Source organism: Macrosteles quadrilineatus, unplaced genomic scaffold (assembly GCF_028750875.1).
Source record: "Macrosteles quadrilineatus isolate MER2022 unplaced genomic scaffold, UCM_ALF_1.0 Scaffold_2__2_contigs__length_208266976, whole genome shotgun sequence".
Classification (NCBI taxonomy): Eukaryota; Metazoa; Arthropoda; class Insecta; order Hemiptera; family Cicadellidae; genus Macrosteles; species Macrosteles quadrilineatus.
This window is the reverse complement of record NW_026542595.1, coordinates 82987025-83131203: the sequence shown is the minus strand read 5'-3', so window position 1 is coordinate 83131203 and position 144179 is coordinate 82987025. Positions and strand designations below refer to the sequence as shown.

Here is a 144179-nt window from a genome sequence, read left to right as displayed (position 1 = left end):
GGCTACCTCATACTCCCACAGCTCAAACATATCTAATACAATGTACCCTTTCTCTACAGCCTTCCTAATTTCATCCATTGTCCACGTTCCAACCAACGCTCTATCTTCACTTTCATGAAAACAATCCCCCTGGTACATCATTTCCCCACATGTTCTGCACAGAACAAACATCAATTTATTATGAACACGTGTTGGTAAAACTGGATGATATAAGTTGAAAGGAGGTAAGATCTTGCATTTTAATAGTCCATCTACATCCATACCTCTCTTTCTACATTCCTTATTACCAACATATATAGTTGGATGACCTATAGGATATTTACAGTATTTATTTACAAAAGGATATAGTGAGCATACATCGATGTATTGAATGGTTTCTCCTGGACCACATTTGTAGTAGGTTTTAGCGTTTCCTGTTCTACCTCCAAAGAATGCATCTCTAGGATTTAATGGAAGTGTACTTAAAATTGGTAATTTGTCCAGATGGTTGAGTTTTTGGTCCTTTTTTAGCTTATGGAAATCACATTCCCACATCTGTACTATGTCTCCGAGCTTTTCAATTTTAGCTTTAGTGCGCTCATAGCGAAGATGTAGGCTATCAGAGGGATCCTCTTTTAGTGGGGTATCACGATTATAGGGGAAGCATTTAGGGCACCCGTGCCAGTAACATCCGTGGAACTCGTATATGTTTTCACCATCGAAACCGTCTACTTTCATTCCCTTTATAACAACCTCTTTACTACGTCCAGCATGATTGATTGTCACCCCACGTCTTTCCTCCTCCCAGGTAAGCCACTGTAGAGCAACAGCTGACTGGGTAGAAGATCGGTAACCGTTTTTAGGGATAAGTCCAATTGTGTTTGGTTTCAGGAAGTTACGACGGAAAGCTAGATTGCAGGCGCTAGCAATTGTTACGGACTCAAGAAATGGATCTACATTACATTGTTCAAGTAGCAATGATCGAAATTTGATACATGCCTGAGCTAAAATGTCAACGTCTGACATGCAATATTCTAATAATTCTTTTTTTAAATTAAATTCATACTTTTTAGCAACCTGTTCACTATACCATTTGTCAAAGTCATTATGGGATTTCTCAAACATGGATTCGGGACAGTAGTACTTTTTATCAGGAATAGGGCCTACGTAATTTTGATTTGCTATTGTATTGAACAAGTGTGGAAAATAACCTTTCTTCTTTTCAGGTGGTAAGTCAAAAGCTTTCGGTAAGGCAGATAAGGACATGGGAAAGTAGCTAAGGGAGTCAATAAATCTAACGTTAGCAACCTCCATTAAAATAATTTTAGTTCCTCTAGGAATGATGTTTGGTGTGAATTTAGTTTCTTCGAGGATATACCTAAGTATAAATTGAAAGTCAAACCCTTGTCCGTTGTGTGCAATTACACAGACATTTTTGAATTGTTTGCGGGTCTCCATTACATAGTTCATGAACTGCTTAACAGGATTGCTATCAAATATTTTATAACGTTCTGAACAAGATTCACACTCACTCCCATTAATGCATTTGAAACAGAACTGTTGGGAAACACATAAATTCACTTTATGTAACTTAGTCTCAGAATCTGAGGGTAGGGACTCATCTTGACGGGTTTCCAGATCAAAGAAAATAAATAGGTAGTCACGATCTTTTGGTTTTTTCTTGTCTATCTGAATGTATCATTTATGATTAGGATCTTTAAATGTACCACAAGGGTGACAATATGCCTCTCCACACACATGAGCTGATTTACGTTTAGTTGGGAATATCATTTTTTCACACCCTCGGCAGAACTTAATTGTTTTACAAATTTGCCTTTGGTGAGCAATAAAACATCGTTCATTTTTGAAAAATCGGTTACAATAGCGGCAAGATATACCACCATTTTCCTCTATACAAGGAGGGGAGAATGTGTGACAAGACGAACAGATGTTTGAACATCTGTGGTGACCTTTGTGCTCATAAGGTATGTGACATGCGTCACAAAAGTAACCACAGGCAAAAGCAGCTGTTAAGTTTGTAATGACATTATAGTGGTTATTGTGGTACAATAAGTTGATTTTAAATTTTGCATCACTATTCCCACCAGAGAAATATACATCCCGACCCTTGCTATCATAATTATACACAGTTATTTTATATTTCTTTAAGTGTGCCTGGAACTTTTCAAGTTCAGGGATACCTGCTCCCTCCTCAGGTATTTCAACTCTTGCTTTAGCTATAAGTTTCTTACTATTATTATTTACTACTATTTACTATTTACTATTTACTATTATTATTATTATTTTTTTACTATTAAGTTAAAAACTTCAACATTAACAGTTAAATGATAGCTAAAAAGAAATACATATTATAATAGTAAAAAAAATAAGGCATTAAATCTATCCCCCATAAGAGCCCTTGTTAGACCCAACGTATCGCCCCTAACTACACCATCATTGTTTGATTTTATTATTTTAGTTTGTTATCAGCTGGTGTTGTCACCATAGTTCCATGTTTTACCACTAGAGTCGCTAGTTTGAGTTGTGTTGTAGTTTGATGTTTTGCCATCTATAAAGATAAATAAAAGGTTTAATATTAAAACTTCAGAGTTTCAATTTTTTCTCACTGATTCAATAGATGTGTTGGAATGGCCAAAGGCTTTTTCAGACTATATTATAGAAATAATTACAGAAGACACACCCCCATCATGTTCTATTGGGGTGTTATTAACATATGAAGACACATCAGGTAATATACCATTTATTCCTATCGCTACACTTACATCAGCATCATTCTCTGATTACTTTGACAGTATATTTGCTAAAATAGAATCAATGACAGGTGTTTTAAAAATTGAAGTGACAACTGTTTCCATACCAAGCAGGTATCGTTGATACATAAAACCCTAATTCATTTAACCTAAAGTAAGTATAATCCATCTATAAAGATAAAACACTCCTCTAACTTTTTCTACAGACAATAGCTACCAATTAAAATATTAAAATATATATCAAAGTAAAGTAAATTGGGATAATAAAATATATAATAATACATAAACAGATTATGGGTCCATTCCCATTCCCCCTGTGTGTATGTGTGTGTACATTGAGGCGTTTAGATCTCAAAGGACCTGTACTACTCTTTGTACCTTGTGGTACATTTAAAGATCCTAATCATAAATGATACATTCAGATAGACAAGAAAAAACCAAAAGATCGTGACTACCTATTTATTTTCTTTGATCTGGAAACCCGTCAAGATGAGTCCCTACCCTCAGATTCTGAGACTAAGTTACATAAAGTGAATTTATGTGTTTCCCAACAGTTCTGTTTCAAATGCATTAATGGGAGTGAGTGTGAATCTTGTTCAGAACGTTATAAAATATTTGATAGCAATCCTGTTAAGCAGTTCATGAACTATGTAATGGAGACCCGCAAACAATTCAAAAATGTCTGTGTAATTGCACACAACGGACAAGGGTTTGACTTTCAATTTATACTTAGGTATATCCTCGAAGAAACTAAATTCACACCAAACATCATTCCTAGAGGAACTAAAATTATTTTAATGGAGGTTGCTAACGTTAGATTTATTGACTCCCTTAGCTACTTTCCCATGTCCTTATCTGCCTTACCGAAAGCTTTTGACTTACCACCTGAAAAGAAGAAAGGTTATTTTCCACACTTGTTCAATACAATAGCAAATCAAAATTACGTAGGCCCTATTCCTGATAAAAAGTACTACTGTCCCGAATCCATGTTTGAGAAATCCCATAATGACTTTGACAAATGGTATAGTGAACAGGTTGCTAAAAAGTATGAATTTAATTTAAAAAAAGAATTATTAGAATATTGCATGTCAGACGTTGACATTTTAGCTCAGGCATGTATCAAATTTCGATCATTGCTACTTGAACAATGTAATGTAGATCCATTTCTTGAGTCCGTAACAATTGCTAGCGCCTGCAATCTAGCTTTCCGTCGTAACTTCCTGAAACCAAACACAATTGGACTTATCCCTAAAAACGGTTACCGATCTTCTACCCAGTCAGCTGTTGCTCTACAGTGGCTTACCTGGGAGGAGGAAAGACGTGGGGTGACAATCAATCATGCTGGACGTAGTAAAGAGGTTGTTATAAAGGGAATGAAAGTAGACGGTTTCGATGGTGAAAACATATACGAGTTCCACGGATGTTACTGGCACGGGTGCCCTAAATGCTTCCCCTATAATCGTGATACCCCACTAAAAGAGGATCCCTCTGATAGCCTACATCTTCGCTATGAGCGCACTAAAGCTAAAATTGAAAAGCTCGGAGACATAGTACAGATGTGGGAATGTGATTTCCATAAGCTAAAAAAGGACCAAAAACTCAACCATCTGGACAAATTACCAATTTTAAGTACACTTCCATTAAATCCTAGAGATGCATTCTTTGGAGGTAGAACAGGAAACGCTAAAACCTACTACAAATGTGGTCCAGGAGAAACCATTCAATACATCGATGTATGCTCACTATATCCTTTTGTAAATAAATACTGTAAATATCCTATAGGTCATCCAACTATATATGTTGGTAATAAGGAATGTAGAAAGAGAGGTATGGATGTAGATGGACTATTAAAATGCAAGATCTTACCTCCTTTCAACTTATATCATCCAGTTTTACCAACACGTGTTCATAATAAATTGATGTTTGTTCTGTGCAGAACATGTGGGGAAATGATGTACCAGGGGGATTGTTTTCATGAAAGTGAAGATAGAGCGTTGGTTGGAACGTGGACAATGGATGAAATTAGGAAGGCTGTAGAGAAAGGGTACATTGTATTAGATATGTTTGAGCTGTGGGAGTATGAGGTAGCCACATATGAGAAAGGAGGGCTATTCACTGAGTTTATTAATAAATTTCTAAAACTAAAACAAGAGGCATCTGGATACCCTGGGTGGTGTAAAACAGAGGAGGATAAGAAACAGTATATTGCAAAATTTCTTGAGCGTGAAGGTATAGAAATGACAAAGGAGCATATTGTTAAAAACGGGGGCTTAAGATCAGTAGCAAAATTAATGCTAAACAGTTTCTGGGGTAAATTTGGGCAAAGGGAGAATATGATAAAAACATCAATCATCCGAGATTCTAAAGAGTTCTTTCGGCTGTTAACCAATCCTGAGGGCAAGTTAAAATACTTTCAGGCTATTAACCAAGATGTTGTGCTAGTAAATTGGCAAAATATTGAAGAGGCTGGTGAGTCTTTAAGAACTGTAAATGTAGTTATGGCAGCCTTCACTACTGCTCACGCTAGACTAAAGTTGTATGAACACCTTGATGCCTTAGGAGATCAAGTACTATATTGGGATACAGATAGTATTATATATTACTGCCGCGAAGGGTTGTACAGAGTATCTACAGGAGATTACCTCGGCGAAATGACCGATGAATTGGCAGATTATGGACCCGGCTCTTATATCACTGAATTTGTCTCTGGGGGGCCTAAAACTTACGCATACCTTATCTGGTCAACCAATCAACAGAAATTGATCCCTGTGTGTAAAATCAAGGGGCTTACTCTCAATATTAAAACATCAACAATTTTGAATTTTGAGAAACTAAAAGAAATGGTTTTAAGTGAATCTTCTAAAATCATTGAAATTAATGAGCACAGAATTAGACAAACAAAATATAGAGATATTATAACAACAGAGGAGGTTAAACAGTTTAAGGTAACTGGTCCTAAGAGAAAGTATGAAGGAGAGCATGACACTCTACCTTATGGATACAAAAGACAGAAGCATTAACCCTTATATAGATGGGTGTCATAGTATGTTTTTAATCACTTTACCCATAACAGTCAACAAGAACAGACATATCACTGGTGATCTCCTCACTTGTAATGGCTGTATTTCTCAGATTTCTGTCTAAAAAAGACATAGTTGAAAATAAAAGGTTTAATATTAAAACTTCAGAGTTTCAATTTTTTCTCACTGATTCAATAGATGTGTTGGAATGGCCAAAGGCTTTTTCAGACTATATTATAGAAATAATTACAGAAGACACACCCCCATCATGTTCTATTGGGGTGTTATTAACATATGAAGACACATCAGGTAATATACCATTTATTCCTATCGCTACACTTACATCAGCATCATTCTCTGATTACTTTGACAGTATATTTGCTAAAATAGAATCAATGACAGGTGTTTTAAAAATTGAAGTGACAACTGTTTCCATACCAAGCAGGTATCGTTGATACATAAAACCCTAATTCATTTAACCTAAAGTAAGTATAATCCATCTATAAAGATAAAACACTCCTCTAACTTTTTCTACAGACAATAGCTACCAATTAAAATATTAAAATATATATCAAAGTAAAGTAAATTGGGATAATAAAATATATAATAATACATAAACAGATTATGGGTCCATTCCCATTCCCCCTGTGTGTATGTGTGTGTACATTGAGGCGTTTAGATCTCAAAGGACCTGTACTACTCTTTGTACCTGTGTGAATGTGTATGCTCAACATACTAGAGGTTGGCCTAAAAAACCATAAAACCATGTTGTGTTACCCTCCATGAGTATGTTTGCCATCAGGCAGTCAATTAAAAGACTGGGGGTTGGCCTAAAAAACCATAAAACCATATTGTGTTACCCTCTATGTCACCAACCTTAACCCCTTTCCTTCAGGACCTTGATCTGATAACAATATTCCTTTATTCCTAGTAAATCATAAACTAAAATAAACAATACACCCTGTAATAAACTTCACAAATTTTAAAATAAACACAACAAGAAAGAAATATACTAAAATAAAACAGGACACCTAATAAATATCATTTTAAAGATAAGCAGGTTAACATAAAAAATATGAATAGTAGTAGTAAATCTGTTATAGACTAACTACTACCATAATAGTGAGAATAGGCCTCCAGGGGAAACTCACTTAAAACAAAAACGCGCCAAGACCCATACGGCTTAGCCTAAAAGCTTACCGTGGTGTGGAAACTTGGGTCACCTAAGCTCTTTAGAGATTATACAATTGAAAAGGATTGCAGCTACAGTTTAATTGTGTGTCTAGATAGTGTAGACCTCTAAAGAATAAAAAACCACAAATGTTTTACTTGAATTAGGCATCCTTCTCCTCCTTCTCTTCCTCATTTTCCTCCTCTTCTCCTTTTCCTCCTTCTCTTCCTCCTTTTCCTCTTTTTCTCCTCCTCATCCCTCTTCCTTCTACTCCTCCTCTTCTTCATTTACCTCATCCTCTTTTTTATTCCACTCCTCCTCCTCCTCTAGGTAAAGTATATTTAAATACATGTACTACCCATCTTTGTTTTAGTTTTTCTCCTCTATTCTTTATATAGGTTTTCTATGTTGTCAGTAAAGTTATTAGTTTTTATTGCTCTAAAATACAAAATCACTGATAGGTGTATAATTTTTACTATAAAATAAAACAACCATGATTCTCATCTATACTCTTGACTCTCTATACTCTTGACTCTCTATACTCTTTATAGCAGTCACAACAAACATAGATGTCAACATTGCAATACATCAGAACAGTAGATTGTATCAACAGCATTACATAGTAATAATCATTAGCGCCATACAGAAATGTAGAAAAGTAGCTAGAGATAATACAAATTTAACATCAGTATGAAAAAAGGATACAATAGAAGGCTGTATTAGGAGCAATTAGCATTACATTAGGTTAAGTCAACATATATTCCAAACTCTCCTCAGTTAAGATAAAACAAGTATAAAAAATATAGTCATACTCAATACACAGACAACAAAGATATGTTTACAGTTACAACACAAAGACATAAACAGTAAATTTAAACATTTAACAAACCCTTAATATAATATGGTTAGGCCTAGCTAAAGAACACAATGATTATAACAGGTTTTAATGTAGGATACAACAAGATATACAGTAAACAGTTGCGGTAGTACATAAATGTGTTTGTTGATCCACAAAAAGTAGTTGTCAACAAAAGTTACACCAGAAACCACAATCAGTGGTGATAAGATCAACACATATCAGTCATTGCTATCAGATATACAACTCTATACAAGTGATTGTATATTGAAACAGTACAAATATTAAGTGTAATACAGTATAGTACAAGTGTAATACCATGCAATACAAGTATAATACAATGTAGTACAAGTGTAATACTGTACCAGTTTCAAATACCAGGGATACAGGTAAGTCATTAAAATCAATTACATTCATTACTATAAACTTGATGAAATTACCCAATTTGTTTCTTGTTATTCAACACCTCAATAAAAATAAGCACTAAATAAAAATTCATTAACACTAAGTTAACTCCAAAAAAGACTTGTTTTGGTCTACATACATTAGGTTGCAGTTAAGGTCCAAAGTTAAGATTATATCACAATTTGGTAGAAATATGTTACACAGGAAATACCGGTTATTAAACAGTTGAGTACTAGTAAGATTCAAACCCACAACCAGACATACACAGACAGGATACAATACTAAAAGTCAAAATATTTACCCCACCAGATCAGTGACTAGTAGGATTCAAACCCATAGCCTCTGAGTTGAGGTATTACATAAATATGTTTACAATGAACAAATAGCTATCAACAGTTGTTATACCAGAAAGATGACATCACTCACAGTTCACACATATCAGATATACTTGTAGTACAACTCTACAAAAGTATTGGTGTATTAGTAAGATGTATTAAAATACAATGCAAGTAATAGTAAAAAGTACAGTGCTCAAATTTCAATACATTAGTACAATCTGTTGTAGTGAATCCCCCATATCAAGTTAATAGTTACAGAGATACAGGTAAGCCAGTATATACATTCATTACTATAGAACAAGCTTTATCAGATGTTCTATAGATACTTTGTTATTCAATACATCAATAAAAATAACTCAAAGCAGATTTCATCATCACTAGCGCTCCAGTGTCACAAATATGAACTAATAGACTTGTTTCAGAGTGAGGTTATGTTACATTACAATCTTGGCAAGAAAGTGAGCTTAGATCAATTGGCGGTAACAGTTGGCGGGGAAAATAGACAACATACACAGTACATAAAATAAGGTTATATCATTTAGCAATACAGTTGACGATAAAGCAGATGACAGCTCCTACATACACAAATAAGGTTAATATATTAACAGAAACCATTGACAGAAAAACACACAGCCTACATATACAAGTAAGGTTATATTACAGATACAATCTTTACAGTAAAAGTCATAGCTAATTAATTTGACAGAAACATATTACACAGCCATAAAAAATGTTACTCTCACTGATAAGATGCAAACCCTCAACCCTAGACTCATACACAAACAGTTAACTAGAATACAACACCATACAAAATCATAGTGACCAGATATAAAATAATCAGTGTTTGGTAAGGATTAAACCCATAACCTCAGGATCTCACACTCAAACAGTTAACTCCCTATACCATAGTAAACCCTATAGTAACCAGCAATGAGACAATCACTGAATAATAAAAATCAAACCCACAACCTCTGGGGGCATACACAAACAATTAACTACAATACAACATTAAAAATCACCCCAATCAGATATGATACAAACAGTGGCTGGTGAGGATCAAACCCACAAACCTCTGGGATCAAGGACTCACACTACTTCCACTACAATACAACACTATACTAACACTCAAAATATCACCCTAACCAAAAATAAAACGTTTAGTGATTAGCTAGGATCAAACCCACAAACCTCTAAGATAAGGAACTCACACTACTCCCACTACAATACAATACCATACCAAAAACACCCCAACCAGAAATAAAACAATCATTGTCTGGTAAGGATCGGACCCGCAACCTCAGGAAACGATGTCTCACACATAAACTCTTAATACCATACTAAAACACAAGTTAATACCATAACCAGAAATGAGATAATTGATAACTGGTAGGATTCTAACCTACAAACCTCTGAGATCAAAGACTCACACAACTCCCACTACAATACAACACCATACCAAGAATCAATTCATCACCCCAACCAGAAATAAAACATTTGGTTATTGATAAAGATCAAACCCTCAAACCTCTGGGATCATAGGTTCACATTCTAAACAAGTTAACTACTCCTACTTCAATACTTACACTCAAAATATCACCCTGACCAGAAGAAAAGCAGTTGGTGATTGGTAAGGATCAAACCCGCAAACCTCTAAGATCAAAGATGGACTCACACTATAATACAACACCATACCAAAAATCAACATATCACCCTAACCAAAAATAAAACATTTGGTGATTGCTAAGGATCGAACCCTTGAACCTCTAAGATCAAAGAAGGATTCACACTACTCCCACAACAATACAACACTATAACAGAAATCAACATATCACCCTAACCAGTAAAAATACATTTGGTGATTGCTAAGGATCGAACCCATGAACCTCTAAGATCAAAGAAGGACTCACACTACTCCCACTACGATACAACACTATAACAGAAATCAACATATCACCCTAACCAGAAATAAAGCATTTGGTGATTGCTAAGGATCGAACCCATAAACCTCTAAGATCAAAGAAGGACTCACACTACTCCCACTACGATACAACACTATAACAGAAATCAACATATCACCCTAACCAGAAATAAAGCATTTGGTGATTGCTAAGGATCGAACCCATAAACCTCTAAGATCAAAGAAGGACTCACACTACTCCCACTACGATACAACACTATAACAGAAATCAACATATCACCCTGACCAAAAATAAAGCATTTGGTGATTGCTAAGGATCGAACCCGTGAACCTCTGATTCATACACATCTTCATACACAACCAACCACTAGAAAAAAAACATAAATTCAAACCACCCATCATCCCAAAAATACATAACATATATAAAATATAAATTTAACATCCAACATTTGGTGGCCTTTACAAAGGCCATTTTTTATACTCAACGGTAAAGTTCCGCTTAAGCCTTCTTTCAGCTGTTTTTAACATTGGATACATAAATTATCATTTGTTTCACAATTGTTATAGACTAAAGCATATAGATATGTATAAAATAAAATTAAAATATAATGTTTTTTTTTTACACACCCTATATATGTAATTAAGAAATCAAAGTTGTTATTTACCACTATAAACACCATACCTATAACTGACATCATAGCCCTATAGATAAGGCATTGGAACAACATCTAGGAGAGCGGGGTTCGATACCCGGTCAGGATTCACACTTTTTATCCACAAAATAGTTTAATAAAAATACCTACATATAAAAAGGTCACATGATCAACTGATAACTCCTATGTAAACATAAAACTACCCCTAACAACCCCTAACATTCAAACATATATATATATTCACTACCCCTGAGGATTAAACTACCACTCTAGGGGTGGTTTTGGCCTCGATCTGGGGGTAGCCTACTCCCAATATAAATATTATATAAATGTTATATAAATATTATATACATTAGTTAAAAGACATAAAGATAAAAAATTAGATTATAGCTTACACATATTAAACAATATACATGTAATACAATGTCAATATACAGTTATTAAATAAAAATATACTCAGAGATAAAAAAAGCAGTTTATTTACATTAGATATGACAGTAAATCTATTCCCCATAAGAGCCCATGTTACACCCAAGGTATCGCCCCTAACTACTACTACGGTTGTGTAACCATTCTAGCTAAGCACCGTGGATTAATATCACTACTTTTGGTCAAGGAAATAAGCCAAACAAAGCAAAATAAATATACCCCCGCCGCAGCAAACCTGACGCCTAAGCGAATTTCTATTTAGCTGAATTGATTTTCAATTGATTTATTTAAATAACATTAGGTTTAACGAGTACCTAGGTTTGCTGCTACAAGGAAACTAATAAAGTGTGTGTTTTAAGTAAAATAATTATTGCTTAGTATAAAATGAATATATTTGCCAAGTTTGATGAAAATATATCCATAAACAAGCAAACTACAACATTTTACAATATTCTCCATAAGAATAACATGGGAATTTTTAATTTACCATTTTTTTAGTTTTCTCCGTAACCAATAACCGTACAAAAACACTTTGATATACTGAATTGTTTGTTTTTTTAAGCTCTTTAAGAAGGTTTAGAGAAAAATTGGGAAATTTTGTGTTTTGAGGGTCAAAAGTGAGAAAACCCAATTTTTACCCCATAAAACCCCCCATAAAACCCTGTTCCCATGGTCCGATCATGCTGGATCGCGAACTCATTCAAGTTTATCCCGCCTTACACCTTCAAACCAAATTTCATCAAAATCGGATAAAAATTACTCAAGTTATCGTGTTCACGGACACATATATATATATATATATATATATATATATATATATATATATACATATATAAAAATTTGAACGAGTGGTGTTTTTGGCCTCTGTGGACATCAAAATGAAAAAGTAAATCGGTCCCGGGCCTAAGTCTTACCATGAGACCTACGGTAATAGCTACTTCCCTATAGGGAAATTCGCTAAAAGCTTTATAAATTATAATGAATAAAACTTTCCTCGATTTTCACACACGCTTTAAATCACGTACTTGGTATAACACGGCATTAAAAATTGCGCTATTATTTGTAGCTAACTGGTTATACCGCAGTTTGAAGATAAATGAAAAGATTACTTTAGAAAAAATATAGTATAGTATGGTGTTTTACATGTTGTAAAAATTATTAAATAATAGTTCGCAATAAAACAGGTTTCAATTTTGTAAAACTCATTTTATTTAAAACTGTGTTTCGAAGAGGATTGTCGCAAAAAAGGTGTTAAGCAGCGTGTTTATTGCCTGTGAAATATAACTCTCTGACAGTAACACCGACTATGTTTACTGTATCTTCACTCTGTTCATTTATCTATGGCACGGAAAACCAAGGAACTTGCGGATGAGACATACTGTATATCCACAGGTAACAAATGCACTTAACATTAACACTAGAAATGAGTGAGGGTGTTACTTGTCTGACTGCAAATGAACAAGTGGACGCTTTGGAAGTTTCTGTGCTGTGTGAAAAGACCAGAACGTCCGGGACGTCCAGTACGCCGGTGTGAAAAGGCCTAACACGTAACTCGGTCCCCCATACGTTTCTTTAAATCAAGGTTTTTGGTTTCTCTTTCATATCATTTCTGTATCGTTAGGTAATTTAACATAAAGCCAAACGCAATGAAATAATCTGACTCCAATCATAAAGACAATACATGGAAAAAGTAAATCATACAAAAGGCTGATGACTTAAGCACGACTTAAGACGTAAGTACTGTATAATCGAAACATTGAAAATTATAGGCTCAATATTTTTATAATGCAATAAACTAAATGCAAACTGTCATAGTTCAAACATATGAATAAAAAGTAAGACTAAGTGTGTCACTGGGTGTATCTCTATTAAAATTTATATTTTAATCTTCTCCTCATTTTCAATGTTTGCGGCAGAAAGACATGAGGCGCTTTGTTTAGGAGTGACAAAATTACACACTATTTCTTCTTCCTCACTTCAATTACTCAGGATTTATCGCCCAAGGGAATTTACTTTTCCAAACCAAAGACACTGTCTCGCTATCAAGGTATCAGTTTATCTATATTCTATGCACTTCATTAATTGTTTTATCGTTTTATGCGATTTTTACCTTGAAACCAGTATTTCCTTTATACATTTTATTTTTTTATAATTTACCATACCACTAATTAGGATACCTACTTTAAAAGATTGATGCAATTTTGTTTAGACGTAGATTGGAATTAAAAAGCTCTCCTTTAATTCTGGATGACAAAGTTGTTCCTACATTACATCATCGTTTTCTGATGTTTATGGAAAATTAGATTCGAAATTTCACAAAAAAATACCAAGTTTATTTTAATCACGTGACGTTACCATTATAACTAGAGATGTTGAGAGGGAAAACATTCCATCAACTTCAATTAAACTTATGCCCAAATAAAACGTTGTAAACCTTTCAGTTATTTTAATACCGTACAGTTTTTTCTGAAATAAAAACCACATTCTGACGTATGTTAGGAACGTATTTTAATACTTAAATATACCTATATAATATTAAACATCTAAAACAGTGCAAATAATGAGTTGAAACTGTTTCAGGCCGTAAACTTTTAAATGATAATCTTTATTGTATAAAAATAACAATACAATGGTCAATACCAAACGGAGAAAATATTAAAATGAAAAAGACAATTGTTAGCTTGCATGTGTTGCGAGGACATTATCAGTAAAATATTAAGCGGGAAGGCGTTTATCACACCCGTGCCCGTGCTTCTGTTCTGATCTGTCTACCATTGCGCAGCTTTACGTACATTGATAAAACCTCTGAAATAACGTTTAGACCATAGCAATCCCGGTGTTTTTCAATCCTTGGTCCCCTTTTCTTTAACCGCAGAATACAAACTAGTGAGGTAGATTTTTTGTAACATTAAGTACAGGGTAACAACTGAGGTGTTAAGTATTTTTTCAGCAGAACCTTAACACAGCAGAATTCACGTATATATTTAGGTTAACTATATGTCGGCTTTTCAAACCAATGTTGGCCCTAATTATCATACAAGCTGTGTGCGGTGTAATTATATTATAGAGGAAAAAGTCGAGGGTTTTGGTATAAAAGAGGTTTAATTTATGAGAGAAATAATGAGTACGTGTTGTTATGAGAAGTGATTCGCGATGAATGAATGCAACAATGAAAATTGACATATGTTAATGTGATGGGAATTACAGATGGACTGTTAAAAACAAAGACATATAAAATTAATACAAAAAACAAAGATACTTGACTGAACAAGCTGTAATATACAAGTTTTCAATTGTATTTGGTTCTATAAAAGGAGGGTGGGGTAAAATTAATTATTTTTATTCCCATCAAAGTTTTCTGGCATAGGAGAAACTTATTTTTTTCTAGATTAAAGGACCTGCAAGTAAGTTTAGGCCCCGAGCACATTTTATGTTTAACTATATTACAACACAAACCAAGGCTTTATAGGAATTTTTTGTAACATCAAAAAGGATGTTAATAGTAACACGATCTACCAAATTATTTTGTAACTAACTTTTTTATACGTGAAGAGATATACACTACGTGACCTAATAATGAAAAAGCAAAGCCCGTTTAGACCACAAATTTTAAGTTCTTTGTGGAAACTAACCTTGGTTTGAATAATATTATCTTTAGTTGAAAACACTGCTTTCTTCAACTCATGTCCATCCAAAAACCACTAACAGACTCACTCTACCAAAGAAGCGTTGTAGCTGAAACTACGAGAGACGCTTTTTAATTAAGTCTAACAGCGGGACAAAAAATTAATTCCTCTTTCGCTTTGAAGACCTCGGCTGGATTGAAATCTTTAACAGTCAAACAGTCTTTGTTCAAGTCAACCAATTGTGACATAAATGTTGGTGTGATTTACCAAATAAGAAATGTTAGTTGAAGAAATGTTAGAAATGTTAGTTTGTTTTTTGGAGAAACCAAAACCCTGTAGTTTACGGGATGGGCGAAAAGTCCCTACCCACTGGTGGAGTAAATAAATTAATCAAGTGTTAAGTACAGTAGTAAATACATAATTTTTCCAAATTTTTTATTTTACAATGTTTACATTATTAGGGACCCAAAACATCTGTGTGCATCCCACCATTGTTAACCCACAGTTTGATTCGGTGCCATGTCAGTTGATTCGTAATTTTCAACAAATCTTTTCTAATGTGATTTCTCATTGTCGACCGTGGAACGTCTAAACCTGTTGAACGTTTACGCTTAGATTTCATTGGCGATCACTTGATTGACTCCTCCTTAGTCTCGACACGACTAGGTGGCGCAGCAAGAACACTTCCCGTTGCAAAAGGTTTTGTTTTCTCACGCCAACAAAATGTTTCGATTAGGTGACGGCTTTCCAAAACGCACAACAAAGTAGTCCATCAGGGAATGCATAGTTGTTCCACTTCTTGGACGTCCATGATACGAACACAAGCCACCAGACGCTTCTCCATAGTATTTTTTTTGTCGTCCTAGGACGGTAGGCACGAGCCTGGGATTGATTTTCACACTACTTCAGGCTAGACCTAGGGGTTGCGGCATTATCACTTAGATAAAATCCATTGGTGACTTGGCGGGGATCGAACCCGGGACCTCAGGGACTGAAGTCCCGCGCCACTACCCTAGCCACTACGCTAGCTCGCTCCCCTCAATAGTGAACACCCTTGTATCCACCATCTTGTCGCTCTCCATACACCCCATACTATGGTAGGGCTGGTGAAACTTTGCAGCAGTGGGTAGGGACTTTTCTCTCACCCTGTATATGTAGGAAGATATTTTCAGCGAAGAAAATTAATACAGTTAGATAGTGTAAATGAACAGAGAACTTGTATGAAGGTTTGCAGTTTTGACGAGAATATTACAATTTTTAAAACTTATTTAGTTGTGTGAATAATGATTGGGCGTGCAATTTAATTAGTTGGTATTTTATTTGTTTATATTATTGTGTGCACTTTCATAACTTTTGTCAATATAAATTCTATGAAATGATTGTCAATATCTGTAGCGCTAAAATCTAATGAAAATTTTGAACTCATTAAGACCTAGACTTTGTTCTCATAGTTTTACATTTAGGACGCTAGGATCTAGCCTGGAATGGCTTTACACATTACTTCGGGCTAGGCCTAAAGAGCCACTGCATTATCAGTAGGATAAAATCCATTGGTGATTGGCTGGATTTTAATCCGAAACCTAGGGACCGATGCTTTGCCTCAAGACAAGCTTTCTCACCTAAAATCTAGACTATGCCCAAGACCTTTGCAGCATGATATATCTACTGTTGTTAAAAAATGTCAAAGGTTAGTAAGGATAATATTAATCTTCGTTTATTAAAGAAGCTTCGTAAAATAGTATTAAAAAGAAAGGGAAAGCAAATATAAATTAATACGATACACAAGTTGAGTTACAGACTTACTATCGCACAAAAGATAAATGCTTATTTGTATAATACATTACTGAAAATTCTGTTTCCTCTGACATTTAACGTTTCAATATTTACTAAGTTGTAATTCTTATATTTTTCTATAGCTCCAAACCCTGGTCTTGACTCTATCTAATATCGGCCCTTAAACATCTTTAATAAATAGAACGGCTTAGGCGTTATTGCAGTCTTTATAAATTAGACTGATTTTACCCATATAATTCGTAATGTAGTTCTTAAAAGGCAAACTTTCTGTAAGAAATGTCTTCCGGTATTGCTGTTGTAGCGAGCGGTGTCACTATATCGATCTTCTTTCGTGTTTTATGAACCACATAAATTGCCTGTCTTTCCTAAGTGGTTCATGTCGAACCAATATATATTGGCATTCGTGTTGATTGAAACTCAGTCTCGATATCAACAAGTTTTACAACACACATATTACGTGAAATATCAAATTTGAATAAGTTACTCCTTGTAATTTAAATTTAAGCACTCTTAGATTTTTATTTGCCATATTTCTCAACATTCGGAACTGATATTTTCAAAGGTTTATTGTAATATGTTTCCTTTAAATGATCCTAAAGACACAATATTTAGCCCTGTTAACTTCTATTTACTCGATCAGGCTTAGTTTATGAAATTAAAATCATATTCTTATTGACCGTGCCATTGCAATTAAGTAAAACCAATATAAAACTGTTTTTGTAACTGGAGGTATACATTTTCCTCCAACGTATGTATATAGGGTATACCTAAAGTAAGCTATATAATTTACTAACAGAGTACCCTTCCTTCGTACGGGGTTTGTGTATTAGTATAAAATGCTTATTGCAGTTATACTTGTGCTTTACGTATACAATGGGAGAGGACACGTTTGAAGAAAATTCTGTTTACTATATTTATCGGTATACTATAGTATAGCACATCTACCATAGCCATAATGTTCTACTACTGCACCTAAACAATAGAAAAAAGTTAAGTTCTAACAGCTTTTTCTTGCAGCTTCGTTAAAATTAGCTGTTGTCGTTAATGCAAAAAAAAATAATAGATCTGCACCCTGTTGGTAAACCTTATAACCTTTTAATGCTATTGAATATCATAGAACTTACTTGTGTAATTGAAACAGCTGGAAAAATCCTTAAATTCCTTTTAAATATGAATAATACTCATAAGGTTAAGATAGAAAGCTATAGAGCCACTGAGGCAAAGCCCAAAATGATTTTTTAAATAGGAATATCTCCATATGTTAATCGGAAATTATTAGCTATCGTCATATCAAATTTTAACCTAATCCGACCAGTAGTTAATGCGTGATTGAACTTCAAACAAACAAATATACGAATAAACACACAAACTTTTACATTTATAATATTGTTATGATGGGCCCTATACATCTTGTCCCTTATAAATATAACTGTGAAAATAGGGTAGCTGAGTTTAATGAAATGGTTGCCGGTGTCATCATGAAAGAAATGTCAGTTTATAACAATTTATTGTGTTAAATTACCCGTTAGTTTGTATGCTCAAAAAGGTAATTACTTATTCTTGTGAAATTTACTTACCTACTGATAGCCCGGGTATTGCACCAATTTCCATGGGTAAAATAGCCTTACTACAACAGTAACGATTAGATAACTAGACTGAATCACTGAGTTTATTTATCCTTGCAAGTATTCAATTTTAGAAATCAACAAACATATCAACTAAAAATGTCATGTACATCATTAGTTGAGAGAGAGAGAAAATTCTTTATTCATTACAAACTGTTTTGCAGCAATAAATACAAAAAAAATAAAAATATCACATGGGTCACAATGACCTGTGCGTGATAGAGTCCTTAACTGTCTGCTTAATCAAAATAAAAGTTCTTCACACTTCACTTAATACACATAAAAAAAAGAACTAACAATAACTTGGTAAAACAATACTATACAATTATAGTTATAATAACCTAAAAAACCATATGCAACGTGCACTCAATAACAAGGGGTGCTCATTGTTTGCAATACATCTGATGAAAGCATAACTTTTTTCTTTCAAACCAAATATTTTTTTTACTGAGGCGTGGATTCCGTCAAGTAAGAGTGCTGTAGAAAGTACAATAGATAGTCCAGTTATCAGTTGGTTAGGTCTAAACGAGATATTCTGGGCTGATAAGCGACTCTGTATTGTCAAGGCCTATCTCCATCAGCCAATTAGCGATAACCCTCTTATATACACTCAGTGACACTCGCAGGTCCCTAATTTCTGGAGGAATATTACGCAACAAGCAATTAGCAATGTAAAAGGAATTTGTTAAATTGATTGATTTGAGAACTCTTGGGACCCGTAATCCTATCATCACTGAGTTTCTGGTATGATAGTTATGAACTACTGGCGAGGCGATAAGGTTTAAATGAATGTATGAATAAGCTAATAAATCCTTAACATATAGCTGCCTTATTGATAAAAACTGGGATTCTTTGAACAGATGATCAGTAGAATAACGTCTCGGTTTTCTTAACGCAGCTCTAATTATTGATTTTTGAATTACAAACAAAGGTTGAATTACTGATGAATAAGTCCCTCCCCAAGCTATTAAACCATACTGCAGATGAGATTGAACGTAGGCGTAATAAATTCTTTTAATTTCTTCATGTCGTAAAATTTGACCTAATTGGTAAAAAACATAAATATTTTTTCTAAGTTTTGTTTTTAAAAAAATTATATGACTTTCCCATTTCAATTTAGAATCCATTATAATGCCCAGGTATTTATAATGCGACACAGTTTCAATAATTTGGCAGTTGCAATCGCTGCCTGCGGTGCCACATGAGTGCAAGTTGGTAAGGCCAATAATTCAATTTTTTAATCAATTAAAACTTAACGTTTGTATCACAAATAATGGATTAGTAATCCATCTCAAATGGTGAACTACCGTACTCAATTCATAATTTGTATGAAACATGTAATAAGCCATGTACGGCGAGTTTCAACTACAGGACGCTATTGTGATCGTGTACAACTTTGTCCACTAGAGCTACATGTTCAATTGAGTCGGTAACTAGCCTGTATTGTGACTAAAGCTCAGTTGTTCGTTCTACAATAGAACAGCAACGACACTTGTAGCATTGGAATAGTTCTAGTGGACGTGCTTTGTAAAACCTATAGAATATGGGGACCAAAAAGTTGCATATTTAACTATCGAAAACCAACAATTTTGCTTGTTAGCGTTAGCATTGATATAATTTATAGACATGTTTAGCGTATATGACAATTTTTCAGTATGCAGTATTTTTACCATTTCAAAGACGCGGTCATCTCCCACAGTCCACAATTCAAAATTATACTTTGACCTTGGAACAAAGCATTATAATGCTATGCAGCTATTTACATTTCTCTTATACATTTCAATGCTATGATTGGAATAAGTTACTTGCTTTGTCTAAAATTTTTAGTTCCACATATACATTTGTTTTCAAGGCTAAGTATTTTGTGTGAATGTTCTCCTCCGATAATAGAGTTATTTATGAGAAATTTTATAGAACTCCTGTTGATTAAAATATTAAATAATATAATATTTTTATGTCAATAGTCTCTTTTGCAAGCACAATGAATAGTTATTTTATCAAATAAAATCTTTAGAATAATCTTCTATAGTAAACAATATACAATGAATTGTTTTATTTATTAATGTTAATGTAAATTGTGTCGTTTTAGGTATGTATTAAAGATTATCAGTTGTATAGTTTACTAGGTAGTTTGAAAACGAATGTAAGGTAACGTAAGGTAATGTAATGGCTGTATAGTTTATCAGATAGTTTGAAAATAAATGTAAGGTAACGTAAGGTAATGTAATGGTTGTATAGTTTATCAGATAGTTTGAAAACGAATGTAAGGTAACGTAAGGTAATGTAATGGCTGTATAGTTTATCAGATAGTTTGAAAACGAATGTAAGGTAACGTAAGGTAATGTAATGGCTGTATAGTTTACCAGATAGTTTGAAAACGAATATAAGGTAACGTAAGGTAATGTAATGGTTGTATAGTTTATCAGATAGTTTGAAAACGAATGTAAGGTAACGTAAGGTAATGTAATGGCTGTATAGTTTATCAGATAGTTTGAAAACGAATGTAAGGTAACGTAAGGTAATGTAATGGCTGTATAGTTTACCAGATAGTTTGAAAACGAATATAAGGTAACGTAAGGTAATGTAATGGCTGTATAGTTTATCAGATAGTTTGAAAACAAATGTAAGGTAACGTAAGGTAATGTAATGGTTGTATAGTTTATCAGATAGTTTGAAAACGAATGTAAGGTAACGTAAGGTAATATAATGGTTGTATAGTTTATCAGATAGTTTGAAAACGAATGTAAGGTAACGTAAGGTAATGTAATGGCTGTATAGTTTATCAGATAGTTTGAAAACAAATGTAAGGTAACGTAAGGTAATGTAATGGCTGTATAGTTTATCAGATAGTTTGAAAACGAATGTAAGGTAACGTAAGGTAATGTAATGGCTGTATAGTTTATCAGATAGTTTGAAAACGAATGTAAGGTAACGTAAGGTAATGTAATGGCAGTATAGTTTATCAGATCGTTTAAAAACGAATGTAAGGTAACGTAAGGTAATTTAATGGTTGTATAGTTTACCAGATAGTTTGAACACGAATGTTAGGTAACGTAAGGTAATGCAATGGCTGTATAGTTTATCAGATAGTTTGAAAACGAATGTAAGGTAACGTAAGGTAATGTAATGGTTGTATAGTTTACCAGATAGTTTGAACACGAATGTAAGGTAACGTAAGGTAATGTAATGGCAGTATAGTTTATCAGATCGTTTGAAAACGAATGTAAGGTAACGTAAGGTAATGTAATGGCTGTATAGTTTATCAGATAGTTTGAAAACGAATGTAAGGTAACGTAAGGTAATAATTATCTTAAAACAAGTTAGCCTAATACATATGCCTCTCTCACCAAATGTCAAATAAATGGAGTCTTTTTACCACAGTTTGAGTTAGGGTATTCTGTAATGGTATTTCACAGATCTAAAGAGCTCCCCTCATACGACCAGTTTTCTGTCTAAGGTGTTGGGTCAAGGTCTAAAAGTATTTAGTCTTTCAAAACATTTTCTCACAATAATAAAAATATAAAAAAATTATTACAAATACTTCCTTTATAATCCTTGGCTCTCCTCGCTGAGGGAAGTAGGCATTTGACGCTTAATTGAGTAAAACGAGAATGTTTTTAGAAAGAAACTTATTATTTCACTTTGTAATTTCGCAATAAAATCTATTTAATCAGCTTCATCAGATAAACTGTCATAACAATAATGTAAATTTTATTTCAATTTGATAAATTGATAATAGTACATTATAATTAGTAAGGAGCCAGTCCAATAACCTGTCACTCTAGACAAGATCATCTTTAATGTATAAACAGTCATAGGGTATACAGGAAAGTGATACTAATACTATGTTTTTTTTAACATAATGCATAAAACATAATTGATGGTTCCAAAGGCATGTTTCTATTTTATCACGCAAGATGAATAATATGCAAAACATGCAATGCTAATCCGGCCAAGACTATAAGCACAACCTAGACACAAATCAAGTTAATTGGCACAAACACATTGCTAGTTATGCGGTTATGTCTTCCACGATAAATGCTGAGCAGTTATGAGCAATAAAACGCTTAACTTAATAATAAGTTAGTTACATTATATGCTAATGTGTTTAAAACATCTAAAAATTGATATTTATTAAGTGGTTTTATTTATTTTAATTTATTTATTACCAAAGGATTACTACAATTAGATGATTAACAAATTATAGCTACCTATGAAACGGTATTGTAATTGAATTTTTTAGAATTTTTATTTTCAAAAGATAACAATGCAACGTTAATCATAAAACAAAATACATTAGGCTTTTTTATAATATATAACAAATTATAATAAATATCTGGCAAAATTTTGTTTCTATTTTGTACAGAATATATCTTTTATAACATTTTTTTTGCACAATAACTACATGGAAATTAGAAGTCACAACTCTGATCTTGTATATTTAACTTGTAATATTTTCTAAAATAAAATTATAATACCAAGATGATGTCGAAACATACTTTTAGTTGGACGGATTTATATCAGGGCCTCAATTAGAGATAATTCTCTATAAAATAAGAAAAAAATAAATTATTATTAACATACATTTTTTCTAGGAAGCTAGACACGATCACGGAATTGTTTTTCACACTACTTCAGGGTAGACAAATAGGTTATACGGCATTATCACTTAGATAAAATCAATTGGTGATTTTGCGGGATTTGAACCCGGGACCCCAGAAACCGAAGTCCCGCGCTCTATCCCCTAGACCACCTCGCTCCCCTATTATTACCATACATTTATTTGATATAAATGGAATTGTCAAATAATTTGAAATCTTTTGTAATTGATATTATATAAAAGAGCTAACATCCGTTTATCCAGCTTGAGTTATGAAAGTTGAACATTTAATCACAAAGTTCCCTGCGGTTATGAAAGTTTCTAAAGTTCTCTCGATATTTTCGTGTTCTTTAATCAAACGATTCAGAAGTTGTCACTTAATTCGCACTTTCATCAATTCTATTACGTCGTACACTGTAATTTTACGCCAATGTTTCGAACCTTTTGATAGTGCTTTTTCAATTTTTTTTACAACTGAAAAACTTGGTCTTTGAGAATCCCTTATTTCAATCATTATTATCTTTTATTTATTATTCATTTTATTATAAATATTACTACTGTTTTTTTTATTTTAAACAAAATCAATAATAGTCCTTACAATTAACTATTCTTAAGATATAGCATTGCTATTTTTAAATCCATTTTCAGAAATAATAAACGGTATTCCAACATTAATTGTTTTCACTTTCCCAAAACCATGTATTTAATTCTCCTGAAATGTACTACAGTTCGTAAACAAGACATTTTCAGTTTAACAATTATGAGGAATCATTGTCAATTGTTCTCTCATTTAAAGTCTTATTATGTGTTTTGAAAGCATTTAGGTGAAATCGGTAATCTCCAACCAAACATTACATCACATTGTGTAAGGATGAGATATCTCGGAAATATTAGACTGAATGTTAATCTAAAAAATAGGGGTACTTTCCTGTTAAAGGAAACATTCATTATTATCGATGATTTTTTCTCTCGATATATCGATATTAACAAATTGAAACATATCAGCTGACTATCGTAGTTACTAAGATAAATAAATATTGTTCAGAATCGACAAACAAAAATTTAAAAAAATATTGAAATAAAACTGCTCTAAACTAACCTAACAAAACTAACCAAACTTGCTGTAACATTTAAAAACTCCATTTAATATTCTCCACTCGCCTTTTCTGTTATCAAACGGAATTTTTAAATGGTACAGCAAGTTTGGTTGGTTATGTTAGGTAAGTTTAGAACAGATTCATTTCTTTCCATATAATAGACTATATTTTAGCCTGAATATCAGCAGTAAATTTGTAATATATCGTAAAGGGAAAAAATCGATATATCGAAAAAAATCATCGATAATAATGAATGTTCCCTTTAACAGGAAAGTACCAAAATAGGTTTCGACATTGGTTTTCCCTATATATTTGTGGGAAAATTCATATCAAGCAAAATAATGTATCGTCTCAATGGGTGTCATAGTCTATACTTAAAAATGTCAAATCAACTAAAGATTCTCAACATCAAGAAACAGTCTAACTCTTAAAAATAATTGTGAATATAGAACAGTGCATCAAAGGAAATGAAGGTGCCTTATTCTCTTTGTAGGGACGATGTACAATGAGGTTATCGACAAAGTTGGAGAAGCTTAAAACCGACTTAACACCCAAATAGCCTTTCCAAGAACATGCTCGAGTTGTCTTTATTGAGCCTTGAATAATGCAACGATACGTATTTTACCTACAAATGATGACAGATAGTATAATTTATTTAAAAACACATTCAATTCCAAAACGACGGTTTTATTTTACTCACATTATATACTATGGTTTGAATCTTAAAGCTGCTATTTTTCATCCCCGCTAACTCATAAATTACTGCTGTACGTTAGAAAACAATAAGGTGTAAATATATCCATCAAATACATGTAAAGGTTTGTTTTATTCTTTTTTTACACTTGCTCATTTGTACATGGGAGTTGAATTCATAATGTTTATAATTGTTCCATAACCAACACCTATTAACTAGTTCTGAGAAACAATACCTACATTTACAGAACATAATGCGTGGTCTGATGGTAGATACATACGGTATAACAACCAAAAGATAATAGATACCATAGATTTTGCAAAAAATCTGAACTCGTCATTTTTATAAGTTTATGCTTATTATTCACAGTTCACCTAGGATCACCTAGGACGGATATTTTTACAGCTTTTAATTTCATTTATTGAAATTATGATGAGTAAATCCAATTACAGTTTTTGGTAGATCTTCAATGAAAACGACTTTTCTTAGCACTAACATGGTGTTAAAACTATATTCAAATCAAAAATTTACTTGAAAATGTTACTTGAAATATTTGATAAAACGTATAAAGATATATGAATAACCAAGCCATCTATACCAGTCTATTCATTCACCATAAGGATAAAAAAGGTTTATCAGAATACAATTGTATTATTAACCCTTTGTATGATTTTAAGCCAAACTCAATTATGAATCAACAATTCTTGATGTGAAAGGTCTGCTACATCTTAAGCGTCTTTATTACTAGTATAAACATAGTAGCTATACTTGTAATTTTAGATTTTTTCTAAATACCAAACGTGATATTTGTTTCTAATTTGTTTTTAGTCTAGGAATGATACCTTAAAAGATCGATAAAGAGTTCATGGGCATTCTGTTTAAATATATAAGTATATAAGTATGTAAACGTATAAGTACTTAGGGTGTGAAAAAATTAATAGTGACATAACAACAAAGAGGTTTTAAGGTTAAAACTACTTCACCTAGAAGTTAAAGTAAAGACAGTCAAGTATTTAGGAACTACATTTAATAGATAATCATCAACGTAACTCCCAGTTGCAGCAGTCTGTTCAACAGTAGCGATGTTTCTTGCTGTCAGATGTGTTTTGTGCTCAAGTCCTCGCTATACGCTGTCATCCCTTCATTTATGTACCGTAGATCCGCTTTTTGTAACTCTGTGTTTCCACTGCCTCTACAATAATATCTCTCACATTAATGCTTTCAAACCATCTGTGATATTAGACTTGTTAATTGTTCCAAGCTTATTTTACATACTCATTAAAAATGTTTACGGGGTACTAAGATTATACGCAATTTAGGGTCATTTTCAGAAGGTGGTCGTGGAAAACCCTCACTTTAGGTTAGGTGATTTATTTAGTTTTGTGATTATTTATTTTTGTTCAATAAAAAAGGTATGAGTAAAGCTACAACCCAACCTAAACTGTGGTTATTCCACACTTTAAAAGTGGTGGTCCTCTTCTGAAAAAGACCTGTAGATTAGAACTGGTACAAACTTTTATGCTTTAAAAATGCCTAACTAATAAAAGTATTTATGTGTGATTAATTGTCCCATTTTTATGTCTTATACCGTAGTTACAGTCTGGTGAACTTTGCTTGTTATGGGTCAGTATTAAGGATTTGAATATCAAAATCAAAAAAGACTGATAGACGTCATAAGAAGTGTGAAATAGTAAGTAAGCTTAATGTCATACCTTTCAAAGTTCGTAGTTTAAAATATTCAAAACTTACTATACCCTAAAACGTCGAATTAATATTTCTGATATTGAAAAATCTGCGTTAGATATCTTAGATTTAACTAAACAAATTATAAAAAAATAAACACCACTTACAAAAACTAAATTAATAGTGGAATGTAAGGCTTAGTTTCTAAAAATATAGATACAAAGATTATCTAGTTGCCAATGCAGTGTTTTAAGGCTAATTTACAATAAAATCAATGCGTAATAAACTCGTAATTTTATCAAATACGGTTGGATTTAAATATTTAATAAGCCCTCGACTTATTATGAACGTTAAACCCAGCATTCTCTTGTTCATTATTGGTTAAAACTTAATTAATTGCCATTAGATTATAACTTTTTCACCCTCCTCTTCAGCCTTATAATCAAAGCTCTGTCCACTTTCTCCTGTACGATTGCCCTTCCGCTCTTTTTTGGTCTAAAATCCTCATTCATACTTTGCATAAAATACTTACTTTTGTATTGTTTGTCATTTCAGATAAAAGTATTGACCTTTTTATGCCCGTTTCTCTATCCAAAGCTTTAAACTGCATTATAACATATGGTTGGAAAGCTTATAAAATGGCGCAGTTTTTAACATATTCCGACACTTTCTTGTATACAGGGTGTGAAAAATGCAATAGACCATTGTTTTTACAATTTTTATCAAATATCTTAATTTTTATCTTTGAATCTATTTACAATGGAGTTTTTACAACTGATCCTCCTTCATTTTCCATTATTCTTGTTCAAAATTTAATGTAGAACACGAAAATGACATTATCTACTCAAATCCATATACAGGTAATTGAGAAATCGCTGTATTAAGTTTAAAAGCATGGTTATTTTTGAAAAACATAAAATAATTTTTTGGGAAGCTAATTTTGAGACTTGGAACATTTGATATGCATCATCACGCTTCATTTACTTTGTACTTACGCCAAAAAAATTTTGTCACACTGAGTACAAATCACCCTGTATAATGAAGATGCAGTCGCATCTTTAACATCAGTTAATAATCCAATACATGATTGAAGATAATATGTGTTCTCATTATATTACCAAGCAAGATCTCTTTTCCAAACGAGCTCATGTTTGACGACCGAGGATGGCAAATGAGTGAAGGTAAAAGGAAACTCGTTTTTCGTGTGATGACCCATGTTTATCATCATATTGCACCATTGTTCAAGCAAACTACGTTGCAAAAAAAATGATTTTCAAGATAAACACCCAAATAATTACCAACTTGATTTCTATTTTATTTATTTTTTTTTACAAGCAGCTGTTAAATAACGCATTTAATCATTACATATATGTTTGTGTCAAATTTACAATAATTTATATGTTAAACTATTGATATATGACCAATATTCTAGTAAAAACCTAATCAAATAAGATAAAAACGAATTTATCTTAATTAAATGGACTCAATTCACACACTAGCTTCTGCATTATTGACCCCACGGGTCCTGGTCCTGGTCACACAGATAAGCCTCATCCATCACTCTCCCGTCATATATTGTGGTCGTTGCTCTCATCAGGTCTACTCGGAGTGTTTATACTCATTACTAACCTATCTGAAGTAAACACTACAAGGTCCCAAATGCGTTGTAAAGCTTTTCCAGTTGGCCCCCATATATAAAACCTTGAAGGTGGTTTGAAGGTAGAGAGTCGGTGGCTCAGTCGGTAGCGTCGCGGACTTCGGGCCCAAGGCAGCGATGTCGTGGGTTCGGATCCTGGTCACTGCTGATAACATTTTATCAGTAAAGTTCACCTTTGTACTGTACCGGCTCACTCCTTGCTTTGCTGAAAACGATCCACGCACGGGCGCTTAGTCTATGTGGACGGGCAAATGCAAGGTTAAAAGAGGCCGCCAACCTCTTAAAAAAAAAAAAGGAAGTCTAAAATTTCTTAGAATTTATATTCATTGGGCCCTAAGAAGTATATGAAGTTAACGTACATTCTATTTACATGTAGTTATTTCTAGGTGGTAATCATAGTTCAGTTCCTATATAGTTTTCAATGTGTAATACGTAAAACGGCTACACTGACAATAATTATTTTTCCCCTTCCAAATTCTAATCTCTAAATTTTCTCTCCATGTTCCTCAATAATGGTTTATTATATCAAGGAAGTTCAACAGTCTCAGCTACAAAGTTTTAAAAAAGTGTGTTGGATCTAAAGTCGTCGCGTGTCGGGTTTGTTCGTGTCTTTTGCAGACTGCGTAATATTTCATGAGTTGCACGAGTAAACGGAAGGGAAACATTAATCGGGATTTTGAGATTGTCTATGGATTAGGAAGTCTACACAAGACTGAGAAACAACTCATTTGTTCACGTTGCTCAATGGTTCTTGTAAGAATTGACATATTATAATACTTACGTTATTGACACCTATTAGTACAATACTAAATCAACAAGAAAATATGGGAAATTTGCTAAAAGGCTATACACAAACTCCTTAGACCCACAGTAATAAGGTCTTTTATATCAAGGCAATCCAAAAACGTTAGCAAAAATACATATAAAATTAAAATTTGTTGGAAAACGTTGGAATTTTTTAAAATTGTATTTTTAGCGACTTTCCCATATAGGGAATAAGCTATTACCGTAGTACTCATATGTTATTGTAAATTAGCCTTAAGACAATGCATTGACAACTAAATAATATCCATAAATAATAAGAGGGTATAGTAAATTTTGAAGATTTTAAACCGCACCCTTTGAAAGGTGTGACTTATTAAGTTTACTTAAAGAAGTTACATTATTTCACACTTCTTATGACGTCTAACAGTCTTTTTTTAAATTCAAATCCTGAATACTGACCCCTAACAAGCAAGTGCGGGTCTTTTTCGGAAGAGTTCTGCCGTTAGGTTATAGCTTTACTCTCACTTTTTTATTGAACAGAAATAAATAATCACAAAACTTAAAAAAATCACTTAACCTAAAGAGTGGTTCTCCACAGTTTAATAGTGGCGGACACCTTCTGAAAATGACCCTAAATTGTGTATAATCTTAGTACCCCGTAAATATTTTTAATGAGTATGTAAAATAAGCTTGGAACAATTAACAAGTCTAATATCACAGATGGTTTGAAAACATTAATGTGAGAGATATTATTGTAGAGGCAGTGGAAACACAGCGTTGCAAAAAGCGGATCTACGGTACATAAATGAAGGGCTGACAGCGGATAGCGAGGACTTGAGCACAAAACACATCTGACAGCAAGAAACATCGCTACTGTTGAACAGACTGCTGCAACTGGGAGTTACGTTGATGATTATCTATGTAGTTCCTAAATACTTGACTGTCTTTACTTTAACTTCTAGCGAAGTAGTTTTAACCTTAACACTTTTTTTATGTCACCATTCATTTGATCACACCCTAAGAACTTCTTCGTTTACATTACTTATATAATTATTAAATTATTGTAGTAAAAAAGTACAACTGAGCACCCTGAATATTATAATTTTAGTAAAAGTTTCATGTTCGGACATAAGTCCATAATCAAATAATTATATCTATTATATTATTAAAGTGATACAATCAAATTTTATGTAAACGTTTAAGGCCATTTACCAAATAAAAATATAGGCATATGTCACATCAAAATGAAGCTTAGAGTGTGTAGATTTGCCGAAAAGTATTGATATGGACAAATTTCCTAAGGGCTCTGCCCCACAGACTCATTTCCAAAGGGCTACGCCTGGCATGCTTCCAAAGAAATGATTTAATTTAGTTAATGAAACAGCTGGACAGTACAATGAACTGGTGTTTGTTTATTTTCTCGAAAAAATATGTTTGCGACGCTTTATGTAGATTGAGGAGGGTTATGTTTGGTTTTAAAGAAAGGTTGTATACGTTTTGTAAAGTATTACTCAAGAGTTTCATTTTGTAATTTATACAGTAAGCTACATGTAAAGAAGCTTGGCTAGAATTGAAGAATTATGATAAAACATGTCATTCATGAAGCATCAATATGAAGCAATTGATGCTATTGCTACACTAAGGTATGTTGTCATATTCTTTTGGATCTATTAACATCAAAAGTAGGGGTTTGAAAGTAATTAGGTTTAAACTTTTAAATCATAGAGTTGGTGTATTTTAAAATACACATCAGCACAACTTTTCTTCCCGTTGCAAAGCACGGGTAAAGCAGCTTGTATTTATATATATTTATACAGGATGTCCATGAACTCTTTCCGAATTTATTAAGGTATCATTCCTAGACTAAAGACAAACCAAAGACAAATATCACGTTTAATATTTTGAAAATATTTAAAATTACAAGTACAGCTACCATGTTTATATTAGTCAAATTAGCTCACTAAAAATAAAGATGTGCTAAGATGTAGCAGACTTGACATTATCAAGAATTGTTGATTAATAATAGAATTCAGCTTAAAATGATACAAAGGGTATTACAATTGTATTCTGATACACCTTTTTATCCTTATGGTGAATACATAAACTGGTATAGATGGTTTGGTTATTCATATATCTTTATACGTATTATCAAATATTTCAAGTGACATTTTCAAGTAAATTTTTGATTTGAATATAGTTTTAACACCATGTTAGTGCTAAGAAAAGTCGTTTACATTGAAGATCCATCAAAACTGTAATTGGATGTACTCTTTCAATAAATGAAATTAAAAGCTGTAAACATATCTGTTAATATTAATGTTAAATCCTAGGTGAACTGTGAATAATACGCATCAACTTATAAAAATGACGAGTTCAGATTTTTTGGCGAAATCTATGGTGTCTATTATCTTTTGGTAGTATATATATTATATTTGATATTGTTCACGTGTAGGGCTACTGTAATTAATAATAATAAATAATACATCATAGTACCCTTTTTAAAATTATTTTTAATGACTGATGCATTTCAACACTAAGGTCATGTTCAGAGTCTTCTTTCACATTGTTATTAAATTTAATATGTAAACAAAGAAAATAAATACAATCACATGTTTAAATTTTTACTAAATCTATCTTGAATTGGAAAATTATATAATTAAGAATATCGTTATGCCAATGGTTTTAATTATTAATTTTGTCTTAATTTTTTGGATCTTATCATAAATTGGGTTTAAATTTTGTGTTTGCATTATGTTAAGGATGTTGCTTTCATTTTTTCTTCTTGCTAGATATATATGTAATTCTTCTTTTACATTCATCCTTTCTCCTTTTTGTGTATATATATATATATATGAATTTTTCTGATTCTGACTCAAATTGAGAGATGTATTTCACCAGTTGTAATTATATTATCCTATATGTTTTGGTCTGGTAACCTTCAGTAAAATGCCAGATTTCATTTGTGCTATTGCTTATTATGATCGGACGTACCTAAAGCAAGCTGCTGAATCACGAATCAACAATAATTATAATTGTTTTAAGACTAATCTGCAATTATTGATACAGTTGCAGCAGTCTGTTCAACAGTAGCGATTTTTTTTGTTTCTTGCTGTCAGATGTGTTATGTGCTCAAGTCCTCGCTATACGCTGTCATCCCTTCATTTATGTACCGTAGATCCGCTTTTTGTAACGCTGTGTTTCCACTGCCTCTACAATAATATCTCTCATAGCTTGTTTAACATTGACGTCAACAACCAATCTTAAATATATAATTAATTGTTTTTACATATTTACTAGATACAGATTTACAGTCTAAGTTGAGTTCAAAGTTTGAAGTGAGTCTTGAGTAAAGTAAGTCTTTGAACAAAGTTTGAGTTAGTTTGAATTAATTAAACATTTTTACTACCCTTCCAAACTTCAAAAATTCCAAACTTTTATGAAAATATAAGTGTTATTAAAATTCCTTTCTCCATATCTTACAATAATACAAAAAATTAAAATAATAGGGTAATTAAGGTGATCAGTATTCATGGTTTTGATTTCTTTATATTTATAATATTAACAGACCTTATGAAAATTTATAAATAATATACAAAGTTTAAATAAAAGTGATGTCATTCTCAGTGATAAGTAAACTTAAGAAGTTACCATTCCCAAAAATGTCTATAACTTATTTTTAATAACGATAAAGCTGAATACAATTTGCACAATTGACTCAACTACAACTACAAATCTCAAAATAACAAATGATTTAACGATTTTAGTTCAATATTGCAGTTTGTGCTGTTCTTGGAAGAACAAATGCTAGAAACGTTGAGCATGACATACAGTTTTAACTATGAGAAAACATTTTTAGGGTATATTTATTTCTATCGACATGTTTTAAATCAAATCAAAATCAAAAGCCAATGCATATTAAATAACAATATTTGTACAGTATTCAATTACATTTGGATATCAATATTTAGAATAAGCCCACAGCGTTATGTTAAACTTATTCAATTTTATCAATATTAGTTAACACTTAATTACATTTAGATTATAACTTTTTCATCCTTCTTGTTTGCCTTATAATTAAAAGTCTACCCACCTTCTCCCGTAAGATCGCCCTTCTGCCCTTTGTAATTTTAATTGAACAAACTGACAAAGTTTGCCTTCGAAGAAAAACCTGTTTGAGTTTTTCCCTCTTCCCCTTTAAAAACTTCAAGTTTCAATAATTACTTGGAATTTTTTAAAGGATTTCTTTGTTTCAGGTGATTTGTAATTATTTTTACTGAATAAACAGTTGTGAAAATATGTAATGATAGGTAATTACCTATCATTGCATTTTTTCACAATTCTGTTAAATCGTTTTAATTAAAACGATATTTCGGAATTTAAAAAAATGTAAACATCAAGTATTTTTTTTTTTTTACTTTTTTCGATCACCAAGTATAAGTTTGTATGCAAATAGTGGAAGGGCTTATAAGGAGATAGATATCGACTAATATCATTTACTTGTAGATACTATGTAGTCTATTTCTATCTCTATATACCAAAATATTATTCGAATGGGACATAGTTAAATGAGATACCCACAGAGCTCACTAATAGTTAACATTATATTTTTTCTCTTAGTTGTTGAAACTAAGATGTTTTAGTAGTTGACCATTTATTTTAAATCACGTTTTAAATGTTTTTGCAAGAAGAAATACAATATCTGACAAAGCGTGTTACAGGAATGAGTGTACATGTGTATTTATCGAGAGAAGATCAAAGCCAAAGTAATACTGAGTCATCGCTTCTTTTCCATTTCTCATCTATATGTAACTGTAAGGTATGGTTGATTATATGAATTTCAAATAAGCTTTGAATATATTTGTTTATTGAATATCGAGCGTGCTTCTTAGTCATAGTGAGTAAAAATATACATCCATCTTATACTTTTAAATAAATATATAATTAGTTATGGACCTTCACTCGTATCTCAATCATCTTAATAGAGACTGTTACAATAAACGATTGAATCTGAAAACCTTCTTACCTATTCATAATTTAATTACAGAATATATCCTAATGAACCTTCTACTTTTTAATATTTCATGCTATACAGATTACGTTTTTCTGCATTTAGTTTGTATTCATGTGTGGCAATACAAGTTGTAAAGATTATATTTTTATTTAAATTAATTTCATAATAGGCCTATGTAATCAAACATTCATTCGTAAGTGATTTAAATCATACGTAAGCCTTTTCAATAATACGAAGCAATCACTATTCCCAAATCTCAGAATTAATGGTTGTTATTGCTTTCTAAGTTAATTACTTGATATAGAAAGATGGAACAAATTGTACGAGTTTAAACAGGTAATAACTGACAAATAATCGATGATTGCTGTTTCTGTCAACATCTGGACGATATTTTTCACATTTTCCCTCCTTGGTTGGATTGTTGATTAAAATTCACTTTTAATCTTGGTTAAAAAAATTACAATTTTTCGCATGGTGAAAAATTTTAGTTTTAAAGAATGGATAGGATGACTAATTGAATTTTAATAAACTTATAATGCTGTTGTTTATTATATAAATCTTTTAAATAACGTCGGTTAGCAGGTTCTAAATTGCTTATATTTTTATATTCTTGCACAACTGGCTATAGTCTCTCTTAAAATCGTACAATCGCAGTGGAAATAGTTATTTTCCTACAGTTACCTAACAATGTGCATGTTCTCTCACTGATTTGAGAAAGCAAAGTGGCCAATTCGCTCATCAGTGAGACAATGTTAACATTGTCTCACTCTAATTACTTTGTCTCACTCCAGATTTGCAACGTGAAGGCACGAAATAGTGAGCGCGTAACATGCAGGCAACGTCGTATGCGCGCGAAATACGTTGGCAGCACTGGCTGTAAATCAGCTGGTCAGCTGTTGTACTGTTGTATTTGTCACTTCACGTTAAATGTTATATTAAAAGTTCACTTCTTTGTAAAAATAGGTTATGTTTCTTCACCAATTTATTTGTTTTATGGTAACTGTAGGAAAAGTATAATGTGCAACTCGAGTTCAAAGTACAATTGCCTCACTCGAGAAACCATTCCTCACTCGCCTACGGCTCGTGAGTAAGGATTTCTCTCGAGTGAGTCAATTGCTCACTTTTCTCACTAGTTGCACAAATAACTATTGTACAACTAGTGAGCAAAGGGAGCAATTGACTCACTCGAGAGAAATACTTACTCACGAGCCATAGGCGAGTGAGGAATGGTTTCTCGAGTGAGGCAATTGCACTTTGCACTCGAGTTGCACATTATATTTTTCCTACAGTTACCATTAAACAAATAAATTGGTACAGAAACGTGACATATTTTTACACAGAAGTGAACTTTTAATATTACATTTCATGATACAACAGTACAACAGCTGACCAGCTGATTTACAGCCAGTTCTGCCAACGTATTTCGCGCGCATACGACCTTGTCTGCATGTTACGCGCTCACTATTTCGTGCCTTCACGTTGCAAATCTGGAATGAGTGAGACAAAATAATTAGAGTGAGACACTGATGAGCGAATTGGCCACTTTGCTTTCTCAAAACAGTGAGAGAACATGTACATTGTTAGGTAACTGTAGGAAAAATATGTTTCCTACCGTTATCTAACAAAGTGGGCGTTCTTGCCGTGATATTCTTGACCGTTTACTGTGATAATCAACTTAAATTTAGGAGAGCATTGTATTTATTCATGTGATAACTGGTCTCAAATCTTTCCCACGAGAACAGTTGTTTCAGTACCGCCCACTTCCTGCCGATCTAGTCTAGTTAAACCAATGTGCTGATAAAAATTGTTCGGTTAAAGAGATGTCATTTCCGCCGAGTGTAGTCCGGTTAAACAGATGTCCGGTTAAAAGGTGTCCGGATAAGAGGGAGTCTACTATAGGTAAATTAAATAATTACCAACATATAATACAATTTATTTTAGAAAGACTATACATTTTTTTATGAAACGGCAAGGCAGAGTTTACTCTTCTTTTCTTCGAAGGCAACCCAACGACAGTTAGATCACTGCACTTAGGCCTACCAATTCTTTTTAACTTTGGTGGCATGATGGGAATGTTTTGTAAAATGCTTTATTTATCTTTACTTGTATCAGTGTCAATGTGGGAGGTGTATTGTTTGTCTGCCAAGTTTTTGCCTGCTTCTATGTTATTACCAGTAACATTAAAATAATTGTGTTCAAGTAAAATCTGATTCGTATTTGGATTATTGGTTTCCCTAAGTCCTACCATTGACTATTGGATACAGAAGAAGACATCCCATCTATATGGATCAGCTGTCGCCAATTTTTTACTGTAAAAGAATGTACTTGTGTGAGCCAGTCACAGATTGCGCTAGTGTCTAAAACTGTATTTTGTCCTTATTTTTCGTAACTGACATATTTGCTGGGTCACAACAGTTGCTATAGCTCATAATAAGTCATTCCATCAGTTTGACTTGGTAAAATCCGTCATGTAATCGGCAGAAATCTGTAATTTAGATCAGCGCAATCTGTAGGTGGCTCACATCAACTAAGACAAACTTTATCAAAAACCTTTTCTTCTCCAACATCAGCAGTCTTTCACCAACATCAGCAGTTTCTTCTCCATCATCAGCAGTTTCTTCTCCAACATCAGCAGTTTCTTCTCCAACATCAGCAGTTTTTTCTCCATCATCAGCAGTTTTTTTCTCCATCATCAGCAGTTTTTCACCAACATCAGCAGTTTTCTTCTCCATCATCAGCAGTTTCTTCTCCAACATCAGCAGTTTTTTCTCCATCATCAGCAGTTTCCTCTCCAACATCAACTTGAGATTCAACGGGTCTAACCGTAACTTCTACTTGTTTTCCCCACATTTCAACTATATCTTCCAATACTGTACTTTTAATCTTTGTGGAAACACTCTCGATGATGATTCTGAAGCCAAGGAAGCAACTTGTTGAAATTTGGCCAGCACAAGTTTGAATTTTTCTTGTTGGCTTAAAACTCTTTCAATATGCACAATGCTTTGTGCAAATGAAGATTATGGCAAGGTAGGTGATAGCCGCAATTTGCTATTGTTAATATAATAATCTGTTGTCCATCTAGTAGAAAATAGATTATTTTAAAAAAGGCACAAGCCTTTTTTTCTTGCAAGAACAAAATATGATTGCACGGGAGTTAGTTTGTGACAAAAAATCCACAAGTGCAACGTTTAGGAGAAACCTTGAATATTCTGAATTGAATATTTCTGAATATACTGACCCACTTACAATCGTAACTTTTTCTTGACAGAAATCTTCATTATCTTGAAGTTTCACGAACTTTCTACTTTTAAATTTTTCCCGAATATAATAAAAGCATATGGAGTTAAAGAGCTCATGTACAGCTTTTCATCCTCATTAGTAATCTGCATGCTGACAGGAACTTTAAGTTGAACATTAGCCGTTCGGTTGTCACGTTCGGTTCTGAGACTTAGAAGAAGGCAGTCCAAATTTTTGAATAAATCTGGCAATCTTGAGTGCCTCTGCACTACTTGCATTATTCAGTTGTTATTGCTCTTCAAAAAGCTCTCAGTGCATGAAAGAGGCAGATCAGCATTTTTGCTTCAGGAAATAGTTCTTTGAACGCTTCTCTTTCCACAAAATATTTGTCTGTCATCGCTGTTTTGGTTTGATCCCATGATGGGTTGTGATCTTTAAGTATTTCTATAATTTTCCTTATGTTGTATTTGTCCTCAGCAGCTGCTAGGAAAAATGCCACTGTTTCAGTTTTGCCATTACCATCTTTGATGGCGAAAATGTATAGTGGTATTCTGAGGTTTGAAACTTTATAGATCGCATCTACAAATGATATTTCTGGATACTTTGCTAAAACAGATTTTTCATTTCGTTGTCTTGAAAAAAACGTCCCTGAAATAGATTTTCTTAATTTTTCACTAATTCAACTGTCGAATCTTCTTTGTCAATCAAATACTTTAACGTAGTTTCCAAATTGTCATCTTATTTTTCATTTTGAGCATTCAGATTGTGTATATCTTTTTATGTCAACTTTTTATGTGAGGTTTTTTGAAGCTCTGACTGTAGGAGTTTTAGCGAATTTCCCATATAGGGAATAAGCTATTACCGTAGTACTCATGGTAAGACCTGGACGCGGGACCGATTTTTTTTTCGTTTTGAGGTCCCTAGAGGCCAAAAACACCATCCGTTCAAATGCATATATATATATATATATATATATATATATATATATATATATATATATATGTGTCCGTCAGCACGATAACTCGAGCAAAAATGATCCGATTTTGATGAAATTTGGTAAAAACGTGTAAACGTACGTTTATTCGAACGAGTTCGCGATCCAGCATGATCGGACCATGGGAACGGGGGTTTACGGGGGGTTTTATGGGGTAAAAATAGGTTTTTCCCATTTTTGACCCAAAAAACATAAAATTTAGCAATTTCTTTCCAAACCATTTTGTAGAGCTTAAAAAAACAAATAATTTAGTATTTTGAAGCGTTATTATGCGCCTAATGGTTACGGAGAAAATTCCAAAAAAATTGTAAATTTAAAATTCCCATGTTATTCTTATGGAGAATAAGTAAACTGTTGTAGTTTGCTTGTTTGTGAACATATTTTGATCAAATTTGGAAAATGTTTTTATTTTTTACTAACTATTCACATTTTACAAAAAAAAAACAGTTTTACCCTCCTTGATGCAGCAAACCTAAGTACTTGTTAAACTAATTCTATTTAAATCAAGAATAAATGTTATATTTTTAAGTAGACATTTCAGTGTAAATCCAATCAGTCAAATGGAAATTCGCTTAGTCTGCAGGTTTGCTGCGGCGGGGGTATTTTATTTACTCTCAGTCTTAGCATATGCTTTGCTATTTCTTTCACAGAAGGCTCAAGCTGCCTCTGTCTTGGTAGACGAGAAAAGGTCCCCTGCAAATAATAAAATCCTGTTAGCATTGATGACATGAGATATACTGCATAGTAAATGAGAAGGGAAATAATCTTATTTAAATCGTTTCATATTTCAACCGTAGATGATAAGTTTAAATTAAGCTTAAAAATTAATTTAAATGAGTTAATAAGTTATGGTAGCAAAAGAGTGATTAGGTTAAGGCCTAAGAGTATTCAAAATACAGTTGACTCTCAATAATCCCTATGTTAAATGACGCAATAAATGAAACATTTGCAGTAAAATATCATGATTAGCTTTGTCAAGAGCCTTAGATAAATATGTATATAAATAACTTAAACTCAACGACCAGCATAGAGTTCAGCAGAAATAGTACGAGAAAGCTCTAGGAGATTTGTTACGGAAGACCGATTTGGCAGGAAACCGTGATGTTTAGAAGTAATTTTTATTTCACACTAAGCATTAGTTTTTGATACTTTCTTGTTTAAGGGAACATTCATTATTATCAATGATTTTTATTTTCTATATCGATATTTTATTCTTTCGATCTGATATATCGACTACTGTATAATGAATTAAAAACATAGGCTATCAGCAGTTACAAAATGAATTTTGAAACAAAGAAACTGTTATGAAATAACGCTACCTAACCAAACTTGCTGTAACGTTTTATATTCCTCACATGTTTTTTTCTGTTAAACAAAATTTTGAAATGTTACATCAAGTTTGGTTAGGATTGTTAGTTTAGAACAGTGTCATTTCATAGGCCTAATCAATAAATTTTATTTTTATTAAGTAACAACAGATCTCAATTTGTAATTTAGATGTGTTTTTGATGTTACAAAATATATAACGTAGGCCTATATAAATTTTTGTTCTTTAAATTTATATAGGTTAATCCGACAAAAAATTAGGCCTATAAAAATGACATTTGGTAAAATATAACTAATAGAGTTTGCACAGAATACCTTAGGGGTTATGTAGGATACCTTATTTAGATTAAAACACGTATTTTTGCATCCGATTTTACAAGAATAAAAGAAAGTTTTAGTAAAATTATTAAGTTTTATGATTTTTCATATTCCATTTAAGTGATCAAAATAATATATTACATCTTTAAATGAAGTGGCAATAAGGGATCTTTTTGATTTGTATATAGTACAAATCAAAAAGAAGGTCACAGTGTATCCGCGATGTTACTCGGATAGGGTGAGAGCGAAGACTGATTTTTTGATGACCCCCACCCGTACAAAACCGGTTCAGAGCAACTCTAACGGGTCGCAGTCAGATTAACACCACGACAGATTGGCACCACGACAGATTGGCACCATGGTGTTTTAGCACCCGGCGTCACATTGGAACCTCGTTGAAATGAAGCCCTGAAATATCACCCCGTCAGCTTGGCACCACGACAGATTGGCACCACCCCTTTCTACAGGTTCCAATCTGTCGTGTACTGTTACGACTGATTGGCACCTCTGCGGCCGCCGTCAGCTTGGCACTATGACAGATTGGCACCACCCCTTTCTCGAGGTTCCTATCTGTCGTGTACTGTTACGACTGATTGGCACCTTTGCGGCCGCCGTCAGCTTGTCACCACGACAGATTGGCACCACTCATTTCTTGAATTAATTTTAAAAATACTAGGTGTACAACGCAGTTTTCTGCTTGCAATATTGAGTGGAGCTTGCATATTAATCCAATCCTTTTCTAAAGTCAATGCTACATCAGTTCCTCGTGAGATTAACTACTTGCAGTATTCAAGTAGATACGGTAAATATACAGTAATTTATTTTTGTAACAAATACAACCGACTTCAAACGCTCTAAAAAGAATGAAATAATTTCAATAAAGTAAACTTTGGTATTGGTCAAGCTCACGTATTTTAAGTTGGCGCGGCTCTATGATGATTTTTGATACAACATTTAAAGAGGATGTCCACATAGCAGGATACTATCTACAGGGTGTCTCAGACCTCCCGGCCGGCTTGTACAGCTCCAATATGAAAGCAAATCGAAACCTAATTGCAACTGGAACCCCCTATTTTGACCCCGAGGAATTCAGCTAAATTATTTTCAACCCCAAAAAAGCACCCCAAAGGGCCGGTTTTGGGGGGTGGGGGTAGTTTTTGGGAAATTTTCAAATATAAAGGGGGCCGTGTTATACCTCATTTTAAAGGCCCATTAGTCCTGAGTATTTTAGTGGAAAAAGATTTAAATTATCTTCATCCCTATTTACAGGGTGTTCAAAAACGTACAAAAAATAGACCTTTGGACTACTTTTCACTGTAAAGAGGTGGAATTTCGTGGGGGGTTCAAATTTTGATAACACTTTAATTGCTAAATGAGCTTTTAACTCTGGTTTCAACCCTTTTGCTATCTTTTTTACTTATGTTACGCATTTTCAAACTTTTTGACGTTTAAAAAGCTGTTATCTCAAAAATTTCAAATGGCAACATGGGTTTCATTACAAACCACGCTGTAGCCCTTAAAATTAGCTACAAATTTTGTATTTAATGTTTTTTTTTTTTGTATCTTCATTGGTTAAAGAGATATAACGAAATTAGTGTATTTTAATGTTTTATTAAATGGTATTCAAAGTGTTTGATGTTGTAAATGTACACCTCTAGGTCTCAATTAAAACTAATTTTGTCTAAAAAAATAAAATAGTACTCAGATTGTTGATCTTGGAAGATTGATAAATGAAAGAACACAACTGCAAATATTCTTAGTTATTTTACAATTCCATGGCTCTAATAGTGCTTTGAAAAAAAGATAGCAAAAGGCCCCCCACGAAATTCCACCTCTTTACAGTGAAAAGTAATCCAAAGGTATATTTTTTGTACGTTTTTGAACACCCTGTAAATAGGGATGAAGATAATTTAAATCTTTTTCCACTAAAATACTCAGGACTAATGGACCTTTAAAATGAGGTATAACACGGCCCCCTTTATATTTGAAAATTTCCCAAAAACCACCCCCACCCCCCAAAAACTGCCCTTTGGGGTGCTTTTTTGGGATTGAAAATAATTTAGCTGAATTCCTTGGGGTCAAAATAGGGGGTTCCAGGTGCAATTAGGTTTCCATTTGCTTTCATATTGGAGCTATACAAACCGGCCGAGTGGTCTGAGACACCCTGTATAACTGAAGGTGTTAATCTGCATGTCTTTTTCATACTTATGCGTTGGGTGTTATTTTATTACTTTAACCAAAGATAGGAAGATAACATCATATCTTTTTTATAATTAAGATAATAAATTATAATCTGATAATGGTATTAACGAGTATCTTTAAAAAAACATTTTACTGTAACGCCTTTAAATGTTTCTAACTTGTAAAAGTAACGTTTTAATATTAAACTAGCTTCTTTTCCCTATCATAGGCTAATAGTAATAGTTATTTGTGCAACTAGTGAGCAAATTGCACTTTGCACTTATATTTTTCCTACACTTACCATAAAACAAATATATTGGTATAGAAACGTAACATATTTTTACACTGAAGTGAACTTTTAATACGACATTTAATGATACAACAGTACAACAGCTGACCAGCTGATTTACAGCCAGTGCTGCCAACGTGTGTACTTCTATATTATTTTTACATTTTAAGGACAACATTTTAAAACACGTAAACATTTGTAGGAGGAAAATAGATTTACGGTAGTTCGTTTTGATTGGTAGGTTTGGTAGGGACCTATAAATAATTTACTACCCTGATGTGGTGGTAAAGGTCGATTCACACATATCAGTTCAGTAACAGTTCCGTTACAGTCCAGTTACAGCTCAGTCTCAGTTGCATCCGCAATTTCTCAGTGAACTGTCCGTCAGTTGGTTACAGTCAGTCTTCCGTCTCTAATATTTACAGTAATTTACAAAAAAATTTAAATTGTAGACCTATATTCCATTAAATTTTTATCGTCCATCTTGTTGATTGTTACTCAAAATATCAACACAATTATTTAAATAACTAAAACACTATTTTCTAACTTAAAACACGTCCGTCAGGTGTCCGAATAATCCAAAAATATCGGTGAAAAGAAATCTGAAATTGACTGACGGACGCTGGCAGAGCGACGGACGGAACTGCAACGGATGAGTGTAGATAGCGCAATAGAAAATCCATTAAAGAATATTTTTGTTAACTGTGACGTGCCTGGAGTGACTGGACTGCAACGTGTCGTAACTGATGTGTGTGAATCGACCGTAAAGCGAGTATCTCTGATGTAACCTGTGGCCGGAAGTGCGGTGTTTTTTTTCCAAGACTGAATGTTTACCCTTGCTAGTTCAAAGTGGCCGCCTTCGACCACACACTCCCCATTCATCCCTCACGTCTCCGGGCTCCGCCTATGATCGCCTATTTGACAACCGGACAACAAATAAACCAGCAAACATTGCCGGCTTATGTTTATTAAGTTTCACAAATCCCTGAAGAGAAGAAAGAATCGGGGAGTTGTAGCCGCTAGACGTTTTTGAACGGATGATACTTTTATAGTCTGTATGATGGAACCTGTCTCATGACTACCTGGGGACTGACCAATGGTAAACGGTTTGGGCAGACCCGGACACAGGTTCCATTATAGATACCATAGAGAATATTTGTGACTCGTTTTAGCATTAACTGGATACTGATTGGGGCATCCTATTTATGTATTTAGGAGTCAGTCTTTTAATTCAAATTTTTAAATGAGCCTTTCAGAGAGTTTCTGTTAAAATTTAATGCTCTTGTTGAACTAATAATCATATTTTATGTGACATAAATGATACTTCGTACTAAACCAAACCAGCCCATACTGTGCACTAAAATAAAAAGTAAACTAATAGATACACTACTTAGTTTGCTAAATACAAAGACAATTTCAGTCTTCGTTCACATTTATAATGTGAAGAGTTTTACCAAGATTACATTATATATCTTTTCTAAACCCTGATAAAAAAAGTTTGGTGGGTTTCTTGTATCATTTGCATTAAAACACGAGGAAAAGAGTACAATAGCAAAAGTAGTAGATTGAAAATAATCAACCCAAACGATTCATTAAATCGTAACTAGAAATTTATTTTCGTAGCCATAGAAACTAACACAAACATATCAAAATAAATATTTTGCACTACGAACAAATAAAAATTGCTGTCAATGAATTGGAAAAGAAGTAAGAATAAGAGCGAAGAAGAAAGGAAAAGAGGTGTGGTTAAGATGGTCAACTAAAGAATCATTCCAAAGCATGCGGACTCACTCCCTCCAACAAAGCAATAGCCACCCTGCTCGGTAAGTTATAGAAATTGTCTGTTAGGATGTATGTCTGTGAAATTGTTGGGTTCAAATTGTCTGTGTAGTTTATCATTTGTTAACTCTTTGTCGTTCTTGCAGAACCAAGGAAGAAGAAAACCTTTTCTACATGTTTGTTTTATCTAGGTTGAAAAGTATCCGAAAAACTAATCCAAATTTCTTAATTGAATATTAGACTACAGTAAAATATGTAAGTTCAGATATAAAATTATTGTAACAATTTTTTAGGAGGCTTATTGGATACAACTGAAGAGGACTAGAACGAGTCTAAGGATGAAACGATGGGGAACTCTGTATCTACAGAACTCTGAACCTCGATGATGGCCTTGAGGTTCTCCAAACTCTTCTGGTACTTCACACTGGAGAGAAGCTACAACCAAAAGATGAGTGCATTATGTGTTTCTTTCATTTATAAACTACTTTAAAATCTCAACACGATTTCACGCCGTCAACAAAATGGATAACTGACATCTGAGCATACAAAGTACCTGCGTCGTAGAAAAATGTTCGTTTGTCAGTTATCCAGATAATTCCTTTTCTCAATTTTTTTTCGACTGGCAATTTGAGCAACTTCCAAAAAAATCTGCTGCTACAAATCAGGGAGTTGTAGACTTGTCAGTGGCCAGGTATCCAGCATCGGGACCGTCAAGATAGGGACCTTGATAGTTTCACTTAGGAACACTACAGTACACGTATACAATATATGCAACATGTCTTATGACGATTATAAGTGTACACAGTACTAATAATTATATGATTTTTTCCAGCCCATGGCGAGGAGATCAATCAATTCCATGAATAAAGTCGACCAACTCCCAGGAACTCTGTGAACGAAGACACTGGATCATCGTGAGAAAGCATGGTCTCAAGCAGCAAGCACGCACACATCAGATGAGTGTCTACAAGCTGCTCCTCTGGACTTGGCAGTATTGCTTGGATGCGATCTTCGTTCTTCACTACTAAGGCACTGCCATGAGGAACTAGGACTTTCACTGAAACTAACAACCTGCAAAGAAGTCCCTGAAATACGCTACAAGAGAAACAATATATGCCTACTCACCTACACACGGAGAGGCACAATCTTCATTGTACGAGTTCGCAAACATTGTATCCAATAAATCATTTAAATACAAACTTACTAATTTACTTAGTGAAAGGTGATAAGTAGTACAGTATCTTGAAAAATTAAAATAAGGAAATGGCTGTGGTTGGACGCTAGCTAGTCATGCCATTATAGTCTGTATGATGGAAATTGTCTCTTGGCCTTCTATCTGGGAACTAGCCAATGGTTTTATGTCCAAGCCAGTCCCAGGTAGACGGGAGCTCAAGAGACAGGTTCCATCATACAGACTGTAATAGGGGGGGGGGTCAAATATTGTGAAGAGCAAGTGTTTGGCAATGTTGTGCGAGTAGCCTGGAAGTGTTGTTAAACAACTTGTTGTGCTGACCTACAGAAGGCTCTTGATCACAGGGTCAGTTTTGTTTTGAGGCTAGTGTGGTGTACCGTAGGACAATTGTAAGGCTTTTAAAATAGGGGTTAGAGTCTCAACAAACAAATTTGGGTTTCTGTTACAAACTAAATGTGTATAACTTGTTCAGTCTACTCTTACTTTTTGTTATAAATCTTTGTTTAGTTTCTATGTTTTGTGGCTCATAATAAAATTGAGTTATGCAAGAGAGTGCTGAGTTTTGTTGAACGAGCCTGACAGAGAAAATTCCCTGCTAGGAAAAATCGGATGCCTGTACGATACCCTAAAATATCAAAATTACAATGATGGGTGAATTTTTATTTACTTTAATATTAAAATCAATTTTAGTTTTAGTTTTCTTTTAATTTGTAACGTTCTTTGATTATTTATAATCCATGGGAATTGATGAAGGAAATAGTTATTTGTGTAACTAGTGAGCAAAGGCAGTTTACACTCGCGTTACACATTACATTTTTCCTACAGTTACTATAAATTATACAAATAATTAGTCTTTCAAACACTGCTCAACATGTTTTTAGGTTATGTTCCAAACATTGAACGAAATGGGAAACGCTGGACTAGCCTACACGGATTAAAATCACGCTGTTTTTATGTGTTATGTTTTTGTATTGTTTATTTATTTATTTTATTTGTGTTGTTTGGTTGAAATACTGGTGTGCGCCAAAGTAAAAACTGTGCTATTCCAAAGTAAAAACTGTGTGCCAAAGTAAGGCTTTCTGTACTATGTATGTGCAAGCAATCCCACTTTGTCGGATGACTGTAGGAAAAATAATAATAACTTCTTTTTGCTATTCAGGAAGAGATACAATTCCATTAAAATATTCTAAGAATGTTGAATTGGTTCTAGATCCAGAAAATAACGTTGGTGGGTCTGTTTTCTTATGAGCTATATTGACTAAAGAACGATTGAACTACGTTAAACACATCATTTATCGAAAAGCGACGAAAATAGTAAATTAGTAGTATACAAGCTGCTATACCCGTGCTTTGCAACGGGAAGAAAATGTGACCTAGAGAGTTATTAAAGTAATTCTGATGTCTGTTTTAAAATACGGCAACTCTATGATTTAGTTTGAAAATATAAACTGATTTAAGTGTAAACCTGCTTACTTTCAAACCCCTACTTTCAAACCCCTACTTTTGATGTTAATAGATCCAAAAGAATATGACAACATACCTTTAGTGTAGCAATAGCACCAATTGCTTCATATTGATGCTTCACGAATGACATGTTTTACCCATCGATCTCTAGTAATAATAGAGATCGATGGTTTTACCATAATTCTTCAACTTTAGTCAAGCCTCTTTACATGCAGCTTACTATATAAATTACAAATGAAACTTTGAGCAATTCTTTGCAAAACGTATACACACTTTCTTTCAAACCAAACATAACCCTCCTAAATCTACATAAAGCATCACAAACATCTCTTTCTAGTAAATAAACAAACACCAGTTCATTGTACTGACCAGCTGTTTCATTAACTAAATTAAATTAAATCATGTAAAGTATGCCAGGAGTATCCCTTTGGAAAACAGCCTGTGGGGCAGAGCCCTTAGGACATTCGTCCATATCAATACTTTTCGGCAAATCTACACACTCTTAAGCTTCATTTTCATGTGCCATAAGCATATATTTTTATTTGGTAAATGGCCTTAACAGTTTACATAAAATTTGATCGTATCACTGTAATAATATAATAGATTTGAAAGAAATTATTATATCATCCAACGAAAGGAGAGTTCGTTGGATTTTAAATGGAAATTTATTTTCGTATCCATAGAAACTAACACAAATTTATATCAGAACTAAAATGTTTACAGTGAACAAAGAAAAAATGCAGATAAATTGAAAAATAAATACAAATATCGGTGCGAACGACAAAATCAAGTGTGGTTCAGTGGCAGGGAAAGTGTACTTCCCAAAATATTGGTAAAAATGCGTTAGCTAACGTACTTAAAAGAGTACCTTGGACTAGACAACCCTGAAAGCTACACCGTACTCGCCCTACGCAGAGCGTCTGCTTCAATATTGTTTCAGGGAAGAGGCAATTTGTTAACCCGAAAGAGATGTGTAGGCTGAAATAGTTGTCGGTTGCTGAGGGCCATGTCGAAGATTCAATTGCGAAAAGTTTGAAGTTGCCAAAAAGCTGTTTAAAAATGTCGATATGCCATCTCACACTGCAACATCAAAGACAATCGTGCTCAAAAGCAAGAGACAGAAGTGGAGGTAGAGGTGGATAAAGAAAACAACCCTGACCACTTCTTTACCATCGATAACATTTGTGAGTGTCAGGAACTGAATAATAATCAAAACCATAATGTGAATGAAAGCTTAAATTCTGAAGAGAAAGTGTTTGAATACACTAAGGGATTCGTGTTTTCCAACGATAATAACTGTACATTAAACTTTTATGACAAAGTATATTGTGAGGCTACAGTTAAATAGTAAAATAGTTTTTATATTGTTTGTAAAAATTTTGGATTTTTCGTGAAAAAAGTATAGATATATTTTATCAACTAATTGTGTATAGTGTGGTGAAAAATAGCATTTGTACCACGGGCCGAAAGGGGTTTGCAGCTCTCGATCGTCTAAGTTCGTCTTGAACTTAAAAACGTGCTCGAGCTGGCATAAATTCATTTTCGGCCCTAAGTACGAAATATGCTAAAACGCATTAGATTATTCTTCAACTTTACACTATTTAGATGAATAATTTATTGATTATTTTAGAAACAAACTTTTTCGTATATCATATTATTTTAAGTATTAGTACTACATTTATTAACTTCTTCCTGTATAAAACCGACAATAATACTGTTTTATGTTTATGAATCAAGTATACTAGGCAATTACTTAATTATTGTTGAAAGTAAACATAACACCATGGCATTTAAAATAAAAATAAAATGCAAAGTTGGGTGAACGCTGCGAGGCATTTATATGTAAACATATCGTCTGTCTGACTGACATCCTTCAGTGGTCTCTGACTCTGGCGATTGCAAACCATCAAATATTTACTCTGTGGCTCGTCCTCATCATCACGAGTGTTCAGTATTACTGCCAACGTATAATGTTTAACAAGTTATAGCTTTTTATAACCTAATGAATTGTTTGTTTCATGGGGGGTGGCGTCAACTATTTGTAAGAGGCTATTTTGATATAAGCGGCAAGATTAAAAAAGATTAAAAAATACAGTTTTAAAGTAGCTGGAATGTTAATCATACTAACAATGTGAATAAATATACAAGAAATTCACTCCATGATTTTATGGTTATGTTTTCTTTCATATTTAAAGCAGGACTTTTTCTGTTTGTAATGTAACACACATTGAGGAAGTTTAAAGAAATAAAACGTCCGAGGTTACATTGGTTAAAAGGTTTTTTTATATATGATTTTTCTTTAATTAATTTTAAAGGTTATCACTGATAATAAATTGTTTGCAAGAGTTATCTTTGAATTTTTGTATCATTAAAATATTAATGAATGGACTTAGACTTGTATCATTAGAGAATATCATATGTTGCAACAAATGACACTGCCATACTCCGATTAAATTACTATTTATAATTTATGTATTTACAAATAACCACAGTACTTACATACCAAATCATTTACGCATAACACTTCAAATCGAAGTTTTTACTATTTGTAACAATTTTAAGGACCCCCCTCTAGTTCTATTAAATTTTATTATGTGATTTATTGCGTCAGGATGGTCAAAAAGTATAACCCCTACGGGTAGACCTGATGAGAGCAACGACCACAAGATATGACAGGGGAGTAGTGGATGAGGCTTATCTGTGTGGTCAGGACCAGGACTTATAGTCTAGGGTCAATAATTCAGTAGGGATAGTGTGGTGTTGACTAGAGCAAAGACCACACAAGATATGACGGTCGAGCGATGGATGAGGCTTATCTGTGTGGCCAGGACCAGGACTTATAGTCTAGGGTCAATAATTCAGTAGGGACAGTGTGGTGTTGACCAGAGCAACGACCACAAGATATGACGGGAGAGTTGTGGATGAGGCTTATCTGTGTGGCCAGGACCGGGACTTATAGTCTAGGGTCAATAATTCAGTAGGGACAGTGTGGTGTTGACCAGAGCAAAGACCACAAGATATGACGGGTGAGTGATGGATGAGGCTTATCTGTGTGGCCAGGACCAGGACTTATAGTATAGGGTCAATAATTCAGTAGGGACAGTGTGGTGTTGACCAGAGCAACGACCACAAGATATGACGGGAGAGATGAAAGAGGCTTATCTGTGTGGCCAGGATTAGGACTTGTCGTCTAGGGTCAATAATAGAGGAGTGATTGAGTGGAGTTTACTTTAGATACATTAGTAATGAGTATAAACACTACGAGTAGTCCTGATGAGAGTAACGACCACAAGAAACTGGCTCAAATTCAAGAAGAAAAAAAAACGCTAAAACAATACAATTAAAAAAGCTCAAAGGATATTTTAATTGCTCTTTTCAGTGTTATAACAGAGTTAAATATACATGAACAATAAAAAGAAGATATGGCCTGATATTTTTTTGAACTTCCTAGTCTTTGACTGAACATAGTTACTCATTCCTGAAACATCATAATTTCTTAATAAATGTAAGTCTTAAACAATTTTTATGATGTGATAAAAAATTTTACGACGCACTATATGTTAATCGATATACATATGCTGTAAAAGGGCAATTTAACACCGATTGACTCCTCTGTTTACAATATGAACTCTTATGTTTATTTAATGAAGATGTAACTAGAAACTCCGAATTTGGGTTGGATGCTAAAAACCAAAATTGACACTCAGTAGTTAAATAAATGTAATACTGGGCTGTGTTGAGGAAATAATAATATTTTACTCTAAGCATAATAATATAGGTTGTTTTAGTAGCATAATAATTTATAATAAAAGTAATTCATAGTATATTTTTTTTTAATTTCTAATTAAAAACCGAGCTAAGTACTTTTGAGATTTCGATGGACCATTTATCTGTATCTATTAATTCATAAGGTACTAATTCACATTATATATATTAAAATACCTACATTGTACGGTCGCCATTTCATAAGAAAGTATTAAAGTAAGTATTCAATTCACGAAGAGAATAGCAAATCATTTAGATTGTCGGAGTGTAAACAAATATATGTTTATTTACGCACATTTTTACATCTGATGTTGTCTTGTCAACCTTCTTTTCTATTTGAGTGCCGCATGGGTTTTGTTCAATTGAAAGAACTATGTTACATTAATAACTTTTTTAACATAAATTGTTTAGCAAGGGTTGTAATTTTAGTTGTTTTAATGATAAACTATATTATATTACAGAAATCTATCATATATGGGACCAACTTATACATTTTTAAACCATAGATAAGCCTCGATCACTTACATTTTTTTCGGTTGTGAAAACGCATGAGTATTACAAGTGCAAGATCCACGTAGAAATATAAGTAAATGTTATTTAACATGTTTCACATTAACTCAAATAAACATGAGGCAGAAATCGAAGAGGAAAAGTAACACAATTTCTGTATTACAGGTTTTTTTCCAATTGTGTTGCGAATGTGCTCAATATGAGGGCAGCAATTTGTTAGTATAAAATTTCACAACGAATCATTTTACTGAGCATCCCAGCATGAAGCGATTCACACCAATATACTCTGGGAAGCATTGTCTGTCTAATGATGTGAGATGAAGTCTTGTGAGTGGTTGGACACAATTGCCAGGTTGTTCCATCAACAATGTGCGACTTGAATGTGAACCGGAGTTGTGGAGTTGTAAGGAATCAATGGTCCGTTTATAGTCTATCTCATTTATAGTCGAGGCATTTCACCTAACCACATCCATGGTATATTACGGTCTTAGCAAAAGCAACCTGGAATGACTTAAAGGCCGCCTTTTAAATACGGAAAGGCTTTAAAAAATATATACTTTAAATTAAGCTGAATATTTAATATTATATAAAAATGAATAATAATTATTTTGCCAATGAAAAGAAGGTTCCATTAGGGAAATTTGGCCCCGAATATGACTAACGAATTAGTGTAGAATGGGGTGGGATTCCTCCTGGAGCTTTGTTACTGACTCAGATACCCTTGCTGAAGTCAAGGGTGTTTTAAAATATCAATAAGCCAAAGACAGTAGGGGTTTTTTGAGGTTGGCGGACTCTTTTAAAATTGCCCGTCCACATAGACCACAGATCTGTGCGTGAAACGTATCAAAACCATCAAAACCTTTCTCAAGTTCAAACCAGTGAACTAAGCACTTTAACCACTCATCTACACTACCCAACTATATATCAGCATTCAGCTACGACGATTAAATAGCAAAATTGGTTAACCGGGTGAACACAACAATATTAAGAAAATATTTTCTAAGTTGTTAATGAATTTATTTTTATGGTAGAGTGAACACTGTATTGCACGTTTACAATGACACAAATATTACGTCGTTCACAGAAACATTCTCGCTTATGACCTCTTGTTTTGGAAGTATTTAGTATCGACATTGTTTTATTTTTTATTTTTATAACGCAATATAAACTGTTACTATGTGAGTGAATTTTACATTAAGCTCAATATCTACTACTAATTAAATTCTATTTTAAAATTCTTTGTATAACTAAATCTAGAGTTATACTGGACCGATTTTGTTAATTAATAGATCGTTGAAAAGCTTAATTCGAGTAGATTTGAATCATAAAACTTTGATTTTATTGAATATTTGTGGTGAAAAAGTAAAAACCTTTTTATGGTTTTTGTTTTCAAGATTCTATTTATAGTCAGCTTTTGGCTGCCTTTATTAAGTATTTTCAAGAAATACATAGTAGTTATTTGAAAAAAGTGTTATTCCTTAATCATAATTCAACTTCCACTGGTGGATTTCCTCACAATTTAAAAGTTATTTGCAAATAAGCTAAACAACTTCTAAATTTATACTTCTTAGAAATTCTGAATTAGAAACATTTTTTCCAACTTTGTACAGTTAAATATGCAGTTATACTGGACCGATTTTACCAACGGTCAAGAAAATTTGATTTTTTGAAGATTTATGGCAGTAATGGGTTTGCCGGTATGCATAATCTGATCATATGAAACATGTGTTAAAAATTTATCAGCAGATTGTTGTATTGTTATTTCATTGATTTACTTTGTTTACATGTTATTGTTCACAATTCGCATTTGTGTTTAAAGTGTGTTCCTTTAAAAGTAATTGTAAAAAGCTATCATCTAGAACAAAGATAGCGACTTTAAGAAAAGGATTTTCTGCCCTGCATCTCTATGCAGAGTGACATTCTAAAAGTATTTATTCAGAATTACTAAAGGAAATATTATTAAGAGAGTAACACTACACATTTAACATAAAATATTTCCTACGAGTATCTCCCTAATTGAGTATTAGTAAAATAATAAGTAAAACGTAGGCTACCATTATATAATAAGTACAAATTCAGCACACCCAAAATAAGCCATGAACAAAACCATTGACATATAACTACGATGGAATATAACTGGCGTTGACAAAGTTTATTATGCTGTAAGACAAATATTCGTTTATGTGTTATTGCCCTACAAACTGCATGGACTTTCTTTCTGAACAAAAGCCCAACACCAGTTCAAGAAAAACACCATATAAACCATACTGACAAAACTAAAAGGCTTCATCAAATAGTCTCATAATGAACTTTATTTGATCTATGCTACCGTAACAGTTCTGATACTTGCAATAGTCTAATCTAATTTAAAGATTTAAATGAAAAACAAGATATAAGTTTATAAAAATACATGCTGAGAAAGTAAGAAAATAATCAATACATAATAGAGATGACCAATTAAAAGGTCCAATTAAAAAGGGATAATAATCAGAAATAAATATTATCAGGGGTAAATATTTGATTCTGCTGTGTTTTGATGATGCAATTTTGTAAAAACATACAGTGACTCTAGTCAGTACAATAAAAGATAAATGCATTTAACAATAAATTACCGCAATGGCAAACATATATTTGAAATTATGATGTTAAAAAGATTTTAAATTTTACAGATTTATTAAGTACTAGTAGGGACAGAAGTCCCTAAAGCTCAAATATAAAACTATTTATTGTAATGTTTGAACAAACTAAGAATCAGCATATCTAGGTGTCAAGGATAGATATTCCATTACAACATATTCTTTGTATAAAACCTTCTCTTTGTTTGCTTTGGTTTCTGTTATTTTCAATAAATATTTTGACTTCTTGCAGAGTTTAAAATCGCTAAATGCAAGAAATGTAATTGCAATTGAATTATTAAATTGTTTAATTATATTACATGTTTAATTTTTCGTGGTTTCGAAACACTCGTGATGATGAGGACGAACCACAGAGTAAATATTTGATGGTTTGCAATCGCCAGAGTCAGAGACCACTGAAGGATGTCAGTCAGACAGACGATATGTTTACATATAAATGGCCTCACAGCACTCACCAAAATTTGTTGCATTTGTAAAAACACCCAAATGAAATGGATTTAATATTAGTTTGAACTTTAATTTATTTTAATAATTATCTCAACTGAGCTGATTATCTATGACTCTATAGCTGAGTTGATTTTTTTTTATATCTATGTCCATTAAAAACTTAAAATACTACTACTTACAAACGATACGAAAAATTAAAAAATCTAAATCCAAGATACACATAGCCTTCAAACATAACATTTAACTGCACAAATAATAATGTAAGTCAGTTGAACAAATCATCAACGCCAAATGACAAAATAATAGGTTAAAATTTAAAATTACAGCATTCGACCAGTTTATTTACTGGTGTTATAGTGAGTTTTATGTTACTATAAGTGTTATAGTGTAACACTCAATATCAGATAATTGATCAACTACAGTTGTGCCGGATACTCCCCAGTACCATTGTGGTTAACTGAAGTTATTGTTTGCAACTGCTAATCACGTGCTAATAAACTCTAGTTTTAATGAAGCTTGTTGGTGTGCAAGTCCAAGCAATCAATGCCTTAGTCATTAAAGTATTCAACCAATTAAGTTGGTTGGTAAATTCTAAAACAGCTTTTATTTTCATCGATAATTAATTACTATGAATATGTTAGAAGTAGTGTGAGGTAGTATAAAAATCGGCCCTATCTTTATAGCCAACTGTATTGTAATTTACTGTCAATTATGTAATTATGTAACCTAATTAATCTACTAGTTCGTTGCAAGTAAACATTTGATTACTTGGTTTGGGTATGAACCACACAAAAGCATATTCCTTTAAACTCGTTTATTATTGATAGAATTATAAACAAAAAAATTCTAACGGTAAAAAAATATTAATTCAAGTGAAAAGATTTTGGCTAAAATTAAGTACGTTATGGTTCTTTTAACTTCAAAAAAACCATTACAACAGCAAATGTTGTAAAATTACGGTTCAAAATCGATTACAATTTATTTTTTTATCTGCCCTTTAAAATATGATAGTTACACTCAAAGCTTGTTTACTTACTATAAGGGTTGTTGGAATGAATCTTATTATAAGCTAATGGAAGAAAAGATGTGTCAGTTTGCGGATACTGTCTGTTATATTTAAAAACCACAAACTAATACAATAATATCATTAATTAAAAAAATATTCTTTCCCAGTGGTGTTGTTTAAAGATGGTAGTAAAGAATATGTTTAAACAAGTAGTAAACATAGACTCTCCTCAATAGGCAATGACCGGGAAATACTTTCTCGGCTCCTTCAGACAACCTAACGCGAAGAATCTTTTGTAGCTGTATCTAGATATACCTACCATATCGTATAAGATAAGGGCGCTATTCATCGACCATCCACAGTGTCTAATATGGGGGTGATGGTGGATGACAGGTCAATCTACAAACATTCATATAGATTCAGCAATATTGTATGTGTAGTGTAGTAGGTACAAACAACCTCTAAAATGTGTAAGTGCTAATATAAAAGACGACGGACAATCTTTGTCCACCCTTGGCGTAGGACCTTATATAGATTGCCTTTTCAGTTACAGTGATGTGTGTGTGATGTTGTAGGATACGCGGTTATCGACTTTCCTGAACATGCCTCGAGTGATAGAGACCTGGTGGTGGATACTGGGTCCATATTTGACATTACATGTCGAGGAGATGTTAATACGAGGTAAATATTACAACGCCATACAAGTGGAAACAATATGAAAGCTATCCATACACTGAGGTATTTCCATGGCAGGACACCTAGCTGAAATCTGAGACCAACGTCATAGTCTTTACCTTATCCACTAATATCATAGCCGGTTCCTATCCGTATCCTAGAATTAGTCATTGTGTTCAAAAATGTTGTGAAAGAAAATCAACTCCCCGCCCAATTGTGAATGGAATTTGTGATTAGGTTCCTGAAGAAAGGGGCCAATTCCTGTTGAGTAATGTTGCCAGCTGACAGAGTTTTTATTTCACTTATGTGTAGCCACACTTGGGTAGCATGCTGCTATTTTTTTTTTAAGATGCGGCTGGGTAAGAGTCCACTGCCCCATTTGTTTAAAACCTACTTACGAAAAAAAAATCTTTACTATGCAATATAAAATATCCAAAAAAAACTTATCTAATTTCATGTTTTGAACCTAGCACGTAACGTTAGGTTTTAAATAAACATGAATGATGAATTTTGCTGTTATAAATTATCATAAAGAGTTTTTGGGGTATGATTGTTTCTTGGTTATTTAAAAAAAATAGTTTTTTTTTTTAAATTATTATTAACATTTTTCTTTCCCCCACATGAAACTAACAATACAATATAGCAATAAAGATAGATATTATTAAAAACCCGAATTTAAATTAAAGATAACATACAATTATTACGTTTGGACATGTTTGTAAATGAAATGTTAACAAAGTTGGGTGAGTGCTGCGAGGCCATTTATATGTAAACATATCATATGTCTGACTGACATCCTTCAGTTGTCTCTGACTCTGGCTATGCAAACCATCAAATATTTACTCTGTGGCTCGTCCTCATCATCACGAGTGTTTCAGCACCCATTTGAAATATTTAACATGATAGTAAAATATTTTGAAACTAAATGAGTTTTTACTAAATTTTCCATGTAGGAAATAAGCTGTAACCGATATTGTAAGACCTCGACCCGGGACCGATTTATTTATTTTGCTTTGATGTCCTCAAAAGCCAAAATCACAATCTGTTCAATGTACCTATGAATTTGAACGGGTTTATATTAAGAATTAGGTCAATTCAACACTTGAAAATATCCTGATTGACGAAAGTAGTTAGAATAAAACAAAAAAAGTGTACTTATGTTTATTTGTTTATTCGTCTATTTATCTATACAGGATGTCCCAGAAAAGGTGTCTCAAATTGATTACGGATTATTCTTCAAGGATGAAATAAAATTATTTTACACTAAATCGACCCCAAGGAATAACGTAAAATTATTTTTAACTTTTTCCGATACAGGGTGTGCCAAAAACTGAGGGTCACTAGTTCAAATCTCGGAATTCTCAAAAGTTAACAAATGTTATGTTATAAACCATTTTAAAGGTATTAATAGATTTATTTTTTGCGAACACAGAAATTAATTATCTTTTTCTGTTTCAAAATGGAGGTAGTTTTCTTTTATCAATAGTTTTTTAATACTCTTTGTTTCCTATACCAATGCACTTAGCCCTTCTCCGGTTGAATTTTCTTACTTGTTATGAAATTAGCTTTACTCTGATATGATACAAGTAAAGGTTTTTTTTAAACGACAAAAATTCAAAAAAATATTTTTTTTTTATTTTCAAATGCCCATTGTTGAAAATTTTCAAATAGAAACATATGTCAATAGGCACATCATTTTATAGGATTTTTTTTTATTCTGAACAACTTTGTAATTTACACTTACTTCGTACTGTATCTCTTTTTGTTTTTGTGTAAATAACAAAAAACCTAATTTTCCTATATCAAATGCATGTTATTTGGGTATAACACTAAAATGTTTTTTTTGAAATGGGGCCATTATGGTCAATAATAAGAAAATAAAAAAATGTAAATTCAAAATTACCATATTGTTCCCATGAAGAATAAGTAAACTGTTCTAATTTGCTTATTTATTGATATATTTTAGATGTTTTTTCTACCATTGTAATTTATTTTATACTAAGCTATTAATATTTTACTAAAAAAACAAACTTAATTAACCTCCGTGTAGAAGCAAAGCTAAGTACTAGTTAAAGTTAAATGAATTTAAATATGGAATACATATAACATGTAAAAGGAAATATTTCAATTAAAATCCAATCAGGCAAATTAAAATTCGCTTAGTCTTTAGGTTTGCTGCGGAGGGTGTATTTTTGTTTTTGTTGTTTATTTGATTTTTTTTTATGTGAGCGAAATTCACTTGTTAGAAGATGATTTCATTTTAACAGTGAGAGTAAAAACGTCATTCTATTATGGCTAAAAAGTATGTGGAAATTGGAAAGAAAACAAATTAAAGTATGTGAGGGAAACTTGACTCCAAGTTTTAGACACAACAATTTTCAATTTGTTATCCAATACACATTGAGTGTTGAAGTAGAAATGATGCTCTTTAAGTACAAAGGTATTTTGTTGCTGAAGTTGTAAAAGAATTACGATTTTCTACTGACAATTATGTTTCAGGTGGACTTATTAATAAAACAGAGGATTTGTCTATAGCTTTTTTAGAAATGTATTCACTACACAATATCACATAACTAAATACATGTTTGTAGTTTATTATCTTTCAAATTTCGCCTTACATTTTAAATTGTTACTACTTAAAATTATGTGTTTGATAAGCACCTATATAGGTTCTTATAAACAGTCTGATCCAGTTTCATAATTCAAAATGATATATTGAATATTAATGTTTCTATATTCTTAAACATATTCTGCTAAATTGAATATGTTTTCAAGTAAACTACAAACTCAATATTCAAGAAACAAATATACTTAAAGGTCATATGAAATTCACCTACTTAACCATACCGCTGAGATACATATACATGAGCAATGAAATAGAAGTAACGACTCTATATATCTATAAGCTATTACTTTGACTTCGCTCCACACAAATAATCACGTAAACTACACAAAATTCTCAAATACTGTCTGTTTGGCAAAATAAACTATTAATAACAAAATAGAAATTTAATAATTGCCATCCATACATTGTAGAAGGACAGTTTAAAATCTGATTGATCTTTTTGCTTCTCCAAGAACTATATGAACAAATAGTGCATGTAACCAACTATATGGACCAGCTGCAGCCATTTTTTTTTTATAAAACAGAATGTAGTGTTGTGAGCCAGTCACAGAATGCAATACGGTTAATGGGTCATAACTGTTGCTATAAGTCATCTTTTCAAAGATTGTGTATTCGGCAGAATTTAATAATTTAGCTCAGCGCAATCTGTATGGCTCACTTCAACTACGACGATTTTTATAAAAAGCTGCCTACAAATTTAACATGGGGATAGAATGTAACTTAATAACTCAGGGTTCAGTTTTGATGCTAAAAACCATAAATGCTCGAATCGCTTGCGTTATTCAAATATTTAATCTTTTCTGATATTGTGTTAACTGTAGACATGTAAATTCTTCTCAAAATCAGGGCTTCATTCTAACAGGTGTATAGTCCTTGGAATTGCGGGGAACTATGTGTATATACTAATTTTCATAACGAAAAACCTCACAGGGCTTATACAAATACATGTCTTATTCACACTTTCACTTTTGACCGCGACGGTTTCTCGTTGGCAGCGAAATACAAAATTCATTCTGAGATTAGCGCGGCAGTGTCAGCGGGTTAATATGGTCTTATCTTGCTTCTCTCCCTTCACAGTGTTGTGTGAGTTTTGTAAGGAAAAGTGTAATAAATGATTCTATTCGAAATACCTTGAAACAAATTATTACAACTATGGGACTGGTTATTACCCAAAATTTTACTTGTTTGCAAGAATAAACTTGGGATGGAATCTATGTAACATTAAGAGACAAACTGGCTCAGTTACTAAAACTATGTAGTAATGAGGTACAATACTAATACAATACTAATACTAATACAATACTAATACTAATACTGTTCTTTGATCAACATGGTAATATTATATTAGAAGAAACAAAACAGCTCAACATTATACAGGGTGGCTGAAAAGTAACTTGCACCCCCACTTAACTTTACAACCATTTGAGATATTTGAAATCGGTTTGCGGCAACCTTCTTAGATATGAGGGGCTACAATAACTATGGTCAATTTTGAAAATTTTGCCCTTAGGGGTAGCGAGGGTAGGGGGTAGCTCAACATTTTCAAATGACAAGTATAGTCGAGTTTAGTATCATTTTACAGGTCTTGACGAAACATAAACATTGACATAAAGAAAACTAAAATCGGCTCACTAATAACAAAATGGCGCCCTAAAACGTTTCAAATCCAAATAACCATGAGGGTGGCAAAGAAATTAACTTGCACCCTCTTTAACTTTTTAACTATTTGAGATATTTGAAATCGGTTTGCGGCAACTTGTTTGGATATAAAGGGCTACAATAATTATGGTCAGTTTTGAAAATTTTGCCCTTAGGGGTAGCGGGGGTAGGGGGGGTTGGGGGTAGCTCAAAATTTTCGAATAGCAAGTATAGTCGAGTTTGGTATCATTTTGTAAGTCTTGACAAAACATAACAGATAATGTTATTTTCCAGGAGTAAGAGGGAATAAAATTAATGCGAAAATATTACAAGGTTATCAAAGCTTCGACTTTCTACCAACTTACACTGGATTTCCAATTGCTTTACAGGATTCTTTGTTTAAAGGCTTCAAACTCCAAGATAAAGATAATACCATATGAAAACTAAATTTTGGAAGCATATTCATTTTTTGAAGGAAAGTAAATCCCGATTCATTTCAACAAGAGACTCTTCAGTTAATATATTATTTTGGCATGGTATTTTTTTTTACAAGGAATTCGGTCAAGTGAAATTCCTTCATTGGTCTCTGACTCTAGCGATTCCTAAGCATCAAATATTTACTCTGTGGCTCGTTCTCATCACACGAGTGTTTAAGCACCACCGCGTCCTCAGAAATATATGACATATATTTTTATTTACAGCTCAAACTGTTTTTTAAGTGGAGGGTTTCATACTAACTGTCTAGTGATTTTTACAAGCAAAGAATTCACTCTTTAAAATACATTATCAACGGATTAGGCGGTAAACATTAAATATTTAAAAATAGTACATGTATTGTATTGAAAAAGATGCATTGTTAATTAAAAATGCATACTTGTGCAAAAAAATGTTACAGTATCCAATTCTTGATAAAGGGGCTACAAAGATAGACTATAGAAAAAACTGATAAGAAAAAGAATCCTGAAATTAATGAAATAAGAATAAAATTGTAATTATATTGTGGAGTATTATAGAAGCTCATGTAAAAAACGAACTTTGGAATACTTTCAGAACAAAAGGTCATAAGCGAGAATGTTTCCGTGAACGACGTAATATTTGTGTCCTCGTGAAGGTACAAAACTGTGTTGCGCTCTACCATAAAAATAAATGTGTTATTGAACGGAACAAACCGTTTCTTAAGATTGTTATTCTTAACATTTTGCAATTCAATCTCCTTAGCCGAATAATGATAAATATATAGCAAGGTGACTGAGTAGTTTGGTTATAGTGTTCAGACTTCAGGTTCCTGTTTCGATCCTGAGAAAATTCAGTAGATTTATTTGGATTATATGATTCGCATACAAGATGTGGGATTGTTGTAGTTGTTTAATTAATGTACCAAGCTTAATTATTGGGATTTTCATATATGATTCTGATTAGAAATACGCTGGGGGGTCTTGCAGTAAAAACAAATCCACTTACAAAATTCGTCAGCAACTCTTTGGTCTAAAATTCGCCAAATTTTGTCCTCTTTTTAATTGGTTCAATTATTAATAATGATTTAGTATTAACAAATTTACCAAGTTTGGTCAAAATATATCCATAAACAAGCAAACTTCAAGAATTTACAATATTTGCCACGTGGAGATTTTAGATTATTTTTTTTATTTTCTCTATAACCAATAAGCGTACAAACAACTTGGAGATACTAAATTATTTTTGTTTCCAAGTTCTTCGACATTATTTACAGAAAAATTGGGTTATTTGATGTTCAGGTCGAAAATGAGAAAACCAAATTTTACCCCAAAAACATCGTTCCCATGGTCCGATGGTTTACGAAATCATTCAAGTTTAAACCCCCTCTGCACCTTCAAACCAAATTTCTTAAAAATCGGAAAAGATTACTTAAGTTATTGTGTTCACGGACACACACATATACAGGGTGATTTTTATTTTTGAACTTAAATAGATGGACATATTCTGTTTGTAGCATTGATTGTTAACAATGGTTCCGCAATTGTTTACATCAAAAACATTTTTAAACCCCCCTAAAAGGGTAGGGGGTAGGAGGTGAATTATTTTTCAAAAATATCAACCCCTATTAAGTGACTCTTCATTTTGAAGGGTTTGTCAAAAGAAATACAATGACGCAATGTTTATTTAGAATCCTTATATGTATATACGTGAACGCGATTTCTACGAAACACTATTCCTCCGTTAATTATGGACGGATTTTTACAAACGATGTGTCAAAATTTTGTATGTTTTGTATAGGCGCCCCCTTTCACCAATTCCTGTAATAAAAGTCCTCGGGCTTTGCCCCACAGACCATCAAACACCCAATGTATTTCTTATGAAGAAAATTTACCAACCCAGCTGTTTGATATTACTTCAGTAGTGGAATTTGTCAATAGTCAAGATATTTTGCGACATGTGTATTGTGTACATGTTGTTAGTTGAATAGAAACAAGCAACACGTGGTTTAATATCAAGCAAGTTAAATATCGAACTCAATAATATTTTCCGTGTTTGAATAAAATGCCACGGGCAGTAAAAGTAAGTTATGAAAACTGTAGAAGTAAGGTTTGAATGAAGATTTTTTAAGTCATAGTAAACATTTAACATCAATATTATTCATAACAATAACAAAAAAATAAATTGTAAATGTATCATAAAACTCATTAATTTATTTTTTAAAGATATAGATATATAATGTTGTGTAGTCTTTTCTTTTGCCACAGGAGATTAAAACTAAAACTGTTTAACAATGAAATAATTGTTTTCATGTAATATAAAAATGGATCTTGTAGACTTTCATCTATTAAAAATAGTTACTAAACAAATTTCAGTATTAGATATTGAAAATGTTAGGGTAAATTTCACATCGGAAATCGAGGAACGTCCCGATTGGTGTTAAGGTCTCTCCTATAGTGTCGTAGTTTGTTAACGGACAATTGATTTCTCAAAACTCGACAGCTGCGGTTCACATTCAACTAACGGAACAACCTGGCGATTGTATCCAATCGTGCTGATGGCCTTATCTCACTTCATTAGGTAGACAACGCTGAGCCACCGAATGTATTGCTATGATTGGCTTCAGTATATAGAAAGTGCTGAATTTGATAGAATTAAGTGTATGAAAGTAAATTAAAGGAATTTATAATAAACGACTCACTCAAACAAACACAGTAAAATAATTAATTATCAAATGTATAGCATTAAACGATTTGTGAATAGCCTGTAAAGTGACAAACCATAAATGTTACAGGGTAAAAAAGGGGAAAGACAATAGAAAAGGGAGAGGTGGTAATTTGGGGAACGTCACACGGTTTAACCTATTAATACAACCTAATACGGTTGACTATTAATACAACTTCAGTATCCAATATACAATGGTTTAAAGTAAAAGGCAACTTAACATTAGGGGAGAATTTAATCAAGTGTATAAATTGCTCCTCAAAAGGGTGACAGAAAATAAACACTATCTACAATGTTGCCAGTTTTCGCAGCTTTGGGAATATCGCTACAATTATTTTAGAATTACCATTGCCATAGCCAGTGTACTCCCAGCTAAGGCTCGCGGGAAGTAGGGAGTGACTTGTTATGTTATTACGTGTCCCTCGTGTAGGTCATGACTTAATATTATTGTTAACGTAAATACGAATTGAGAGGACGGTTTTTAGATTGAAACACATAGGATATTGTAATTAGAATTGAGTAAATATATCTAACATTAAATTCCATATCTGAGAATTAATCAAATTTATTGAGTAATACCTGTGGCGTCAACTTAGCCACATCTGTGATGCCTTTGGTCTATACTTTATTTATGTAACAGCTGTTGCTAGTTTTGTTAAACATTTAGTTTTGACTATGTTATGATTCAGTACACTTCTTTATTCGTTTGTAAATAAATCATTATTAAATATTCGTTCATATAGTGGTGAAATTAATTCATACAGTTACCACCAGCAGGACCATACAAATACTGTCTTACAGTCATAGACCGTTACACTAGATGGCCTGAGGTTCATCCTTTAAAGGGGATTACTGCAGAAGAAGTCGCCGAAGGTCTAGTCTCGTGCTGGTTTTCTCGTTTTGGCGCTCCTTCAAAAATAACTACTGATCAAGGCCGCCAATTCGAATCATCCCTCTTCAAGTCCCTTGGAAAAACTTTCGGCTCTGAAAGAATCAGGACTTGCAGTTACCATCCCTGTGCAAATGGATTGGTGGAGAGATTTCATCGTCATCTCAAAGCTTCACTGATGTGTCATCACGATTCATCCTGGCTGGAAGATCTTCTGATTGTCCTCCTAGATATAAGAAGTGCATACCGCGAGGATCTTCAAGCATCAACGGCAGAAATTGTTTTCGGACAACAGTTGAGACTTCCAGGAGAATTGTTTATCTCCCTGTTGACGGACCCAGGCATGAAGATCCTTCTGATTATGTTGTACGACTCCGTCAACACATGTCTTCAATCAGACCTGTCCAAGCTTCACGCCATGTCAAACCCAAAACTTTTGTATTTCAGGACCTTAGAAAGTGCACCGATGTTTTTCTAAGAGATGACTCTGTGAAACGTGCCCTACAGCCTCCGTACAACGGACCATATCCTGTAATTTCTCGTGATGAAAAATCCTTAGTAATTTCACAGAATGGCAAACAAGTGAGAGTGAGCTTAGACAGGGTGAAGCCTGCATATGTGTTACCTGACAAATGTAATCACCCAACAATCAAAGAGGCTTCTCAACCTTCAAACACATCCCTCAAGCCTCCAAACCCGGCATCATTGTTCAGAAACAATACAACTCGGTCCGGTCGAAATGTAAAGCTCAAGCTTCCTGGACTTCCAGTCTCTGTGGGGGGCTGATGTGGCGTCAACTTAGCCACATCTGTGATGCCTTTGGTCTATACTTTATTTAATATTTATTATGTAACAGCTGTTGCTAGTTTTGTTAAACATTTAGTTTTGACTATGTTATGATTCAGTACACTTCTTTATTCGTTTGTAAATAAATCATTATTAAATATTCGTTCATATAGTGGTGAAATTAATTCATACAGATTACACACCCTATATACCTTTAACTATTAATAATACGCCATCTTGAACTTAGCTGATTAAAACTATCATTATCTGAAAGGAAAGGAGTATTTTAATATCAAGACATAAAATTTAAAAAATCATAAAAATGGAGTTACGCATCATTGATTGATTGACAAGTCCTAAAATAATTGTGATTATTGTTGATTTGCGATTAGGCAGTGTGCTTCAGGTAAGGCCTTAATGATAATCTTTGGGTGGAAGAGCCAAACGAACTCGGAAAAGAAATCCAAATTTTAAATTCCATAAGAAATGTACAATGAGGAAGTTATTATTGTGCATAACTCTAAATAGACGTCAGATAAATGAATGCCGATGTTTAATGGCAAATCTGTTTGTACTTTCAATATCAGGCCAAAATTATGTAAATCGGTCGGGTAAAAGAGCAGGACCGACTCGGAAAATAAAAATATGTATAGATAATTTTAATTATTTAAATATATAGATGTTATAATTACTCGCATGAAAAATTGTTAAAGCAATTATTTAAATCATTAATCAAGAATTTTTTTGAATGTTTCTATTAGTATTAATTATTGAAAATGAAAATTTAAGAAAATATAGAGAAGAGATTGGCTTAGCTATTGTATAACTAGCTTTAAGGCTTCAATGTTTTTGTGGTGTTACATTCATAATAATACGTGACATGTACAATATTCTCTGCAAATATTTGTGTTATTTAATTTATTTTTAAAACTAATATAATATAATATAATGGTTTGCATGGTAATTTTATTATTTTTGTTAAAAAGAAAAACAAATTTGTAAATTAAGTTGATATAGTATTGGGAATATCTGAAAATATTTGCATACAACCTTTTATTTATTTCTTAAAAGGAATATTAAGTGGAATCTCTCTTTGTCTGTAGTTTTAAAGGGAAACTAATACCCTTTTCATACTCTGTGGCACACTACACGCCGCTGTATTATTTTTGTATTATTTTTTTTTTTGCATGATAATCGACCATTAATGTATTCACACTCAGAAATAGAGGTGCTATCCAAAAGGAAAAGGTTTGGTTGGACAGTCTATGGTAGAGAGAAGATACACCAACTTTTAAAAGTGTATTCCAAGGAGTACCTGTTTGGGCTATCCTTAAAACTGTGACGCTTGCGTCACAGCGGCGACGCATCAGACGGTAAAGATCAGCTGACTGCTGGAGAACGGGGGAGGGGGTAGGAAGCGCAGAGACAGAGTACAGTCGTGTTTCGTATTGAGAAGGGTGTAGGCGCCATGGTCAAGGCTGGACTCCACCGCCGACTTGATAAGTTTTCTTTAGCTTAAGTAATTTTAAAATATGTTCTAATTTTTTTCAGGAAGGGGGGATTAAGGGGTTAGGGAACTATTAATTATTTCAGCTTAATATGTAAATTATTCTTTAGACCACACTCGTACCCATAAGGTACGAGTGGAAGTTTTCAGTGTATTTTCCTTATTATATGGGGAGCAGACCACTTAAAATTTTATTTTTTTCACTTTTTCGTTTTTGCGGTTTATAAATAGACTGAAATGTCCTTTTTACAATGATATATAACATGCATATATTTTCTTACGGTAAACTCGCTTAAAAAAATAATATCTGACAGCTTGCGCTCATACTTTAGGCCTCAAAATCAGGAACTGAGCATGCCGCAACCGAGCCTGTGTCTCTTTTTTACACTAACGCTATTATTTATTTGTTATAGTACTGTTTCTGTTATACTGCTACACAGCCAACAGTATTATAAAGGCATTGAACTCACCTGACTGCTTACTTTAGACAGCTGTGTTATTGTTTATTGTTTTGCAGTCGTTTGTGTTTATCCTAACCAAACCATTGTTATTCAGTGTAGAAACCTCAATTTTATTGTAGTATAGTGTTGTGTGAACTTTTCTACGTGTTAATACTTGTGGAAAGTTTAGTTTATTGTTCCATACAGTGCCTAGATCGACAAAGATTTTTAAACGGAGGAAAGCCTTTGGATGGCACCTTGACAAAACACCGCCTGCACCTAGGCCTAGTGGCGAAAGAGAAAGTACTTCAAAGGTAAAACTTAGCAGCACTTTCAAAGAATATCAGCAGTTTGATAATGAATCATTTCAGTATGATATTGTAGATCTAGATGCTGTTCAAAAAATCATTTCTAGAATAGCCGTTTGTAAAGATTGTCATGGCCCATTTGGTTCTTTCTGTTGATAAACGGATCGGCTTAGCTTGTACACTCACATTATCATGCACTGAATGTCAAGTCAAAAGTAGTGAAAGAAATAGCCAGCTGGCTAAAGTCAAGCTTGGTGTTACTAATGAAGAGAGCAAAGTGTATGATGTCAACATCCGCTTTGTGTATGCTTTGCGTAGCATCGGAGTAGGCCAGGAAACCGGACAGACATTCGCAGGCGTAATGAATTTGCCCACACCTTCAAAATTCGCCAAGTACAACAAAATATTAGGATCCCTAACTGAAATGGTGTGTGTAGAATCAATGAAAGAAGCGGTTGAGACGGCAGTCAAACAAAATGACGGAGATCGAGACCTTGCATGTGCCTTCGATGGGAGCTGGCAGCGACGCGGTTTCTCATCACTCAACGGTGTTGTTACCGCCACCAGCATAACAACTGGGCAGGTAATTGATGTAGAAGTCATGTCCAAATTCTGCCAATGTAAGGGAAGATTAGACAAAGACCACGGGCCCAAATGTATTGCCAATTATTCCGACACAAGCGGTGGAATGGAAGTACAGGGAGTGACAAAGGTGTTTGAGCGGTCGGAACCGAACTATGGAATACGATACAAGTATTACTTGGGGGACGGGGACTGTAAAGGGTTTGAAACAATAAATCAACTGAAACCCTATGGGCCAGATTTTGAAATTGAGAAAATGGAGTGTGTGGGCCACGTCCAGAAGCGGATGGGCAAGCGTTTGAGGACATACAAACAACAAAATTCAAAAAAGATTCTTGCTGATGGGAAGACTCCAGGTGGTAAAGGTAGGTTGACTCTGCATGCAATTGACACAATACAGATATTCTATGGCCTGGCAATCAGGAGAAATGCAACAAAAGGAGTACAAGCAATGAAGAATGCAATATGGTAAGAATTTTATCACCTCGGCTCAACCGATGACAAACCCATGCATGCATTGTGTCCAACAGACGCTGATACATGGTGTAAATATCAGAAAGCAATGCAAGAAAAGGTTGAATACAAACATGAAGAGCATACCCACCTACCACCTGTTGTACTACAGGAATTGAAACCAATTTTTCAGGACCTCGCCAATCCTGTCCTTCTCACCAAATGTGCTCATGGTGGAACACAAAACATGGCGGAGTCCCTGAACAACGTAATTTGGAGCCGGATTCCTAAGAAAGTATTTGTCAGGCTGTCAACCTTAAAATTAGGTGTGCATGATGCTATTGTATCATATAACAAAGGTAATGTGGTCAAGTGCATCATGTTCAGACTTATGGGTTTGTCTGCCGGCAAAAACTGTGTAGCGGCAATGAAGATGTTGGACAAACGCTGGGTTCAACGAGCAGACAAGGCATTGGAAGAAGTCCAGAAGAAGTGTAGGCAGAGTGTCAGCTTGAAGAGAAAACTGTTGGAGGATGAGTTTGAAGCTGAGGAAGATCCTGACAACCCTGCTTACTCACCCGGCCACTACTACCCGTAAGTGTTTCTATTCGTTTCTATAGACACTGTTATTGTTGATTTACCTACCCTATAGTATCTTAGCAACCATGATATAAAATATTTGAAATTGTAACACATATTCAGAATATGTTTATACATTTATATAGATATACTAGCTGGCCCGGCGAACTTCGTATCGCCTAAGTTATAGGTTTCCCCTAAGACAGACCGATGGAAAGAAAGTACCGTTACGTTTAATTTTCAAGATGATCTCGTTCGCATCGCTCAATCACGTCCTGGTTGAAGTTCGTTCGCTACGCTCACTCACCTTTGGGTTGGAGCTCGTTCGCTACGCTCACTCACCTTTAGGTTGGAGCTCGTTCGCATGCTATTGAACATCATAGAACAGAACCAACTTGTTTAATTGAAACAGCTGGTAAGATTCATTAATTCCATTTCTCATAAGGTTAACATGGGAAACTCCAGAGCCACTGGGGCGGAGCCCTTTTAAGAATTTCGAAACGGGAAATAGTTTACGACCGATTCGCATACCTACAGAATTTACACACCAAATTTCATAACGATCGGTGAAGTCGTTCCGGAGGAGTTTGCAGACAAACACTGTGACACGAGAATTTTATATATTAGATACATATGATGTATATAAAAAAACAAGATCCTAGATAAATTTTTCTTGTAGGCCTATTATTTACAAATTTTCTTTTAAATTTTGCCGGATAGGAGGATCGGAAACAGCCTTTGAGGAGCTTTAAAAGAGGTGTATGAGCAAGGGAAAACTTAAAAAGATAATAACATAATAAATACAGTGCAATAGAGAAACTTCAGATAGTATAGCTTACTCAGCTGCTCACTACAACTCTGTAAGTATCGGTTATTCCACTTTTTCTTCGATTTCCGCAACTCATAATTTCATTGTAAATGTTCCTGTATCTCGGTAACCGTTTGTACGACAGAACTGAAATTTTTCACACATCATTAGGCTATCTCAATACAACTTTAGACCAAAGGATTTTTGAAAATATGACTCACAAAAAAAAATATATAATTTTTTTTTAATTAAATTTTTTTTTTTTACTTAAAATTTTAAAAAATATAAAAAATAAAAAACGAATGCATATAAAAGAAAATCCTTTGGTCTGAAGATGTCTCAGGGGTCAATGTCAATACCCAAAAAATTTGAAGCATGTATCTTTTATAGTTTTTGAGAAATGAGTACATAATTTAACATGGTGGATATAGGGAAAATAGAAAGTGGTCTGCTCCCCTTATAGATGCAATAGAAATATTAGATCATCAAAATTTATTTATTTATTTTTTTTACGGCAAACACCATTTTTTACAATTGTTTACATAGTAATACATGCGACAAGATGCTTACTAAAATAAAATGGCTGTGATATGGATGTGGTTTGGCTCAGTAATTAATTTAAGATCTTTATTATTCAACTCAGAATATCGCTTGCAACACTTGATTGATTATATTGAGCCTTAACGATCCAATGAGTCCAGTACCGTTACTATAAACTATAGTAACACGCTTCAAAACATTGCATCCTTCTTGAACACTAGTGGACAATTATAATACTACTTTGTGTGGTTCAGTGTGTTGATTAGTGCTGCCATCAAGTGGAAGACTTAACTACTTCATCTGGGAAGGTATATTCACTTTCCCTTTCTCTTTTCCAATCATAACATGGAACAAGCGGCATGTCCAGATTTCTTCCCTCGTTGTAAGTAATTTAAATGTTAAGTAAATTCAAATTAGCGTGTTCTCTTTTATGTTATTAATTGTCCCCAAATTTGACGTGTAAAAGTGGGTAGGATCTCTCCGGGGTTTTCTCCCAATAGTCCAAGAATTTTAGGATTAATAAAGCCATTCGACCTAACAAATTCGGACTAAGTGGAAACTTTGCACAGTCGTTTAGTAAGCCTAAATAAATAAAATTTCAAAAGTCCCCATAAATCCCTGCTGTGCTTCAGTCACCATCTTGGAAAATGGCTGCCAATTTTTCCTTTTTTGACAATATTTCACAAACTATTGGTATTAGAGAATTTTTGTTAATACAAAAGTTAAAGAACGTCTAAAAATACATCTTTTTTATATTACAAGGTTTGCTCTATCTCTAATGGTTATTGAGATAAATAATAAAAGTTAGTATTAAATAAAAAATTCCCATGTTATTCTTATGGAGGAAAATAAAATTGTTGCAGTTTGCTTATTTATGGATATATTTTTATCAAACTTGGCAAATTTATTTATTTTATACTAAGCTATTAATATTTAACATAAATATACACTTTAGTACCCTCCCTATAGCAGTAAACCTAGTACTCGTTAAATTTAAAGTTATTTAAATAGGTAATCTATCTTACATTTTTAGGATATACCGGGTGCGGCAAAAGTCAGTATACCGCTGCAGGCCGGTGAGCGTCATTGTTTATCTCTCGCGCTATTATTATCTCAGTGTTATTCCTTATCTAATCTGACGTCTAGTCGTGGTTGATTTTGTCTTTGTTTATTCTTTATCGATGAATGTTTGTTTTGTTAGTATGCCACTAAGTGACAGTGAAGTTAAGTTGGTGAGTGTAGTGCTTGTATTATTAACTTCTATTATTGGTGTTTTTAATCATGGATCGTAAACTAACTTTAGAGCATCAAGTTTTTCTTTTGAAAAATTGGTGGAAATTCGATCGTGATTATACGGATGTTAGATGTGTTCTTAGAGTTGGAAAACAGGCCCACTTTTGAACAGTTGCGTCGTCGTTCGATTATTTGCCAGCAAGACGGAGCACCTCCACACTATGGAATAAATGTTCGAGCATTTTTAAATGATAACTTCGATGAATGGATAGGACGTAGAGGAACTATTGAGTGGCCTGCTAGGTCCCCAGACCTAACTCCGTGCGATTTCAGTATGTGGGGTTTGTTAAAAGAACATGTGTTTTCGGAGAAACCTCAATGTTTAGAACATTTAAAAGAATTAATAACAAAACATTTTGATGTTTTATTCACACCACAACTATGCAACAAAATCTGTAAGTCAGTGTTGAAAATGTGCTACAAGTGTATAGACAATGATGGTGGTCACTTTGAGCAGCTTCTCTAACAGGTATATTAAAATTATACTTTTATAGTTATGTTTAATGCTAGCTACAGTTACACTGCTTTTTTGGTATACTGACTTTTGCCGCACCCTGTATTTTAGTAATGATCCAGTCCGGCAAATGGAAATTTATTTTTTAGACATATTAAAAATAGTTTTCCCTTATTAATAGTAAGTTTAAAGCTCACTCACTATATTTTCACTACTCTGTAACTACTAAAAACTTAAGTGGTACCTACGTTATTACTCCCGGTATAATTATTTTGTCGGTAAATATTAGGAAATTCAACCTTAAAATCCTGACTTAATGCGGCTGAGGCACAGCCGGTATTTTTGGGAACTTTTGCTATTTTCATAAACTAGTCTCACTGTGCTTAACTGTGCAAAATCCGGATTGGCAGCCATTTTCCAAGATGGCGGCTGAAGCACAGCAGGGATTTATGGGGACTTTTGAAATTTTATTTATTTAGGCTTACTAAACGACTGTGCAAAGTTTCCACTCAGTCCGAATTTGTTAGGTCGATTTTCCTAATATTCTTCCACTACAAATAGGCCAGTCAAATTGGACAATAAAATCGCAAAGTGTGATGTATTGCTGCATTTTTAATATGTTGTTGGAACCAGTTAGGGTAATTTAAAACCAAGTTTGCAGCTTCGAAATCCATGTGCTCCCTGCGTAATAAGTAAAATACTAAAAAAATTTATGTATTTTTTTAGTTTTGGTCTATAACTTATTAAAAGTGATTTTTTCTTAATACTACTTAAATTTAATAACTAAAGTGCAAAAAATTTCTAACAATTTAAGCATAGTTACATTTTTGAGCGTCAAATAGTTTTTGAACAATGATTTTTTAAATATTACAAAGTTTTTAAAGTAATTACCATAATTTACATTCTTCCTGGGTTGGACCCACAAAAATTGTGTAATACCCATATTATGGCAGAACTCTTAAAAACTGCTTTTGTAGTAAATTTTATTAGCTTTCGTTTCATCACAAAGCCAAGTCTGTACCTTCAAAACTTTTCTGAAAACTATACAAATAATAAAATATTTTTTTTTTGATTTTTTTTATTTCATAAGTTAAAATAATGTCCCCAACCATTAAGTGATGAAAACGAAATGAGGGAAAACATATTAAAGGTTAAGAGTTATAGGCTATTTAAAGATAAATTATGACAAAACATTCTTATAATTAGTGTTTTGGCTTATTGGACACTGAAGGCAAGGTATTAGAAATGTTTCCTGATTCAAACTCATCGGGTAAAGACATATTATCGTCAGGGTCATCTTCATCCTCTTCAATACTGTAAATGGTAGTGTGACATTTTGGCAATTCTTAGCAGATCAAAGAGTACATAAAGGTAAACACTTAAGCCCGGCTTACCGGCATGTGCAAGCACCCGTGCATCCCTTTTTGTACCTATATTAAATTAGTTTCAGCATAGATGAAGTAATATAAACAACTATACTACAAACTCCAGCTTCCTAGGAGGAATTTTTAGGGTAAGAAAGGGGAAACCTATTTTAATCCAATAAAACCCCGTTCCCTTTAGTACGATCATGCTGGTTCGCTAACTCGTTTGGACGTAAGAATAACATTTGCTTCTAATTTAATCAAAATTGGATGAGTTTTACTCTATTTTATGTGCTGATGGACATACACGCACATTTACATAAACTTAAACGGAAGTCGTTTTTGACCTCTGGGAATTTGAAGTTGAAAAAGTAAATCAGTTCCGGTTTTGTACAAATAATGATATTTTTCGACATCCAAATAAACAAAATTATAAGGTTTTAGCAAGTTTCCTATATAGGGAATGCGCTATTACCCTTAGTACTCATGATAAGACCTGGACCCAGGACCGATTTCAATACAGTACAAAATAAATAATATTCACCCTATAGATATAAATAGCAGATTAAATCTTTTGTCATTTTAACTTAACAAAGTCATTTTTCCATTTGTTTTAATCAAAATCCTGCAAGTGACGTCCTTGTCCTTTTAACCAGTGAACAAGGTTGACACAACAACAGGAGGTCGTCTGGCTCGTTTGGCTCTCGGAAAAGATGCTGCGGGAAAAAGTACATCAGCAATCAACATGAGTCTTATTGATGTAGAACCTGTACTATTGTAGTTAAAATACATCAAATAAATATTTGAAACAGCAAAAAAGAATGATATACCGTAGTAGTTTACGCAACGATTGTGTTCAAATCAAATCAAATCGTCTTTATTTCATACTGGCTGGCCCAACAGACGTCGTCCTGTCCTAATGTGGTTTTATGTCAAATGCTCATTCATTTTCAAGATGAGCACGTTCGCATGGCTCAATCACGTCTTGGTTGAAGTTCGTTCGCTACGTTCACTCACCTTTTGGTTGCAAATTAGCTGTTGTCATAAATTGAAAAATAATAATAGTGCTGCACCCTGTTGGTAAACCTATTAACTTTTTAATGCTATTGAACATCATAAAATTAAATTCTTAAGTTGAACCAGCTGTTAAGAATCTGTAATTCCATTTAAATATGAGTACTCATAAGGTTAACATGGGAAACTCCAGAGCCACTGGGGCGGAGCCCTTTTGACGGATCTGCACCAAACTTCACACAAACCATCCTTGAATATTGCTTAATAATACCTGAAAGTTTCATTACAATCTGTCGAGCTGTTTCGGAGTCCATAAAGGACAAACAAACAAACATACATACATACAAACAAACGTACATTGGATTTTATATATATAGATTGTAAACAAATCAGTACATGGAATGACGTCAAAAACTATTATCTAAAACTTAACATAAAAAAACAAGTCTAATAGAAATTAAACAATAATTTAACATAGGTATATTCTTCTTTTTTACTTACTGATAAGAAGTAGCTTTACCATAGGTGGTACGGTAAGGCATAGTGAGACCGATATATTTGATAATTTTCTGCGATGGGAATATTTACTGTAAGTTGTTTTTACACAAATTTATATTATATTTTAAAAAATTAGCTAAAGCATAGTAAAATTTATTTATCTAACTCTTAATACACATAACAATTAAACTCGTTAAATGAAAAACATCACACTATTCATAAATTATTATTTGTATAATTTTTAGAAAAGTGTTGAAGGTACAGACTTGGCTTTGTGATAAAACGAAAGCTAATAAAATTTACTAAAAAAGCAGTTTTTAAGAGTTCTGCCATAATATGGGTATTACACAATTTTTTTGGGTCCAAACCAGGAAAAATGTAAATTATGGTAATTACTTTAAAAAATTTGTAATATTTAAAAAATCATTGCTCAAAAATGAAACTATGCTTAAATTGTTAGAAATTTTATGTACTTTAATTATTACATTTGAGTAGTATTAAGAAAAATTCACTGTTCATAATTTATAGACCAAAAACTAAAAAAAAAAAACATTATTTTTTATTACGCAGGGAGCACATGGATTTCGAAGCTGCAAACTTGGTTTTAAATTACCCTAACTGGTTCCAACAACATATTAAAAATGCAGCAATACATCACGCTTTGCGATTTTAGCCTCTTTTTATGTACGATTTGACTGGCCTAAAAAGCTCAATCTCAGGCACATTGCAAACTCTTTGATCCAGTATTCTCAAGAATGCACTATAAGAGAGGTCCAGGAATTGAGGAGAGGCAGCACTCGGTCTGTTTCTTTCTGCATGATCTATTTGATAGCTGAGTTCAGCTCCAAGACAGTGAAGCACGCAGGGTTGTTCATAAGACTGCAAATGTTGCCAACATATAGCGTGGACATCAAACGAAGTGAAAGCGAATTTTTCAGTTTGGGCATCTGGTATTTTTCTGTCGCTTATAACAAGTCGTCAGCCTCATCAAAGGGTGATGTTGCGGTGATGTCATGCCCGTAAACATATCTCAGCTAGTTCTTGAAGTTTTGTAGGAAGATATCTTTAACTTTGACATCATCCGTTTCAGCAAGCTTGGAGTCCTTCAGTTGTGCTCTAAGTACCACACTATGGGCAAGTAGCATTTTCTTGACTACGTCGATTCTCTCTATGTCGTTAAGTCAGTGTTCGCGACGAAAAAGTAACAGTTGAACTCCTCTTTCAGATCGAATAAATAGACGATAAAGTCAGGGTCTGTATTGGTAGTGGTAGGCCTATCTTGGCTCTTGGTCACTAGCCTACTCTCCATCACAGCTGTGGTGAAATCAGGCACTTATTAGATAACTAGTTTTAATTACTTATTATAAAACACTATAATTATAATAATAATAATAGGCATAGGAAATCTGTGAGAAGGATAATCGGAGACGGTAATAAAGTACGTGACGTGAAATAGATCGAAAAACATTACACGAGGGTTTTACTAAACGTTTCTCTAATCCAAATGAAATATAACGATGTGGAAGACAGAATCGTCAACTACTTAGATTTGAATTATAGTAAAGAAATTACTGTAGAAGATGTTGTGAGAGCAATAAATGCAAAACAAATTGACAATTCTCCGGGACCTGACAATATATTAATGAGAATTGTAAAACTTAAGAAAGTAGCAAAGATCCTCTGTTCAATTTATAACTCAATTCAACTTACAAACCAGATACCGTCATCATTTTAAAGAGCACGGACAATTTTAACTAATAAAGGTGGAGACAAAAAGGAGGTTAATAACTGGAGACCATTCACAATATGTTCTTTTTTAAAGAGGACACTAGAGGACCCATGCTGCTCCGCAGCGTTAAAATAAATATAATATCCAATAAATAATCAAATTTATGATTTTTGGTTAAGTAACACAGTATCTTGAGCTTAACTTATTCAAACGATCAATAAATCAAATCAAAGCCTATAATTTACTGATTATTTTGAGTCTAAAACATATAAAAGACATAAACAAAACTGGAGCTACTGATTTTTAATCATAAAAAACCTTATGAAAAATTATTTTTATGTTGGTTGTTCACCTTAGTTATATGCCGATGCTTGATGGTAAATTGTGCGTACATACCTTCAATTTGAGACCTCAATCATGAAAATCGGTCGGGTGGAAGAGCCAAACGAACTCGGAAAAGGAAAAACAAATTTAACTCCCATAAGAAATACATGGGGAGCAAATTTCGTTTACGTATAAACCGAGAGAGACTATAGATAATTATATGCCGATGCTTGATGGCAAATCTGTGCGTGCATACCTTCAATTTGAGACCTTAATCATGAAAATCGGTCGGGTAGAAGAGCCAAACGAACTCGGACAAGAAAAACCAATTTTTTTAGTTATATAAGATTAGGAAAAAATATTACACAAAAGACTAAAAGAGTATATAGGGTGACAAAAAAGTCTGGAAACGGTTTAATATCTTTTTAACTAAATCCGTTAGAAAATTCAAACCTTTCACATCATTTTATATGTATGAAAACTACTTTTTGCAAGCATTACCAATTTTTTGACGTTCACCAGGGTTGATATGCACATCATTTTAAAGGTCTAGTCAAGTGGAGTTCATTGCCGGAAACCGCGTCAAAAAAGGTTCATCCGTTACAAAATGGCGGCTGTCCAAAGTTCTTGTTGAATATACCTGCATAGGCCTTAATATTGGTAAATACTCGTATTAAACATTAGCTTGAGAGCTGAAAATGTATTTTAAAGTCAACTTGATCATAGACTAATATTATTCAATCTTCAAAACAAATTTAAACGGGTTTCAGATTTCCCGGCTAATGTTGAATATGAGTATATTACCAATTCTAAGGCCTCTGCAGGTATTCCGCAAGAACTTTGAGCTGCCGCCATTTTGTAACGGATGAACCTTTTTTGACGTGGTTTCCGGCAATGAACTCCACTTGACCAGATCTTTAAAATGACGTGCATATCAACCTATGTTTACATTAAAGATTATGTACCTACTCCTCATGGGCCGTCCCCTGGTGAACGTCAAAAAATGGTAATGCTTGCAAAAAGTAGTTTTCATACATATAAAATGATGTGAAAAGTTTTAATTTTCTAACAAATTTAGTTAAAAAGATATCAAACCGTTTCCATACTTTTTTGTCACCCTGTATACAATTCAACCAGTTTCAAGGAAGTTGTTGTAATACCTCTGGTTCCCATCTAAATACAAGCATTCTAAATGAGGTATTGAGATAAGCAAAAATAAAGAAAACCGACTGCTGTATTATGTCTCTGAAAACGTACGACAATATTGGTCGTTCCCACTTATCTTCAGTCTTGCAGGAGTTACCTATTCCTAGGAAACTGATCGAAAAAATAATTAAAATCCAAATAGGCAATGTAACAAAAGTAGAAACTCATAGAGGAAAACAAAGGACATCATAATACAAAGGGACAACATAATGACAACAATGCTCCAAAATAGCGCTATTTTGAAGGCACTTTCCAAATTATTGTCATTTGAGTAGGTCTGTTTTTTTTCTGTAGATTTTTTCTTTTTGATTTGTAGAATGCAGGGATCTCCATTTTCACCCACTTTATACAATCTATGTATTGACCATATCCTCTCCGAAATATCACAACATCCCGTAAGTGAGGAGCTAGGGTATAAGCCAGGGCCTATGCAATGACATGCCTTCTCTAAGTTTTCTAGGATTCGCTGATGATACTAAAGTTTAATAAGTTTGAATTCACGCTGAAGGTAGGACTCCTCCGAATCTAGTGTCATTTAAGTAGAAGCATAAATTAAACATAAGAGTATGTTTAATCTATGGTAGAAGAATGATAAGTTGTGGTTGTAGGTTAGGTTACGACGTTAAGGCTAGTACTCACTAGGACACCCGGTCGCTTATCAACCGGCGACCTGGTTGACGAGCGACTAAGTTGATGATTGAACGTTTTATTGCTGGGTGGTACACATGATACCTAGCACTTTCAACCAAGCTGGAAATCAATCAAAATTTAGTGGGGATAGACAATTTGTTTTGTTCTGGTTCACGCTTAAGCCTATCAAAGTGTGAACCTAAATGACAACACCATGCCCCCGACGAAGAGGAAATAGCTGCCGAAGTTTTGATTATATTTAAAACTTATGAAGTAGAGAAGAAGAAAGAAATTGTTTAGGAGATTTTGGGTTAAAGGGTGGCTTTAACGTAGAAATAGATAAAGCCACATCGGCCCTCCTACGAGCTTTTCGACTTAAAAATCCTCAGGATTTTAAGAACTATTTACATATTTCAGATGACAGTTTCCGTCATACTAAGCAACCAGTGACACCCGTGACACCTCACATAGAAAAAAAGGACGTCAGATTGAGATTTTAGCATGGTTTTGTTTCGTCAGTTCATTTTTCGTTGTACTGCGCATGCGCTAGCCGTCTTTAGTTGATCAACTTGGTCGCTGAAGCGTACACACTCTAGTTTTTTGAGAAATCTGATTGCCCGGCGATAAAATGGTTGATCGGAAACCCCCAGGTTTTCGATACATGTCCGAAAACCAAAAAGTTGCCTGGCAACCTACAAATCGCCCTCAACCAAATTGACAGACACGTACACACACGGCGATATTTGTGCAATTTGGTCGCTCGTCAACCAGATCGCCGGTTGATAAGCGACCGGGTGTCCTAGTGAGTACTAGCCTTTACGGTTGTTTGTTCCGAAAGCGGAGTACAACTGTTACTTTGTCATCGGGAACCCTAACTTGGATAGCGTAGAGAGAATAGGCGTAGTCAAGAAAATACTACTTGCCCATAGTGTAGTACTTAGAGAACAATTGAAGGACTCAAAGCTTGCTGAAAAAGATGATGTCAAAGTTAAAGATATCTTCCCAGAAAACTTCAAGAACTAACTAAGATATGTTTACGGGTATGACATCACCGCAACATCACCCTTTGATGAGGCTGATGAATGACCTCCCAAGAATGACCTTCTTGGGAATACTGGAACAAAGAGTTTGCAATGTGCCTGAGATTGAGCTTTGGAGGGCAGCTATCACCTGGGCCATAAAAAATAGTGGGAGAAAGTAATAATGAAATGTAATGGCATTTTCATAACGAAAAATTCTTTCAAATAACATTCTGTTCATATTTTCAACCCACTAAATAAAAACGAGCTAAAGAAATTTGATTTGTTTCAATCATAAAAATACTGCAACCAAAAATGTATTCATTGTATTTTGCTAGAGAAAAGCTAATTAGATATTGCTTGAAACCATTCATGGCAAATAATTTTAAATTAAATATACCTAACCTTAGTAATATTTTGATTTTGCTTTTTAAGTTCAGTATTGTGTGGTATTATGTGTGGTAATTATACGCCATTCAAAAAAACTTTTTCATGAGCTAGTTTTATGAATTATTTTATTTGCAACAACAGTATTCTGTTTTATTTTTTCTGTTTCCAAATTCAAGAAAAACTAAAAACACATTTAAGCTACTATTATAGAAACCTTGCTGGGAAAAAATCATACAAATAAAAAATAATAACAGATTATTTTTATTACAAATTAAATAAAACCTTATGTAGCTGTTTAAATATGACATCACTTGTTGTGTTTTAATAAAGCATAGTTTCTATTAAATCATTGCAATCATTTTATTGAATATGTTGTAATTAACTTAACATAAACTTACTATCTGAAACAAGTAATATCCTATTTTTCGTCGGGAACCCTGACTTGGATAGCGTAGAGAGAATAGGCGTAGTAAAGAAAATGCTACTTGCCCATAGTGTGGTACTTAGAGCACAACTGAAGGACTCCAAGCTTGCTGAAACGGATGGTGTCAAAGTTAAAGATATCTTCCCAGAAAACTTCAAGAACTAACTAAGATATGTTTACGGGTATGACATCACCGCAACATCACCCTTTGATGAGGCTGATGACATGTTATATGCAGCAGAAAAATACCAGATAATCAAACCGAGAAATTCGCTTTCACTTCGTTTGATGTCCATGCTATATGTTGGCAACGTTTGCAGTCTTATGAACAACTCTGCGTGCTTCACTGTCTTGGAGCTGAACTCAGCTATCAAAGTGATCCTGCAGAAAGAAACAGAGTGCTGGCCTCTCCTCAATTCCTGGACCTCTTTTCTAGTGCATTCTTGAGAATACTGGAACAAAGAGTTTGCAATGTGCCTGAGATTGAGATTTGGAGGGCAGCCATCAACTCAGCAAAAACCAAGGAAACTTGGATAGCCAAGTTTTGAGTGATCAAATAAACAACCATAATGTTTTGACCGATGGCCAAAAAATAAACATGGCATGACATGAGTTGACTGGGAATCCAGTGACTTGAGGATTTGATATTCACACGTTGAATTTGAGGACAATAGCTAATATCATTAAAAAAACACTACTTTGAATTTACTTTACATTGTAATTACATACAATGAAGGAAGAACTCTGGAACCATGCTGCTTGCTTCAATTCATGATTGAAAAAGAGAAAGGTAAAGTGATTATACCCTCCCAGATAAAGGTAGTGAAGTCTTCCACTTGATGGCAGCACTAATCAACACACTGAAACACACAAAATAGTTTGATAATTTTCCACTACAGTTCAGGAAGGGTGCAATATTTTAAGGATAGCCAAACAGGTACTCCATGGAATACACTTTTAAAGGCTGGTGTATCTTCTCTCTACAATGATTAGACTGTCCATCCAAACCTTTTACTTTTGGATAGCACCCCTATATCTAAGTGTTAATACATTTCTCTTAGCTCTCTGTGTTTTCGTATCTCAACCTCCAATATCTTGAAATGGTCTGTATATTTTATATTCTCAAACCCAGAAATAGGTTTTCGGTTCTTTGGTCAATTAATCATAATTGAACCATTCATGGTAAATACTTTTAAATTAAAAATACCTAATTTCTTATTAATATTTTGTTTTTTTTCTTTTAAAGCTCAGTATTGTGTGGTATTATATGTGTGGTTTTATACATATTTAGTTATATTAGTTTTATACATCGATGGTGAGAGCTTCATAGTTACTCTTGACATTCTCTGTAAGCCTGTCATAAAAAGAAAATGCTCCTCCAGACAGAAACAGATGAAGAACTGTCTGCAATTCTTTGGCCTTGTGTATCTTCCATACCAACTCTAGTTTCTTTAGCCACTAAAATCCCTACTAGTCGAGTAAATCCGTACGAGAACCCTAAAAAAATTGCTTTAAATTGTTTTATTGGTTATTTTGACTTAGAATTATGTGTATTTTCCAGGAAAAAAAGTCTAATGAAATCGGAGTCTCGGAAGTCCAAAATTCAAGATGGCGTCCAAGATTTTGGTCAAATGTGTCCGTTAGCACAATAACTCAAGCAAAAATGATCCGAATTCGATGAAATTTGGTACAAACATGTAAACCTACATTTATTTGAACGAGTTTGCGAACCAGCATGATCGGACAATGGGAACAGGGGTTTATGGGGGGTTTTATGGGGTGAAAATTGGTTTTCCCCATTTTTGACCCTAAAAACGTAAAATTTTGCAATTTATTTCGAAACCATTTTAGGGCTCAGAAAAAAAAACTATTTAGTACATTGAAGCGTTGTCATGGGCCTAATACCTAGTTACGGAGAAAATTCCAAAAAAAATTAAATTTAAAATTCCTATGTCATTCTTACGGAGAATAAGAAAACTTGTTGTAGGCTAGTTAGCCTGTATATGAAAATATTTTTATCAAATTTGGAAAATGCATTTGTTTTATACTAAACTATTTAACATTTTACTAAAAACACTTTTTTACCCTCCCTGTCGCAGCAAACCGAAGTACTAGTTAAAGTATTGCTATTTAAATAGGGAATAAATGTGATATTTTAGTGTAAATTCAATCAGGCAAATTGAAATTCGCTTAGGGTGCAGGTTTGTTGCGGCGGGGGCATTTTAATTTATGACTAATTTTTGCTTTAAAAATCCAATAATAGGTCTGAAAATAAAGATCACAAGCTTGCTAAAATGCAACATACATATTTTATTTACTTAAATAAATATCTATACATTTTTAGCCCGAAAGGATTTTTTAGATAAGAATAGGCTTGTATTAATCGGGAATCTGAGCTATCATAAAGCCACATTTCAACCCAATCCTACCAGTAGTTAATGCGTGATTGAACTGAAAACAAACAAACTGTCACATTTATAACATTAATGCGTGATTGAACTGAAAACAAACAAACTGTCACATTTATAACATTAGTAATAGTATAATATAGTCGCACTTTCTTGTGGTTAGTAGTAAAGCATTATACAAATAATAATTCATAATTTTCGTCAAGTTGTACACTGTTATGATCACTTTACGAACTGTCACATTGTTCTCCAAGCTGGTAAAGTCCACAAGCTGTAGTACAAGGTAACCCATACTTTGTTGCAGGAGCATTGCAAATTCTTGCAGCCAGTAGAGTAGTTGCAGTGAACAAATCTTAAAAGAATCTCTGGAGCGGCACTTTGGGTCATCGAGTCGTTCTTATTGTTTATTTTTTCCCAGCAGAGCATCTCAACATTATTTTTTTGTATTAATCAAAAAAACTCTTCAAATGAATAATAGTTCTTTTCTTTTTTTGGCAGTTGATTCACTAGATTTATGAAATAATTTTGGTTTATTTTACTTTTAAATTTGGGAGGAAAATGATTCAAAAATTTTGATCCCATGAATGTTTCCTTTTTTTAGTTTTTTCATAGAAGCTGAGATTGATAAATTTATATAAATTTTATTTCTAGTTTCATATGAATGGACATTTTTTTCTAATTTCCCAATTGTGTTTTAAAATTCAGGGACAAATTCATAGATATATTTCTGACTTACTACCGCGAAATGGGGAGTTGCCTTCATAATAATTAATAATAATTTTAACCTTTACATACATTAGGCTCTCAAAATGGAAACTATAACAGGATTCGTAAGATTATAAAACAAATCTTCAATTTTAAACTAGAAAAGATGTGCAATGTTTGGCAGTATGATTCCAGCTCTGATTCGTCGTTCTCCGGGCTCAGGCCAAACCGTGTGCACGTTTCCAATTGTTATGTTGTGTTATTGATTTAATCATTATCTTACAATTGTATTTCATTGACACATCAAAACCATCTAATATACGACTCCAACGGAAGGAAAACCAAGATATAAAAAAAGAAACACTGTTAATTTTAAGTAACATAAAATTGATAATTTTAAAAACATATTTCGAGTATTTGTCTTTTTATATATGGTTTTTTATTGTAGTCTAGATTAGGGGACCATTGCCCCTACAGACCACTAGTTATAGTACATATTTATTGATCAGACAGTCAAAATGTGTAGTTTTGAAAATTGATCTTTTACTGTATCTAAACTTTTTGGGCGTTCCTCCATAGATTGCCAGACCATAAGACAAAATATTTTTATTTTAGAATGTCCAGGTTACATTAGTGACACTGGCCTAAAAACATACTGTATAACCCTGAAGAAAGTTTTTGTATTATGATTTGTGTATATTTAAGATTTGTGTCTAGGTTAAGCCCAAAAATTGAGTATGCTTAAGATCTCCTATTTTTTTTACGGGGTAGAAATGGGATTTTCCCATTTTTCACTGTAAAAAGTTGCAATTTATTTCCAAACCATTTTGAAGAGATCATAAAACCAAATAATTTAGTATACAGAAGCGTTGTTGTATGCCTAACGGTTACGGAGAAAATAAAAAAAGTGTACATTTAAAATGACCATGTTATTCTTATGGAGAATAAATAATGTCTTAAAGCTTGCTTGTCTATGGAAATATTTTAGGGAAATTTGGAAATTTTGGCCATATTGAAAAAAACCCCGATTTTCGAGACTCCGATTTTATTAGACTTTTAGTTTGGTATTATTTCACATACTTATTGGAAATGTAAACCATCAAAAAATCTTTTAAAGCAATTTTTTTTAAGATTAAGGGGTTTTATTTCATATCTTGACTAGACCAAATTTGATCTAAATAACTGTAAACATGAACAACAATACGATTGGAATCATATGAAGTAAAAAAAAAACATCTGATTAACAACAGTATTGCCAAAATAAACCTGTAAACATTATACATGTAATTATTTTTGTAATTAACTATTTGTGTTTTATTACTTAACTACAATTGAACGAGCGGAAGCGAATCCTGTGGAGTTTGAAAACAGCTGATTAACAACAGTATTACCAAAATATACCTGTTAACATTATACATATAATTTTTTTTATAAACTACTTGTGAACTATTACAAAATAAAAGAATTGAACGAGCGTAAAAAAAGTATTGAAACAAATTCTATTACTTGACTCAACACAGAATTCGCTTATGACAAATATGTGTGTGTTAGTATCTGTGGAGACGATACAGGCCACGATGAATTGTTATCCAAGCGTACCAACTAACAATTAAGATATGGTAATTTTCAGAATTCCCATAAGAATTACATAGTTTTTTTTATAACTATCCCACCACCACTTAAGATAATTTAATGATTAAGAATACTAAATTGTATAATATATTTTTTAAGGATTTACAACATAGGTATAGCACAGACTAGGGATAAAAAGTTTTGTTCCCTATAGTGACCAAAGTTGAAATAAGTTATTTACTACTAACAACTTAAGACAGATTTTTACCTATTTTCAACCCCATACAACACGTTTGCTGTATATTATTTATCTTAAATCATGAATAGTTTATAGATAATACATACAGTTTCGAAGGTTTGTACCAAATTCGGTCTAAATTGGAGGTTCAGAAGAAAATTTACAGGGAAAATAGTAAGGTTTATTATTTTTTTAAATTTTGGACGCCATATTAGAAAAACCCAATTTCCGAGACTCCGATTTTATTAGACTTTTAGTATGTTATTTAACATACTTTTTGGAAATGAAAACCATCAAAAAACCTTTTAGAGCAATTTTTTTTAGGTTAAGAGTGTTTTTTTCATATCTTGACTAGACTATACATCCATACTGTTTAATCAAGTCTGAGAACTTAACACTGGTACCTGATATAATGCAAAACAGCTTGTAATTAATTAAACATATTAATTTAAACAAAAAGAAAAGATTTTTTAATTCTTTTACAAAAGTCTACTTTAACCACAGAACAGTAGTACTCAACTTGTAAATTTATTGCTATGACAACTGAAATCAATAAACATGATTCAAAAGATAACCGAATTGAAATATTCAGAACTATCTTCCATGTTGCTCGAATTCGAGCAATTGCAAAGTATTACAGGAGTTATTTCAAAACGAATAACAGTCATATTTGCAATGAGTTAAAAAGAGTCAGCTCAAAGATTACCGGTGTGTAACTCAGATCATGTTTATCTTCGTTATTCCGGCCGGTTTTCTCCTTCTCAAAATGCCTCGCTGTACAGGCAACACAGGTCATTGATAGAGGGCCAATTGAGAACAAAAAGTCGCCACTGAAAGTAATGCAACGACTTAGGCCTATTGTATAATCAGCTGATTTCATGTAAGTACGTGTTTGAAAACTTCGCTAAATAATACGTTACTTTTTCAGAAAATAGGTTTTGCTAGCAGCATTCTTACCATACCAGGTACAATTAGGGAAATATTGCCTTTTTTACTACTGAATAATGTAGTGAAACAGTTAATTTGCAGTTAGATAATATGTGGCCCACAACGAGTTGGGTGAAAAGTTGTTAAGAGGTTTTCAAAATAAACCTGAAGCGCATTTTCATTTATCAATTTAACCTATTTTTGTTTCGTCCATTTAATGAAAATTGCTGGTATGTAATTCCATACCTTTGTTTCGATTTTGGTGGCAAAAGATTAGCACATAAATTTTGTGCTCTCATTTCCATCTCGTCAACTTCACTTTCACTAACTGACATTTTTAAATCAGTTTAATCCACCTTCCTTTAACTTCCACCAACTTAGGTTAAGAATACGCGAGTATCAACAGGAACAAGTCGGATCAACAATATAAATTGTCAACTGTTCAGCTGATTAGTTGACGTTTGAAGGATTACAATTTTACTTCTTTTCTCTCAATCCTTGAACCTCATTGGTCCGTTACCCGTGTTGTTATGAGAAAAACTATGCTGTTATGAAATGAAACTATGCTGTTATGAAAGTAAACATCTGTTAAGTGAAACTGTTCAATTCTAAGAACTGAACTGAAATGGCAACTTTATAAAACGGTCGTAGGTAAAATCTAATACCCCCGCCGCAGCAAACCTGCCGACTAAGCGAATTTCGATTTGTCTGAATTGATTTTCAGTTAAATATATTTTAATAACATTAGGTTTAACAAGTACCTAGGTTTGCTGCTACAAGGAAACTAATAAAGTGTGTTTTTGAGTAAAATATTGATAGCTTAGTAGAAAATAAATAAATTTGCCAAGTTTGATTAAAATATATTCATAAACAAGCAAACTACAACATTTGACAATATTCTCCATAAGAATAACATGGGAATTTTAAATTTACAATTTTCTCCGTTACTAATAATCGAACAAAAATACTTTTATATACTAAATTATTTGTTTTTTTAAGCTCTTTAAAAAGGTCTAAAGAGAAATTGGGAAATTTTGTGTTTTGAGGGTCAAAAGTGAGAAAAACCAATTTTTACCCCATAAAACCCCCCGTAAAGCCCCGTTCCCATGGTCCGGTCGTGCTGGTTCGCGAACTCATTCAAGTTTATCCCGCTTTACACCTTTAAACCAAATTTCATCAAAATCGGACAAAAATTACTCAAGTTATCGCGTTCACGGACGTATATATATATATATATATATATATATAAGTCTATATATATACATATATAAAAATTTGAACGAATAGTGTTTTTGGCCTCTGGGGACATCAAAATGAAAAAGTAAATCGGTCCCGGGTCTAGGTCTTACCGTGCCACCTACGGTAATAGCTACTTCCCTATAGGGAAATTCGCTAAAAATAAACAATCATAAGAAAATGATTATAGTTAAAATAACAATTCTCCCTCTTTAGTTTTCTCAATTTATTTTTAATATTTCAAAGACATTGGATCACCTGCAGAAAGTTTCTTGAAATAATCAAAACATAAACAACCATAAGAAAATAATTATCATTTGATCAGCTAGTACAACATTTGACTATCCAATAGTCAATGGTATAACATAACATAGGGTGTCTGACTCACTAACGATCAGTCTAACCCAGGTAGGTTAAAATTCAGTTCTTTGTTTAACAGCCATTAAAAGAAAGGTTATGGCTCGAGGCTTATCCATGGCTAAAATATTGGACAAATTTGTGATGATGAATTCATTCCAAATTAAATAAACTCGGAGGCACATCATCATTACATGTTAAAGCTATTTATTCTTTGTAAGATATGCTAGCTAGGATTTTGTTTTAATCAAACAGTTTCGTGCGACTCTGTGGTGGAAGAGAAGCAAGATAAGACCACATTAACCCGCTGACACTGCCGCGCTAATCTTAGTGTAAATTTTATATTTTACTGCCAACGAGAAACTTTTGTCATGGTTGGAACTAAAACTGTAAAAATATGTTTTACACAACTGTTAAAGATCTTTTACACACCAAGATGGGGTTTTTAAGTTAAATTTTGTAGGTAAGAATCAAACTCTTTTTACTCATATACCTAAAATTAAAACTAAAACTGTGATAATGAAATGTTAATAATACACCCTTAGAGAGCATTTTTATAGTTAAACCTCGTAGGTAAATAAGATTTCTTTATAAGGTAAATAAATTCTTTCTTCTCTTATATCTACAATTTAAAACACTAAATAAAAAATTAATGCTTAATCTTTTAATTTCCTAAATTATATTTTGGACCAACTGTTCTAAAATCTAATCATATCCTTTTTCGTTTTAGCTGATTTGAATTTACTTCAGAAGAACCGGATTACAAATTTGGTTATAATTTTTAGGCTTAGAGGTAATAATTGTGACAAAACAACATGTCTAATCATTGGTTATGCTGTAATCTAAATTTAGGTCTGGATAATCGTAAAAAGCAGAAATTTATATTTTATTATGAACACATTTAACCCACGTTCTTGTCATTTTCTTTTTAATCTCCAAGTTTTTTTTATATTTTAAACCTGTTTTAAAAGACGAAAACGTTTTCTATTAAAGTTTTCTAATTATTTATATATTTATATTGTTATGGTTTTGATTAATTGTCATGTGTACACAGCATCAACCGTTACACGTCAACCAAAGTTTTTGAGTATAATTATTTATACTTATATAATCATTACCTAACAATTCTTCTTATTGAGAAAGATTTATTACAACTGTTACAAACAGTGAACATGAAATTGATACAAACAAGTAATAATGTCGCAATAGGAGTGTTTATTTACATACAAAATATATTTATATAAATTTTTCTCATGCCAATATAATTTTTTAAGGCAAGGGTCACTCGAACTCAGTAGCCAATTGTCCAGCGACTATTCCTAACTACTCGGCCGTTGTAGATAAAATGTCACTGCATTACCTTGCAGAAATTCTATAAAAAGCATAAAAAATCATTTGCGCAAAACTCCTCCATTTCTCCCCATTTAATAGAAAATATGGTTTTAAGTCGGGAAAATATCTTTAAAGTAAGAACTAAAGTTCAGAAATAATTTTGTGTGATAGTAATATTGATAAGATTACGATTTGTTTTGACTTAAGTTAAACTTACTTTTATAGACATCCTCAGTGATGAAGTTGATACCTGTTTGAATTGTTTAGTTGAATAATTTTAGATTTTTATTCAACTTTGTTTTACTTGCAATGTAAACGCATTACGCGTATATTTATCGTATCAATTTATATTTTTTTACTCTTTTACTTCTTTATTATTTTATAATATTTTACTCCAGGATATTAATTTGGATTAAAATTATATTATATATTTATTATTTAATATTCACTTCCACGTTAACTAATCACAAAAATACTCAATCCCGTGTCTTTTCAACCTGATTACACTGATTAAACCATCAGTAACTTATTCTAAATAGGTTTTTTTCAACAGATTTTAAAACCACTGTTAAACCAGGTGATAAAAAGGATTATGTAGTTATCTGACAATTATTTTTATTTCATACATTTGCTAAAGTTCTATTTCCCTTCATTTTTTAATAATACGTACAACATGATTTTAATTATAATCAATATAATTGAGGATAAATGTTTACGGTAACTTTAAAAGATGCACTGTCGAAATACTGTCTGCGTACAAAGATTGTTCTGTAGATAGTAAAATATATCATTATAATTAGCTCTATCGTAAAAATGGCTACTGCTAGAAAAAATCACGAAATAAGTATTTATAAAGACATATTTTATTACAAAGGTCATCAATATTACTAAATACGATACAGCCACTTGTTTTAATACATACAGTGTTTAATTGGTAAGTTTTACAAGCTTGGATTATTGATCTTTTGATACTTCTCAGGATGACGGGCGAGAAGAGTAAAGCAGACATCGCTATCGTGGACGCTGAAGTCTGAAAAAAACAAGGCCATTAGAGTGGGAGTTGTAACAATTACTACTCACAGGAAAGCATTATGTCTATTCATTTTTTTTTTGTGGTGTCTTTAAAAAGATTTACAAAATTCCCATGGCTGTTAACTTAGCCCACATTTAACTCTATGTCTTCATAAAGATAATTCCTAACTTATGTTTTATTTATTTGTCTGATGAGGTAAGTCAGAGAGATCAGAGTATGTAAATCAGGTAAATCAGAGGTGTTCTATCTCTGCAAGAACACTTTAATTCTGATCGTCACTTCCTGGAAAGAGCCCGTGCGTACAACGACATGTTTGCTTTCAGCGCGCTCGAAGTGTCAGGCGGGAACCGTCATCCCAGTGGTCTTTCTTTTTTCAAGATTGAGGGAAGAAAGTACCAACAGGTCTACAATCTGGACGCCCCAGGACAAAAGTTCACCACTCGAAGTGACTAGTAGATCTACCCATGGCCCTGTTCTCGGTGATCGGCAGACATGCGTTGAAGTGCACAATGGTGGTGGTCTACTCAATGGTGGTAACATATACAACTGCAAACAGCTGAGAATACTTGATCAGCTGTTTTCCCCACTCTTACTTCGTAGGTCATAGGTGTGTTTCTTTCAAAGATAGTATGGGGTTCTGGAAAGTCGCAAAATGTTAGCGTTAGTGTCACCCATGAAGACGTATGTGTTGCAGTCATTTTTGTTCTCATAGTAATGTCTAAGAGCGTTAGTAAAGTTGTCTAAGTCACTGTCATGTGTCCGGTACACAGTCAGAACGTTAGATCTAGTTCCTTGATGGACAAAGTCCAAGGTCAGTCCGTGCACGTCGCCCAGCTCCAGATCCTTGCATTCACACACATCCACTCTCTCACTCACATACATCATGACCCCATCATTTTTATTTTTTCCCCGAGTCGTGCAATACAATTTATACCCCTCTATGTCCAACCCCGTCCCCCCATCCCTACCCAGCCATGTCTCCCCAAGCGCTATGAAATCAAACCTTACATCGATTGACTGTAACATTAATAGAAGTGTATCGACATTTTTATTGCAACTACGAATGTTCATGTAGAAAAAATTGTATGAGCAACTTTTAAAAACAGAGCTTATGTCCTTAAAACTATTAACTATTGTACAGTCTATCTGCCTATATTGATCAAGAAACAAATTGGAATCCTCCATGTTCCCTAAAAAATGTAAACAAAATGATTTTGAGCTATTTCAAGATTGAATCAAAACAAAAACCAGTCGCCGCTGAAAGGCCCCACCCGGTCCCTCGTCCACTAATGTAAGATATCGATTACAAATTTAAGTTATCTGTCAGCTTCATTACACACACTTATCTTTCCATGACATGCAAAAATTTAAATGTTAATTAACTACTTAGAAAATTAATTTTCTTGACCTTTCTGTATAAGGTCCATGTCTTATTTTGTTTCATCACATTTATTCTAAAGCAATATTTTATATTTAGGCCTAATATTAATAGTCAAACAAATGAAGTGGTAAATATGTTGATTAAATATGAATAGATAACGCAATAGATGAGATTTGTTTATTTTTTTTACTGTTTGTAGCATGTCATTAAATTAGACTCTTAAAATAAATAGATACAAATTCATTTTTCTTTTAAAATATAAACTAAATATACCTTTAAGTGTAAATGGCTTAGTAATATAATAAATTTGTGTTGCATGCCCTTGCAAAAATACATTGATCCATTCTCCATACCCAAACTGTTACATCGCAGGGTTACCGTGGTAATTAAAAAAAATCAATGTAACTTAGACACAAACAATTAAACACACATTCAAAATTTCAAGTTAGATAAATTCAAGTAAAAATGATCGGACTGATGCTATGTTATGTTTTTTATCTTGGATTCGGTGCCTGGGTCGCCCCATGCCACTGGACGACCTGGGCCACACTGTACATACTGCGGGGAATGATACATTCCCAACTCCCCTAACACCAGTATAAGCTCCCAGAGGATAAGGGGTGCTTGAGGATACCGGCATATGGATAGCGGCATATGGATACCAGCATACGGATACCAGCATATGGATAGCGGCAAATGGATACCAGCATACGGATACCAGCATATGGATAGCGGCAAAGGGATAGCGGCATATGGATAGCGGGATATGGATTCCAGCATATCGATAGTTGCATATGGATTCCAGCATACGCATACCAGCATATGGATACCAGCATACGCATACCAGCATATGGATACCAGCATACGCATACCAGCATATGGATACCAGCATACGCATACCAGCATATGGATACCAGCATACGCATACCAGCATACGGATACCAGCATACGCATACCAGCATATGGATACCAGCATACGCATACCAGCATATGGATACCCTAGGCCCGGCTTGCCCTCTTGGAGCTTATCAACAACATCAACAACAATTAATTGAGAGACAAAGGTGTCAAAATTACATAAAAAACCATTCATTTAACAATGGTGTAACAAGTGTAAACAATAGAAAACTAGCTGTGGAAAATAAAAAAGGAAAATGAAACTTGAACTTTATTTAGACAATTGAATTATTTAGATATCGACTAAATTAAAACATACATTGTCTTGCAGTTGAAATAGTGTGTTTTATTTTACAAATAATAAACAAACTAGTGTACCTGTTGCTCGAATTCGAGCAATTGCGAATCATTACATGCGTTATTTTAAAACGAATAACGGTCATAATTTCCGAGGACTTTATAAAAGTCGACTCAAAGATTATGGAAATACTCACGATGTACACAACAGTTAGATATAATCAAAATTGTTTGTAAATAGGATCTATCCTATCTTATCTTTTTTAAAAAGCTAATCTTGTTTTTTAGAGTTTTCTACAAATTGTTTCCCGCTCATAGCCGCATTAGGTTCTCTATAATAACGATTATGAATGAGCAAAAAAACATTATTTCTACATATGCAATACGCCAAAGAACATCATCTAAGTGCAACACGCCTACGTACAATCTCCAAGAAGTGATAAAAAAAGGCAGAAACCAACCCATACAATAAACATAAGTTAACTCCATAAGAAATATTCTAAGAGTTACTGTGATATTAGGATTTTCCACTGATTTGGATTGCACATTATAACATTACAACATCATATTGCAAAACATGACACGATGCAGAAGAAAATCGGTTTTAAAATCAGAAAAAACCTTTGCAAATACTTCATTTCTTTTGACAAATTCAATAAATTACAATTTAAATATTAACAGCTGTTTCATTAAAAAGTAGTGTAAAATTATACATATGGCCATAATGTAAACAAATCTGCTGAGGGGACTTTAAAGGCCTCTAGGGCAGAGCCCCAAGGGAATTTACCTCGTTTCTCTTTTGATGGCTCATCTACAGACCAAGACCTTTCTTTAGAGACCCCTACCAAGTTTCTACGCCCAGCCGTTCTCTGAAATTAGCTGTGACAAAACCCCGTTTTTCCCCCATATGAATAACATGGGATGGGAATTTAAAGGCCACTGGGGCAGAGCCCCAAGGGAATTTACCACGTTTCTCTTTTGATGGCTCATCTACAGACCAAGACCTTTCTTTAGACACCTCTACCGAGTTTCTACGCCTAGCCGTTCTCTCAAATTAGCTGTCACAAAGAAAAACAGTTTCAAATTAATATATAGATAATAAAGGTGATATATTTATACAGGGTTAGTAAAAAGTGTGTAGACCCCCTGTTATTTTTTAACGGCACATACTAGAAAAACTAAACTCAGCACACCTTTATGACATGTTATGAAGTACTTTTTGGGCATAACCGTCACTTGGTGCACATCCCCAATATGGGGGATTTTGAGGGAAACTAAAAAATTCAAATACAAAGACCCATCGAGTGACCCCTCATTTTAAAGGTCCTGGTTAAAGAAAACCAACAACGCAAACTAGAGGTCTTTATCTCAATCCAGTAAAAAATGGCAGCCAATTGAAATTCTCATAAGTTCCCAAACCCAAAATGGGGGATTTTTGGGAAAACTCAAAAATTTTAAATGATAAGCCCCATCGAGTGACCCCTCATTTTGAAGGTCATATTAAAAGAAAAGTAACAACGCAAACTATAGGTCTCTATCTTAACACAGTAAAATATGGCAGCCAATTGAATATAAAATTGCAAGTTATTTCCAATTTCTAAAGATTTCAATCAGCTTCCAATTTGTACTGGATTGAGATAGAAACCTCTCGTTTGCGTTGTTAGTTTTCGTTTACCAGGACCTTCAAAATGAAGGGTCACTCGATGGGGCTTATCATTTAAAACTTTTGAGTTTCCCCCAAACCCCCCATTTTGGGTTTGGAAAGTAAGTGGCTATTAGGCTTAAAAAGTACTTCATAACATGCCAAAAAGGTGTGTAGAGTTTAGTTTTCCTAGTGTGAGCCGCTACAAAATTTAAAGCAGGTCTCCAGACTTGGAAAGCTGTAAGTTAAATTGAACTTCTGAGAATTTCAATTGGCTGCCATTTTTTTCTGGATTGAGATAAAGACCTCTAGTTTGCGTTGTTGGTTTTCTTTTACCAGGACCTTCAAAATGAGGGGTCTCAATTCGATGGGTCTTTGTATTTGAATTTTTTGAGTTTCCCCCAAAATCCCCCATTTTGGGGATGTACACCAAGTGACGGTTATGCCCAAAAAGTACTTCATAACATGTCATAAAGGTGTGCAGAGTTTAGTTTTTCTAGTATGGGCCGTTAAAAAAATAACAGGGGGTCTCCATACTTTTTACTACTAACCCTGTATACAAAATCATTACCTAACTTAGGCCTAAGTTTATTAAAATTTCAAACACAACCAACTGGTAGGCCTATGTTATCATAATTAATCAGGTTAGCCTATTGAATAAAAAAAAATTGTCTTGTTTTAACTTATACCCTGAGTTATGTTTTATTATTATAAGGTAAGGTATAAGGTAATAAATAGGCCATAAGATATTCTATATGATGCAAAAAGTAACTTGAATGTTTCGGTAATCACCACAAAGTTTATTTAGGGTCCATCTTACTCCTTACAATTGACAACAGTTTAAATTCTTTTACCCGACTTTCATAATTACGTATAACATATTTAAATAAAATACGTCATAATAATACTATTATCAATAATAAAAGGTAGGTCAGTTAAATAAAACCCTTCAACATATATTTGTACAACACAGAACATTGTTTTATAAAGGTCCAATAACTTATTAGGCAAGGCCTGAATCAATTAGGCTAATTAATTAGTTTCTAGAAATATATCCATCAATTAGGCTAATTAATTAGTTTCTAGAAATATATCCATCAATTGATCTGACAAACACATTTTGAAATTAATAGTAAATTAGTTATAAAGATTGGGAACCTAAGTTAGTAAGTTTTTTTACTGGTTATTGTAACTCCGCAACATTCATTATACAATAACAAATAAACATAACTTTAATTAAACAAACAACATTAACTTCAAGTTCGCATTACGCACTACGGCGTGAGGGGTTCACCCCCTCCCAATCCACAAACCCCCCACTCCTTCGCCCAAAAGGTTACCGTTCCGATTCCGATTCCGCTGTTCCGGAAGCGGTGTTGGGCAGTTCTGAGTCCTGTTTGAATGGAGGGGAACGCATCAAGGGCTCCCGACTGCAAAGACTCCCGACTGCAAACCCTACCGAAAAGTGACGTCACGGCCGACTACCCCTCTCTCTATCTGAGTGGAGTAGGAGAGAGCCGCTGCGGCAACACCCCCCAGTCCAGCCGATAGCTTACCCTCAAACGTAATTCTCTGTAGCAACCCCCCTAGGTCCAGCCGACGGCTTAACCTCCACACGCAATTCCCTGCGGCAACGCCCCCGGTCCAGACAACGGCTTATCCTCCACACGTAATTACCACTAAATTAGGTCAAATTTTGTAAAATAAGCTCTTTCCTATGTACTAATGGGAGAGATACTTGCTCAATGAAACTAGTTTTATGGTAATTTTTAAAGTGATCGAGCAAAAGTCTACCGCCAAGTTGCCAAACTTACATACATTACATTATTTTTCTTGGCGGAAAAAGTAATGATTTATTATCGTTTTTGGATTGCTGACTTGGCGGGGAAAGTGTTATTACTTAGTGGTTTTTTTTTATTTTATTTATTTTTGTAGAAAATCAACAGTTAACATAAAAATCCTCTTTTCTCTGATACATAGACCACGGCATAACTACATCTCATTTAATTTCAATAATATTGTTTTTGTAGAACTAAATTCTACATTTTTTGTCTTATCTGCTTTAAACCGATTAAAAACTTTTTGACACACGTTACAAAATTACTATTTAACAAACCCCCTGGGCTTAAACTCAGTTTCAAATTTCATCAATGGTCATCTTGAACAACATAAAATGCGTTGGATTTACATAAGTGTTCTGATAATTAAACCCACATATCTAAAGACTAGTGTAAATTGAGCCTTTATTAGAGAAGTAAAAATGTAATCAAACATATTAGGTTTGTTAGAAATAGCATAAGACAAAACAAATATTGAAAAACTCATTTATCCTAAATTTACATATCACCTACTTGAATTGCTTGTTTAACATACGTAGAGTGATTTTCCCGATTGTTTTGTTTGTTTTAGTGTATCAAAACATAAAACAAACCTTAGTACTAGACTCTATTGTCTATGGTACTAGTACTAAGTTTCAAGTTCATAGGTTTCATATGTTTTGATAAGTAGTATTAAACTGTTAAAATGACGAGCTGCTGTACCAGTGTACTATCGGTACACTGCATTTTTCTCACTTTTTTCCATTGTAATTTTAAAAATGTAACGAACATTATATTTAAATGAAAGTACTATACTAAATACAAAAAATCTATTGTTTTGGAGGTGTTATTTGGTGACTTATCAAAGAAAATGCTACGAGCGCCGAGGGGAGATAAGGATCGACCAGGGTGGCTGATAGGCCAACTTACTGTATACACACTGTAGGCTGTATATAAAATCTAAAGCTCTTACATGAAATATAAAAAATATGTTGCGTTACAAGCAGTTCAGTTAGGTTTGGATCATATAGCCAATTATATATTCGTAACTATTTCATAAAGTATATCTTAAGAATCACACTATTCTTTTCACGTCATCTTCCTATTGCCAAGCACGGGTATAACGGCAAGTCAAATACAGTTACAGTATTTTCAAACTACTTAAGTGCTACTTAAATATCCTTTTCGTTAGTCTAAGGATCGTTTAACTTCTCGCTTGAATTAAAGTGTTATATTTACAAATTAATTAAATCAATGTTGGCCTACAATATAAAACAACAACTACGGTACTCAATCTAAAGTACAAGATATAAATGTATAGATTGTGTTTTCCTCACCTGTTTATTTCCTCTTGGAATATCTGGGACAGCTGTCTGTTTTCTCTCGCCGCCCTGGAGATAACATTCTTCCGCAGCTCCGTTGCACCAGCGTACTTCTCCTGCTTACACTTAATCCCGGCGGTATGACATTTTTTAACGCCAATCACTTCGCCCGAATCAGGTTCACATTCGTAAGGCCTGTCGAATTGGATTAAACTTAACGCGGCGCAGTTTTTGTCTTGGCACACCATCGCGACTTGTAATGGGCTTTTCAATTTCCGCTTCAACTTAAAAACGTAACCATCCTCGGTTACCCACCGCACGCCTTTATACTTCCCGATCACTCTCTTTACCAACATGTCAACAACAACTAAACTTTAAAGTGACTTTAAGGCAATGTTGGTATCTGTTTATACTGAGATACTATCTGATTCGTCCTTAAGTAGGAGGAGGGGCGAAAAGAAGTGGGCGTCTCTAAAATTCCAAGATATGTCAGTTCCCCGAATAGGGGTTTGACCCGATAGTACCGGGGGGGGGGGGGGTTGAATAATCGGAAAACCCATAATCTACATTAATATGAAAGTTACCAATTAATTTGAGTATTATTAATCAAAGATTGCAGAATAATATACTGTTTTATATTTCATATTTAAATAGTCTTGTATGGTCATGCGAGGAATCATGAAAATATATCCCGTAATGCTTATGGTTTTTTTTTTCAAGGAGTTTTTATCTTGAGGTCGAGATGATTAAAACCCCCCCAAAAATACAACTAAATTAGTTATGAAAAAACTTTTAGTAACGAATCACAATGTAAACGATGCCGCTTCCTCTAGTGAAACACTGACAAAAACTGACATACACTACTTATTTCGCGTTGCTAAATACATACATAAAGACGTTTCACTGGAGATACAGAACAAATATTTTCTCTTATCAGCCAATTATTATTTTTCCATAAGACATACGTTGTAATACTTTGGAGGAAATGACTCATGTAATTTTCGGTGCTCTATTTTCCTATGGGAATGCAGCATATATTGGCATATTGGCATCATTGATAGACAAATAGGACAGAAATTAAGATGAGTTTCGTTCCCGATTTATTTGTTTTTTATTTAGATAAGTATTAAAAATTCCTCATGCCCAGGCTACCTAGTACTGTAAAATAACAAAATTTCATAATAAAATTTTATAACAAAATTTTTCATAACTTTTCATAACAAAATTTTACTGTAATAATTTGTTGGACATATATAATCTTGAATAATTAATTGATCTGTTTTTCTAACGATTATAGAATCCCAATATCTTACCCTAAATGACACAGTATTTGAAATAATAAACCCAACAATTAGTAAAAAAACTAATTAATTATTCAGAGATTTTTATTGGTTGTAATAAGCTTTGTGACTTTGAATATCACCATAGGCTATAGTCAATAATATCACAGTTTTCTGTCGAAGCTTCCGCCGGGTTACATTAAAAAATCAGAGCAAAATTTAAGTACATTGTCTTTTATTGTTCTAATTAGTACAATAAAATAATTATATTCAATAGCCAACATTCCGTTAAATCAGTTTATTGGTTTACACGTGGTATTCATACTTACTCACAAATATAAACACTTTCCCAATAATGTCTAAATTGGCTTTAAACTATATTAGTGGGAATGACCAATATAAAAAACGCAGGAGACAAGGCTAATAATTTTAACAATTTTATTTTAATCTTCAGAGGAAAAAATATAGGTCTACGGCATGCTTAACAAATCGGATTTAAAACAATTATATCGTTAATTTAGTGGGAATCAACAACATCAAAATCGCGGACGGAAACTCACATTTCCCCACTTTACCCGGAGAGAGGGATGGACGGCCGTGGCGTCATACTTCTGTAGGGGTTTTCGAGTGGAGGACAAGCCAGCGGCTGGACTGAGGGGGTGTTGCCGCAACGACTCTCTCCCACTCCACTCAGATAGAGAGAGGGGTAGTCGGCCGTGACGTCACCTTTCGGTAGGGTTTGCAGTCGGGAGTCTTTGCAGTCGGGAGCCCTTGCTATCGCACCGAATGGAGTCTTGTTCAAACGAGTCCATTATTTTGTTGTAAAACCACGCTTTTCCATGGAACTGGACTAGCTTATCAGCCGACAACATCTTGAGTATAGCTTAAAAGACGGCTAATATTCTGTGGTTTTTCACAACAGGGAATTACACACACAGTTAAATCAGCAGAAGATATTCAAGCGAGTACAGCTAAAAAATGTTATTATGTGTAGTCAAATCGAGTAACAAAAATAATAGCGAGAACCATATGTGGTACTGAAACTCCGACCTTTCGAACTGCCTTACCGAACACAGAGTGGGGAGGGTATATTAAAAATACGATTCTGTATGCATTTCCTGGTGTATGTGGATGCATACACTCTAACACTACCGGAAATGTGATGCTCCTTAATTAAGCTATAATTAAAAAATAAATTTAACTCTCTAGATTAAATATAACAGGAGTTATTTACTAAAATATGTGAAACCGTTCCAGTGGGCGGGACTTAGACTGGGGCGTGACGGGATTCATTTGATTTAGAATGATGCGAACATGTAATCGAATTTATATAATTAATATAAGTACCAAAGCCATTAAATTACAATGCTATTCTCCATAAGAATGACATGACAATCGCAAAAGTGGTAAACACCTTCAAATTTTGAAATTAATCTTAAGTTTTGGGGGTCAAAGAGTAAAGTAACGAAATAACATAAAATTATTAAAATTTAAAGTAAACCAGAGTAAATACAAAGCAGTAATAGTATTTGCAAAAATAATTTACTTAGGTTGGAAAAAGTAGTGAAAACCACAAGAAATTTGAAAAAAATACCAATTTTTGTACCGTAAGTAAGGCGATCTTTAGGGTTAAAGAGGTGTGATTTTCGGAAAACGGTTAACACGGTTTTGTAGAAAATTTAATTCCTAACTTACGATTTTCTTTCAAATCTGTTCGTGCTCTTACCGTTTTTTATTTATAGCCCTTTCAGACAGACTTGTTTAGTCGTTTTTAGGTGTCCGCAATTTTGGATTTTTGCTGGGGTTGAAATTTGAAAATGGGGCTTTTGCAAATGTCACCGTTAATTTAATACTTACATAATATTACTAACTTACTTAATTAATTAATACTTACTTACTTAATTAATACACTACAATACTAAAAAATTTCACGTATCTTGCACGTTTCTAAGCGGTTCAAATGAGCACTCCAAAGTCGGCCACTTTCAATGTTATTCCCCATAAGAATAACATGAGGGGCGTAAAATCTTTCAAATTTTGACACTAAAGCTAAGAGTCAAGGAGTAAAGTTATGAAAAAATTGTAAATAAATCAAATTTAAAGTAAACCAGATTAAATACAAAACATTGATAATATTTGCAAAAATAATTAACTTAGGTTGGAAAAAGTAGCGAAAACCGTTAAAAATTTGAAAGAAATTTACCAAATTTTGAAAGTAGGGCGTTTTTTGAAGCTAAAGGAGTGCGATTTTCGAGAAAAAAAAACGCCCAACAGTTTTTTGTAGAAAATTTAATTCCTGACCATGAAAATTCTTTCATATCTTTTCTAGCTCTTACCGTTTTTTATCTATAGGCGTTTGAAAAAACGTGTTTTGTCGTTTTTAGATGTCCGCCATTTTGGATTTTTGGGCGGGTTAAAATTTGAAAATGGGGCTTTTGCAAAATTCACCGCTAATTTTAGATCCCATACTACGATACTACCAAACTTTCAAGTCTCTAGCACGTTACTAAACGGTTCAAATGAGCACACCATAGTCGACCACTTTCAATGCTATTCCCCTTAAGAATAACATGGGGGAGAAATTCGAGATTTCGGGGGGGTTAAAATTTTAAAATGTCACTTTTCATAATTTTCCTGGGGTTTGGGCCCAAGACCTACGTGCGTGCCAAATTTCAACTCCCTATCACCTCTAGAAGTGCTCAAACATTTGTATCCCCCAGTGAGTTAATTAATGTCCAATTGAAACTTTCTCCTTAGTTATAACAAAATGGATTATAGTTACCAATTTAGAGTCTCTGTCATCACCTTTGTACTACATGCAATAAAAAATAATAGGGTCTGGTTTATTTTGGAACCAAGCAATTTAAAACTTAGACCACACTTTGGAATGAAATTGACTTAGGCAAAATGTCCTATACAGTGATGTTAACATTGTAAAGACCTGGCAGGATCTGGGGAGAGGCAATAGTTAAAGCTCTGGAAGTCACATGTACATTGTTGAATGGTACAGCTGGTGAATTCACATAAATAACACTTGCCACAGAAGTTTTGATTTTCTTTGGATTAATCTCGAAAAATAATACTATATTTAAGATTTTATTATATTGCAATTTTCTTACAAGGATATATTATTTGTTATAAGTGTGTCTGTGGGGTGTTGGGATAGTATATAACATAGAACAAAATTGGTTGAAATAATACATATTATCAAGGAGAAACATTTTAAATAACTGATGTCACATTATTAGGGGCATCAACAAACATTATAGGAGAAAACACACAAAATAATAGAGGAATTAATATTAATGATGAACGAATGACATGTGTGGGTACTTGTGTAGGTTTTCTGAGAAAAAAATCCTCTATGAATGATAATTACTTTATTGGCTAGCGTTTTCCTAGTACATTGTCAACTAATACTTGTACTAACAGCCAAGTACTTAACTCACACTGTTTGGATCAATGTCAAAAAATTAATTAAACTTGACTTATTATGCATGGATCATTATTTGGTTTATCAAAACTCAAATCACTGTTAATTGTTAACCATATATATTGTATTTAATTGTTAAAGCTTATTTATAAACCAATATACTATATTGTTCAATCGAGTACAGCTAACTTTAGGATAGGGGCATCAGTAAATTAACGTTTTAGCTTGAGTTTCCAATTTAATCTGACATGGAGATACAGCATATTAAGCTACCATATATAGGATAGTTTTAAAATATCACCCGTATTCTCCTGAACTCCCTAACGATACAACCTGATGTATTATGTTCATATAAAATGTTGAAAAATACAATTTATCGCACGCAAATCATTGCACTCATCAATGGCCACATATTATATAACATTTTATAATCTCACTAAACCCCCTCATTTCCCCCAAATTAGCCCTTTATAGATTCTCAAAGCTGGAACCCTATATACAAGAAACATGACCACTTGAGGATCGTGAAAATATAGATTCAAGTGAATGGCCACTTTTTATCTATTAGATTACCGTGACAGTTAACTTGCCATTTACATTTTGGTTATAGTGTACCCACATAGTTTCTGATGATATTTGTATTTCTCAAGATAATGGATCAATTAACTCATCCATTACAAAACATTGTTTAAAAAACATTGAATGAAAATTACCCACACTCGTTAATTACCAAAACGGTCATTCATTAGTAATGCGATGTATTGACTGCGTACATAATCAAATTTTGTGACACATTTCAGTTTAGTAGATATAGTAGTTTCGTAACCCCCCAGAATAAAACGCACAAACACAGATATAAAACAAACTGCCCTTAGAATATTTAAAGTAAAATCTCACTTATTTGTCATACAATAATCCAGCAGACTCAACAACTTGTCATCGGTTTTATGCACTTCACTAATAATGATACTAATGTGGTAATTGAAGAAGCGGGAGTCTACGTGCAATATGCAGCCTGGTGCAGTAACAGATCACAATTAATTTAACCTTGAAATGTGGTATGATACCTTACAGCAATAGCTATTTAGCAGTATTATTGCTGTTCTCGTCATAACGGTTATTTTATACAGATGCACGAATACTAGAAAACCCCTTTATAGTAATCGTGTACAGATCTCAGTGGTTCGATATTTTCCATCATCTGCGATTTAAATATGACATTTGTATTTTATCCTATAAATTTTTAAATAAATTGGATTCAGATTGTGTACGAGAGTGTACTCATTTTGCTCTTATAAAATCCTTTACAGACAATATAAAACCATAGATAAAACACAATCCCTTACTGTTGGTTAGCTTATGATAAAACTGTCCATACATCGACTACCCCTACTATAAAATTCAAAGTATTGTTACACATGCCTAATGTTATAATGGCTTAACTACATGGCACCTTGCAATACTATAGTACAGAAAGCACTGGATCGTATGATCAAAGCGTCTGTAATTGCTTAACTACATGGCACCTTGCAATACTATAGTACAGAAAGCACTGGATCGTATGATCAAAGCGTCTGTAATTGCTTAACTACATGGCACCTTGCAATACTATAGTACAGAAAGCACTGGATCGTATGATCAAAGCGTCTGTAATTGCTTAACTACATGGCACCTTGCAATACTATAGTACAGAAAGCACTGGATCGTATGATCAAAGCGTCTGTAATTGCTTAACTACATGGCACCTTGCAATACTATAGTACAGAAAGCACTGGATCGTATGATCAAAGCGTCTGTAATTGCTTAACTACATGGCACCTTGCAATACTATAGTACAGAAAGCACTGGATCGTATGATCAAAGCGTCTGTAATTGTATCCTAATGTTGTAATGGCTTAACTACATGGCACCTTGCAATACTATAGTACAGAAAGCACTGGATCGTATGATCAAAGCGTCTGTAATTGTATCCTAATGTTGTAATGGCTTAACTACATGGCACCTTGCAATACTATAGTACAGAAAGCACTGGATCGTATGATCAAAGCGTCTGTAATTGTATCCTAATGAAGTGACTAAAGCGTCGACGTGATTGCATTTTAGCACAATTAGGACGTCCTGAATCCTGGTACAAGAAACGTCGAATTGACGGTTGTAAAAATTCAATTAAACAGTTTAATTTTGGTTTAAAGTGTTGAGATTCTACTAGTGTAAATTGTAAGGTAGGAAATTATTTTCTATCAATTAAAAGGAATAATAATAATGTAAAGTGTGAATGAGACAGCTACAGAGTGATCCAAGAAGTTTTTTTTTTATTTTAAAGTCCTCGTGGATTTATAATAAAAAAATTAAAACATAACTTTATAGATTTAACTATGAATGAAAGTGTTGGATCTATATGAATCTGAATTTTACAGTGTGAATAATAAACTTGCATATGAGTAACGGTTTATGGAAATGGTATACGTAAGTTCTTTTTTAATTAAAAGAAATAGTTACACCTTGTCAAAATCGATTAGATGTCAACTTTATCATCCAAAAGTCAACACTTGAACTCTTGTTAAAACGCCAAGGAAACTGAAATATAAAACATTGATTCTCCAAACTTGTACAAAATACAAATACTAAAGTAGAAATTTGAATTTCAAAATGTGTTGCACTATGGGTATATCATTCACTTGTTCTTTTTAAATAGAAAAACTGTCTACAGCTTATCATAATCAATCATATGTCTACTTCATTGTCCAAGTTGATGTTTGAACACTCGTTGCAAAGGTGCCATGAGAAGTAATAAATGAAACCAAGAGGAAGTTTCTTATTGATCTTGAGAGAATCTAGATTCTCTAAAAGTTATTGACCTATACCTAAGGGAGTATGTATTATCTATGCCTATACTCACTTGTTCCGTGCTCTTTGTTATAGACCTTAGCCTGACCACCGTTCTGAAAGGCCATAGTGAAGACATCCATGTCCCAGTCTACTGCACAAACCCAGTGTTCGACCACCATCGGGGTACCTAAATCAGACAAAAGTTAAAGACTATACAGGGTTAGTAAAAAGTGTGGAGACCCGCTGTTATTTTTTTAACGGCCCATACTAGAAAAACTAAACTGGCAAATCTTTATGGTATGTTATGAAGTACTTTTTGGGCATAACCGCCACTTGGTGTACATCCCCAAAATGGGGGATTTTGGGAGAATCTCAAATATTTTATATACAAAGACCCATTGAGTGACCCCTCATTTTAAAGGTCCTGGTAAAAGAAAACCAACAACGCAAACTAGAGGTCTCTATCCCAATCCAGTACAAAATGACAGCCAATTGAAATTCTCAGAAGTTAAATTTAACTTACAGCTTTCCAAGTCTAGAGACCCCCTGTAAATTTTGTAACGGCTCACACTAGGAAAACTAAACTCTACACACCTTTTTGGCATGTTATGAAGTACGTTTTAAGCATAATAGCCACTCGGTTCCTAAACCCGAAATGGGAGATTTTGGGGGGAACTCAAAAGTTTTAAACGATAAGCCACATCGAGTGACCCCTCAATTTGAAGGTCCTGGTAAAAGAAAACTAACAACGCAAACTAGAGGTTTCTATCTCAATCCAGTAAAAAATGGAAGCTGATTGAAATCTTTAGAAATCAGAAATAACTTGCAATTTTATATTCAATTGGCTGCCATATTTTACTGTGTTAAGATAGAGACCTATATTTTGCGTTGTTAGTTTTCTTTTAATACTGTATGACCTTTAAAATGAGGGGTCACTCAATGGAGCTTAACCTTAAAAAGTTTTGAGTTTCCCCCAAAATCCCCCATTTTGGGTTTGGGAACCAAGTAGCAATTAGGCTCAAAAAGTACTTCATAACGTTCCATAAAGGTGTGTAGAGTTTAGTTTTCCTAGTGAGAGCCCTTAAAAAATTTACAGGGTGTCTCCAGACTTGGGAAGCTGTAAGTTCAATTTAACTTCTGAGAATTTCAATTGGCTGCCATTTTTTACTGGATTGAGATAGAGATCTCTAAGTTGCGTTGTTGGTTTTCTTTTACCAGGACCTTCAAAATGAGGTCACTCAATGGGTTTTTGTTTTTAAAATTTTTGAGTTTCCCCCAAAATCCCCCATTTTGGGGATGTACACCAAGTGGCGGTTATGCCCAAAAAGTACTTCACAACATACCATAAAGGTGTGCCGAGTTTAGTTTTCTAGTATAGGTTGTTAAAAAATAACAGGGGGTCTCCACACTTTTTACTAACCCTGTATACTACTAGAGAGTTTTTTAGACTAATAGAACCAATTCAATTGTAGTAAATGGTAGTTTTACTTTACGAACCTATAAAAAGTGTTGATTGTTATAGTTAATTTAGGAAATAATATGAATTAATTGTTGACCCCTTAAACATGTAAGTAGTCTCCGTAATGGATTATGAAGTTTATGGACGTTGTAAAACTACTGGTTAGCTAAAGGTCAGTTTTACTTTTTTTTATTAATTCAAGAATTAACACAAGTGATTCAGTTTAAAGTTATATCATTAAAGAATGCAATGGAAAGACCAAGAAAGGAATTTATCTCGAAAGTTCTAATCATCGATTCCTTGAAACAAACAATAAGTAGAAGATAACGAGCTAGTTAAGGTAAAAGTATTGATATTTAAGATGAACAACTTATTACAAACTTTTTCTGCTTACCTTTAGTATTATCAATTTTTTCCGAATACTCGCTGCTCTGCTGCTTTGCGGGTTTAACTACAACAATATGCAAAATCTAAATACAATTCAATAGTTTAATTTTATTTTAGTATAAAGTGGTACAGAATATTTTGATCTTAATGAGCCAACTCCAGAGTCTATTATTTAATTTTTTGATGGAGGCGAAAATAAAAATAAATAAAATAGACACCAAGCCTTTACCTAACAAATTAATTTACCTTTTTAACCGACTTCCCCACTACCAACAAAAGAAGGAGGTTCTCAATTTGTTTGTGGCGATGTTTTTTTTTTCTATGTATGTTCACCAATTTCTATGCGATTCTTTTACCGATCAGTGTGGTTCCACCACCAAAATAACCAGGAGAGTTTCTATTTGGTACCTTATATATTATGTTTAAGTATAATATTTGTTTCGGTGAAAAATTCTGAAAACCTTAAATATTCAACATTTATTTTGTTTACATTTGTGCAGATTGTTTACATTTGTGCAGAGAAGGCAATAAATAATAATAACATTCCTACAGCTGTTAGTTGAAACCATTTAAATGAAGCTACAGACAATTCTTCATGAAAAAGTTGCTTCATATTGATCAATAAACTATTTCTTGCCATGGAGCCTAAATGAATTACATTGAGAAAAATGCATTTTGTTTTGGTCACTATAAAAAATGTATTTTAACGTTTGACCTGATTTGTGTTTAATATAGTAATTCTGTTTTTAGTATTGAATATTCTGACTTACAAAAACATATATGTTTCAGTGAATAGCTGTATGATATTGACAAATAAAGGTGTACTGTGAAAACCAAAGCATTCGTAAAACAGGTCTAAATATAAATTAAATGCAATTATTCCTTACACGACCTAAGAAGTGTGACAGTGCATAATCATCAATTGTCTTAAAAGTGTTAAATATTTTAATTACTAAACATGCATTTGCAGATGTGGAATGTTTATTGATATTCTCTACCCAGTTACTATATCATATCAATACTATTATGCCTGCTTCGGAAAGTCCTAGAGGAAGATGATTTGCAATTTCGACTAGGCAAATTGATTGTTTGATATATCCTGATCAAACAAAACCACCTACATGGCTTGCACCACTTTAAGCTGAACCAATCTTTCATATACATATTTCATTTGCAGATGTGGAATGTTTATTAATATTCTCTACCCAGTTACTATAACATATCCATACTATTATGCCTGCTTCGGAAAGTCCTAGAGGAAGATGATTTGCAATTTCGACTAGGCTATATCTTGAGCAAACAAAACCCCCTACATGACTTACACCACTTTTAGCTGAACCAATCTTTCATATAATATTTTCCAAAGGTACTATACGTGTTAACGACCAATTTTCCACTTTTGAGAGATTTTTTAGTGCTGGTGGCTGAGGAATAACTTTCATATTGTTCCAAAAGGCTTGAGACGTTAATGTATTTCTTTTTATAATGTAGAAGTACACCGATTGCAGGAAACGATGATGTCTGACATTTCAATGTATCTAGAAAAGACAATTAGTTTTTCATTAGGCCTAATGTAATGGACAACTCTTTCTTTCTTAAGGAATATCTAAAAATGTTTATTTTCATACCCATTGTAACCTGAACAGGTGACTCAAGCAGTTTTAAAATAATGATTGTTCTGTGGAACTTTTGATTGTTTCAAACAGTTTTGCTTATCAAAAAACCTCAAAGTAATTAATATATAAAAAATTATACAGTAACTAAAAATCATGAAATAATTTATTTTTGTAAAAAATACAACCGACTTCAAAACGCTCTAAAAAGAATGAAATAATTTTAATAAAGTAAACTTTTGTATTAGGCAAGCTCACGTATTTCAAGTCGGCGCGGCTCAAACTGCAAATATGATTGAAATTAAATATTGTGTGTGTATTTTGCAAATCAATAAATTGTAGCTGGATAACATAAATATATAAAAAACATACTGAACTGTTTTGTTTATATATTAAAGGAAATATTTTCTTGTATTTTATGTTTACTTCAGAATAAATGCATTATGAAAATAACACACACAAATGTTCTATATGAATAGGAAAATAATTTAGTTTGATATTATGATAGGGAAAAGAAGCTAGTTTAGTATTAAAACGTTACTTTTCCAAGTTAGAAACATTTAAATGTGTTATAATCTTTTTAAAGATACTCGTTAATACCACTATAATGCCGATCTCTGATTACGGTAATAAAATAACACTTAACGCATAACTATGAAAAAGACATGCAGATTAACACCTTTAGTTATAGATAGTCACCTGCAATATGGACACCCTCTTTCAATTTTGTATCAAAAATCATCATAGAGCCGCGCCGACTTAAAATATGTGAGCTTGCCTAGTACAAAAGTTTACTTTATTAAAATTATTTCATTCTTTTTATAGCGTTTTGAAGTCGGTTGTATTTTTTACAAAAATAAATTATTTACAGAAATATAATTGAAAGGCTGATCCGTCCTGCGAAAAGCGTACACTGCACAATGCATAAAATATTATACTACCGTTAAAGTCTGTGTTCAATATTTGAGAATGTTTTCCTTATAACAATAAAATACCGTTGACCAAAGAAAAAGCGTGAATATTCACAAATGTACTTTTTTAATAATCATACCTAGCTAATTATTTGTTTTGAATTCACCAAAGAAAATCCAGCAGAATTATTGAAACTTTGTAAAGAAGGTGGTTCAAGAATTAATTAGTTTTGAATAACAAAATTGATTGTTATTTTGTCTTTTGATGTGTTTTCTCTAAGACCACTGGGGATTTTAGCCGGGTGGAAAATTGGCTGAACAATTGGGAAGACCGAGTTATGTATATTGTGGTGATGTGATATATTTTATTGCAAATTAAGTGAAATATATAATTGCCTGACTGTTGTGCTAGAGCCTGGAGGACCATAGCATGTTGGAATTAAGAGCGTGCTATCTTATGCTACTTTCATAAAATAATAATTTAATTGGAAACGTTGTTGGGGGAACCAGAGGGCGGAAATCTTTACCCAGACCAGAAGCAGGCCAAGCCAGCTTTGATTACTTTTAATTTAACTAGACCATTAAACTATAGCTAACCTTCCAAAATAAATTGCTAAATAGAGTGAAATTTGAGCAAAATAATACGGTGTGTTACACATTTTGGAATTTGTATTCGTTTGCCGGTTCAATGTACCTTTGTCAATCCCAGCCTGAATGAAGGCCCTGCCTCTCCTAGTGACATTTCTAGAGGCATGGTACAAGTACGAGAAGATCCGGTGCACTCTTCTACCAGCGGCATGTAGCAGACCTCCCGGCTGTACGTCCTCATTAGTTTTGGTGTTCTTGGGAGGTCCTGGTGAACACACAAGTATGACTACAATTATGTTTGGAACGTTTTAAAATGCTAAAACATCAATACAAATGTGTTCACTCTAAATCATTGTTCAGGTTGCGTTACTAATATAGTTGCCTCCTTTGTAAGTTTTTAAGATGAATACAGGCCAAATATAGGGCAATACACTACTCTTTCATTCATCCTAAAATCGTAATGCACAACCTATCTTTCAATGGCTGTTTCACCAATCAAATACAGTGATGTTTGTACAATAAGTAATATAAGGTGTAACAGATCATATTATGATTATTAGACGCATAATTTAGTGGTGTAATAAGTAATTAATTGATTTCAAAGGAGTAATTAAAATGAAAATATAGTTGATGTGCATATTTTTGGCTGTATATATTGGTTTGGAACTAAATAGTGTTGTCTACGAAAAAAAGATTTATTCCACTAAGGAACATTAACACAACAATCATATCATTAGTTAAAGAAGTTATGTAGATTTTCAGGAAATGTGAAATGAATATTATTATTAAGAATTTTGTTTGTAATTACATTGTGCTAACAGTAACAATGTTCTTATTTAGACTAACCACATAATAATATAAAAATTATTTAGGTATTTAGTATGAATTTGATGAATTATTATTAATGATTCTACCCCTATTCATAATGCCATGGACCTTTCACTACTGACTGAAATCATAATAATAAAGGACAGTTGTGTCTGGTATTGAATAGCTAACAATCTACAGAAATTTTTTAACATTGGCAAGTAGATGATGCTTTCCAACAGCAACTTCAAGTAAAAATCTTACATTTTCTACCAGAAGATATAAGGAAATTGCCGTTCTTAATTATTGCCAACGGGTCCATAACGCGTCAACTCTCCAAAATCTAACTCTAGTCTTTTATTTTTAACTTCTAACTTATTAATAGTTAGTTGGCTCTAGCCCTCTAGCCCTCTAGCCCAGTCGACTGGTGTAGGCCTACCCCAGGAGAAGCCGTGGCCCGGAGTGCGGTGAGCGATCACGACACTCTCCCCACTGTCCTCGACGTCTTCAGTCCCGTGGGACTCCGCCCCCTCGGCCATCACACTGCTGTTGTAGCTGCTCACACCTCGTACTGGGGACAAACACAGGTTAAGCCTAACAAGTAACGTTATGTGCATCAAAACTCATCCACAATTATGTAATCGAATAAATACAATTCATTCAGATGGTTTCATTTAACTAGAGTTAAAAAGTTAAATGAAACATTTAGCCTTCAGTTGTAAAGCACACATAAATTACCTGCCATCTTGCCATGCGTTATAAGTACCATAGATGATGGCAATAAATATAGTAACAAATACGACTTGAATCTGCATATCCCATTCTTATCCAAATGCTGAAATCGTATCACATTTGCTGAATATGATTAAAAAATATTATTCCAAAACTGATTTAAAATGTTGGCGTCGGCTACTAGACTTACTAGACTAAAAAAAGCAACCTAAAATCTAAGTTATGGCTTCAGCATTCCTTTTCCACCAAAATAAGCCTTTCTTCAAAAGAAGGATCACAAAAATCCAAAACAAAACCCTCTTCAAGTTTAAATGTATAGTATTCAAAAGTACAAACGATTATTCAATCTTGATTTAAATCCCACACTCAAAATTTCATCATTTCGATAAGTTTTTACTTCAGCCAAAATATCTGTGTATTGTTACTGAAATGGATTATACTGATCACGAGATATTTCCAAAGTCTTTTGAAATATGATCGATAAAATTTATACTCATAGGTTATTTCAATATGATAACTTCACCTTCAAAGATACTCAAAACCAAGGTAGTTGCGGAACACTGCATAAAACATTAAAAATTTTATTTTCCATTAGGGTAAATTTAACCTTAAAATTACACCTTATAAATGGAAGAGAGGTAACTCATTGCATAAGATGACCATATTAAATGTAAAACAAAATGTAACAAATGTAATGTTCATTTGGGGCAGAAAGCTAGCCTTGTGAGGATAAATTATCATTCTAATTTTACACGTTAGGTAGCTTATTATATTGTAACATCAATATAAGCTTATACTAGTTAACCGCCCGTGCTCCGCCACGGGAATTTTGTCAGCAATAAAAGAAATAATAATTAACAAATACTGTTTATCTTTGTATTCCATTTTGGGGTTGTTTAATTTTTTACATGAAATAGAACTGATAGTTTGCCTGTATAAACTATTTTATGCTAATCAAACCGATATATTATTTTAACCAAATGAATGTTTTATATTAATTCGAGTTTCATTTGAAAAATAAATAGTATACAAACTGGGCAATGCTGATAACCTAATAAGCAGCTATTTATGCTATTTAGATAATTTGCTCAAGTATCTTCCTAAATTCGTCGTTTTTTTTTTCATTACATTTGTTGTATGGAATAAAGATAGTCACTTAGCCTACATGTAAATCACGCATCAGCAGTTGGTCGCATTTCACGAATCTTTGACCCATACTGTGAGTAAAAGCTGTGTTGACGTCGTATATATAAAGTTGGGCATACTTTGTTCAATGTTAGAGGGTATTAACGGAAAAGTAGTCGTGGATTTTAAAACTATGTAGACTACCGCTACCAGAAAGATGTTGATTCATGTGAGACTTAGAACTGACCATTTTGAATGCAGATTTGTATTATATTTTACTCAAATAGTTTTTTGTCTCTTTTGACCCTTAATATTTTTTTATAATCGCTGTTGATAAGATTTTCCATAAACTCACAATGTTGATATGGAGTTAATTTTACCTTCCCCTTGTGACAACATAAGGAAAAATATTTGTGTCCCAGTTAGTCTGTTCCGACTCAAAATTCATAGATTTGCAGTACTGACAAATCCAATCCAACGACAACAATTTAAAAAAAAAAAAAAACGGATTTCCCTATGATTGTTCTGGTGGCTATAGAGAATAAATTATATTAATCAAAACAATAAGTTTCCGTCCCCTACTATGGGTATTATTTCACATTCCATACTCAAACTTAAACTTAATTACCACTTTCATTCAGATCACTTTGCAGGAAAACTAAAACATTTTTGTGTCCCAGTTAGTCTGTTCTGACTCGAAATTCATAGATTTGAAGTAGGGACAAATCCAATCTAACGACCCCAATTCAAGAGTTGGTATTTTTTGTAGGGACTTGCAGAGCACTTAACACCAACACTGCTCTTTACCTTTTTAGTTCGACGGTTCTCTACATTTTCTTTCGTTCGGTATGTCTCTTTACGCCCGGTTAATGATTACCTTTTCTTTTTCTTTTTGTACTTTTCACACCCTGAGGTTAGTGATAAAAGTTTTATAACGCTATAATGACCCGAGTCAACATTGCCATTAAACATCAAGTCACATACTTCTTCGCCAGAACCAAATGGTAAGTCACAGTTTCTCAAGCAACTTTCCTGTGTACTTGAAAAAAAAATTCACTGATATATTGTAGTTCCACGTATCCCAGCGTACTCGCCATCTCGAGAAGGTAAAGTTTGGTACCACTGAACGTCTAACACTGATCTTGAGTAAGATTCGTCACCTACTATAAAATGTTTGTATGTTTCCCACTCATTAGCAATTATATGTACAACTTGCAAGCGGATTTCCCCATGATTATTCTGGTGGCCGTAGAGAATAAATTATATTGATCAAAACAATAAGTTTCCGTCCCCTACTATGGGTATTATTTCACATTCTATACTCAAACTTAAACTCAATTACCACTTTCCTTCAGATCACTTTGCAGGAAAACTAAAACATTTCAAAAATAAGTTAACAATACACTTTACTTTATCAAAATCGTGTGTTTATAAACAGAAACTCCAAGTTTAATAATTGCATACTGAAAGTGAGGTTATAAAAATAATAACAAATGTCTGACAAACATTAAACAGCTGACGAATAACTGTGTATTATATTCTTCAATAAGAATTGTATTGACTCGACCTTTAAAGGGCTGTAGGTCGTAGCCCTTAGAAAAAACGTAAATTCTAAGGAAGTTCGGCAAATCTACACACTATCCCCTTTAATTTGAGACATAAATCTTGTAGATCGGTCCAGTAATTACTGAGAAAACAGTGTTACAACTGTGTATTAAATATATATATTTTCCTGCTCAATCCAGTAAAAACAACGAAATTAATGCATAAGGATTTACTTAATTACACATCGTGTATTTATTTGGCATACGATTCTGATTTGATTTCATTACTTTAAGCTCAAATAGCCCAAGTATCTTTACGAACGAAAAACTTGTCGGATGAAGAGTTTGATGACGACCCGCTGAATGGAGCTTGATTCCAAGACTCCTGTCTACTTTCAAAAGAACGACGACGCGCCAAGGGTGGAATCCCAATGAAAGCTGCTAATGGGGAGTTCTTGTTAACTCTGAATTCTTCAATTAACTCTTGCCCTTTAACTTCCGACAACTTCAACAACTTATAAATTTCTTCAGACATGATCCTGTGATTACAACATTTCTTAATTAGATTATCTGGCATAAAACGTCTTCCTTTTGAGGGGTAAAATACAAAGATGTTTACACAGTAACATATTCAACGAGATCTATGTTTGTATTTATAAAAAAAACTTAAAACGATAAAATGTCTAAATAAAATTTAAATAGTTCGGAATACAACAGTCTCATAAATGTTACTTCGATGGGTTTTTACTATGACGATACTACGACTTCCTCTAGAATGAATTGATGTCCTTCAAAGCCTGTGATGAAGTTCCCCTCGGGAATGAAACTGCAGTAGCCTATATAGGCTAACAACATGAAGTTAAATCAAGTGCCTATAAACTTAAAAATAATATAAATGCTGAATAGCAATCCTAAAAAGGTTCTCGTATTAGCTGAAATGTATTTTTAAGTTTTAAATAGCAAACAATTTTTGCAGAATGTATTTTGAAATTGCAGCTTTTACGTTACTAATTGTTAGACTTAATATTTAAATTGGCTATAATCACTTATCATATGAAGTTGAGCTTGAAATATGACATAACGGTCACAATTTTTAAAGAACAATTATAAGCATAACATACTCAATAAAAGGTAGGTTTTAAATGTAAGGTTGAACATGTGCAGTATTTAATTTACTCGTACTTATACCACGATTAATTTTTTTTCTGCATCATTGCATATGGCTTCTGCTATTTGTTACTTAATTCTTATTTAGACAACATAGTATTTTTGCTGACCTAAGCTACTTAAAGAGTTAATATTATTTAAATACTTACGCCAATTTAAAATCGCGTTCTTCTTGACGACCAACAGCGATTCAGGGGTGACTGCTGCCGCAGTTAAGTTCTTTATGTTGTTTATTGAATCAATAGTTTTATTGCCAACTGGAACAACATATTATGTTAATCAGCTTTAGGAACGGACATATTATCTTTAACAAATTATCTTTAAAAAATAACGTGATTTAGACATTCAGTTCCCATGTTAATGTTTTAACCTCTAAACAAGTCTTAAAATAATAAAAGGAACTCGGTTTAGTTGACCCCTACGGTGTAGGCCTACTGATTCTTTCTCATGCATGAAATGTTTTACCTTGCCAAACTTGAAGGGCACTAATGAGAAGCTATTTCATCGTTTATATTATCACTATATACAATATTATATACAACTAAGAGAGAATTAAGAACTCTTTGAAATATAATGAAACGAAAAAGAAATGTCTAATTACTACAGCAATGGCCTTGTTGGCCGGAATAAAACTCAATAACGTACTCTACTTTGTTCGCATTGAATCATAAACTGGATTTAGGGATTTTATGATTTAATAATACATTATTTACCTATTCTTATGAAAATCTTGACATATAAATATTTTTGTTAATTTAGTGTTTACTACCTAGTTTTTAATGTAAACAAAGCCATGCTTCAGCTATTATCTATTTGGGCTCCAAACATAGATTTTTGTGTACATCACATAATTTTCTTTGCGACTATTATAGCCTTCTTAAGCCATTGAATATTTTGACCGTTAAAAAAAAGGATTGATATACACAAGTACTTAAGTAAATTTGATTTGACTTTAAAATTAACCTCCTCTTCGTCAGTAGCAGTAAAGGCATTGGCGGCTGATAAAAAGCTTGCTCTGATACAAAATTAACGAACTGTAAAACGTCCTTTAATTTTTGTCTCAGAAATCCCTTCCATTATCTCTTCATTTAATGCACCAGTCCTTGAATTTATAATTTTGCTTCTTTGTAAGTAGCTACATGTTCTTTGATAGTTTTTGTTACTTTAATCGATTAGTAAAACGAATCACATTAATAAATCCCACGTAGCTCTTGCGGAAGTTGTTGGGTCAAGTGATATTTTATAACAAATCAGATTGAAATGAGCGTATTTTTTAACGGTAATTTTGTTTTAGGCTACCTACAAATACAGGGGCTAGGTACATATTTCTTTTTAAAGGATTAGCTAAATTGGTAGTCTGAGACGTAATGTGGTTTGTCATATATTGTACGCTAAAATGGGTTCTTCCCCAATAGTTTCACCTTATAAACATCTTATAATCACGATCCAAAGTAACAAAGGATAACAAAATTAATTTCTTGCTTTTTACGTTAGTAATTTGAGAACGACTTATTGATAGAAGATAGAACGGTGGTACGCTCATGCATGAAGCAGAACAGGTAGGTAATAGCTTTGACTATTAATACAACAATCCAACTGTCAATGAGCGCGTTCTGGGAACATGCACCGGTGCACTGGTGTTGCCCCGGTTCAAAAAATGTGTCGTTCTGGGAGACCGGTGAGTTAACCTAGCAGACAGCTATTTCCTCTTTTTCCTCCACCGGTGCAAGATTTATGCACCGGAGAAATTGTACGGTGCATAATACACCGGCGGCCTCTGATTGGTCTGTTTCTTGGACAACAGCATGCAGCTACGGCAAGATGGCGGGTCCATCGAATAATGTTCATCAGTTTTATAGGTTATGTTGCGTAATGAGTGAATAATTTATTCTATGAGGGGGTTAAATTACGTATTAAGTGAATAATTTTCAAATAATTTATTCTGTGAGGACAAGTTTGTTTGGTTTAAATATTATAAAGTAAATAATAGGTGAATGTGTAAATTATAATCAGATGTGTACCGTAAACCGGTGAATAACCGTTCTGGGAGACCAAGACTCTTGCCCCGGGGCGGTACCGGTGAATAAGTCACCGGTTAATCTGCACCGGTGCACCGGTACATGTTCCCTGAACGCGCCCAATGGTAATATGTTATGGAATGACAGCGCCGTGTGCTGAGCGCGCCATGGAAAATGGCGGATATCATGTGATACAGCAAGGCCGCACTAGATATACGATACAGTCTACAATCCTCATCAAACGGCCGTCAGTCTATACGTTTGACCTACTCCGCACTTCAGTTACCTAGCAGGACGGGCTTTGGGATTACTTATAATTTATCAATTTATATTTATATGTGCCTTTTGACCCAGCGCAAAAATCTTATTTCCAGATTTAAGTTGGACGCTTGATGTTCATGTAAGGTTGCCAACAAGACGAGTCACTTTTTTAACATTCTTCTGCATTTTCAGTTCTATGGCAAACCTAACTGATCCTTGCTTAGCCTAATAACCCAGAAAACTATTATAAGTTGTTGCAATTAGACGTATGAGTTTTATGTCCTTCCTGGAGAGCGGAACCCCTAGAGAGCGGCGATCTCATCCCACTGCGCTGTCATCCCACGCTGATAACCCACGAAACCTCCAAACCTGACCAAGTTTACTCAACGTAATTTTAGAAACAAAACCGTTCTACTACTTGCATTATTGAAATTGCGAGGTTAAGTATATAGTTAGGTCAAATAGTGTATTTGTAGATCTGGATGTAGAATAATGATGTAGAAATATCCAACGACCGTCTAGAGACCAGCCTACTGCTCTATCCACTAGAGATTACTCAAAAATAAGACATTTGAGCCATTCATTTTTATTGCCCTGCATAACTTCAGATCATAATAGTTAAACATTATAACACTAAAACGTTTGAGTCTGAATCGTTTAAAATATACGTTTACGAATGGAAGAATACAGTGCAAGCAAAGTGTGCAATATTTTAAAGAAGTTTTGGTGAAACATATTCACTCGTCATTATGCTCTTTGTTTACACCAATTGTGAATTAGTAATTACGTACTCCAGCTGATAGCATCCTCAGACGTTCTGATGAGCTTAGCCAAGGCCTCATGGTGAGGGTTTAGTGACGGTGGTGGATTTGTGGTTACCTCTCTCCTGCTAAATAGATGTCCTGCAACATATCACATCCGATACTTTACATTTGATATATCACATCCAGCATATCACATCCGATACTTAACATCTGACATACCACATCCAGCATATCACATCCGATACTTAACATCTGACATACCACATCCAGCATATCACATCCGATACTTAACATCTGACATACCACATCCAGCATATCACATCCGATACTTAACATCTGACATACCACATCCAGCATGTCACATCCAGCATATCACATCCGATACTTAACATCTGACATACCACATCCAACATATCACATCCGATACCTTACATTTGACATATCACATTCAGCATGTCACATCCAGCATATCACACTTCACAGCCTTTGACCTACATGAGTTCGTTGAGAAAGTTACGTAATAACTCATGTGAATTCATAATAACCAATTGAATCTAAAAAAAAATATTGTGTTAATGTTGCCCAGGATCTAATATAATGAGCCCAGGAGTGTGATGCTTAAGTACGTAAGTTGCTGTATGTGTGTATGATCTAAAAAAATTCTCACGTTACATTTTATCTTATTTAAAGAGGATATCAAACTCCATGCTGCAGCCTAGTTGGCATTTCTCATTTTCATATCACAATTTACTGTTAATTCAATTGAGTTGCTGACACAAAATGACTGAGTGCTTTTTCTACAAACAAGAGCAATGAAGGGACAATTTGACGTGTTTCTCCAGCTCAGATCCCCTCAGAATCGGTGTTTGGTTTGGTCACGTTCACGGTCTACTACTCCGGTGGGTCACTTTGTTCATTAAATTACAAGTGTTCAATGTTATATTGTTCTGTTACTGGAGTCATGGCAAAGTAAGGACGACTTGAATAGTTTGTCTATAAATACATGTGTTAAAATATTGTTAAAATAACAAACATTGTTTACGCAACTATAGTTCAGAGTATAAAAGTGTGTAGTTATTTTAGTGGTAGGATTCAGTCCATTACTTAGTCCATTAGCCTATTTAGAATGTTTCTAAATCCATCGTTTTTTTTTTAGAATATACAAACCAATGTGTGTTTGTCTTGTGATGTTCCTTGGAATTAAAATGTTAAAGTTGACAAACCTTGATGTGTGTTTTAACATGTTTTGTTTATGATTCACGGGAAACTGTTCTAAACATGTTATGCATGTGTTCTTTTAGGTTTAATAAATTATTTTTATTAGTTTAGTTTAGTTAGTTTATTGGTTAGTATAGTTAGTACACTGCGGTGCCGGAAGAATATTATTATTGTCAAAATAAATTCATGGATTTTATGAATTTGTATATTCCTTTAGAATTTCACAAGTTTTTTTTCTGTTGTACTTTGACGATTTTGTACATTTTATTTATCTCAAAACATAAATACTATTTTTTGCATGGTATGGCTTTAGATTTGTTAAGACATTGATTATTCTTCTCTGTTTGTTAGAAAGCTAAACTACCATATCAACTACTTGCATGGATGCATCCATGACTTATAATTCTAATGAATCTGATGAAGACAGTTATTTTCATACTGTTAGTATAGTGGTCGTTTATGTTTACTGTTTGTTTATTGCGATTTAACTTATTTTAAGACTGTTAAAACAACAATTTACAACTATCATAAACAACAGAGTCTCCCCAACGACTACATCCATTAGTACAGTACAAACTGTAAAATGTAACCCTTAAAGCACTCCCAAACCCTTAAGATCCCTCAATGTAACCCTTGAGATTACTTAAAGCAAATACTAACAACAAACAACAACAAGTAGACAAGTAGTGACAAGTAGACTTCTTATTTCATTGTAAAATCTGAGGCTTTTTTATGTCTAGTTCATGTTGGTGACAATGGGCGCATTTTCTTTCTATTATTTTAAGGTTAATTTTATGATTTGTGTTTTACTGTTTGGTCATAAGCAGGAGACGAGTTATTGTTTATGATTAGATCGTTAGCATTGGTTAAACAAAGTTTAAAATAACTGAAATAAAAACAAACAAATTGTAAACAAACACACGATCCTCGTGGCACCGAAAGGGACTAGCAATAAAATTGGCTTCATCTGATCTATAAGGATGACAGATTAACTAAGGGACTATGTTTAATATAAACTTTTATCAAACATCAGTGAATTCTAAATGTTACCAACACGAAGCATATTTATTTATTTATTTATTTTTAAGAGGTTGGCGGCATCTTTTAACCTTGCAATGCCCGTCCACATAGACTAACCGCCCGTGCGTGGAACGTTTACAGCAAAGCAAGGAGTGAGCCAGTACAGTACAAAGGTGAACTGTGCTGATCAATTTTAGTGGCAGTGACCAGGATCCGAACCCACGACATCACTGCCTTGGACCCGAAGTTCGCGACGCTACCGACTGAGCCACTGACTCACTTAAAACTAACTTGTTATATTTATAGCATGCAATAAATTTAACAAAAGGATGAGAGCTTTACTTTACAAAGCTTACTTTGAATATTTATTCAAATTATGGACACCTCTTTGTTAATTTTGTTGATGTTTATGTTATATATAGATGATAATATTTTTTCCTACAGTTAACTAACAATGTACATGTTCTCTCACTGATTTGAGAAAGCAAAGTGGCCAATTCGCTCATCAGTGAGACAATGTTAACATTGTCTCACTCTAATTACTTTGTCTCACTCCAGATTTGCAACGTGAAGGCACGAAATAGTGAGCGCGTAACATGCAGGCAACGTCGTATGCGCGCGAAATACGTTGGCATCACTGGCTGTAAATCAGCTGGTCAGCTGTTGCACTGTTGTATTTGTCACTTCACATTAAATGTTATATTAAAAGTTCACTTCTGTGTAAAAATATGTTATATTTCTTCACAAATTTATTTGTTTTATGGTAACTGTAGGAAAAGTATAATGTGCAACTCGAGTTCAAAGTATAATTGCCTCACTCGAGAAACCGTTCCTCACTCGCCTACGGCTCGTGAGTAAGGATTTCTCTCGAGTGAGTCAATTGCTCACTTTTCTCACTAGTTGCACAAATAACTATATATATAGCATTTAAAACTTGTTTTACTTTGTTTGCATTCTTAATGTTTATATCGTGTATCTTTCATATATCGTTCTGTTATGTTAGAATTCTTAATGTTTATATCATGTATCTTTCCTATCAGCAAGTGGTGCTTACAGTTTAAAATAAACAAATAACTAACATATGACGTTACCAGTTATCCCAGTCAGTACGAGCACACCGAAGACACAAGCCAGAAGCACCTTCATGTTGCACGCATGTCGTCGCCTCGCTGTCAAGGGTTTGTAGGGGGCACAAGTGTCCCCTTTCAACATACTACTGCATGGTTCCATCTGATTATGAGATCGATATCAACAAGACTCATTCTCGTCGACGTCTTATCACTTTTGACAACCTCAGCGTTCAGTCCACGCATCGATTCAGCTCAGTTTTATTAATTGGACAAACTAATACTGATGACTCGCTCATCCGCACATTTACTGTTGGACGTGCACAGCAAGTTTATTTAATAGCTTCGCTCGATTCATTGGATTGGCTGACACGACTTAAAATGAATTTTCTTCATGAATTGCAAGGAACCTAATTCTGAATTTGATATATCTTCGAATAAGCTATAGATAACAACTATTTTATCAAAACATTTTCCTAGAAATTATAGTTTTTAAACATAAAATGTGTATGTTCTTTCAACTTAGGCCTATTGTTAGCATAGGTTTGTGACTGTAATCATGTTATTGCTATTTAATTGTTCATATTTGCTAAAACCATTATTATATCTTTTTAAGTTTGCTAATTTTCCACAATACATTGTTTTTAACGTTGAGGCTTTTAAGTGCGCAGCATTTCTGCTAGTTCTACCGTTAAATCTCTTTTTCCAAATATTAATTTGTTGTCTTTGTTCAATGTTTGAACAGCTACGTTTGTTATGGGATGGTTTTTAGCAATCTGTTATTATTTTGTATTAGTAAATGATGTGATGGATTAGTTTTTTTTACACTCTTTGTGTTGTTATGTTAAGCGCTTTATCTTATCAGTGACTTGTACATTTAGTAACTGATATTCAATCTACAATAAATTATAATTTCATACTTGTATTTTTTTAATTGGTTTTTCATTTTTTGCTTGAAAGGACATTTTATTAAAATGTAATCATATAACTTGACATTTTTTGCATAATTTACTTAGAAATCGTACAACATGTGTTGAAACTATCTGAAATATATTTTAAATAAAATAATATTTTAAGTTAACCATTCTTTTTCGATAAATAAACAATAGCCTAAAAGTATGATAGAAGAACTATTTGTGAAATCTAATGTAATGTTGGGTGGCTATAAATGTCGTAGAAGGTAAGAAAAGTTCTCAAAACATTCTGAGCACGAACTCCAACTGCAGTTAATGTCCTCGTAGCCGGCCAGCAGATATCCTACGACCCCTACGCCTTGCTTCGTATAAATTCTTGAGAGTTTAAATGCATTCACGTAAAATAATAGGGTGTTGATTATGGTGTTTTATTTGTTTATTTGGATGATAGACCTTTGTTCATCCAGTCAACTAATTCTGACGACAATTCACTTTTTATCGCTTACGGTGGTTGCAATATTTACTGGCTTCATTGCATTTAATTACCAGCTGTGTCTAAGGAATATGTCGGTTAGCCACTAACTAGACTACAAGATCGCACCACTCATCCTTCACTCATATTTAGGTTAAAATTTGCACATAGTGGTATATACATACGTCCGTGAACGCGGTAACTTGAGTCATTTTTGTCTCATTTTGATTAAATTTGGTTTAAAGATGTAAGGCGGGGTAAACTTGAATGAGTTCACGAACCGATATAATCGGACCATGGGAAGGGGGTTTTACGGGGGTTTTATGGGGTAAAAAATGATTGTTGACCCTCAAAACAAAAAAATTCCCAATTTCTCTCTAGATCTTTTTTAAGAGCTTAAAAAACAAATAATTACTATATCAAAGTGTTTTTGTACGGTTTTTGGTAACGGAGAAAATTCAAGAAATTGTAAATTTAAAATTCCCATGTTATTCTTATGAAGAATAGTGTAAAACGTTGTAGTTTGCTTGTTTATAAATATATTTTGATAAAACTTGGCAAATTTTTTTTATATTTTATTCTAAGCTATTATATTTTACTAAAAATGCACTTATTAGTTTCCTTGTAGCAGCAGCAAACCTAGGTACTCGTTAAACCTAATGTTATTTAAATAGATTTAATTGGAAATCAATTCAGACAATTGGAAATTTGCTTAGTCGGCAGGTTTGCTGCAGCGGGGGTGTTTTTGTATCATAGAAAATTCATTTTTTATGTAGAAAAAATCTTTTTTTTTGTCCAACGAATGATGTTTATCTAATGATGTTTGGATAACTATAACGATTAAAATGTCTTTTACTTAACAATGCAGCACTGCGACTTGTAAAGAAAAACATTTGGTCATGTTCAGATATAAGAAAGGTTTGAAAATTTCGGTTATTCACTAATGCCTACTAGATTCCCTTCAGTTGCCAAACAATCATTATAGTAAATGTGAACTGTATGAAATTCAAAGCTAATCTAACATCATTAGTTTAAAATTTCACAAAAATAGCAGTATGAGCCAATCTGGCACATACTTTCTCCTATTAGCTTGTCAACAACTCTTATAATGGGTAATTGGTTGGTGTAACTATGATATTTCATTTGGGGAATCACACAAGTTGCAATTAATTTTGGACCGTAATTTTTACAGCAATGGGGGTTGTACTGTTAAGTTTAGAGTTGAAAGTATTACTGCATACTAAATTTTTATAAAAGTGCGGGCGCTTCATGAGATCATTTTATATTAAGAAAAGCGTTTAATAGTTAGAGATGGTGTAGCAAAAAACAACTAACTATGACAATAAAAAAACTTGTACGTATTCAATTAGATTCACAAAAAAGTGTTTTTTCCCTGAAGAGTGGATCAATGACGAATTAAATCACTTCAGAAGTCGTTGGTATTTAATGCATCAAGTCTACAGCGGACGTTGTGATAGGATTGGTTGTCCAAATGAAATAATTGCCGTAATTTGTTTATGCAATCTTCCCAGATACATTTATTATATTAACTATCAGAGTTATTTAAGTGGTTAAGTATATTTGTAAATTTATCATAGTTTTATTTATACAGAACAATATCCATAATTTCCTGATCAAAGTTATTCATAAACTCCCTCTAATGTGTTTTGTATAGACCGAATATGCATGTTTTTACCGGCTTTCATTTTATCATTAAATTAAGATTAAACACATAATTATACATTTTATTCAAACATAAACGTAATATTTAATTGTGATTGGCACAATAATTTTTCAAAGACTGCTTGTGCTTTTATCATATAAATACGGCTTTCACTTGGGTCTGGACTTCAGGAAATCACTTGGAGTAAAGAATAGGAAATAACCTCTAGACGAATAGTTGGTAGTCAACTATATAAATAGATTCAATAAAGAATAACAACACAAAACTTTCCGTAGTCCGTAGTCCGAAGTGATACTATCAACCCACTATGGTTTGATAACTATGGTTTGAGGTATGGGTGCAATAAAGTCCAGCCGTGTAGAAATATGGGAAAAATTGCACAAATCTGAGAAGCCACATTAGATACGTGATCGGAGCATCAATACCGTCTCTAGTGATACCCCCCCCCCCTTCCTAACAACTAGGAGGGGAACTGACATTACTTCCCCTCGGTCGGCTTCAATTACTTTACACTAGTCACACGTTTTCTGTTTATTTAACTTTAACATAAGAACGAAGTGTTATTTCAGGAAATTTATTTAGTGAATCTATTTGTTCATGTTAAAAGTTTTTCAATAGCTATTCAAATGTTTTGAATGGTTATTAGTTGAATAGCTAGTTTGAATAGTCAACACACTATGTCAACATTGGACTTGATCTGAAGTCGGTCATTTCAAAAGAGCAAAAGAGACGGGTAGTGCTACCAGAGATAGTGACAGAATAAATGAGATAGCAGTGCTAAGAAAGATAGTAATGAGCCGAGAGACACAGTGGTGCTACCAGACAGTGATGCTACCAGACAGTGGTACTACGAGACAGTGGTACTACCAGACAGTGGTACTACCAGACAGTGGTATTACCAGACAGTGATGCTACCAGACAGTGGTGCTACCAGACAGTGGTACTACCAGACAGTGGTATTACCAGACAGTGGTACTACCAGACAGTGATGCTACCAGACAGTGGTACTACCAGACAGTGGTACTACCAGACAGTGGTATTACCAGACAGTGGTATTACCAGACAGTGGTATTACCAGACAGTGATGCTACCAAACAGTTGTGCTACCAGACAGTGGTACTACAGTACCAGACAGTGGTGCTACCAGACAGTGGTGCTACCAGACAGAGGTACTACCAGACAGTGGTACTACCAGACAGTGGTACTACCAGAAAGTGGTGCTACCAGACAGTGGTGCTACCAGACAGTGGTGCTATCAGACAGTGGTACTACCATACAGTGGTGCTACCAGACAGTGGTACTACCAGACAGTAGTACTACCAGACAGTAGTACTACCAGAAAGTTGTGCTACCAGACAGTGGTGCTACCAGACAGTGGTACTACCAGACAGTGGTATTACCAGACAGTGCCAGAGAGTCATTGCTGGTGATTGAGTAATGCAGCAGAAGTGTCCAGTTTAGACTGATAAGGCTGTGATATGATATGCAAGCTACTGATGGTATTGATTACATCAAGTAAGTTATAGTTAGTAGTTTCTAGTTATGTTCAACACTCCAAGTTGATGCAGTAATATTTAGCCAACGATAAAACTTTTACAGTGGTATTCTTATGTCACCATCATTAACATACATTTTTTTTTTTATTAAACCTTCACTATACAATTTATAGTGAAACAATTCTCCATTAGGTAAATACATTTTTTGATTAGGTTACGTTTGGAAATGTTATGTGTAAAACATTAATGTGACATTAAATTTCTTGGATATACAAAGTTCACATTTATTTTAGACTGACACTAAACCGTCATAATATTCAAATCCAACATTTTCTTGAAGTTTTATCTGGCTTTTAGGATGCTTGTAATAAGAATACCTCTCTATGATAATTATACAGAGTGTCCCGTAAGTAAACAGCCAAAGTTTGGAAAATGGTTCAAGATTCAGAAAATCAGAAGACAATTTTTTTTCCAAATAACGCTTTGTTAACCAGATATCTGCCTTTTTTAATAATCATTCTTATTTTTTATTTTTTCCAACCGATGTTTACAAAATTTGGTATTTATTTTAATGTAGAAGAAACCTATAATGGAAAAATTAAGTTTATTCAATTTGAAATTTAAACTGCAGTCCTTTTGATTCGTGTAACTTAAATTAAAGTACGAACAAAATGGGAAATTTTATGAAAAAAATGTCATGAATATGTTACCTTACCTTACCTCCTCGGCCACTTAAACCTAAGAAGGTTTTTGGCCTCGCCAACAAGTTGCCTCCACTGCTGCCGGTCTGCCGCCATGAATATGTTATGTCGTAAAAATGTTATGGAATACTAGCAACCTGTGTTACTTCGTGACTTCAAAATCCGTGATATATATTTGAATTTGTTTACAGTTTTCTATTGCTTTGAGCTAAGTTTAAAATCATCTATTTTTACGAGATAATCATTAACTTTAGAAAACACAACATCTAACTTAAGTAATTTTCTTCTTTACATTTTAAACAAATAACATTACTGTATAATATTTTACTTGAATTTTCTAAAACATACTATTAACACACAAAATCCTATCAAAAGACAAAATCTAAAGTAATTAATTTTCTTATTTACATTTTATACAAAATAGCATTACAATATTTTACTTGAATTCACTAAAACATCACCAACTGTAACGATAGTCCAATTTTCTTATGGATGTAAACAAAATATTGTATCATGGACATTTGTTTTATGTAAAAAAAATTAAACTTGAAAAAGTTCAGATGATTGACAAGAGAATTCAGCACAAACTCAGACATTTTAAAAGGAAGAAGTGCTTTTGTGGGATATCATCCAAATCCAAAAAAAGGCACATCTAGAGGATACGAGCTTTAAATTGATAGGTACCCAATATGCCAATAAAAATAAATTTTTAGGGGTCAATTTGCTGCACACAAAAATCCAATAAATTCTTTTAATAATATAGATGACTGTTTTAGTTTCGAACGAGACGCAGCCTAACGCCTCATATTCTTTAGCTTAGGCATATTCAACCACATTTTACTGGCGTAGTGAAACTACCCCGACATTTTGGGTGCTTTTGAAACATGAAACTGTCCCGCTCATTAAAGAGGATTAGGGAAGGGTCGCCTCGCAAGACTATAAATGCTGAAATTGCCCCCCGAACACCCGGCCAGGTAGTCGCTACGGGACTGGGGAAAAGGGAATTATTTTGTCCCCGTCAGTGACAGCAGTCTTCTAAAACTGCCGTCGACTGTTTTTTCTGAGAAGTCACAATTGTTTCTGTACCGATACCTAACCTAACCTTAAATAAGCTAGTAATTCCCGATATTGGTGGTAGTTATAAGAAGACTGCAGTCACTGACAGAACGCAGGGACAACAATAATTCTTTTTTTCCCCATACCCGTAGAGGCTACCTGGCCGGGCGCTCGGGGCAATTTCAGCATTTCTTGTATGGCGAGGCGACCAGGGGATAGCCCAACTCCGTGCAGTGGTCAAATTTAAGCCGAGGAAAAGTTTTATGGCCCCCGAAGGTTCCAGTCCAACTCCGCGCGTTGGTCACATCTAATCTCTACCCCTAGTGCTTTCGTATGAGATATGATGTGTTTAATATAAAATATTCTATATATGTTACACTTTTATTTGTTCATAGGTACTTTATTCGTGTGACAGGCTAGGTTTGGTTAAGTTAATAATAGGTAAATTCTAATGAAACATAAGTACTCTATTTTGTACTAATTAACTTTATGTTATTAGTTACTTTTGTTTCGTACAGTTCTAAATTATGTACATATATAACAATTTCAAACTTCAAATACAAACTCACAGCCGTCAGGTCTGTGAGAGCCGAAATTGACCACCGCGCGGAGTTGGACAGTCGAGTTTTGACATATTTCTGACCACCGTGCGGAGTTGGGATAAGCCCGGCGACCCTTCTTGGTGCTCTGTAATGAGCGGGGCAGTTTCATCATCCCCCATTTTACAGCTAAAATTTGTGAAATTTCAGCTATATTTTATTCAATATTTGTTATCTTGGTGTTGTTTGATAAAGGTTTTAAATGCTATATAAAATGTGTTCTTGGCATTTGTTCATAAAATCAGCCATATATGGTCATTTAAATTTTAAAAGTTATAATTAACACAATTTTAAAATTTTAAATTGGACCAAGGTAACTTTTTTTAACAAGGGTCTCTCCTACCTTAACAGTCATAATGATCGGTTGGGACAGTCCAAAGATAAAAATAACCTGCCTTTATTTTTTTAGTCTAGCTTTTATGTAAACAAGCTATGCTATAATAGAAAAAAACATTAATTCGATGCAAATTTAGCAGAATTTAATAAATTTTACTATTGTGTCTGACAAAAGGGCTGTGTGTTTTTGGCTTAATAGTCAAAAATAATAATTTAATTCTAATTAAGTTCAATGTGAATTTCTTTAAGGGACAGCATTGGGTAGAGTCCCTTGCATCGACAATTGTGACAAGCCCAAGATGGTGGTGTGTGGCTTTGACAGACGGCAAGGAGCGAAACTCTTTGACAACTTATGTGCCATGGACGCATGGAACCTCTGCTATCACACAGGTAGCTGGAACAAACAAGAATACATATTAAGTGCAACATATAAAGTGCAACGTCGCCACATTGTCTAGTGTAAGAGGAGGCTATGAATATAATCCTAAAGGGTTCAAAAATGAGTTTCGTGGTTGGACCCCTGGTTTTCTGAAAGATAGGGTCTGCAAGCAAGGATGTTAGTCATGCACCTGTGCTCAGAATGCTACATTTTTATTTGAACACATGACTGTATTGAAATAGTTATTTGTGTAACTAGTGGTGAAAGTGGCACTTTGCTGCACACGAGAGCAATACGGCTCGTGCGGAATGATCTCGAGTGCAGCAAAGGCCTTTTTCACTCGTGTTACACATTATATTTTTCCTACAGTCACTATAAAGCATATAAATAATTAGTCTTTCAAACACTATACAACACGTCTTTAGGTTCAGCTGGCAACACAAATGGTGCCCTAGAGAAAGTAGTACCCGCGGTCCGTATCACTCCGCTATTTTTCCTCGGCGAGAAATGTGCTCCGCGTTTTGAGAATATAGTTCCGTATGTTTTTGTAATTTGAAGGGGTTTCCGCGCCTAAAAAATGCTTTAAAGGTATTTTCTTGTTTATTAAGATCGTAGGAATGTTTTAAAAACGTTTAAAAGAAAAGTCCACAAAGTTCAGAAATACCGAAACTATAAACACGAAATGACAGGTTAAATCGTAGTTATAATAGTCAATCAGCTGTTCATAGTATTATTATCTTTAAGTGTTGCCAACCTATTTCCAAGCGTACACGGATTACATGCATAATAGAACCACGCTGTTTTGTGTTGTTTCGTTGGAATCCTGATGTGCGGCAAAGTATAAACCGTACGACAAAGTATAAACCGTACGGCAAAGTATAAATATGCAGCAATTAGCAGCTTTCTGTACTATAAACAGTACTAGGAAGCCAACTATGTCGGGCGACCGTAGGAAAACATCTGTTTTCACTTCAGTAAGCCCATCGAAAAATATTCAGGTCTCATAGTTACTTCTAATGCTTATTGAATTTCAAAATTAAACTAGGGTTGCTTTCAGAGAGGTGAAAGCCAGTTGAGCGGAACAAACGTGATTTGATATTTGTATACGTGTTAGTTTTGCTATGGTCAAAGGTCCAAATCCAAATGTTCTCTTTTCTTTTGGTCAGTATGTAATAATTTGCTAGAATCATTGACTTTATATAAAGTCAAAGCTAGAATACTGTAGATGGTTTGTTAAGTTAAGGTTAAGACCATATGCAAGCATTTTTGAAATCGTTTCCCCGTTTTACCTTAACCAACTATTCCATTCCAAAAGTTAAAAATTATATGGTGCAACACAAATAAACAACCCGATCACCTACCTATAGGCCTAACATACACTTTACCTTCCTAATCTAACCTTACTTCTAAACACTTAATGTAGTCACGAAAACTCATAAACCCCGACCTACCTCCCCACATGCCTAAATTAGATCAGTGTTCAATCTGCGTTTTATATAAGTGTAATAACTTACTGTACCGTCGATGTAATTCAACATAATATAACCTATGAGGTATTATCGGATTAAATCCCGATTTCGATGCGGTTCGATATATCGCTTATTAAATCCTGATTTCTAACATTGGCTGTTTCTAATCAGCTGGCAACAAAATAGGTTCCCAAGAAAGTAGTCACCGGTACGTATCCCTCCGCTCCTAGTTTATGCTCCGCGCATTGAGAAAGTAGTTCCGTATATTTTCTCGATTTTCAGTGAATTCCGCGCCTTAAAAAAATGTTTTAACGGCATTTTCTTGTTTATTAAAATCATAGGAATGGTTTAAAAACGTTTAAAAGAAAAGTATAGAAAGTTCAGAAATACCTTATGATTCTCTTGTTTACATTTTTCTTGTAAACAAAAAAACTGTCATAGCTACTTTAGTCCCATAAGCCTAATGTTAAAAATTTGAAATTTTAAGTTCGTTTTAAATTGCATTAGCATTATCTAATTGAAATTTGTTTGTTTACAAACCATCTCAGTATTAGTCTAAGTAGTCTTGTTAAGTTTGGCTGAAATGTGTTCAGCCGTTATTGAGTGATGGTGTTATATTGTTCGCATTGAAGTTGATCCCAAAGAGCTTCGCTCGCTTCGCTCGCTTCGCTCGCTCCGCTCAATTAAATGTCAAAAAGATGCATATTTTAATGTTCCAGATTTTGAAGCCCAACCAACAATTGAAGACTGTATGAAAATGTTTGAAGAAGAATACTCAAGAGAAAGCATGGTGCCCTTTAAAAATCCTTTAATAATACAAATGTATAAACACAATAAAGTAGACAATCTGTACTTATAATAATTGTTTTTGTGTGTTTCTTATGACTAAAAAAAAATTCTTTTTTATGTAAAATACAGAGTGATTCATCAAAATGTTTCACACTTTCATGTTAAGCTTTCCTTTGACAGTAAAATTCAAATCATATTAAAACACTGATTGTCAAACTTTAACTAAAAACACTTTATTACCTTTCCTGTAGAAGCAAACATCAGTACTCTTTAGACTAATATAATTTAAATAGGGGATATATATTTTTTTAAGTCCAATGAGACAAATTAGTGAAAATTTCATTAGTCTGCAGGTTTGATGCCAATGTGGTATTTTTTGCTTCTTTTGTAACTAAACGAATCTTTCAACATTCCTTCGGAGCTGTGTGATATTTTGAAAGATATTCGGAGCTAGGCGAATAATTCTATTTTCGAAACTAAACTAATGCAGTACATTATGGTACTTTTCTATTAAAGGGAACATCCATTATTATCAATTATTTTTCTCGATATATAGATATTTTATATTTCAAACCCATATATCCATGGTGGAAGAAAAATACATAGGTGTGCTATTCCCGTCATTTGCCGTAACCCAGAATGCAAACAAAAAAATCTGCTGATGTATTGCCATATAGGTATATATTTGTTTTGATTTGATTGTTATTGTTTTTATAATTTTTCTAAATGGTAAAATGTTGTTTGGAATCTGAGTGACGTCAGCATATGACGGGAATAGCACATTCCTTCCACAATGCCATATATCGGTATTAAAGAATTACCTAATTGAAACATATCAGCTGACACTACAATAAATAATATTGTGTGGTAGTGCGAAACGGCACACGGAAGATTTCTCAGGTACCGTTTGACGTCACTAACTGCTGACGTCACTTTGAGGGAACACCAATACCGCAACGATACGGTGTTGAGACATCGGCCTCGGTGGTGTAGTGGGTAGTGTGGCGGGCTGATAATCCGAATCTACAGTGTTCGAACCCCTCTGGTAGCACTAACTTTTTGTCAACAATTTTTTTCATATCAGCAAGTTTGGTTGGTTTGGTTAGGTTATGACAGTTTAATTTTATAATTAAAAAATTATAAAGTTGAATTTTAGGCATTTATAATTTTATTTTATGAACAAAACTATTTTTTAGATGAGTAAACCTTCATTTGATTTTTCCATTATCAGCACGTTTGGTTAGTTTAGTTATGTTATGACAGTTTAATTTAATAATAGAAAAATTATTATAAAATTGTCTGTTTCTGACGCGTCTGTTCAGACGCAGCAGTTAGTGACGTCAGCAGTTAGTGACGTCAAACGGCACCTGAGAAATCTTCCGTGTGCCCCACCGGTGGGGTAGTGTGGGGTAGGGGGTAGCTCAAAATTGTCAAATGTATAGTCGAGTTTGGTATCATTTTACAGGTCTTGAGGAAACATAAAAATTGACAAAACCCCAAAATAGGCCCATTAATAACAAAATGGCGCCCTAAAATGTTTCAAATCCAAATAACCATGAGGGTGGCTGAAAATTAACTTGCACCCCCTTTTACTTTTAAACTAGGTATTTGAGAAATTTTGCCCTTATTCATTAATAAAAAATAATGAAAAAAACCAGCGAGCAATTAGCAAGTATAGTCGAGTTTGGTATCATTTTACAGGTCTTGGCGAAACATAACAGTTAACATAAAGAAAATAGAAATCGGACCATTAATAACAATATGGCAGCTAAAAATGATTGAGACAATTGTCATTAAAAGTAATTTTGAACTGCCATTTTGTTATTAATGCCCCGATTTCAATTTTCTTTATGTTAATTTTACATAACATAAAAAAAACTTTTTTACCTTTTTTAAATCTTTTAAATTAAGGATATTTTTTTAGGATTAAATCGTTTTATTTGGTTAACCATTTCTGATCACACAGGTTTAAAATGACTGAAGTAACATGAAACAAATTGAAATAAGAAATAAATATAAACAAATAAATATTCTTAAACACTTTTGTACAATAGGTACACATATTACTGTCGCTGATGGTTCAAAACACGACCTAAACAGTGTACCGGACAGAACTATCAATAAAATTTACTTCAGCTGTTCCATCTTCCATGAGGAGGAGAAATCTACTAAAGGGAATGTTTTATAATATGGTTTTATCTATTTAGCGATTCGGAGATATGAGTGATTCGGATCGGAGCTATCGTTTTCGAAGCTATGGGTCCTCCAAACTCTACAATAAACTTATGTGATGCTCCCCTGCTTTCTAGATTCTAGAACAGCTGTTTTTGTGTGACAGCTGAGCTGGCCAAGAAAAGAAAAGAAGATTGCAGACTACCGTGAAGACAGCTATCGCCAGCTGTCGACCCTACATTTTTTCCCCTCCCACAACGACTTCCCCTCTTCTCCCTCTCGACCAATTAGATACCGCCTAGCTTAGAGTAGTACAGTCGATGTTAAAAAAAAGACCTCGCATATGCAACTACCTACTACCTACGGATAATTTACAGATTTCCAAACCAAAACTAATTCGCTATACTTATTTATTAAGTAGTGAATATACTTAAATAATATATGTATTACGACAAAGTATACTAGTGGAAAATTATATAGTTATTTACTTTTATCGCAATATACATATATTACCTAAATAATGTATAGACTCGTTCCTACCTAAAGCTACTGTATATAAAAGTAACTATAAAAACTCAGTATAAATAAATTTTTTATTTCAAAATGTCAATATACACTATATTATTATATATTATAATTAATATACATCTATAGATGTATATTAATTATATACATTATATAATTATATAATTATATTAATTATATACATTAATTATATACATATAGAGGTAGGTATATATGTAAACTTAACAATGTAAATTGTAACCTAAAAGTGTACATATGTTATAACAAAATAAAAAGTGGTGGAAAATAGGTCAAAGTTCCCCTAATCTCTTCCATACCGCTTATGCTGAAAAACCCAGCCAACCTTCGACGGGTAATAGAATTATGTTCCTTAACAATTCCCAAACTTTTTATTGCTGAAATTAGTTGAGGTACATGTAACCTTAAGGTGGACATATGTGATAAGACAATAAAAGTGGTGGAAAATAGGTTAAAGTTCTCCTAACCATTTCCATACCGCGTACGCTGAAAAATCCAGTCAACTTTCGACGGGTTATAAAATTATGTTCCTTACCAATTCCCAAACTTTTTATTGCTGAAATTAGTTGGGTTACATGTAATCTAAAAGTGTACACATGTTATAACAAAATAAAAGTGGTGGAAAATAGGTTAAAGTTACCCTAAACATTTCCATACCGCGTACGCTGAAAAATCTAGTCAACTTTCGACGGATAATAAAATTATGTTCCTTATCAATTCCCAAACTTTTTATTGCTGAAATTAGTTAAGGTACATGTAACCTAAAAGTGTACATATGTTATAACAAAATAAAAGTGGTGGAAAATAGGTTAAAGTTCCCCTAACCATTTTTCGTACCATTCAATCTGTAGAACTCACTCAACTTTCGACGGATAATAAAATTATGTTCCTTATCAATTCCCAAACTTTTTATTGCTGAAATTAGTAGAGGTACATGTAACCTTAAAGTGGACATATGTTAAAAGAAAATAAAAGTGGTGGAAAATAGGTTAAAGTTACCCTAACCATTTCCATACTGCGTACGCTGAAAAATCCAGTCAATTTTCGACAGATAATAAAATTATGTTCCTTATCAATTCCCAAACTTTTTATTGCTGAAATTAGTATAGGTACATGTTACCTAAAAGTGTACATATGTTATAACAAAATAAAAGTGGTGGAAAATAGGTTAAAGTTACCCTAATCATTTATATACCGCTCACTCTGGAAAAAGGAGAAAACTTTCGACGGATAATAAAATTATGTTACATATCAATTCCCAAACTTTTTATTGCTGAAATTAGTTGAGTTACATGTAATCTAAAAGTGTACATATGTTATAACAAAATAAAAGTGGTGGAAAATAGGTTGAAGTTACCCTAATCATTTATATACCGCTCACTCTGGAAAAACGAGAAAACTTTCGACGGATAATAAAATTATGTTCCATATCAATTTCCAAACTTTTTATTGCTGAAATTACTAGAGGTACATGTAACCTTAAAGTGGACATATGTTAAAAGAAAATAAAAGTGGTGGAAAATAGGTTAAAGTTCACCTAATCATTTCCATAACGCGTACGCAGTATGGAAATGGTTAGGGTAACTTTAACCTATTTTCCACCACTTTTATTTTCTTTTAACATATGTCCACTTTAAGGTTACATGTACCTCTACTAATTTCAGCAATAAAAAGTTTGGGAATTGATAAGGAACATAATTTTATTATCCGTCGAAAGTTGAGTGAGTTCTACAGATTGAATGGTAAGTAAATGGTTAGGGGAACTTTAACCTATTTTCCACCACTTTTATTTTGTTATAACATATGTACACTTTTAGGTTACATGTACTTCAACTAATTTCAGCAATAAAAAGTTTGGGAATTGATAAGGAACATAATTTTATTATCCGTCGAAAGTTGACTGGATTTTTCAGCGTACGCGGTATGGAAATGGTTAGGGTAACTTTAACCTATTTTCCACCACTTTAATTTTGTATTAACATATGTACACTTTTAGGTTACATGTACCTCAACTAATTTCAGCAATAAAAAGTTTGGGAATTGATCAGGAACATAATTTTATTATCCGTCGAAAGTTTTCTCGTTTTTCCAGAGTGAGCGGTATATAAATGATTAGGGTAACTTTAACCTATTTTCCACCACTTTTATTTTGTTATAACATATGTACACTTTTAGGTTACATGAACCTATACTAATTTCAGCAATAAAAAGTTTGAGAATTGATAAGGAACATAATTTTATTATCTGTCGAAAATTGACTGGATTTTTCAGCGTACGCAGTATGGAAATGGTTAGGGTAACTTTAACCTATTTTCCACCACTTTTATTTTGTTATAACATATGTCCACTTTAAGGTTACATGTACCTCTACTAATTTCAGCAATAAAAAGTTTGGGAATTGATAAGGAACATTATTATATTATCCGTCGAAAGTTTACTGGATTTATCAGCGTACGCGGTATGGAATTGGTTAGGGTAACTTTAACCTATTTTTCACCACTTTTATTTTGTTATAACATATGTACACTTTTAGATTATATGTACCTCTACTAATTTCAGCAATAAAAAGTTTGGGAATTGATAAGGAACATAATTTTATTATCCGTCGAAAGTTGTCTGGATTTTTCAGCGTACGCGGTATGGAAATGGTTAGGGTAACTTTAACCTATTTTCCACCACTTTTATTTTGTTATAACATATGTACACTTTTAGATTACATGTAACTCAACTAATTTCAGCAATAAAAAGTTTGGGAATTGATAAGGAACATAGTTTTATTATCCGTCGAAAGTTGAGTGAGTTCTACAGATTGAATGGTAAGTAAATGGTTAGGGGAACTTTAACTTATTTTCCACCACTTTTATTTTGTTATAACATATGTACACTTTTAGATTACATGTAACTCAACTAATTTCAGCAATAAAAAGTTTGGGAATTGATATGTAACATAATTTTATTATCCGTCGAAAGTTTTCTCGTTTTTCCAGAGTGAGCGGTATATAAATGATTAGGGTAACTTTAACCTATTTTCCACCACTTTTATTTTGTTATAACATATGTACACTTTTAGGTTACATGTACTTCAACTAATTTCAGCAATAAAAAGTTTGGGAATTGATAAGGAACATTATTATATTATCCGTCGAAAGTTTACTGGATTTATCAGCGTACGCGGTATGGAATTGGTTAGGGTAACTTTAACCTATTTTTCACCACTTTTATTTTGTTATAACATATGTACACTTTTAGATTATATGTACCTCTACTAATTTCAGCAATAAAAAGTTTGGGAATTGATATGTAACATAATTTTATTATCCGCCGAAAGTTATCTCGTTTTTCCAGAGTGAGCGGTATATAAATGATTAGGGTAACTTTAACCTATTTTCCACCACTTTTATTTTGTTATAACATATGTACACTTTTAGGTTACATGAACCTATACTAATTTCAGCAATAAAAAGTTTGGGAATTGATAAGGAACATAATTTTATTATCTGTCGAAAATTGACTGAATTTTTCAGCGTACGCAGTATGGAAATGGTTAGGGTAACTTTAACCTATTTTCCACCACTTTTATTTTGTTATAACATATGTACACTTTTAGATTACATGTACCTCAACTAATTTCAGCAATAAAAAGTTTGGGAATTGATAAGGAACATAATTTTATTATCCGTCGAAAGTTGACTGGATATTTCAGCGTACGCGGTTTGGAAATGGTTAGGGTAACTTTAACCTATTTTCCACCACTTTTATTTTGTTATAACATATGTACACTTTTAGACTACATGTACCTCTACTAATTTCAGCAATAAAAAGTTTGGGAATTGATAAGGAACATTATTATATTATCCGTCGAAAGTTTACTGGATTTTTCAGCGTACGCGGTATGGAATTGGTTAGGGTAACTTTAACCTATTTTTCACCACTTTTATTTTGTTATAACATATGTACACTTTTAGATTACATGTACCTCTACTAATTTCAGCAATAAAAAGTTTGGGAATTGATAAGGAACATAATTTTATTATCCGTCGAAAGTTGTCTGGATTTTTCAGCGTACGCGGTATGGAAATGGTTAGGGTAACTTTAACCTATTTTCCACCACTTTTATTTTGTTATAACATATGTACACTTTTAGATTACATGTAATTCAACTAATTTCAGCAATAAAAAGTTTGGGAATTGATAAGGAACATAGTTTTATTATCCGTCGAAAGTTGACTGGATTTTTCAGCGTACGCGGTATGGAAATGATTAGGTGAACTTTAACCTATTTTCCACCACTTTTATTTTCTTTTAACATATGTCCACTTTAAGGTTACATGTACCTCTAGTAATTTTTAGCAATAAAAAGTTTGGGAATTGATAAGGAACATAATTTTATTATCCGTCGAAAGTTTTCTCGTTTTTCCAGAGTGAGCGATATATAAATGATTAGGGTAACTTTAACCTATTTTCCACCACTTTTATTTTGTTATAACATATGTACACTTTTAGGTTACATGTACTTCAACTAATTTCAGCAATAAAAAGTTTGGGAATTGATAAGGAACATAATTTTATTATCCGTCGAAAGTTGACTGGATTTTTCAACGTACGCGGTATGGAAATGGTTAGGGTAACTTTAACCGATTTTCCACCACTTTTATTTTGTTATAACATAAGTACACTTTTAGGTTACATGTACCTCAACTAATTTCAGCAATAAAAAGTTTGGGAATTGATAAGGAACATAATTTTATTATCCGTCGAAGTTGAGTGAGTTCTACAGAATGAATGGTAAGTAAATGGTTTGGGGAACTTTAACCTATTTTCCACCACTTTTTTTTGTTATAACATATGTACACTTTTAGATTACATGTACCTCAAATAATTTCAGCAATAAAAAGTTTGGGAATTGATAAGGAACATTATTTTATTACCCGTCGAAAGTCGAGTGAGTTCTACAGATTGAGTGGTAAGTAAATGGTTAGGGGAACTTTAACCTAATTTCCACCATTTTTATTTTCTTTTAACATGTGTCCACTTTAAGGTTACATTTACCTCTAGTAATTTCAGCAATAAAAAGTTTGGGAATTGATAAGGAACATAATTTTATTATCCGTCGAAGGTTGTCTGTACGCAAAGCGCCAATTCGTTAGCTGGACTTCTAGCTCAAAATAACTAACATTTTATTTATATATTTTTTTTATTTGTTATGCATTCAAGTATTTCCCCCATTTAAATCGTTAATATGTGCTGGAAAACGCTACATTATGTGTTATATTGTTAAAAAAGGTTTTAAAATTTTTAATAAATTTGAGGTCTATTTCCGTTTTATTAGACTATACACAGAATGGGTGGTGGGGGTATGGAATTCTCCGCCCACCGTTAGCTGGCGATAGCTGTCTTCACGAATCACGATCGTAGATTGCAGCTACTAGAAAAACACCGATGCTGTCAAAGTCAAACGTCAATCTGCTAACTTGAAATTCGTTAAATTTTTTGCAATATAATTGAACAATAATCTGAAAATACTTTTGATTTTTGTTAGTGTCAATTAATAGTCATAATCCAATAACTCGATGTCTTAAAAAGAAAGTAGTACCTCTATTAACTATGTGACGTCGAAACTCGTGTTAGGTTAGGAAGGGTATAGCCTATTTATTTGGCATTGACAGAACACTGTTAGCACTCAGCACTGTCACAGTCAAGAAGAGTTAGTATAAAACCACACTTCTTGGTTGCTCTGTACCACATTCCTGTTTGCCTTGGTCGATTTAGTAATACCACCGTCGTGAAGTTAGCGGCTCTTTTCATCGGCGCTTTTTCGGTTTGTAATAGATGTGGGTTGGTACTCCTGCGGACGCCACAAACGTGGTTTGCGGGGATGTCGGAAACACAATTCAATGACACTACGGTGCGAAATGATGTTTTTATATTTATATAATGTCAATTATACATTGATAAAACGTGTATACAAGTTAATACTAATTAATTGACCTATTTTAAAAGGCATATTTGAGACCGTAGTGTACATTATACGTAGCTATGGCTTAACATAACGCGATCAATTAAAACTCCGAACATAAAAAGTGCATAATCTTTTTTCCCAAGCCCATCACATCAACTTTGAGCTATTCTATTGGTAATATACAATGTGTAGAATATTCAGTATAAATATGATTGAGGCAGTCCAGTGAATTACGAAGCTATAAGGCAAAATGTATATGGTTGATAGTAACTCGTATCAGGAAAAAGTGCACAATCTTTTTCCTAAGCCCATCACATCAACTTTGAGGTATTCTAATGGTAATGTACAATGTGTAGAATACTCAGTATAAATATGATTGAGGCAGTCCAGTAAATTACGAAGTTATATGGCAAAATGTATATGGTTGATAGGAACTCGCATCAGGAAAAGTGCACAATCTTTTTCCTGCGCCCATCACATCAACTTTGAGGTATTCTAATGGTAATATACAATGTGTAGAATACTCAGTATAAATATGATTGCGGCAGTCCAGTGAATTACGAAGTTATATGGCAAAATGTATATAGTTGATAGGAACTCGCATCAGGAAAAGTGCACAATCTTTTTCCTAAGCCCATCACATCAATTTTGAGGTATTCTAATGGTAATATACAATGTGTAGAACACTCAGTAAAAATATGATTGAGGCAGTCCAGTAAATTACGAAGCTATATGGCAAAATGTATATGGTTGATAGGAACTCGCATCAGGAAAAGTGCACAATCTTTTTCCTAAGCCCATCACATCAACTTTGATGTATTCTAATGCTAATATACAATGTATAGAATAATCAGTATGAGTATGATTGCGGCAGTCCAGTGAATTACGAAGCTATAAGACAAAATCTATATGGTTGATAGGAATTTGCGTCAGGAAAAGTGCACAATCTTTTTCCTAAGCCCATCACATCAATTTTGAGGTATTCTAATGGTAATATACAATGTTTAGAATAATCAGTATGAGTATGATTGCGGCAGTCCAGTGAATTACGAAGTTATATGGCAAAATCTATATGGTTGATAGGAATTTGCGTCAGGAAAAGTGCACAATATTTTTCCTAAGCCCATCACATTAACTTTGAGGTATTCTAATGGTAATGTACAATGTGTAGAATATTCAGTATGAGTATGATTGCGGCAGTCCTGTAAATTACGAAGTTATATGGCAAAATGTATATGGTTGATAGGAACTCACATCAGGAAAAGTGCACAATCTTTTTCCTGAGCCCATCACATCAATTTTGAGGTATTCTAATGGTAATATACAATGTGTAGAATACTCAGTATAAATATGATTGCGGCAGTCCAGTGAATTACGAAGTTATATGGCAAAATGTATATGGTTGATAGGAACTCGCATCAGGAAAAGTGCACAATCTTTTTCCTAAGCCCATCACATCAACTTTGAGGTATTCTAATGGTAATATACAATGTGTAGAACACTCAGTATAAATATGATTGAGGCAGTCCAGTAAATTACGAAGCTATATGGCAAAATGTATATGGTTGATAGGAACTCGCATCAGGAAAAGTGCACAATCCTTTTCCTGAGCCCATCACATCAACTTTGAGGTATTCTAATGGTAATATACAATGTGTAGAATACTCAGTATAAATATGATTGCGGCAGTCCAGTGAATTACGAAGTTATATGGCAAAATGTATATGGTTGATAGGAACTCGCGCATCAGGAAAAGTGCACAATCTTTTTCCTAAGCCCATCACATCAACTTTGAGGTATTCTAATGCTAATATACAATGTATAGAATAATCAGTATGAGTATGATTGCGGCAGTCCAGTGAATTACGAAGCTATAAGGCAAAATCTATATGGTTGATAGGAATTTGCGTCAGGAAAAGTGCACAATCTTTTTCCTAAGCCCATCACATCAACTTTGATGTATTATAATGCTAATATACAATGTATAGAATAAACAGTATGAGTATGATTGCGGCAGTCCAGTGAATTACGAAGCTATAAGGCAAAATCTATATGGTTGATAGGAATTTGCGTCAGGAAAAGTGCACAATCTTTTTCCTAAGCCCATCACATCAATTTTGAGGTATTCTAATGGTAATATACAATGTTTAGAATAATCAGTATGAGTATGATTGCGGCAGTCCAGTGAATTACGAAGTTATATGGCAAAATGTATATGGTTGATAGGAACTCGCATCAGGAAAAGTGCATAATCTTTTTCCTGATTCCATCACATCAACTTTGAGGTATTTTAATGGTAATATACAATGTGTAGAATACTCAGTATAAATATGATTGAGGCAGTCCAGTGATTTACGAAGCTATAAGGCAAAGTGTATATGGTTGATAGGAATTTGCGTTAGGAAAAGTGCACAATCTTTTTCCTAAGCCCATCACATCAATTTTGAGGTATTCTAATGGTAATATACAATGTTTAGAATAATCAGTATGAGTATGATTGCGGCAGTCCAGTGAATTACGAAGTTATATGGCAAAATCTATATGGTTGATAGGAATTTGCGTCAGGAAAAGTGCACAATATTTTTCCTAAGCCCATCACATTAACTTTGAGGTATTCTAATGGTAATGTACAATGTGTAGAATATTCAGTATGAGTATGATTGCGGCAGTCCTGTAAATTACGAAGTTATATGGCAAAATGTATATGGTTGATAGGAACTCGCATCAGGAAAAGTGCATAATCTTTTTCCTGAGCCCATCACATCAACTTTGAGGTATTTTAATGGTAATATACAATGTGTAGAATACTCAGTATAAATATGATTGAGGCAGTCCAGTGATTTACGAAGCTATAAGGCAAAGTGTATATGGTTGATAGGAATTTGCGTCAGGAAAAGTGCACAATCTTTTTCCTAAGCCCATCACATCAATTTTGAGGTATTCTAATGGTAATATACAATGTTTAGAATAATCAGTATGAGTATGATTGCGGCAGTCCAGTGAATTACGAAGTTATATGGCAAAATCTATATGGGTGATAGGAATTTGCGTCAGGAAAAGTGCACAATATTTTTCCTAAGCCCATCACATTAACTTTGAGGTATTCTAATGGTAATGTACAATGTGTAGAATATTCAGTATGAGTATGATTGCGGCAGTCCTGTAAATTACGAAGTTATATGGCAAAATGTATATGGTTGATAGGAACTCGCATCAGAAAAAGTGCACAATCTTTTTCCTAAGCCCATCACATCAACTTTGAGGTATTCTAATGGTAATATACAATGTGTAGAACACTCAGTATAAATATGATTGAGGCAGTCCAGTAAATTACGAAGCTATATGGCAAAATGTATATGGTTGATAGGAACTCGCATCAGGAAAAGTGCACAATCCTTTTCCTGAGCCCATCACATCAACTTTGAGGTATTCTAATGGTAATATACAATGTGTAGAATACTCAGTATAAATATGATTGCGGCAGTCATCTAAATTACCAAGTTATATGGCAAAATGTATATGGTTGATAGGAACTCGCATCAGGAAAAGTGCACAATCTTTTTCCTAAGCCCATCACATCAACTTTGATGTATTCTAATGCTAATATACAATGTATAGAATAATCAGTATGAGT

At 33.5% G+C, this 144179-nt stretch overlaps 2 protein-coding genes across 3 annotated transcripts; one reads left to right on the top strand and one right to left on the bottom strand.

Moving 5' to 3' along the window:
• Positions 1-90209: 90209 nt before the first annotated feature.
• Positions 90210-122175, bottom strand: LOC128987165 (uncharacterized). The gene is made up of 8 exons (XM_054407901.1): positions 122001-122175; positions 118699-118809; positions 115778-115885; positions 111500-111631; positions 110360-110518; positions 107149-107205; positions 105366-105482; positions 90210-90394 (listed from the first exon to the last, which is right to left on the bottom strand). The coding sequence occupies exons 1-8, from the start codon at positions 122137-122139 to the stop codon at positions 90306-90308; spliced, it is 912 nt and encodes a 303-aa protein (XP_054263876.1). The 5' UTR covers positions 122140-122175; the 3' UTR covers positions 90210-90305.
• Positions 122176-126470: 4295 nt separating this feature from the next.
• Positions 126471-131957, top strand: LOC128984564 (uncharacterized). Of its 2 annotated transcripts, none has more exons than XM_054403901.1 (3): positions 126471-126561; positions 129484-129624; positions 131802-131957. In XM_054403901.1, the coding sequence occupies exons 1-3, from the start codon at positions 126525-126527 to the stop codon at positions 131939-131941; spliced, it is 318 nt and encodes a 105-aa protein (XP_054259876.1). In that variant the 5' UTR covers positions 126471-126524; the 3' UTR covers positions 131942-131957. The 2 variants fall into 2 exon arrangements, 1 of the variants encoding a protein (XP_054259876.1); XR_008489991.1 differs by lacking the exon at positions 126471-126561 and adding an exon at positions 126600-126734.
• The last annotated feature ends 12222 nt before the right edge of the window (positions 131958-144179 follow it).

Bases quoted from the DNA above. Each gene is read 5' to 3' on its own strand.
- LOC128987165 (XM_054407901.1), bottom strand. From the start codon at position 122,139: ATGGAACCATGCAGTAGTATGTTGAAAGGGGACACTTGTGCCCCCTAC. The intron at 111,632-115,777 runs GTAAGTATTTAA...GTTTGTCCCCAG, and splicing joins GAACGCGATTTTAAATTGGC to TACGAGGTGTGAGCAGCTAC. The intron at 110,519-111,499 runs GTAGGCCTACAC...TGTGTTCACCAG, and splicing joins GGGCCACGGCTTCTCCTGGG to GACCTCCCAAGAACACCAAA.
- LOC128984564 (XM_054403901.1), top strand. From the start codon at position 126,525: ATGATATGCAAGCTACTGATGGTATTGATTACATCAA. The intron at 126,562-129,483 runs GTAAGTTATAGT...AATTTCTTTAAG, and splicing joins GATGGTATTGATTACATCAA to GGACAGCATTGGGTAGAGTC. The intron at 129,625-131,801 runs GTAGCTGGAACA...TTAATGTTCCAG, and splicing joins GAACCTCTGCTATCACACAG to ATTTTGAAGCCCAACCAACA.